A 144,179-nucleotide genomic window follows, 5' to 3' on the forward strand; every position below is an offset into this window, starting at 1 on the left:
TTAAAATACGAAAAAGGGTTAGGATTAGCTAAAATGCTGTAATAATTATACTTTTCACATTTTGACAAAAGCTTAATCCCATCTTGACTTGACCACCGAAGAGGGCACCCATGTCCTCCTTGCCGTCCAGGACCTGCTGGTGGCTGGCTCCCTCCTGTGTCTCCCGCGACATTCTTTTCACGGCACTTCAATAAGAAGCGACTTTGGAAGCAGGTCAGCAGCAGGGATTACTGAACTGCCCCAGATAGCATATGATAGCAAAATGTGTAGAACTGATTGTAGCGTTAAAACTGCAACCTTTTATATCAGCCTCATGAAAAAATGTGAACACAAGCATGAGGTGCTATAAAACAGCAACAATATAAATAATAATTTTCTCTGCACCATGGCAGAACGTGTTGAAATGAAGGAAAGTAAGCTCAGGGTCCCAAATGCCCTCATCCAACCCTGGTTAGGAGAGCATTTTCCCTAAACCTGACTATTTAACCTGACCTTAACCTCAGGCTTTTAACATGCTACGATAATTCTCCTAACCTGCTACATAAATTCTCATAAACTGCTATGAAAAAGTCAATTCCGTATCAAAGTGGAGTGAAAAGAGTGTCTCTGTGGCATCCAGCCCACCAGGCTCCTCTTTGCAAATATACTTTTTTTTTTTCAAGAGGAAGTTGGTGTTGGAGAAGTTGAGAGGTGTGTGAGAATCACTCAGATACAATTACAGTCACTCTGTTTCATACCAAGTCTGTTTTTCATGTTGAAACATAATGTGACAACCATATGTTTTGTATCAAACTCGAATTTAACAAATTTAACTCTTGAATAAATTAATAGTGGATTTTGGTTCATGATTTAACTATATGTTTAAATCCCACACACATTCCCATTCAGGCCTGGGAGATAGAGGAGAGGAGATGGTTATAATGATGAAAGTTTAATTTGTTCTATTTAACAATGTGTCGGGGGCGGACATAGTGATTTGGGGGCCAGTTTCAAAATACTGCTGACCTGTCCTACCCCGAGAAAGGGACAATAAATACTGAAGAATTGTTTGATAATCATTTCTCATACAGTTATTAGGAAGTACGTCACAGTTGAGATGTGAGATATGCCACATGAATTTCATCACTTTAGTTAGTCAGACCTCACTATGTGTGTGACAGTTTCTGCTGTAGACAGTTTACGTTACCGTCTAAGGCAAGTATCGACTTCTTCACTATATCTTCTGTTAATTTTAATGTTCAAAATAAATTAAAGGAAATTAATTCTGAGTAATGAGATTCAATATGTTCTGATGTACTGCTGTTCGTTCATGTATTAGCTTTACAACTGAAGGACATCGTGTATTTGATATGGGGATGGTTTAATGTGTTGTGTGAGTTAAGTTACTCCACCAGTAAGTGTATGTTTGTACTGTTTCAGGTGATCAGTAGTGTGTGAGTTCTCACATGGCTTGTCCTGAGAACATGTTTTTTCTCATTGGCCTCTTTATGTCAGGTGAGTCTTCCACACAACAACAACTAGTTATGAATCAGACATAAAGGAATAACCACAAGACATATTTTATGGGATGTGCTATATTCCAGCTTTTTAATTGTGTAGAAAATTGTACAGTTAATCCCTGATTAGTGTATTTTAATAGTCTGGATTCAAACAGCTGTGAAAAAGTTATTACAGATTTTTGATACAGAATGTTACCAGAAAGGGGGTAAATACTGTTTAGTTTCACTGTATGTTCATGTGAAACCGAGGTCAGTATGCGGCTAACAGAATAGCTTCCACCACTGTCCCTGTCACCATACCGGGCTAAAACCAGATTAGCATCAACATACATTATTCTTTCATTTAATTTCACTTATATTTAATTGTTTCCAATTTCATTAAATGTTATAAAATTGTAATCTTTTGGTTCATCCATAATGCATAATAAGCATCATCAACAGGGGGAACATATTGGTTGTACCATGAGAAACTGTAGAAAGAATATAATCATTTATAAGACTTCTTAATAAAAATAATTGTTCATAAGAAGGGCCTGAGATCAAAGTCAATATTCTGACCACTATTGGTCAATGTTTTAAATAGGAAATCCAGTAGGCCTCCCTCTGTTGTAGTAGGATCTCCATGTTACCTCCTCTCCTTGGTAGAGCAACATGCTCAATACCTGTGTATTTGAGGGAGGAGATGGGATGGTTAGCTTCAACAAAGTGAGCTGCTACGAGATACTCAGTGTTCTTACAGCTATGTATTGTTTTAATTGTTTTTTGTTTGTAATGCGTTGGCTTACCCATATTTGTCTTGCAAGAGATGATCCCCCTAACAGGGATGTTTCCACCTCTATGTGGGTGTCTGAAGAAGGATGTTTTTGTAGTGCTATTGCACTGTGAGCATGAGCCACGTTTGTAGATCCCATTTGGAATGGGTGTCAAGAGTGTCTGAGTGGGTTCAGGGGGCAGGTCAGATCTCACTAAACTATCCTCAATATTGCGACCACGCTTATAGACCACCAGTGAGGGTTCCTTGAAGAGGTGTACCATTTTTTCATCTGATTGTAGAATATCTCAGTGCTTTTTCGGGATTGCTTTCATTTTCTCTGAACATTTGGTGTACTTAGTGCAAAAGACAGTTGTGTTGTTTTTATTCTTTGGTTTAGTATTTAGCAAGTGCTCTCTTGGTTTTTGAGATATTTTCATCACTGCAGAATCAATACTTTTTTCCATGTAGCCTCTGATTTTGAATTGATTTGTCATTTTCTTTGTTGTCAAAATCTGAATGTTGGCCACAGATTAGTTTAACCCTGAATTTCTGGCTATATGGTAGACCATTCCTGAGGGGAAGGGGATGCATACTATCCGCACATAGGAGGGTTTTGCGGTCTGTTGGCTTTGTATACAAGTCTGTATGTAATGCATCATTCTCTTTGATGATCCATAAGTCCAGGTAGTTTATTTTTCTCTCAACAGTGAACAGTGAATTTGAGTAATTCAGAGCTCTTGTTTAGCAGAGTTTGGAATTCATTTAGTTCCTGCTGACTTCCTTCCCAGAGCACAAAGACATCATCTATGTATCTCTTCCATAGGAGGAATATAGAAAGTAGGGAGTGTGTCTTTGTTTTGTAGATGAGTGCTTCCTCAAATTGTTCCACATACAGGTTCACATAGTTATGGGCAAAGGGGGAGAGGCCATGGCTACATCCCGAAATGAAAGGAAAAAGTCTGACTCAAAGATGAAGTAGTTATTGGATAATACCAGTTCAGTGAGATGCAAGATGCGATCATTGGCTGGAACAAGGGTAGGGTCTCTCTGTTGAAGGAAGTGTTGCAGGTCACATAATATAATTTAAAAGTCTGTATTAAGGTGTCTGTAATATAATATACTTGTCAAAAACAAATGTAGACATTAATAAATGCATTTCTATATCTTCCAACATTTGTTTTACACTGGAGGAGGAGTAACAAGATGGCTGTGCAGTTGCCTCCAAACAGAGGCCCCTGTCAGTCATCTAGGGTTAATACATATCATTGGACTGAACTGAAAATATATCAGAACCTCCCTGATGTTGTCCATTATGTTGCAGGTGTTTTGGCCTGTTTTGGTCGACGAGATTTGAATGCCACAATGCCAGATGGACTGGATGTACTGACTGGCTCCTGTGTGCAAATCCCATGTTCATTTGATATTCCTGACCAACATAAGGATACATTTAACAGCGCAATACTAACCTCTGGAGTGTGGATTAAAGAAAACCCAAACTTTCGTGAGTGTCCGGACAGAGTGATATTTAACAGTAGTAATATGGTCAACAGATATCAAGGGGAGATAACTGGAAACATGTCCCAGAAGAACTGCACCACAGTCTTCTTCAATGTAACCACCAGTTACTCTGATAAATACTACCTCAGGATTGAGAATGGACCATTCCTTGCAACAGACACTGAAAAGTCTGTTCATATAGTTGTCAGTGGTAAGAGACAATTGAACTGTTTACCAACAATTTTTTCCAGTTTAGATTCCTTGCATCATAAGAGTAGAACAAGTGGACAGTTTAACTGTTAGTGTAAAATATATTTATCTACAATGTATTACAGATTTTCCTTCCAGTCCCATCATTACTGTCTCAGGTGAGGTGAAGGACGGGAACCCTGTCAGCTTGAACTGCTCTGCTGTCGCTCCCTGTCCAGAACACCCCCCCGAGGTGACATGGACTCTCCCAACACAGTTCACACCTGAGAACCAACTGCAGGAGAATTCAGACCGAACCAATTCAGTTCTCTCCACGGTGACCTTCACTCCATCATACCTTCATCATGAGAAGAACATCACTTGTACTGCAGTCTACCCAGTAGGGACAAGCAACAAGAGAGCTGAACATAACATGATGCTTAACGTTTCATGTAAGATTTAGTCACCGGTTCCTGTAGAATAGATCATTCTATCATGTTTTCACTGATGATTGTAATAGTGGTTTTGATGAGACTTTTCAATATACCATATCCAGATACATTCTAAATGAACCCCTCTCCCTCAGTCTCTCCTAAGGAAACCTTGGCCTCCATCAGTCCAGCTCATCCAGTATTAGTGGGCAGCTGTGTTAATCTGACCTGCAGCAGTATAGCCAACCCTCCTGTGACAAACTTCACCTGGTTCCAGATCAGTGAGGGTAAACGAACACAGGTAGCATCTGGACAGAGTTACACCCTCAATGTGACACCTGGTAATGGAGAACTGTACTACTGTGAAGCAAGAAATAGTCACGGCTGTGGGAAGTCGAATGAAGTGCAGCTGGCTATAAAAGGTAAAATGGGAACGTAGGGCACAATCGTAGGTTAGATATAAAATATATATTCAAAAGTATGTGGACACCCCTTCAAATGTGTGAATTCAGTTATTAAAGCCTCACATGTTGCTGACAGGTGTTTAAAATCGAGCACACAGCTATGCAATCTCCGTAGACAAACATTGGCAGTAGGATGGCAACATTCACTACCGAGTTCCAAACTGCCTTTGGAAGCAATGGCAGCACCAGAACTGTTTGATGAGGGCTTCATGAAATGGGTTTCCATGGCAGAACAGCCGCACACAAGCCTAAGATCACTATGTGCAGTACCAAGAATCAGCTGCAGTGGAGTAAAGCTCACTGCCATTGGACTCTGGAGAAGTGGAAATCCGTTCTCTGGCGTGTTGAATGTACGATTCACCATCTGGCAGTCCGGCGGACGAATCTGGGTTTTGACGGATACGAGGTGAACACTACCTGCACCAAAGCATAGTGCCAACTGTAAAGTTTGGTGGATGAGGAATAATGGTCTGTGGCTGTTTTTCATGGTTTGGGCTAGGCCCCTTAGTTCCAGTGAAGGGAATTCTTAAGGCTACAGCATACAATGACATTCTATATTCCATATTAATGGCCATGATTTTGGAATGAGATGTTTGACGAGCAGGTGTCCACATACTTTTGGTTATGTAGTGTACTTGAGAGATCTTTTTGTGAGAATTTACCATAATATGTGCTGTATTTTTAGGGCAAAAAGAGCCAATGGTGTTTGGGGTTGCAGCAGGAACTCTGGGGGCCATTTTGCTTATCAGCCTGATCAGTCTTTTTGTATGGTAAGAACTATTCCTGGCATCAACGCAAAGCAATTTTATTTCTGCTGTGTTTGTGCTTTAGCATATGAAAACCCTCTCAGTGCATTCAGAATACCTTTCTAAATGTCTTCCAGGAGGAGAAACTCGAGGCTCCACGATGGACTTGAAAGGACAGACAGTCCACAGGGACAGGTGGGAATAAGGCTCAACTTACAAACCCACCTACAAAGTGTATCTAAGGAAGTACTGAATTAATGCTGAAACTATTTAAAGCCATTATATTAACATAGTTTCAGAGCAAGTTTAGGGGGAGATGACCACATCGAAAGCAATGCCACATCCTGTAATGACATGGAATGATAACCGAATGGCTGTTGGACTTTGACAGTGTTTACTGTCTTTACACCTGTCAGTTGAATTGACATTTTCATTGACATCCCCTCAGTGTGTGTTGTGTAACCTGCTGACCTTAGAGTTTTACACATTACTGAGCTTAGAGCTTTACACCTGTTCCTCTCTCTGTGTTCTCTCCACAGAACTCCCCGGTTGGGACAGTGTGTACTAACCAGGCCACAGCCGGAGAGGATCCAGAGGAACCTGCAGAAGACCAGCCTGAAGAGATCCACTACGGTGACATAGACTTCTCCAAACTACAGACCAAAGAGACCCCAGCTGCAGCCCAGGACAGGATGCAGGGACAGGAGAGTGAGTACGCTGAAGTCAACGTGACTGGGAGAGGGGCCCAGGAACCACCTCTTAACAACCTAGATGGGCTTTATGCACAAGTGAATAAAACAGTTGGATGCTAAGTATTTTGCAATTGGGTATCAAGTGTTTTTATGTAGAGTATTGTCATTGTGTATTAGTTTCTATTGGTACTTTTGTTACATTTATAATTGTGTGCTCTTTAATTATCTGCATATTTGTAGAATTTTCTGGGGTGAAAAGTGTTTAACTGTTACTATAGTGTTGATATGATGATGCAGGCTACTCTTTATTTTAGACCATTTATTTTGAGTGTTGAGTTCACAGAGCATCTGTTTAATGGGTTCCAGTATAGAGGAACTGCTGAGTTCAACTAGCTCACTGAAGGCAGTTTAAGACCATATAAAGTCAATGATGACTGAGGAGAGAAGACACAGTTAGTTGGAGAGACAGTGGTCTGATACAAGACAGGAAGTTGGTGAAGTAAGTCTACATGATGTCAGAATGGTGTTAAAATCTACTAGTCACTGTTTATCTTCCTCTTTTGTGCAGTTCCCAGAATAATAATATCTATTTTCAGTTTATATCTATTTAGAAGTAATTATTTCAGTTTTTATGTTGAGTGTTAAATCGAAGAAACAATTGAGACTGAATTTCAGGTTGTTTATTAATTGCCCTGCAATAAAAACCTTTACATTCAATGTCCATGAAATATTTTGGTCTTATTGGTCCAACATTTAACATCTCATTAAAATGGATTCTATTGAGATGTTCACTGTTCTACACACAATGTGGAATTATGTTTTTAGACATAAAAATGAAAAGCTGAAAGTCAATATGTATTCAACACCTTTTCCATGTCAAGCCTAAATGAGTTCAGGAGTAAAGATTTCCTTAACTAGTCACATGAGTTGCATGGATTCACTCTGTGTGCAATGCTTGTGTTTAACATGATTTTTAAATGACTACCTCATCTCTGTACCCCACACATACAATTATCTGTTAGATCCCTCAGTCAAGCAGAAACTTTCAAACAGATATAAACAGCTTTCCCATTGCCTCACAAAGAAAGGCACCTGTTTCTAGATGGGTAAAAAGAAAAGATATCTGACCTTGAAAACCCCTTTGAGCGTAGTGAGTTTATTAATTACACTTTGGATGGTTTATCAATACACCCAGTCACTACAAACCCACTCAGGGATTTCACCCACAAGAGGTTGGTGGCACATTAATTGGGGAGAATGTACTTGTGGTAATGGCTGGAGCAGAACAGGTGGAATGGTACCAAATACATCCAACACGTTTTCCATGTGTTTGATTCCATTCCATTTGCTCCGTTCCAGACATTATTATGAGTTGTCTTCCCCTCAGCAGCCTCCACTGATTTCACCATAAGGTCAATGGTGACTTTAAAACAGTTACATAGTTTAACGGCTGTGATTGGAGAAAACTGAGGATGGATCAACAACATGTTACTTTCTCCGTAATACAAACCTAAATGAGAGACTGAAATGATGGAAACGTACCGAATAAAAAATATTCCAAAACATGCATTCTGTTTGCAATAAGGCACTAAAGTAAATCTGCAAAACATTTGGCAAAGAAATTCACTATGTCCAACATATCGTTGAGTACCACACTTCATCTTTTCAAGCATGGTGATGGCTGCAATATGTTATGGGTATGCTTGTCATCAAGTGTTTTAGGATAAAAATAAATGGAATAGAGCTAAGCAAAGGCAAAACTAGAGAAAAACCTGGTTCAGTCTGATTTTTAAAAGACACTGGGACGCAAATTCACCTTTCAGCAGGACAACAACCTAAAACAAACAGCCAAATATACACCAGAGTTGCTTACTATGACAATATTGTATGTTCCTAATTGTCCAAGTTACAGTTTTGATGGGCTTGAAAATCTATGACAAGACTTGAAAATGGCTGTCAAGCAATGATCAACAACCAATTTGAAAGAGCTTGATGAATTTTTTAAAAGAATAATGTGGAAATATTGTTCATTTCAGATGTGCAAAGCTCTTATAGACTTAACAAGAGACTCACAGCTCTTTTTGATTTATTTTTATTTCACCTTTAGTTAACCAGGTAGGCCAGTTAAGAGCAGGTCTCATTTACAACTGCCACCTGGCCAAAATAAAGCAAAGCAGTGTGACACAAACAACACAGAGTTACACATGGAATAAACATACAGTCAATAATACAATAGAAAAAGTCTATATACAGTGTGTGCAAATGAGGTAGGATAAGAGAGGTAATGCAATAAATAGGCAATAGTGGCGAAATAATTACAATATAGCAATTAAACACTGGGGTGATAGATGTGCAGAAGATGAGTGTGCAAGTAGAGATACTGGGGTGCAAAGGAGCAGAATAAATAACAGTGTGGGGATGAGGTAATTGGATGGGCTATTTACAGATGGGCTATGTACAGGTGCAGTGATCTGTGAGCTGCTCTGACAGCTGGTGCTTAAAGTTGGTGAGGGAGATATGACTCTCCAGCTTCAGTGATTTCTGCAGTTCGTTTCAGTCATTGGCAGCAGAGAACAGGAAGGAGAGGCAGCCAAAGTAAGAATTGGCATTGGTGGTGACCAGTGAAATATACCTGCTGGAGCGCGTGCTATGGGTGGGTGCTGCTATGGTGACCAGTGAGCTGAGATAAGGCGGGGCTTTACTTTGCAGAGACTTGTAGATGACCTGGAGCCAGTGGGTTTGGCGACGAGTATAAAGCGAGGGCCAGCCAACGAGAGCATACAGGTCTCAGTGGTGGGTGGTATATGGGGCTTTGGTGACATTCAGATGACACTATGATAGACTGCATCCAATTTGTTGAGTTGAGTGTTGGAAGCTATTGTGTAAAGGACGTCGACGAAGTCGAGGATCAGTAGGATAGTCAGTTTTACGAGGGTATTTTTGGCAGCATGAGTGAAGGATTCTTTGTTGCGAAGTAGTAAGCCGATTCTAGATTACATTTTGGGTTGGAGATGTTTAATGTGAGTCTGGAAGGAGAGTATACTGTCTAATCAGACACCTAGGTATTTGTAGTTGTCAACATATTCTAGGTCAGAACCGTCCAGAGTAGTGATGCTGGTTAGAGTTGCCCTGCCCTATACAAAACACTCACAAAATTTGAGTTTGCTATTCACAAGAAGCATTGCCTAATGTGAACTGTACCTCAAACAAAAGAGATCTCAGAAGACCTAAGATTAAGAATTGTTGACTTATATAAATCTGGAAAGGGTTACAAAAGTATCTCTAAAAGCCCTGATGTTCATTAGTCCACGGTAAGACGAATTGTCTATAAATGGAGAAAGTTCAGTAATGTTGCTACTCTCCCTAGGACTGGCCTTCCTGCAAACGTGACTGCAAGACCACAGCGCAGAATGCTCAATGAGGTTAAGAAGAATCCTAGAGTGTCAGCTAACGATTTACAGCAATCTCTGGAACATGCAAACATCTCTGTTAACAAGTCTACGATATGTAAAACACTGAACAAAAATGGTGTTCATGGGAGGACACCACAGCGCTACTGGCAAAATATTTTGTGGAAGGATTAAAATAAAGTTGAGTTGTTTGGAAGGAATACACAATACTGTGTGGAGAAAAAAAGGCACAACACACCAACATCAAAACCTCATCCCAACTGTAAAGTAGGGTGGAGGGAGCATCATGGTTGGGGTCTGCTTTGCTTCCACAGGGCCTGGACAGCTTGCTATCATCATCGGAAAAATTATTTCCCAAGTTTATCAGGACTTTTTGCAGCAGAATGTAAGGCTATCTGTCCTCCAATTGAAGGTCAACAGAAGTTGAGTGATGCAACAGGACAACAAACCAAAACACAGAAGTAAATCAACAACAGAATGACTTCAACAGAAGAAAATACGCCTTCTGGAGTGACCCAGTCAGAGTCCTGACCTCAACCCGATTGAGATGCAGTGGCATGACCTCAAGAGAGCAGTTCACACCAGACATCACAATAATATTGCTGAACTGAAACAGTTCAGTAGTACAGAAAACTGAGGTTGAGGTTATTGCTTCCAAAGGAGGGTAAACCAGTTGTAAAATCCAAAGGTTCACTAACTTTTCCCACCCTGCACTGTGAATGTTTACTCGTGTGTTCAATAAAGACGTGAAAACGTATAATTGTTTGTGTGTTGTTAGTTTAAGCAGACTGTGTTTGTCTATTGTTGTGGCTTAGATGAAGATCAGATTAAATTGTATGACCAATTTAAGCAGGTAATTCCAAAGGGTTCACATACTTTTTCTTGCCACTGTAAACTCAGGGTACCAAACGCTGTCTTCCAACCCGAGATAGGAGAGCATTTTCTTAACCATATCCCTTTTATCAAACCTATTTTTATTTATTTTTTAACCTTTATATAATCAAATTGGAGTGAAAAGAGTGTCTCTGTGGCATCCAGCCCACCAGGCTCCTCTTTGCAAATAGACTTCAAAGAGGAAGTTGGTGTCGGAGAAGTTGAGTGGTGTGTGAGAATCACTCAGATACAATTACAGTTACTCTGTTTCATACCAAGTCTGTTTTTCATGTTGAAATATAATGTGACAACCATATGTTTTGCATCGAACTCAAATGTAACTTTTCCTTTTTTGTCTTGAGTCAAATGGTTCATGATTGAACTGTATTTTTAAATCCCACACACATTCCTATTCAAGCCTGGCAAGAATCGACGTCTTCACAGTATCTTCTGTTATTTTGAACATTCAAAATAAATTAAAGGAGATTAATTCTGAGTAATGAGATTCAATATGTTCTAATGTACTGCTGTTTGTTCATGTATTAGCTTTACAACTGAAGGACATCGTGTATTTGATATGGGGATGGTTTAATGTGTTGTGTGAGTTAAGTTACTCCACCAGTAAGTGTATGTTTGTACTGTTTCAGGTGATCAGTGGTGTGTGAATTCTCACATGGCTTGTCCTGAGAACATGTTTTTTCTCATTGTCCTCTTTATGTCAGGTGAGTCTTCCACACAGCAACAGCAACAACTAGTTATGAATCAGACAGAGGAATAAGCACAAGTGATGATATTTCATAGTGTGAGCTATATTCCCGTCTGTCTCAATGTATAGAAAAGTGTACAAATAATTCCTGATAAGTAGAGTTTAATAGTCTGGATTCAAACATTGTGCTCCAGATATGTGCATGATCCAGTTTAGGGCATGGAGTGGTGACATCAGGACTCCACCTTCCGGCGCCGACAGAGATGGCCGCTTCGCTTCGCGTTCCTAGGAAACTATGCAGTATTATACATGTTATTTATTACATTGGTACCCCAGGTAATCTTAGGTTTCATTACATTCAGTCGGAAGGAACTACTGAATATAAGAGCAACGTCAACTCACCATCATTATGACCAGGAATATGACTTTCCCGAAGCGGATCCTGTGTTCTGCCTTCCACCCAGGACAATGGATCGGATCCCAGCTGGCGACCCAAAACAACGAGGTCGTAAAAGAGGCAAACAAAGCGGTCTTCTGGTCAGGCTCCGGAGACGGGCACATCGCGCACCTCTCCCTAGCATACTCCCAGTCTCTTGACAACAAGGTTGATGAAACCTGAGCAAGGGTAGCAAGGATAGCATTCCAGAGAGACATCAGAGACTGTAATGTTCTTTGCTTCACGGAAACATGGCTCACTCGAGACACGCTATCGGAGTCGGTGCAGCCAGCATGTTTCTTCACCTATCGCGCCGACAGAAACAAGCTTCTTTCTGGTAAGAAGAAGGGCGGGGGTGTATGCCTTATGATTAACGAGACGTGGTGTGATCATAACAACATACAGGAACTCAAGTCCTTCTGTTCACCTGACTTAGAATTCCTCACAATCAAATGTTGACTGCATTATCTACCAAGGGAATTCTCCAGGGCAACCAGGGCTGGTATAACCCTGGATCATTGTTATTCTAACTTCCGTGACGCATACAAGGCCCTCCCCCGCCCTCCTTTCGGAAAAGCTGACCACGACTCCATTTTGTTTCTCCCAGCCTACAGACAGAAACTAAAACAAAAAGCTCAGGCCTGATCAACGCTGGTCTGACCAATCTGATTCCACGCTTCAAGACTGCTTCGATCATGTGGATTGGGATATGTTCCGCATTGCGTCCAACAAGAACATTGACGAATACGCTGATTCGGTGAGCTAGTTCATTAGAAAGTGCATTGATGATGTCGTACCCATAGCAACGATTAAAACATTCCCAAACCAGAAACCGTGGATTGATGACAGCATTCGCGTGAAACTGAAAGCGCAAACCACTGCTTTTAACCAGGGCAAGGTGACCGGAAACATGACCGAATACAAACAGTGTAGCTATTCCCTCCTCAAAGCAATCAAACAAGCTAAGCTTCAGTATAGAGACAAAGTAGAGTCGCAATTCAACGGCTCAGACACGAGGTATGTGGCAGGGTCTACAGTCAATCACGGATTACAAAAAGAAAACCAGCCCCGTAGCGGACCAGGATGTCTTGCTCCCAGACAGAATAAATAACTTTTTTGCCCGCTTTGAGGACAATACAGTGCCACTGACACTGCCCGCAACCAAAACCTGCAGGCTCTCCTTCACTGCAGCTGATGTGAGAAAAACATTTAAACGGGTTAACCCCGCAAGGCTGCAGGCCCAGACGGCATCCCCAGCCGCGTCCTCAGAGCATGCGCAGAGCAGCTGGCTGGTGTGTTTACGGACATATTCAATCAATCCTTATCCCAGTCTGCTGTTCCCACATGCTTCAAGAGGGCCACCATTGTTCCTGTTCCCAAGAAAGCTAAGGTAACTGAGCTAAACGACTACCGCCCGGTAGCACTCACCTCCGTCATCATGAAGTGCTTTGAGAGACTTGTCAAGGACCATTTCACCTCCACCCTACCTGACACCCTAGACCCACTCCAACTTGCTTATTGCCCAAATAGGTCCATAGACGACGCAATCGCAACCACAATGCACACTGCCCTAACCCATCTGGACTAGAGGAATACCTAGGTAAGAATGCTGTTCATCGACTACAGCTCAGCATTTAACACCATAGTACCCTCCAAACTCATCATCAAGCTCGAGACCCTGGGTCTCGACAACGCCCTGTGCAACTGGGTACTGGACTTCCTGACGGGCCGCCCCCCAGGTGGCGGGGGTAGGTAACAACATCTCCACCCCGCTGATCCTCAACACTGGGGCCCCACAAGGGTGCATTCTGAGCCCTCTCCTGTACTCCCTGTTCACCCACGACTGCGTGGCCATGCACGCCCCCAACTCAATCATCAAGTTTGCGGACGACACTACAGTGGTAGGCTTGATTACCAACAACGACGAGACGGCTTACATGGAGGAGGTGAGGGCCCTCGGAGTGTGGTGTCAGGAAAATAACCTCACACTCAACGTTAACAAAACAAAGGAGATGATTGTGGACTTCAGGAAACAGCAGAGGGAGCACCCCCCTATCCACATCGACGGAACAGTAGTGGAGAGGGTTGTAAGTTTTAAGTTCCTCGGCGTACACATCACGGACAAACGGAATTCGTCCACTCACACAGACAGCATCGTGAAGAAGGCGCAGCAGCGCCTCTACAACCTCAGGAGGCTGAAGAAATTTGGCTTGTCACCAAAAGGACTCACAAACTTCTACAGATGCACAATCGAGAGCATCTGTCGGGCTGTATCACCGCCTGGTATGGCAACTGCTCCGCCCACAACCGTAAGGCTCTCCAGAGGGTAGTGAGGTCTGCACAACGCATCACCGGGGGCAAACTACCTGCCCTCCAGGACACCTACACCACCCGATGTCACAGGAAGGCCATAAAGATCATCAAGGACAACAACCACCCGAGCCACTGGCTGTTCACCCCTCTATCATCCAGAAGGCGAGGTCAGTACAGGTGCATCAAAGCAGGGACCGAGAGACTGAAAAACAGCTTCTATCTCAAGGCCATTAGACTGTTAAACAGCCACCACTAACATTGAGTGGCTGCTGCCAACACACTGATTCAACTCCAGCCACTTTAAACAATGCTACTTAATATAATGTTTACATACCCTACATTACTCATCTCATATGTATATGTATATACTGTACTCTATATCATCTACTGCATCTTTATATAATACGTGTATCACTAGCCACTTTAAACTATGCCACTTTGTTTACATACCCTACATTACTCATCTCATATGTATGTACTGTACTCGATACCATCTACTGCATCTTGCCTATGCCGTTCTGTACCATCACTCATTCATATATCTTTATGTACATGTTCTTTATCCCTTTACACTTGTGTGTATAAGGTAGTAGTTGTGGAATTGTTAGGTTAGAATACTCGTTGTTTATTACTGCATTATCGGAACTAGAAGCACAAGCATTTTGCTACACTCGCATTAAAACCTGCTAACCATGTGTATGTGACAAATACATTTGATTTGATTTGATTTGTATATTGAAATTAGTTCATATATTTTGCTGCAGAAGGAGAGAGACTGTACTGAAAAGATCATATTACCTCCCTGATGTTGTCCTTCATGTTCCAAGTGTTTTGGCCTGTTTGGCCAACGAGATTTGATTGCCACAATAGAAGATAGACTGGACGTACTGACTAGCTCCTGTATGCAAATCCCATGTTCATTTGATAGTCCTTACTATAAATTTAACAGCACAATACTTACCTCTGGAGTGTGGATTAAAGAATTAAGAATTACCAGTGGGCGTCCGGACAGTGTGATATTTAACAGTAGTGAGACGGTGACTAGATCTTCAAGGGAAGATAACTGATAACTATTTTTCTAACATTTTATGACTAGAATAAGACCAAGTAGGCGGTGTGCCTGTCAGTGTAAAATATATTTATCTACATTGTATTACAGATTTGCCAGATTTGCCAGGTGAGGTGAAGGAAGGGACCCCTGTCAGCTTGAACTGCTCTGCTGTCGCTCCCTGTCCTGAACACTCCCCTGAGCTGACATGGACTCTCCCAACACAGTTCACACCTGAGAACCAACTGCATAAGAATCCAGACCAAACCAAATCAGTTCTCTCCACGGTGACCTTCACTCCGTCATATCTTCATCATGAGAAGAACATCACTTGTACCTCAGTCTACCCAGTAGGGGCAAGCAACAAGAGAGCTGAACATAACATGATGCTTAATGTTTCATGTAAGATTTAGTAACCGGTTTCTGAAGAATAGATCATTCTATCATGTTTTGACTGATAATTGTAATAGAGTCGATTTGATGAGACTATTCAATATACCATATCCAGATACATTCTAAATGAACCCCTATCCCTCAGTCTCTCCTAAGGACACCTCAGCCTCGATCCGTTTGGATGGTTTATCAATACACCCAGTCACTACAAACCCACTCAGGGATTTCACCCACAAGAGGTTGGTGGCACATTAATTGGGGAGAACGTACTCGTGGTAATGGCTGGAGCAGAACAGGTGGAATGGTACCAAATTCATCCAACATGTTTTCCATGTGTTTGATTCCATTCCATTTGCTCCGTTCCAGACATTATTATGAGTTGTCTTCCTCTCAGCAGCCTCCACTGATTTCACCATAAGGTCAATGGTGACTTTAAAACAGTTACATAGTTTAACGGGTGTGATTGGAGAAAACTGAGGATGGATCAGCAACATTGTGGAATAAGTCAAGGGGTCCTTTCTGAAGACACTGAGGATACCAAACATTAGGAAAACCTTCCTAATTTTGAGTTGAAACCCCTTTTTCTCTTCAGAACAGCCTCAGTTCATCGGGGCATGGACTCTACAAGGTGTCGAAGCGTTCCACAGGGATGCTGGCCCATGTTGACTCCAATGCTTCCTACAGTTATGTCAAGTTGGATGGATTTCCTTTGGGTGGTGGACCATTCTTGATACACACCGGAAACTGTTTAGAGTGAAAAAAACAGCAGTGTTGCAGTTATTGAAACCAGTGTGTCTGCCACCTACTACCACACCTCGTTCAAAGGCACATACATTTTTGTCTTGCCCAAACACTCTCTAAATGACACACATACACAATCCATGTCTCAATTGTTTCGAGGCTTAAAAATCCTTCTTTAAACTGTCTCCCCCCCTTCATCTACAATGATTGAAGTGGATTTAACAAGTGACAACAATAAGGGATCATAGAATACACCTGCATTCACCTGGTCAGTCTATGTCATGGAAAAAGCAGTAAGATTGGTTCTGTTTTATCACCTAATACCTACTCATATATCCATTGATAGTGAGTGGAAGCCTGATCTGCATGCAGGCACATCGTTTCATTGTATTTTCATACATTTTATCCACAAAGAGGCAAAGCAGTTTCCACATAACTGAAAAGAGCTTGTCGTCCCTTTTTTGTCAGTCCCCCCATATCCCCATTCCCACCATATAGCAGCATCAGCGTAGTATAATGTCCAATAGTCAATACTTTCTCTCTTCTCTCTCTGAACCATCTGGTCCCTTCACCTCTCAATTCCTGACCTTGTCCTCCAGAGCTTTCAACTCTCCCTCCACCTGTTGGGGGAGGTCGGCTCCCACCTGCTGGGTAAAGTACACCCTCAGCTCCTGGGTATCCTTCTCCCAGAAGACCTTGGGAAGGACCTTGGGAAGGAACCTTGGGAACCTTGATTTGTCCAAATTTAGTTTTTTCGCAAGTTTAGGAGAATTAGGCTGCAGGTTAGGATAATTAACGTAGCAGGTTATGATAATTAGATCAAGGAACGGAAAAGTGTTAGGATTAGCTCAAAAGCTAAAAGAATTTGACGTCAATTTGACAAAGCTTTATCCCATCTAGACTTGACCGTCATAGAGGGAGTGTAAGGGGTGTGTAACTGGTGGCAGGGAAGTCAGACGCAGGAGAGCAGAACTAGGTAACAGCCGGAGCTGTTTAATTTCAAAACCAACGGCATCAAGAAATAATCAACATGGGTACAAAACCCGATGCGCACCAGTCAACATGTGCACAAGCACTTACAACAAACAATACCACACAAAGACATGGGGGGAACAGAGGGTTAAATACACAACACGTAATGAGGGAATGAAAACCAGGTGTGTGGGAAAACAGGACAAAACAAATGGAAAATGAATAACGGATCGGCGATGCCTAGAAGACCGGTGACGTCGATCGCCGAACACTGCCCGAACAAGGAGAGGAACCGACTTCGGAAGAAGTCGTGACAGGAAGCCCATGTCCAACTTGCCTCCCAGTACCTGTAGATCGCGGTCTCCCTTCTATGGCACTCGGGACATTCTTTTCACGCCACTTCAATAAGAAGTAATTTTGGTAGCAGGTTAGGAGCAGGGCTGGTAGCATTTGATAGCAAAATCAAAAGGAAAATTAGCTTGAAATCAACAACATTTTCTGTCAGCTTCATGACAACATGTCGAATAGCATTATAAAACTGTAAATATGTTTCTCCGCACCACCATGGCAAAATGGGTTGAAATTCCCTCCGCACCATCGAGAGCATTTCAACCCAGCTGCACCATCGAGGGCATCTTGACCGGTTGCATCACCGACTGCTATGGCAACTGCTCGGCATCTGACCGTAAGGCGCTACAGAGGGTAGTACGTACGGCCCAGTACATCACTGGGGCCAAGCTTCCTGCAATCCAGGACCTATATACTAGGCGGTGTCAGAGTAAAGCCCAAAAAAGGGTCAGAGACTCCAGTCACCCAAGTCATAGACTGTTCTCTCTGCTTCCGCACAGCAAGCGGTACCGCAGCGCCAAGTATCGGACCAGAATGCTTGTAAACAGCTTCTATCCCCAAGCCATAAGACTGCTGAACGATTAATCAAATGGCCAACGGACTATTTACATTTACCCCCCACCTTCATTTGTTTTGTACACTGCTGCTTCTCGCTGTTTATTATCTATGCATTGTCACGAATCCCGTTTCCCGAGTGTTTTTTGCCTGTGTTCTGTCCTGGAGTGTTTTTTCCGGCGTCCTGGAACGCACCCTGTCTGGTTGCCGGGCAATGTAGCCAGTTGGGAGTTCTGATTACCCGCACCTGTATCCCATCAGCTATCTGCACACCTGGTCCTGATCATCATCTCTCCTCTTCATAAGCCCAGACCTGACATCCATTCCCTGCCGGATCGTTAGCCATGAACAGTATGTTGTGCCATACCATCAGCCTCAAGTTGGATAGAATTTGTTTTGTTGTTTTTTTTACGTATTGCTTGCCTTAAACTTACCTCCGTTTGTTCTGTCTTCAGTTACTCACCTGGATCATTTACCCCATTCCCGCCTGGTCATCGGAGGATTCCGCTTCCCCATTGGATCCACCTATTTACTCCCATCAACTCACCACCGCTGCCCGCTACGCCACCTGGATATATCTACCCATTCACTTGTAAATACATACTCACCTTCTTCCTACCCTCCTTGTCCTGGTCTGCTTCTGGGTTCGATTTTGAAGAATCGTGACATGCATGGTCACTTCACCCCTACCTCCATGTACAAATTACCTCGACTAAACTGTACCACTACATTGACTCTGTACCTGTACTCCCACATTGACTCTGTACCGGTACTCCCACATTGACTCTGTACCGGTACTCCCGCATGGACTCTGTACCGGTACTCCCGCATGGACTCTGTACCGGTACTCCCACATTGACTCTGTACCGGTACTCCCACATTGACTCTGTACCGATACTCCCACATTGACTCTGTACCGGTACTCCCACATTGACTCTGTACCGGTACTCCCACATTGACTCTGTACCTGTACTCCCACATTGACTCTGTACCGGTACTCCCACATTGACTCTGTACCGGTACTCCCACATTGACTCTGTACCGGTACTCCCACATTGACTCTGTACCGGTACTCCCACATTGACTCTGTACCGGTACTCCCACATTGACTCTGTACCGGTACTCCCACATTGACTCTGTACCGGTACTCCCACATTGACTCTGTACCGGTACCCCCACATTGACTCTGTACCGGTACCCCCACATTGACTCTGTACCGGTACTCCCACATTGACTCTGTACCGGTACTCCCACATTGACTCTGTACCGGTACTCCCACATTGACTCTGTACCGGTACTCCCACATTGACTCTGTACCGGTACTCCCACATTGACTCTGTACCGGTACTCCCACATTGACTCTGTACCGGTACTCCCACATTGACTCTGTACCGGTACTCCCACATTGACTCTGTACCGGTACTCCCACATTGACTCTGTACCGGTACTCCCACATTGACTCTGTACCGGTACTCCCACATTGACTCTGTACCGGTACTCCATGAATATAGCCGCGTTATTGCACATTTCTTGAGTTTCTTTTAATAATATTTTACCTTAGTTAATTTAGGTAACATTTTCTTAACTCTTTCTTGAGTTGCACTGTTGGTTAAGGGCTTGTAAGTAATCATTTCACGGTAAGGTCTACACTTGTTCTATTCAACGATTATGATTTAACTTGTTTAAAAAAACATCACACACACGTTCCCATTGAAGCCTGGGAGACCACCTGTTGGGGGAGGTCGGCTCCCACCTGCTGGGTAAAGTACGCCCTCAGTTCCTGGGTCTCCTTCTCCCAGAAGGCCTTCGGGAAGGTTCAGGGTTTGGTCTAGAAGGGATACAGCTTTTGTCAAAATTGAGTTTTCTAGCAAGTTTGTGAATTTTTGCAGCAAGTTAGGAAAATTAACATAGCAGGTTATGAAAATTTAAATTAAAATACGAAAAAGGGTTAGGATTAGCTAAAATGCTGTAATAATTATACTTTTCACATTTTGACAAAAGCTTAATCCCATCTTGACTTGACCACCGAAGAGGGCACCCATGTCCTCCTTGCCGTCCAGGACCTGCAGGTGGCTGGCTCCCTCCTGTGTCACCCGCGACATTCTTTTCACGGCACTTCAATAAGAAGCGATTTTGGAAGCAGGTCAGCAGCAGGGATTACTGAACTGCCCCAGATAGCATATGATAGAAAAATGTGTAGAACTGATTGTAGCGTTAAAACTGCAACCTTTTATATCAGCCTCATGGAAAAATGTGAACACAAGAATAAGTTGCTATAAAACAGCAAACATATAAAAAATAATTTTCACTGCACCATGGCAGAACGTGTTGAAATGAAGGAAAGTAAGCTCAGGGTCCCAAATGCCCTCATCCAACCCTGGTTAGGAGAGCATTTTCCCTAAACCTGACTATTTAACCTGACCTTAACCTCAGGCTCTTAACATGCTAAGATAATTATCCTAACCTGCTACATAAGTTCTCATAAACTGCTACAAAATAGTCAATTCCGTATCAAAGTGGAGTGAAAAGATTGTCTCTGTGGCATCCAGCCCACCAGGCTTCTCTTTGCAAATAGACTTCAAAGAGGAAGTTGGTGTCGGAGAAGTTGAGTGGTGTGTGAGAATCATTCAGATACAATTACAGTTACTCTGTTTTTCATGTTGAAACATAATGTGACAACCATATGTTTTGTTTCAAACTCGATTTTAACAAATTTAACTCTTGAATAAATGAATAGTGGATTTTGGTTCATGATTGAACTATATGTTTAAATCCCACACACATTCCCATTCAGGCCTGGGAGATAGAGGAGAGGGAGATGGTTATAATGCTGATAGTTTCATTTGTTCTATTTAACAATGTGTCGGGGGTGGACATAGTGATTTGGGGGCCCGTTTCAAAATACTGCTGACCTGTCCTACCCCGAGAAAGGGACAATAAATACTGAAGAATTGTTTAAAAATCATTTCTCATACACATATTAGGAAGTATTTCACTGATGAGATGTGAGATATGCCACATGAATTTCATCACTTTAGTTTGTCAGACCTCACTATGTGTGTGACAGTTTCTGCTGTAGACAGTTTACGTTACCGTCTAAGGCAAGTATCAACTTCTTCACTATATTTTCTGTTCATTTTAATGTTCAAAATAAATGAAAGGAGATTAATTCTGAGTAATGAGATTCAATATGTTCTAATGTACTGCTGTTTGTTCATGTATTAGCTTTACAACTGAAGGACATCGTGTATTTGATATGGGGATGGTTTAATGTGTTGTGTGAGTTAAGTTACTCCACCAGTAAGTGTATGTTTGTACTGTTTCAGGTGATCAGTAGTGTGTGAGTTCTCACATGGCTTGTCCTGAGAACATGTTTTTTCTCATTGGCCTCTTTGTCAGGTGAGTCTTCCACACAACAACAACTAGTTATGAATCAGACATAAAGGAATAACCACAAGTCATTATATTTTATGGGATGTGCTATATTCCAGCTTTTTAATTGTGTAGAAAATTGTACAGTTAATCCCTGATTAGTGTATTTTAATAGTCTGGATTCAAACAGCTGTGAAAAAGTTATTACAGATTTTTGATACAGAATGTTACCAGAAAGGGGGTAAATTCTGTTTAGTTTCACTGTATGTACATGTGAAACCGAGGTCAGTATGCGGCTAACAGAATAGCTTCCATCACTGTCCCTGTCACCATACCGGGCTAAAACCAGATTAGCATCAACATACATTATTCTTTCATTTAATTTCACATATATTTAATTGTTTCCAATTTCATTACATGTTATAAAATTGTAATCTTTTGGTTCATCCATAATGCATAATAAGCATCATCAACAGGGGGAACATATTGGTTGTACGCTGATAAGATGTAGAAAGAATAGATCCATTTATAAGACTTCTTAATAAAAATAATTGTTCATAAGAAGGGCCTGAGATCAAAGTCAATATTCTGACCACTAGAGATCAATGTTTTAAATAGGAAATCCAGTAGGCCTCCCTCTGTAGTAGTAGGATCTCCATGTTACCTCCTCTCCTTGGTAGAGCAACATGCTCAATACCTGTATATCTGAGGGAGGAGATGGGATGGTTAGCTTCAACAAAGTGAGCTGCTACTAGATAATCAGTGTTCTTACAGCTATGCATTGTTTTAAATGTTTTTTGTTTGTAATGAGTTGGCATCCCCACATGAACATGTGATGAGATAGATTTCTAAATTTGTCTTGCAAGAGATGATACCCCTAACAGGGATTTTTCCACCTGTATGTGTGTGTCTGAAGAAGGATGTTTTTGTAGTGCTATTGCACTGTGAGCATGAGCCACATTTGTAGTTCCCATTTGGAATGTGTGTCAAGAGTGTCTGAGTGGGTTCAGGGGGCAGGTCAGATCTCACTAAACTATCCACAATATTGAGACCACGCTTATAGACCACCAGTGAGGGTTCCTTGAAGATGTGTACAATTTTCTTGTCTGATTGCAAAATATGCCAGTGCTTTTCAGGATTGCTTTCATTTTCTCTGAACACTTGGTTTACTTATTGCAAAAGACTATTGCATTGTTTTTCTTCTTTGGTTTACTTTTTAGCAATTCCTCTCATGTTTTTGAGATTTTCAGCATCGCAGCATCAAGAATTTTTTCCATGTAGCCTCTGATTTTGAAATGATTTGTCATTTTCTTGGCTTTGCTGTCAAAATCTGACTGTTGGCAACAGATTAATTTAACCCTGCTTAACTGGCTATATGGTAGACCATTCCTGAGGGGAAGGGGATGCATAATATCCCCACGTAGCAGGGTATTGAGGTCTGTTGGCTTTGTGTACAAGTTTGTATGTAATGCATCATTCTCTTTGATGATCCATGATGATCCAAGTCCAGGTAGTTTATTTTTCTCTCAACAGTCTGCATGGTGAATTTGAGATATTCAGAGCTCTCGTTTAGCAGAGTTTGGAATTCATTTAGTTCTGTCGTAGAAAATCGGTTCAAATATGACACTTGCAAGAACTTGTGAAATCAACATAGGCTTTTAATACAACGTAAAGCAAGCCGGAGTGGTCCGCGGAACACACCCCGCTTCCCAGAGCTCCGGCTCCTGTATTTATACACATATAGCATATGGGTCCAACCCATATGCAGATAAACATACTTCCCCTAATTCTTCTGCCTACCATTCTCTTTTTAGTTCAGGCTTCCTGCTTGTTCACGCCCAATAACGCCCATATCTGCTTTTCGTCAGATTATAATGGTGGCAAGACCCTTGCTTTGTCCTAAAAATAATATACATTCCTCTATTTTATAGGCTTGCTTTGTCCCTGCACTTAGCTTAATGCGTTCTTTTGTATGTGTGTTATCTAGGATCAGCAGACTATGTGTCTCCTCTGTTTTTAGCGTGTCCAGCTATACTAAAAATACTATACATTCCTCTATTCTATAGGCTTGCTTTGGCCCTGCACTTAGCTTAATGCGTTCTTATGTATGTGTGTTATCTAGGATCAGCAGACTATGTGTCTCCTCTATCTTGTGTGTCCAGTTGTCCTAGGCGCCTATGTGTCGCCTTCTCTTCGTGTGGTCTGTTTTTAATGTCCAGCTGTCCTATACTCTCATGGCCTTACTCTGGCCTCCTGTCCTATACAATAGACAATGCATTTTACCAGAATGGCAAATGCACTCTAAGTGTATTTTTCTCTTGTGGTACAGTATTATGTTCCTCCCTATATGTATATCTTTCTCCCACAGTTCCTGCTGACTTCCTTCCCAGAGCACAAAGACATCATCCATGTATTTCTTCCATAGGAAGATTTTAGAAAGTAGGGTGTGTGTCTATGTTTTGTAAATGAGTGCTTCCTCAAATTGTAGCACATACAGGTTCGCACATTTTGGGGCAAAGGGGGAGGCTATGGCTACACCCCGAAAACTCAAAGATGAATTAGTTATCGGATAATACCAGTTCAGTGAGATACAAGGTGCACTCATTGGATAGAACAAGGGTAGGGTCTCTCTGCTGAAGGAAGTGTTGCAGGTCACAAAATATAATTTAAAAGTCTGCATTAAGGTGTCTGTAATAGAATATACTTGTCAAAAACAAATGTAGACATTAATAAATGCATTTCTATATCTTCCTACATCTGTTTTACACTGGAGGAGGAGTAACAAGATGGCTGTGCAGTTGCCTCCAAACAGAGGCCCCTGTTAGTCATCTAGGGTTAATACATATCATTGGACTGAACTGAAAATATATCAGAACCTCCCTGATGTTGTATTTTATATTGCAGGTGTTCTGGCCTGTTTTGGTCAACGAAATTTGATCACCACAATGCCAGATAGACTGCATGGACTGACTGGCTCCTGTGTGCAAATCCAATGTTCATTTGATGTTCCAGACCAACAAAAGAATACATTTAAAGCCACATTACCTGCCTCTGGAGTGTGGATAAAAAAATCCCCCAATGTTAATCAGAACCAGGGAAAAGTGATTTTTCACAGTAATGAGAAAGTCAACATTTTTCAAGGGAAGATAACTGGAAACATGTCCGAGAAGAACTGCACCACAGTCTTCTTCAATGTAACCACCAGTTACTCTGATAAATACTACTTCAGGATTGAGAGTCAACCATACCTTGCAACAGATCCTGAAAAGTCTGTTAATATAGTTGTCAGTGGTAAGAGACAATTTAACTGTTTACCAACTATTTTTTCCAGTTTAGATTCCTTTCATCAAAGATAAGAGTTGAACACGTGGACAGTTTAACTGTTAGTGTAAAATATATTTATCTACAATGTATTACAGATTTGCCTTCCAGTCCCATCATTACTGTCTCAGGTGAGGTGAAGGAAGGGACCCCTGTCAGTTTGAACTGCTCTGCTGTCGCTCCCTGTCCCGAACACCCCCCTGAGCTGACATGGACTCTCCCAACACATTTCACACCTGAGAACCAATTGCAGGAGAATCCAGACCAAACCAATTCAGTTCTCTCCACGGTGACCTTCACTCCGTCATATCTTCATCATGAGAAGAACATCACTTGTACTGCAGTCTACCCAGTAGGGACAAGCAACAAGAGAGCTGAACATAACATGATGCTTAACGTTTCATGTAAGATTTAGTCACCGGTTCCTGAAGAATAGATCATTCTATCATGTTTTCACTGATGATTGTAATAGAGTGGATTTGATGAGACTATTCAATATACCATATCCAGATACATTGTAAATGAACCCCTCTCCCTCAGTCTCTCCTAAGGACACCTTGGCCTCCATCAGTCCAGCTGATTCAGTATCAGTGGGCAGCTGTGTTAATCTGACCTGCAGCAGTACAGCCAACCCTCCTGTGACAAACTTCACCTGGTTCCAGATCAGTGAGGGTAAACGAACACAGGTAGCATCTGGACAGAGTTACACCCTCAATGTGACATCTGGTAATGGAGAACTGTACTACTGTGAAGCAATAAATAGTCACGGCTGTGGGAAGTCGAATGAAGTGCAGCTGGCTATAAAAGGTAAAATGGGCACGTAGTGCACAATCGTAGGTTAGATATACAATATATATTCAAAAGTATGTCGACACCCCTTCAAATGCGTGGATTCAGCTATTAAATCCTCAGATGTTTTGTTGACATGTATTTAAAATCGAGCACACAGCTATGCAATCTCTGTAGACAAACATTGGCAGTAGGATGGCAACATTCACTACAGAGTTCCAAACTGCCTTTGGAAGCAATGGCAGCACAAGAACTGTTTGTTGAGGGCTTCATGAAATGGGTTTCCATGGCAGAACAGCCGCACACAAGCCTAAGATCACTATGTGCAGTGCCAAGAATCAGCTGCAGTGGTGTAAAGCTCACTGCCATTGGACTCTGGAGAAGTGGAAATCCGTTCTCTGGCGTGTTGAATATACGATTCACCATCTGGCAGTCCGGCGTACGAATCTGGGTTTTGACGGATTCCAGGAGAACACTACCTGCCCCAATGCATAGTGCCAACTGTAAAGTTTGGTGGATGAGGAATAATGGTCTGGGGCTGTTTTTCATGGTTTGGGCTGGGCCCCTTAGTTCCAGTGAAGGGAATTCTTAACGCTACAGCATACAATGACATTCTATATTCCATATTAATGCCCATGATTTTGGAATGAGATGTTCGACGAGCAGGTGTCCACATACTTTTGGTCATGTAGTGTACTTGAGAGATCTTTTTGTGAGAATTGACCATAATATGTGCTGTATTTTTAGGGCAAAAAGAGCCAATGGTGTTTGGGGTTGCAGCAGGAACTCTGGGGGCCATTTTGCTTATCAGCCTGATCAGTCTTTTTGTATGGTAAGAACTATTCCTGGCATCAACGCAAAACAATTTTATTTCTGCTGTTTTTGTGCTTTTGCATATGGAAACCCTCTCAGTGCATTCAGAATACCTTTCTAAATGTCTTCCAGGAGGAGAAACTCGAGGCTCCACGATGGACTTGAAAGGACAGACAGTCCACAGGGACAGGTGGGAATAAGGCTCAACTTTAAAACCACCAACAAAGTGTATCTAAGGAAGTACTGAATTAATGCTGAAACTATTTAAAGCCATGAGGTTAACATAATTTCAGAGCAAGTTTAGGGGGAGATGACCACATCGAAAGCAATGCCACATCCTGTAATGACATGGAATGATAACAGAATGGCTGTTGGACTTTGACAGTGTTTACTGTCTTTACACCTGTCAGTTGAATTGACATTTTCATTGACATCCCCTCAGTATGTGTTGTGTAACCTGCTGACCTTAGAGTTTTACACATTACTGAGCTTAGAGCTTTACACCTGTTCCTCTCTCTGTGTTCTCTCCACAGAACTCCCCGGTTGGGACAGTGTGTACTAACCAGGCCACAGCCGGAGAGGAACCAGAGGAACTTGCAGAAGACCAGCCTGAAGAGATCCACTACGGTGACATAGACTTCTCCAAACTACAGACCAAAGAGACCCCAGCTGCAGCCCAGGACAGGGTCCAGGGACAGGAGAGTGAGTACGCTGAAGTCAATGTGACCGGGAGAGGGGCTCAGGAACCACCTCTTAACAACCTAGATGGGCTTTATGCACAAGTCAATAAAATAAGTGCTTGTTAATTATTTTTCCAATGGGTATTAAGTGTTTTTATGTACAGTATTGTCATTGTGTATCTGTTTCTATTGGTACTTTTGTTACACTTATAATGGTGTGCTCTTTAATTATCTGCATATTTGTAGAATTTTCTGGGATGAAAAGTGTTTAACTGTTACTATAGTGTTGATATGATGATGCAGGCTACTCTTTATTTTAGACCATTTATTTTGAGTGTTGAGTTCACAGAGCATCTGTTTAATGGGTTACAGTATAGAGGAACTGCTGAGTTCAACTAGCTCACTGAAGGTAGATTAAGACCATATAAAGGAAATGATGACTGAGGACAGAAGACACAGTTAGTTAGAAAGACAGTGGTCTGATACAAGACAGGAAGTTGGTGAAGTAAGTCTACATGATGGCAGAATGGTGTTAACGTCTACTAGTCACTGTTTATCTTCGTCTTTTGTGCAGTTACCAGAATAACAATCATATCTATTTTCAGTTCATATCTATTTAGAAGTTATTCTGTCAGTGTTTATGTTGAGTGTTAAATCAAAGAAACAATTGAGGGTGAATTTAAGGTTGTTTATTAATTGCACTGTAATAAAATCCATTACATTCAATTTCCATGAAATATTTTGGTGTCATTGGTCCAACATTTTACATATCTCATTTAAATAGATTACATTTAGTTGTTGTGACACTGGCCTACACAGAATACCCCAAAATGTGGAGTTCTGTTTTTCTACATTAAAAGATATGAAAAGCTGAAATTTCTCGCAAAGAAGGGCACCTGTTGGTAGATGGGTAAAAATAAAAAAATCTATCAAGACACCCAGTCATTATCAAGGTACAGTCGGCTTTCATAACTCTGGAGAGGAAAAAAACCACTCAGGGATTTCACCATAATGCCAATGGTGAAAAACAGTTACATAGTTTAATGGCTGTGATAGGATAAAATTGAGGATGGATCAACAACACTGTACTTACTCCACAATACTAACATAAATGAAAGAGTGAAAGAAGGAAACACGTACAGAATAAAAATATTCCAAAGCATGCATTTGGTTTGCAATAAGGTACTAAAGTGAAATTGCAACAAAAAAATGGCTAAGAAATTCACAAGTGTTATTTTTGGGGCAAATCCAACACAACATATCACTGAGTACCACTCTTTATACTTTCAAGCGTGGCTGCACCATGTTATGGGTATGCTTGTCATCAAATGTTTTAGGATAAATATAAATGTACTAGAGCCAAGCACAGGCAAATGCAAGAGGAAAAAGTGGTTCAGTCTACCTTTCAAAAGGCACTGGGAGACAAATTCACCTTTCAGCAGGACAAAAACCTTAAACACAATGCCAAACTGACAGCATAGATGATTACTATGACAACGTTGAATGTTCCTAAGATGCCTAGATACAGTTTTAATCGTCTTGGAAATCTATGGTAAGACTTGAAAATGACTGTCTAGCAATGATCAACAACCAACTTGTTAGATCTTGATGAGTTTTTAAAAAGAATAAGGTGAAAATATTGTACAATCCAGGTGTGCAAAGCTCATAGAGAGTTTCCCTGAAAGACTCACAGCTGTAACATACATTGACACAGGGGTGTGAATACTTATGTAAATGAGATATTTCTCTATTTTATTTTCAATAAATCTGCAAACATTTCTAAAAACATATTTTCACTTTACTATTATGGGTTATTTTGTGTAAATGGATGATTTTTATTTTGTCTTTAACACAACAAAATGTGGAATAAGTCAAGATGTATGAATACTTTCTGAAGGCACTGAGTACACCAAACATTAGGAACAGCTTCCTATTATTACGTTTCACCATCGTAATGCCTTCAGAACAGCCTTAATTCATCAGGGCATTGACTTTACAAGGTGTCTAAAGCATTCCTCAGGGAATCTGACCCATGTTGACTCCAATGCTTTCCACAGTGTCAAGTTGGCTGGATGTCTTTTGGGTGGAGGACCATTCTTGATGCACACCGGAAACTGTTAAAAGTGAAAAACCCAGCAGTGTTGAAGTTCTTGAAATCGGTGCCCCTGACACCTACTACCAAACCCCATTCAAAGACACTTAAATCTTTCGTCTTGCCTATTCACCCTCTGAATGTCACACATACGCAATCCATGTCTCTATTGTCTCAAGGCTTAAACATCCATGTTTAACCTGTCTCCTCCCCTTCATCTACAAAGATTGAAGTGGATATAACAAGTGAGCTCTGAGAGGCTTTCCCAAAAAGACTCAAAGCTATAATCACTGCCAAAGGTGATTCTAACATGTATTGATTCGGGGGTTTGACTACTTATATGAATCAGATATTTTTGTATTTAATTTTCCATAAATCTGTGAAAATCTCTAAAAACATATTTTCACTTTGTTATAATGGAGTATGAATACCTTCTGATGGCAATGTATACTTGTATACAAGATGTTGTTAAGATACCGCTAGACATTGGTTCTGCTCTATTGGGGCCGCAGGTAGCCTAGTGGTTAGAGCGTTGGGCCAGTAATCGTAAAGGTTGCTAGATCAAATTCCCAAGTTGTCAAGGTAAAAATGTATAGTTCCTCCTCCGAACAAGGCAGGTAACCCACTGTTCCTAGGCCGTCATTATAAATAAGAATTTGTTCATAACTGACTTGCCGAGTTAAATAAAAAAAATATGGCCTAATACCAACTCACATATCCATTGATACTGAGTGTCAGCCTAAACTGCATCATTTCATTGTAATTTCATACATTTTATCCACATATAGGCAAAGCAGTTTCCACATAACTGCAATGAGCTTGTTAGTCCCTTTTTTGTCAGTCCCCCCATATCCCCATTCCCACCATATAGCAGCATCAGCGTAGTATAATGTCCAATAGTCAATACTTTCTCTCTTCTCTCTCTGAACCATCTGGTCCCTCCACCTCTCAATTCCTGACCTTGTCATCCAGAGCCTTCAGCTCTCCCCCCACCTGCTGGGTAAATCAAATCAAATCAAATCAAATTGATTTATATAGCCCTTCGTACATCAGCTGATATCTCAAAGTGCTGTACAGAAACCCAGCCTAAAACCCCAAACAGCAAGCAATGCAGGTGTAGAAGCACGTACGCCCTCAGCTCCTGGGTCTCCTTCTCCCAGAAGGCCTTGGGCAGGTCGAAGCTGGATTTGTCTCGGAGGGATACAGCTTTTGTGAAAATGTAGTTTTCTAGCAAGTTTAGCAGAATTTATGCAGCAGGTTAGGATAATTAACGTATCAGGTTATGATGATTAGGTGAAAGTACGGAAAAGGGTTAGGATTAGCTAAAATGCTAAAAGAACTTCAAGAACTTCAACTTGACAAAAGCTTTATCTCATCTAGACTTGACCGTCGAACAGAGGGCCCATGTCTACTCTGCCGCCCATGCCCTGCAGGCTCTCTCCTGTTGCACATGGGGCACACTCTTTTCACAACACTTCAATAAGAAATTATTTTGGTAGCAGATTAGGAGCAGGGACAGATTACCGAACGGCCCCAGATAGCATATGATAGCACATGTAGAATTACAGGAAATTAACTTTAAAACTGAAACCTTTCCTATCGACCTCATGGCAAAAGGTGTTGAATATCAGGGAATTAGCTTTAAAACTGCAAATTTTGTCTCAGCCTCATTGCAAAATGTGTAGAATAGCATCATCAAATTGCAAATGTTCCTCTCTGCACCATGGCAAAATGTGTTTAATATCAGAAAAGTAAGCTCAGGGTCCCAAATGAGGTCATCTGATTGTAGCGTTAAAACGGCAACCTTTTATATCAGCCTCATGGCAAAATGTGAACACAAGCATGAGGTGCTATAAAACAGCAACAATATAAATAATAATTTTCTCTGCACCATGGCAGAACGTGTTAAAATGAAGGAAAGTAAGCTCAGGGTCCCAAATGCCCTCATCCAACCCTGGTTAGGAGAGCATTTTCACTAAACCTGACTATTTTACCTGGCCTTAACCTCAGGCTACTAGCATGCTGTGTTAATCCTAACCTGCTACATAAATTCTAATAAACTGCTACAAAAAAGTAAATTCCGTTTCAAAGTGGAGTGAAAAGAGTGTCTCTGTGGCATCCAGCCCACCAGGCTCCTCTTTGCAAATAGACTTCAAAGAGGAAGTTGGTGTCGGAGAAGTTGAGTGGTGTGTGAGAATCACTCAGATACAATTACAGTCACTCTGTTTCACACCAAGTCTGTTTTTCATGTTGAAACATAATGTGACAACCATACGTTTTGTATCAAACTCTAATTTAACTTTTCTTTTTTATATTTTAATAAATTAATCGTGGATTTGGGTTCATAATTTTACTATATTTTTTTAAATCCCACAGATATTCCCATTCAAGCCTGGGAGATATGGGAGATATGGTAGATACAGGAGATACAGGAGATACGGGAGATACGGGAGATACAGGAGATACAGGAGATACAGGAGATACGGGAGATACGGGAGATACGGGAGATACGGGAGATACAGGAGATACAGGAGATACGGGAGATACGGGAGAGGGAGATACAGGAGATACGGGAGAGGGAGATACGGGAGATACGGGAGAGGGAGATACGGGAGATACAGGAGATACGGGAGATACGGGAGAGGGAGATACAGGAGATACGGGAGATACGGGACATACGGGAGATACGGGAGAGGGAGATACAGGAGATACGGGAGATACGGGAGAGGGAGATACAGGAGATACGGGAGATACCGGAGAGGGAGATACAGGAGATACGGGAGATACGGGAGAGGGAGATACAGGAGATACGGGAGAGGGAGATACAGGAGATATGGGAGATACGGGAGAGGGATATGGTTTTGCTGCCAAAAGTTTATTTTAGCAATTTATTGGGGGCAGACTTAGTGATTCAGGGGCCCGTTTCAAAATGCTGCTGACCTGTCCTACCCCGAGAAAGGGACATTAAATACAGTAGTATTCCTTTAAAATGGTTTCTCATACACATATTAGGAAGTATTTCACTGATGAGATGTGAGATATGCCACATGAATTTCATCACTTTGGTTTGTCAGACCTCACTATGTGTGTGACAGTTTCTGCTGTAGACAGTTTACGTTACCGTCTAAGGCAAGTATCGACTTCTTCACTATATTTTCTGTTCATTTTAATGTTCAAAATAAATGAAAGGAGATTAATTCTGAGTAATGAGATTCAATATGTTCTAATGTACTGCTGTTTGTTCATGTATTAGCTTTACAACTGAAGGACATTGTGTATTTGATATGGGGATGGTTTAATGTGTTGTGTGAGTTAAGTTACTCCACCAGTAAGTGTATGTTTGTACTGTTTCAGGTGATCAGTGGTGTGTGAGTTCTCACATGGCTTGTTCTGAGAACATGTTTTTTCTCATTGGCCTCTTTATGTCAGGTGAGTCTTCCACACAACAACAACTAGTTATGAATCAGACATAAAGGAATAACCATAAGACATTATATTTTATGGGATGTGCTATATTCCAGCTTTTTAATTGTGTAGAAAAGTGTACAGTTAATTCCTGATTAGTGTTTTTAATAGTCTGGATTTAAACTGCCGTGAAAAAGTTTTTGCATATTTTCAGATATTCAATCAAAAGATGATGTTAGATAAATGGAACCTGAGTGAACAAGAAACCTGAGTGAACAAGAAAAGTGTAAAATTAATTCCTGATTAGTGCAGTTTAATAGTCTGGATTTAAACTGCTGTGAAAAAGTTTTTGCATATTTTCAGATATTCAATCAAAAGATGATATTAGATAAATGGAAACTGAGTGAACAAATAACACAACATTTACATACTTATTTAATGTATTTCTTAAACAAAGTTATGCTCCCCTACACTAAATAACTGGCTGTGCCTCCTTCAGCTGAAATTACATTCCCTGTAATTGTTGATCAGTCTCTCACATTGTTGTGGAGGAATTTTGGCAAACTGTCCCATGCAGATCTGCTTTAACTCAGTGACATTCATGGGTTTTCAAGCATGAACTGCTCGTTTCAAGTCCTGCCACAATATCTCAAATGGGATTAGGTCTGGACATTGAGTAGGCCATTCCAAAACTTTAAATTTGTTGCTTTTAATCCCTTTTCATGTATACTTGATTGTGTGTTTTGGAATGGTGGCACAACCAGTTATTGAGAGTAAGGGGGCAATTACTTTTTCACACAGGGGTATTGGGTGTTGCATAACTTTGTTAATGAAAGAAAATAAATAACTATAAAATAAGTTTATAAACTCAAGTTCCCTTTATCTAATATTAGGTTTTGGTTGAAGATCTGATAACAGTAAAAAAAATAAGTAAAAATAGAGAACCATAAAGGGGGAAATACTTTTCCATGTCTCTGTATGTTCATGTGAAACCAACATCAGTGTGCTGTTAACAGTATAACTTCCACCACTGTCCCTATCACCACTCCTTGACAACATACCTACCAATTGAAAAATCACCTGTACATAGAAATAAGTTAATATTATGTGAGCGGACCAAGTCATTTGGTGTCATTCTAAAACAGAAAGGTGGAATAAACAAGTCAGGAGTAGGTTTTCTTGGTTGAACGCAGTTCTCTATTGAGAGATTTCTGACAATACCAACACAATCAATGAGAATCTCCCAAGGAACAACATACATCTTCTTCTTTAGATGAAACAGGAACACAAGACGATTATCTTTAAACTTTAACAACAATCACAGATCTGTCACTGTCTTAATGGCTCTTCTTTGGCTAGCTCCCTTCTCTTGGTAGCCATTCTACACAGAGGGTTTGTCTCTCCTCTCCCTGCTGGTTCCATCCTCTCTCTTATAGGGGAAAGAGATATGTCATTAGTACCGTAAGCTGTGCTTAATTACCTCTGGTTACCTTGTCTCAACATGCTTTGTTGGGCTACTATCCGTGAGCCCAGCCTGCCCTCTGGTGGTCCTTCCACAACTATTATTATTGGGAGAGACTGTAACAGTGATGGGTATAAACTCTGGATCATTGATTCTATGTAACGACCAATGAGAGACTATGAAACCACCGGCCTCTATATATGGTCAAAGTCAATATTAAGACAGTAGGGGTAAATGTTTTTAAATACCTCCTCTCCTTGGTAGGCCAACATGCTCAATGTGTGTGTATATGCGTGTGTTTTTGAGTGAGGAGATGGGATGGTTAGCTTCAACAAAGTGAGCTGCTACTGGATAGTCAGTGTTATTATACCTGATTGAGCTGCGGTGGTTGTCACACCCTGACCTTAGAGAGCTTTTTATGTCTCTATTTTGGTTTTGTCAGGGTGTGATTTGGGTGGGCATTCTATGTTCCTTTCTCTATGTTTTGTATTTCTTTGTTTTGGCTGACTATCATTGTCTCTGATTGGGAACCATACTTAGGTAGCTTTTTCCCACCTATGTTTTGTGGGTAGTTGTTTTCTGTTTAGTGTTTTCTGCACCTGACAGGACTGTTTCAGTTTGCACTTTGGTCTTTTTGTTTCAGTGTTCAGATAAATAAAGGTCATGAACACTTACCACGCTGCTCTTTGGTCCGATTCCTCCTCATCAGACGACGACACACGTTACAGTGGTCAGCTATGCATTGTTTTAATTGTCTTTTCGGTTGTCCTACGTAGGCTTTTCCACATGAACATGTGATGAGAGAGATTACTCCCTTTATCTTGCTAGAGATGATACCCCTAACAGGGATTTTTCCACCTGTATGTGGGTGTCTGAAGAAGGATGTTTGTGTTGTGCTATTGTACTGTGAGCCTGAGTCACATTGGTATTTCCAATTTGGATTGTGTGTCAAGAGTGTCTGAGTGGGCTCAGGGGGGAAGGTCAGATCTCACTAAACTATCCTCAATATTGCGACCACACTTATAGACCACCAGTGGGGGATCCTTGAAGAGGTTTGCCATTCTATAGTCTGACTGCAGAATATGCCAGTGCTTCTTCAGGATTGCTTTCATTTTCTCTGAACACTTGGTGTACTTAGTGCAAAAGATTTGTTTTTCTTCTTTGGTTTACTTTTTAGCAATTCTTCTCGTGGTTTTTGAGATTTTAATCATTGCATCATCAGGGATTTTTTACATGTAGCCTCTGATTTTGAAATTATTTTTCAATTTCTAAGCATTGCTGTCAAAATCTGAATTTTGGCCACAGAGTAGTTTAAACCTGCATAACTGGCTGTATGGTAGACCATTCCTGAGGGGAAGGGGATGCATAATATCTCCACGTAGCAGGTTGAGGTCTGTTGGCTTTGTGTACAAATCTATATGTAATGCATCATTCTCTTTGATGATCCATAAGTCCAGGTAGTTTATTTCTCTCTCAACATTCTGCATGGTGAATGAGATATTCAGAGCTCTCGCTTAGCAGAGTCTGGAATTCATTTAGTTCCTGCTGACTTCCTTCCCAGAGCACAAAGACATCATCTATGTATCTCTTCCATGAGAGGATTTTAGAAAGTAGGGAGTGTGTCTGTTTTGTAAGTGGTTCCTCAAATTGTTCCACATAGTTTCTCATAGTTGGGGGCAAAGGAAAATAGGAAAAAGGAAAAACTCTGACTCAAAGACGAAGCAGCTATTGGATAATACCAATTTAGTGAGTTTCAAGATGCAATCATTGGATGGAGAAACGGTAGGGTCACTCTACTGAAGGAAGTGTTGCAGGTCACAAAATATAATTTAAAAGTCTGCATTAAGGTGTCTGTAATAGAATATACTTGTCTAAAACGAATATAGACATTAATAAATGCATTTCTATAGCTTCCAACATCTGTTTTACACTGAAGGAGGAGTAACAAGATGGCTGTGCAGTTGCCTCCAAACAGAGGCCCCTGTCAGTCATCTAGGGTTAATACACATCATTGGACTGAACTGAAAATACATCAGAACCTCCCTGATGTTGTCCTTCATGTTGCAGGTGTTCTGGCCTGTTTTGGTCAACGAGATTTTATCGCCACAATGCCAGATAGACTGGATGTACTGACTGGCTCCTGTGTGCAAATCCCATGTTCATTTGATATTCCTGACATACATTACTATACATTTAACAGCACCATACTAACCTCTGGAGTGTGGATTAAAGGAAACCCATACTTAGGTGGGCGTCCGGACAGTGTGATATTTAACAGTAGTGAGACGGTCAACAGATATCAAGGGAAGATAACTGGAAACATGTCCCAGAAGAACTGCACCACAGTCTTCTTCAATGTAACCACCAGTTACTCTGATAAATACTACCTCAGGATTGAGAGTCGACCATTCCGTGCAACAGATCCTGAAAAGTCTGTTTATATAGATGTCAGTGGTAAGAGACAATTTAACTGTTTACCAACTATTTTTCCCAGTTTAGATTCCTTGCATCAAAGATAAGAGTTGAACAATTGGACAGTTTAACTGTCAGTGTAAAATATATTTATCTACAATGTATTACAGATTTGCCTTCCAGTCCCATCATTACTGTCTCAGGTGAGGTGAAGGAAGGGACCCCTGTCAGCTTGAACTGCTCTGCTGTCGCTCCCTGTCCCGAACACCCCCCTGAGCTGACATGGACTCTCCCAACACAGTTCAAGACTGAGAACCAACAGCAGGAGAATTCAGACCAAACCAAATCAGTTCTCTCCACGGTGACCTTCACTCCGTCATATCTTCATCATGAGAAGAACATCACTTGTACTGCAGTCTACCCAGTAGGAACAAGCAACAAGACAGCTGAACATAACATGATGCTTAACGTTTCATGTAAGATTTAGTAACCGGTTTCTGAAGAATAGATCATTCTATCATGTTTCACTGATGATTGTAATAGAGTGGTTTTGATGAGACTATTCAATATACCATATCCAGATACATTGTAAATGAACCCCTCTCCCTCAGTCTCTCCTAAGGACACCTCAGCCTCCATCAGTCCAGCTGATCCAGTATCAGTGGGCAGCTGTGTTAATCTGACCTGCAGCAGTACAGCCAACCCTCCTGTGACAAACTTCACCTGGTTCCAGATCAGTGAGGGTAAAACAACACAGGTTGCATCTGGACAGAGTTACACCCTCAATGTGACTGCTGGTGATGGAGGACTATACTACTGTGAAGGAAGAAATAGTCACGGCTGTGGGAAGTCGAATGAAGTGCAGCTGGCTATAAAAGGTAAAATGGGCACGTAGGGCACAATCGTAGGTTAGATATACAATATATATTCAAAAGTATGTGGACACCCCTTCAAATGTGTGGATGTAGAAGAGGTACTTCTACACACCTGCTGTAACGGCTTTCTTCCTGGGAAGGAGAGGACCAAAGTGCAGCGTGGTTAGTGTCCATGGTTATTTAATGACAGAAACTCAACATGAACACACTACAAAACAATAAACGTGGCAAAACCCAAAAACAGTCCTATCTGTTGCAGAGAACACAGAGACAGGAGACAATCATCCACAAATCCCAACACAAAACAGGTTACCTAAATATGGTTCCCAATCAGAGACAATGACTAACACCTGCCTCTGATTGAGAACCATATCATGCCAAACATAGAAATAGACAAACTAGACACAACATAGAATGCCCACCCAGCTCACGTCCTGACCAACACTAAAACAAGGAAAACACACAAGAACTATGGTAGAACGTGACACCTGCTGTATGTATCTAGGTATGATACGGTTTTAGGATCTTAATTTGATCACTATATTGTTGCTTAGAAGATTATTGCATTGTGGGAAACACAGATAAGCTTTGTGATTTGCATATATTCAACAGAATCCTGCACTAAAACGTGGTTATATTAATAGTATTACACTTATCATGCAGCCTTATTTTGTCCAGCTAATAGAGTCACCACCAATGGATCAACATTACAGAGGAAACGTTCAAGTCCTTTTGCTGCAGGATTATTTCACTGCAACAATACTGGATAAATTAAGATCTTACATCTGTACATCTACAGTATGTGTATAATTTGTAATATTAGACAATGTGCAAAATGTTTCCTCTTTTTGGAACAGATGGCTATAATGTGTGTTTAATTTACAGGGCATGAAGAGCCTGTTAACCCAAAGGTTTTTGAGATTGTAGGAAAAACCTTGGGGTTGATTTTCCTTTTCAGCCTGATCGTATTCTCTGCATGGTAAAAAGATATTCCCAGCCTCAATTTTAACATATTTATCATGCTGATTGTGCTTTTGTATATGAAAACCTAAATGATGTCAAAATACCTTTATTCTTGTCTTCCAGGAGGAGGAGAACATCGAGACTCACTACTGGGTTTGACATGACAGACCGTTCACAGGGACTGGTGGGAATGGTAGAATAAACCTTTAAAACCCATCTAGAATGTGTGTTTCAGGAAGAATTGAATGAATACTGTGTTGTGTAACCAACTGTAACTATGAAGTCATTATTCTTCTGAAGTGTCGGTCCTGACAACTGATCCTTTCTCTGTGTTCTCTCCACAGAACTCCCCGGTTGGGACAGTGTGCTCTAACCAGGCCACGGTCGGTAGAGGGAACCAGTAACCACCACTTAACAACTTAGATGGTCTTTAAGCACAAGTCAATAAAAGAGGTGCATGTTAATTATTTTTCCAATGTGTATTAAGTGTTTTTATGTACAATATTGTCATTGTGTATTAGTTTTAAATTGATACTTTTGTTACATTTATAATTGTGTACTCTTTGATTATCTGCATATTTGTAGAATTTGCTGGGATGAAAAGTGTTTAACTGTTACTATAGTGTTGATACGATGATGTAGGCCACTCTTTATTTTAGACCATTTATTTTGAGTGTTGAGTTCACAGAGCATCTGTTTAATGGGTTCCAGTATAGAGGAACTGCTGCGTTCAACTAGCCTACTGAAGGCAGTTTAAGACCATATAAAGTCGATGATGACTGAGGAGAGAAGACACAGTTAGTTGGAGAGACAGTGGTCTGATACAAGACAGGAAGTTGGTGCAGTGAGTCGACATGATGACGTCTACTAGTTACTGTTTATCTTCCTCTTTTGTGCAGTTGCCAGAATAACAATTGTATCTATTTTCAGTTTATATCTATTTAGAAGTTATTGTCAGTTTTTATGTTGAGTGTTAAATCGAAGAAACAATTGAGACTGAATTTCAGGTTGTTTATTAATTCCACTGTAATTAAAACCTTTACATTAAATTCCCATGAAATCTTTTGGTCTTATTAGTCCAACATTTAACATCTCATTAAAATGGATTCTATTGAGATTTTGTGTCACTGTTCTACACACAATGTGGAATTATGTTTTTAGACATAAAATGAAAAGCTGAAAGTCAATATGTATTCAACACCTTTTCCATGTCAAGCCTAAATGAGTTCAGGAGTGAAGATTTCCTTAACTTGTGAGAATGAGTTGCATGGATTCACTTAGTGTGCAATACTAGTGTTTAACATGATTTTTAAATGACTACCTCTTCTCTGTACCCCACACATACAATTTTCTGTAAGATCCCTCAGTCAAGCAGCAACTTTCAAACAGATATAAACAGCTTTTCCATTGCCTCACAAAGAAGGGCACCTGTTGGTAGATGGGTAAAAAGAAAAGATATCTGACCTTGAAAACCCCTTTGAGTGTAGTGAGTTTATTAATTACACTTTGGATGGTTTATCAATACACCTAATCACTACCAAGATACAGGCGTCCTTCATAACTCAGCCGCCGGAGAGGAAAAACACTGCACAGGGATTTCACCCACAGGAGGTTGGTGGCACATTATTTGGGGAGAACGTACTCGTGGTAATGGCTGGAGCAGAACAGGTGGAATGGTACCAAATTCATCCAACACGTTTTCCATGCGTTTGATTCCATTCCATTTGCTCCGTTCCAGACATTATGAGTTGTCTTCCCCTCAGCAGCCTCCACTGATTTCACCATAAGGCCAATGGTGACTTTAAAACAGTTACATAGTTTAACGGCTGTGATTGGAGAAAACTGAGGATGGATCAACATTGTACTTACTCCATAATACTAACTTAAATGACAAAGTGAAAAGAAGGAAACAGAATAAAAATATTCCAAAACATGCATTCTGTTTGCAATAAGGCACTAAAGTAAATCTGCAAAACATTTGGCAAAGAAATTCACTCTATGTCCAACACAACATATCACTGAGTACACTCTTCATATTTTCAAGCATGGTGATGGCTGCAATATGTTATGGGTATGCTTGTCATCAAGTGTTTTAGGATGAAAATAAATGGAATAGAGCAAAGCACAGGCAAAACTAGAGAAAATCCTGATTTAGACTTCTTTTCAAAAGACACTGGGACACAAATTCACTTTTCAGCAGGTCAACAACCTAAAACAAAAAGCCAAATATATACCAGAGTTGCTTACTATGACAATATTGAATGTTCCTAATTGTCCAAGTTACAGTTTTGATCAGCTTGAAAATCTATAGCACAACTTGAAAATGGCTGTCAAGCAATGATCAACAACCAATTTGAAAGAGCTTGAAGAATTTAAAAAAATAATAATGTGCAAATATTGTTCATTCCAGGTGTGCAAAGCTCTTATAGACTTACCCAGAAAGACTCACAGCTGTAATCACTGCCAGAGGTGATTCTAATGTAACAGTTTCATTTCCGTCCCTCTCCTCGCCTCTATTTGGGCTCGAACGAAGGACCCTGTGCACACATCAACAACTGCCTCGCACGAAGCATCGCTCCACAAAAGCCATGGCCCCTGCAGAGCAAGGAGAACAACTACTTCAAGGTCTCAGAGCGAGTGACCTTACAGATTGAAACGCTTTTAGTACGCACCCCGCTAACTAGCCAGCCATGTCACATCGGTTACACTCACCCCCCTTTTGACGACCTCCTTTTCCGCAGCAACCAGTGATCTGGGTCAACGGGTCAACAGCATCAATGTAACAGTATAGCTTCAGTCTCTCTCCTCGCCCCTTCCTGGGCTCGAACCAGGGACCCTCTGCACACATCAAAATCTGACACCCACGAAGCGTTGTTACCCATCACGCCACAAAAGCTACAGCCCTTGCAAGATTGAATCCTACTAAGATTGAATCCTACTACACCTGCTCCGACGCTCGTCGAATGTGGCAGGGCTTGCTAACTATTATGGACTACAAAAGGATTCCACAGGTCAACATTCACAAGGTCGCAGGGCCAGATGAATTACCAGGATGTGTACTCTGAGCATGCGCTGACCAACTGGCAAGTGTCTTCACTGACATTTTCAACCTGTCCCTGACTGAGTCTGTAATACCAACATGTTTCAAGCAGACCACCGTATTCCCTGTGCACAAGAACACCAAGGCAACCTACCTAAATGACTACCGACCCGTAGTACTCATGTCTGTAGCCAGGCTGGTCATGGCTCACATCAACACCATAATCCCAGAAACACTAGATCCACTCCAATTTGCATAATACCCCAACAGATCCACAGATTACGCAATCTCTATTGCATTCAAAAATGCCCTTTCCTACTCGAACAACAGGAACACCTACGTGAGAATGCTGTTCATTGACTACAGCTCAGCGTTCAACATCGTAGTGCCCTCAAAGCTCATCACTAAGCTAAGGACCCTGGGACTAAATACCTCCCCCCGCAACTGGATCCTGGACTTCCTGATGAGCCGCACCCCAGGTGGTAAGTGTAGGCAAAAACACATCTGCCCTCTGATACTCAACACGAGGGTTCCTCAGGGATCCGTGCTTAATCCGCTACTGTACTCCCTGTTCACCCATGACTGAGCGACTCCAACACCATCATTAAGTTTGCAGATGACACAACAGTCGCCTGGAGTCGCCTGATCACCAACAAAAAATGAGGCAGCCTGTAGGGAGGAGGTCAAAAACCTGGCAGTGTGGTGCCAGGACAACAACCTCCCCCTCAACGTGATTACGACAAAGGACATGATCGTGGACTACAGGAAAAGGAGAGCCGAGCGGGGCTGTAGTGGAGCAGGTTGAGAGCTTCAAGTTCCTTGGTCTCCACATCACCAACAATCTATCATTATCCAAACACACCAAGACAGTCATGAAGACGACACAACAACACCTCTTCCCCCTCAGGAGACTGAAAAGATTTGGCATGGGTCCTCCAACCGCAAGGCGCTACAGGAGGTTGTGTGTATGGCCCGGTACATCACTGGGGCCAAGCTTCCAGCCATCAAGGACCTCTACACCACGTGGTGTCAGAGGAAGGCCCTAAAATGTATATATTATTTATTTTTTAATGATAGATACTTTTTAAAATTCTATTGAATTTTTACCACTTTTTTCAATTTTGTGGTATCCAATTGGTAGTTACAGTCTTGTCTCATCGCTGCAACTCCCTTACGGACTCAGGAGATGCAAAGGTTGTGCGTCCTTCGAAACACAACCCAACCAAGCTGCACTGCTTCATGACGCAATGCCTGCTTAACCTGGAAGCCATCCACAACAATGTGTCAGAGGAAACAACATACACCTGGCGACGTGTCAGCGTGCACCTGGCCCGCCCCATGAGTCGTTAGAGCGCGATGGGACAAGGACATCCCTGCGGGTCAAACCCTCCCCTAACCCAGACGACGCTGGGCCAATTGACACTGTACCATATTCTCCCTTTTATGCTGTTGTTTATTATCTATGCCTAGTCACTTTACCCTTACCTCCTTGTACATATTACCTCAATTACCTGGACTACCCTGTAACCTGTACCATATTCTCCCCCCTGAAATCATGTTACAGGAAGGTCAAATAGATAAATATGCTGAACATTATATGAATCACTCTAAACTGAATCTGAACTTTATTCATCTTAAATATCCCCATTACATGTCTATTTTCATGTGTGTATTGTTGTGAGTTATTATGTCTGCTTTTGTTTTGAGTGTTGATCAAGAGACACAAATGAGGCTGCATTTGAGGTTGTTCATTAATTGCACTGCTGGGTAAAGTTCGTCCTCAGCTCCTGGGTCTCCTTCTCCCAGAAGGCCTTGGGCAGGTCCAAGAGGGTTTTGAATAGAAGGGATACATCCTTCTGTCAAAATGGACATTTCCTCGCAAATGTAGGAGAACTTGTGCAGCAGGTTGGGAGAATTAACGTAGCAGGTTAGGATAATTAGATTAAGGTAAGAAAAAGGATTAGGGTTAGCTAAAATAAAACATAAAATCAACTTAAGAACCTCAATTTGACAAAAGCTGTATCCCATCTAGACATGACCGTCGGGGAGGTACACCTTGCCCTGAAGGTTGATGGCTCTCTCCTGTGGCTCCCAGCCCACCATGCTCTTCTTGGCAGATAGAAGTGATGTAATGAAAGAGGAAGTGTGTGCAGGAGAAATGTGGAAGTGTGTGATAATCCATCAGCTACAATTACAGTTACTCTGTTTCTGGCAAAATCTGTTTTTCATGCTGAAAGATAATGTCAGAACCGGGAATCTTTTACTGAACTCAAATTTAACTAAGCAAGTTGGATGGATTTTGGTTTCTGATTTACCTACATTTAAAAAAAATCAAGCCTGTGAGATAGAGGAGAGGGAGAAGGTTATATTGCAGCACGTTTCCATTGTTGTATCAAGGGCGGACTTGACTACTTGGGGGCCTGTAACAAAATGCTGTAAAGGGGTCCCCTTCCCCTAAAAGGGTTATTTACCCACCACACATACATTAACTGCAATGAATATTATTATCCCACAATGAAAAATATATTGTGTATAAGTGTTTCATTTTGGGCAGTAATGAAATGTATATAGGCCATATCAAGCTGTTGAGTCAGTGGCTGACACACACTTTGTGTTTAGAATCAGTCAGTGGGCAGCTGGGGCCCATTTCATTCTAAATGCTTAAATTAACATACCATGTTTTCACAACTGATGTTGACACCCAGCACATAGACTATTCAACATCCTGTCATATAAATGCACTTATTAGGAAGTATGTCACTGATGAGATGTGAGATGTGCCACATGAATTTCAGCACTTTAGTTTGTCAGAACACACTATGTGTGTGTGACAGTCTCTCCTGTGGACCGTTTACATCAGTGTAAGGCAAGTGTCAAGTACTACTATCTTATCTTTATATTTTAATGTTCAAACTAAATTAAGGAAATTAATTACAAGTAATGACATTCAAAATGTTCAATATGCGGCTGTTAGTTCATGAAGAACTGAAGAACCTATGTGACTATGGACTAAAGCTTCAATGTGATACCATATGTGTCATGTGACCTACTTTACCAGGAAGTGTATGTTTGTACTGTTTCAGGTGATCAGTGGTGTGTGAGTTCTCACATGGCTTGTTCTGAGAACATGTTTTTTCTCATTGGCCTCTTTATATCAGGTGAGTCTTCCACACAACAACAACTAGTTATGAATCAGACATAAAGGAATAACCAGAAATCATGATATGTTATGGGATGCGCTATATTCCAGCTTTTTAATTCTGTAGTAAAGTGTAAAGTTAATTCCTGATTAGTGCAGTTTAATAGTCTGGATTCAAACTGTGCCGTGACACTCAATAACTCGTTGTGCCAACTTTAGCTACAATGACTCCATTCACTTCCCATACACTTCCCATACACAACCATACACTTCCCATACACAACCATACACATCCCATACACTTCCCATACACAACCATACACTTCCCATACACAACCATACACTTCCCATACACAACCATACACTTCCCATACACAACCATATACTTCCCATACACTTCCCATACACAACCATACACTTCCCATACACAACCATACACTTCCCATACACAACCATACACTTCCCATACACTTCCCATACACAACCATACACTTCCCATACACAACCATACACTTCCCATACACTTCCCATACACTTCCCATACACAACCATACACTTCCCATACACTTCCCATACACTTCCCATACACTTCCCATACACAACCATACACTTCCCATACACAACCATACACTTCCCATGCACTTCCCATACACTTCCCATACACAACCATACACTTCCCATACACAACCATACACAACCATACACTTCCCATACACTTCCCATACACTTCCTGTAGTTGTTGACCAGTATTTCACATCGCTGTGGAGTAGTTTTGGACCACTCTCCCATGCAGAACTGCTTTTTAACTCAGCGACATTTGTGGGTTTTCAAGCATGAACTGTCACAATGTCTCACTTGGGATTAGGTCTGGACTTTGACTAGGCCATTACAAAACTTTACATTTGTTGCTTTTTATACATTTTCTTGTAGATTGTGTGTTTTGGAATGGTGGCACAACCAGTTAGTGAGTGTAAGGGGGCAATTACTTTTTCACACAGGGGTATTGGGTGTTGCATAACTTCGTTAATTAAATAAATAAAATAAATTACAATAAAAAACATGTAAACTCATGTTCCCTTGATCTAATATTAGGTTTTGGTTGAACATCTGATAACATTTAGTATTTAAAAAACTCTAAAATAGAGAACATCAGAAACGGGGGAAATACTGTTTAATGTCACTGACTTTAATATCTTCACATGTTTATTTATTTATTTGTTATGTTCAGGTGACATAAAAAGCATTATCTGGAGCACACCCAGAGAAAATGACTTAGTGTAGAGGTGCTGACTAACGGTGAATAAGCTATAAAAACAAAGAGAGTTGAACACTCTATATATATATATATATATAAACTCCCAGTCATTTATTTGGTAAAACTCCAACGTTTAATGATAGTTTACAGCATATTGACTATATTAGGCTATTGTTATCATTAACATTAGTATAAGATTAGCATCAACATACATTATTGTTTAATTTAATTTCACATATATTTAATATATTTAAAATGTTGCTAAATGTAATCTTTTGGTTCATCCATAATGCACAATAAGCATCATCAACAGGGGGAACATATTGGTTCTACGCTGATAAGATGTAGAAAGAATAGATCCATTTATAAGACTTGTTCATAAAAATAATTGTTCCTAAAAAGGGCCAGAGATCAAAGTCATTATTCAGACCACTAGGGGTCAATGTTTTCAAATAGGAAATCCAGTAGCCCTCCCACTAGACCAGTGGTTCTTAACCTGGGTTCGATCGAACCCCAGGGGTTCGGTGAGTCAGTCTCAGGGGTTCGGCGGAGGTCAAGACACACATTCGATTAATATGATTCGTGATGACACGCTCCGCTTGGCCATCATTGGCTGCAGGTGATCACGCTACATCGCTTGGCCTATCTGTGCTGCAGGGAATTTGGTGCGCTCAGTAGTCGACTTGTGATTTCTTTCTTAATATTTTAATCCCTTCATACTTACTATGTCGAGCAAAAAAAGAAAGTGGTCGGACGAATATGTACAATATGGATTTACATGTATAACCGAACGTGATGGGAGTCAGTGTCCTAACTGCATGATTTGCAATGCCAAGTTGAGCAATTCTAGTCTAGCACCGGCTTCCTTAAGCTGCATGGAGATGGAAAATACAAGAACACAACGCTCGCTGAATTCAAGGTGAAGAGAGCCAGATTCGATGAAAAGGCTACTCTGCCTGTTCTCAGCTTTGTACCCATCAACAAACCGATCCTCACAGCATCGTACGAAGTTGCTTACCTGATCGCAAAGCAGGGCAAACCACACACCATTGGTGAAACACTCATAAAACCAGCTGTGTTGAAGATGGCGAATATCATGCTGGGAAAAGAGGCCGAAGTTAAGTTATCCCAAATTCCTCTTTCAAAGGACACCATCAGCGACAGAATAGAGGACATGAGCAAAGACATATTGGCTCAAGTAGTTGCAGATCTGATTTCAAGCCCGGCAAAATTCAGCCTTCAACTCGACGAGACCACAGACGTTTCCAATCTAAGCCAGCTTGCTGTATTCGTGCGCTATGTGAAAGACGACGTGATAAAGGAAGAATTTTTATTTTGTAAGCCTCTTACAACAACAACTAAGGCAGCCGATGTGAAGAAACTTGTGGATGACTTCTTCAAAGACAACAATCTTTCGTGGGATATGGTTTCTGCAGTTTGTTCGGACGGAGCTCCAGTCATGCTGGGAAGAAAGTCTGGTTTTGGTGCGCTAGTGAAAGCCGATGCACCACACATCATTGTTACGCATTGTATTCTGCACAGGCATGCGTTGGCAACAAAAACCTTGCCTCCAAAACTGGCAGAAGTATTAAACATTGTAGTGGAATGCGTGAACTATGTGCAAACTAGTGCTCTGCGGCATCGCATCTTCAGTGAGCTGTGTAAAGAAATGGGCTCTGAATTCGAGGTACTTCTGTACCATTCTAACGTTAGGTGGTTATCCCGGGGACAGGTGCTGAATCGTGTTTTTGCCGTGCGTGTGGAATTAGCCCTGTTTTTGCAAGAGCACCAACATTGTCATGCAGATTGCTTCAAAAATTCTGAGTTCATTCTCATTTTAGCGTACATGGCCGATATCTTCGCAGCTCTCAATCATCTCAATCAAAAGATGCAGGGCGGTGGAGTCAACATCATCGAAGCGGAGGAAAACCTAAAGGCTTTTAAAAAAAAGCTACCGTTATGGAAACGACGAACAGAGAACAACTGATGTTGACACCCAGCACATAGACTATTCAACATCCTGTCATATAAATGCACTTATTAGGAAGTATGTCACTGATGAGATGTGAGATGTGCCACATGAATTTCAGCACTTTAGTTTGTCAGAACACACTATGTGTGTGTGACAGTCTCTCCTGTGGACCGTTTACATCAGTGTAAGGCAAGTGTCAAGTACTACTATCTTATCTTTATATTTTAATGTTCAAACTAAATTAAGGAAATTAATTACAAGTAATGACATTCAAAATGTTCAATATGCGGCTGTTAGTTCATGAAGAACTGAAGAACCTATGTGACTATGGACTAAAGCTTCAATGTGATACCATATGTGTCATGTGACCTACTTTACCAGGAAGTGTATGTTTGTACTGTTTCAGGTGATCAGTGGTGTGTGAGTTCTCACATGGCTTGTTCTGAGAACATGTTTTTTCTCATTGGCCTCTTTATATCAGGTGAGTCTTCCACACAACAACAACTAGTTATGAATCAGACATAAAGGAATAACCAGAAATCATGATATGTTATGGGATGCGCTATATTCCAGCTTTTTAATTCTGTAGTAAAGTGTAAAGTTAATTCCTGATTAGTGCAGTTTAATAGTCTGGATTCAAACTGTGCCGTGACACTCAATAACTCGTTGTGCCAACTTTAGCTACAATGACTCCATTCACTTCCCATACACTTCCCATACACAACCATACACTTCCCATACACAACCATACACTTCCCATACACTTCCCATACACAACCATACACTTCCCATACACAACCATACACTTCCCATACACAACCATACACTTCCCATACACAACCATATACTTCCCATACACTTCCCATACACAACCATACACTTCCCATACACAACCATACACTTCCCATACACAACCATACACTTCCCATACACTTCCCATACACAACCATACACTTCCCATACACAACCATACACTTCCCATACACTTCCCATACACTTCCCATACACAACCATACACTTCCCATACACTTCCCATACACTTCCCATACACTTCCCATACACAACCATACACTTCCCATACACAACCATACACTTCCCATGCACTTCCCATACACTTCCCATACACAACCATACACTTCCCATACACAACCATACACAACCATACACTTCCCATACACTTCCCATACACTTCCTGTAGTTGTTGACCAGTATTTCACATCGCTGTGGAGTAGTTTTGGACCACTCTCCCATGCAGAACTGCTTTTTAACTCAGCGACATTTGTGGGTTTTCAAGCATGAACTGTCACAATGTCTCACTTGGGATTAGGTCTGGACTTTGACTAGGCCATTACAAAACTTTACATTTGTTGCTTTTTATACATTTTCTTGTAGATTGTGTGTTTTGGAATGGTGGCACAACCAGTTAGTGAGTGTAAGGGGGCAATTACTTTTTCACACAGGGGTATTGGGTGTTGCATAACTTCGTTAATTAAATAAATAAAATAAATTACAATAAAAAACATGTAAACTCATGTTCCCTTGATCTAATATTAGGTTTTGGTTGAACATCTGATAACATTTAGTATTTAAAAAACTCTAAAATAGAGAACATCAGAAACGGGGGAAATACTGTTTAATGTCACTGACTTTAATATCTTCACATGTTTATTTATTTATTTGTTATGTTCAGGTGATATAAAAAGCATTATCTGGAGCACACCCAGAGAAAATGACTTAGTGTAGAGGTGCTGACTAACGGTGAATACACTGTAAGCTATAAAAACAAAGAGAGTTGAACACTCTATATATATATATATAAACTCCCAGTCATTTATTGGGTAAAACTCCAACGTTTAATGATAGTTTACAGCATATTGACTATATTAGGCTATTGTTATCATTAACATTAGTATAAGATTAGCATCAACATACATTATTGTTTAATTTAATTTCACATATATTTAATATATTTAAAATGTTGCTAAATGTAATCTTTTGGTTCATCCATAATGCATAATAAGCATCATCAACAGGGGGAACATATTGGTTCTACGCTGATAAGATGTAGAAAGAATAGATCCATTTATAAGACTTGTTCATAAAAATAATTGTTCCTAAAAAGGGCCAGAGATCAAAGTCATTATTCAGACCACTAGGGGTCAATGTTTTCAAATAGGAAATCCAGTAGCCCTCCCACTAGACCAGTGGTTCTTAACCTGGGTTCGATCGAACCCCAGGGGTTCGGTGAGTCAGTCTCAGGGGTTCGGCGGAGGTCAAGACACACATTCGATTAATATGATTCGTGATGACACGCTCCGCTTGGCCATCATTGGCTGCAGGTGATCACGCTACATCGCTTGGCCTATCTGTGCTGCAGGGAATTTGGTGCGCTCAGTAGTCGACTTGTGATTTCTTTCTTAATATTTTAATCCCTTCATACTTACTATGTCGAGCAAAAAAAGAAAGTGGTCGGACGAATATGTACAATATGGATTTACATGTATAACCGAACGTGATGGGAGTCAGTGTCCTAACTGCATGATTTGCAATGCCAAGTTGAGCAATTCTAGTCTAGCACCGGCTTCCTTAAGCTGCATGGAGATGGAAAATACAAGAACACAACGCTCGCTGAATTCAAGGTGAAGAGAGCCAGATTCGATGAAAAGGCTACTCTGCCTGTTCTCAGCTTTGTACCCATCAACAAACCGATCCTCACAGCATCGTACGAAGTTGCTTACCTGATCGCAAAGCAGGGCAAACCACACACCATTGGTGAAACACTCATAAAACCAGCTGTGTTGAAGATGGCGAATATCATGCTGGGAAAAGAGGCCGAAGTTAAGTTATCCCAAATTCCTCTTTCAAAGGACACCATCAGCGACAGAATAGAGGACATGAGCAAAGACATATTGGCTCAAGTAGTTGCAGATCTGATTTCAAGCCCGGCAAAATTCAGCCTTCAACTCGACGAGACCACAGACGTTTCCAATCTAAGCCAGCTTGCTGTATTCGTGCGCTATGTGAAAGACGACGTGATAAAGGAAGAATTTTTATTTTGTAAGCCTCTTACAACAACAACTAAGGCAGCCGATGTGAAGAAACTTGTGGATGACTTCTTCAAAGACAACAATCTTTCGTGGGATATGGTTTCTGCAGTTTGTTCGGACGGAGCTCCAGTCATGCTGGGAAGAAAGTCTGGTTTTGGTGCGCTAGTGAAAGCCGATGCACCACACATCATTGTTACGCATTGTATTCTGCACAGGCATGCGTTGGCAACAAAAACCTTGCCTCCAAAACTGGCAGAAGTATTAAACATTGTAGTGGAATGCGTGAACTATGTGCAAACTAGTGCTCTGCGGCATCGCATCTTCAGTGAGCTGTGTAAAGAAATGGGCTCTGAATTCGAGGTACTTCTGTACCATTCTAACGTTAGGTGGTTATCCCGGGGACAGGTGCTGAATCGTGTTTTTGCCGTGCGTGTGGAATTAGCCCTGTTTTTGCAAGAGCACCAACATTGTCATGCAGATTGCTTCAAAAATTCTGAGTTCATTCTCATTTTAGCGTACATGGCCGATATCTTCGCAGCTCTCAATCATCTCAATCAAAAGATGCAGGGCGGTGGAGTCAACATCATCGAAGCGGAGGAAAACCTAAAGGCTTTTAAAAAAAAGCTACCGTTATGGAAACGACGAACAGAGAACAATAACTTCGCAAACTTTCCCTGCTGGACGACTGTGTAAGTAAGATCGAAGATGTATCTGGAATCGGAGACATTTCTGTACCCGCTGAACTGAAGCAAGCAATTGCCACGCACTTAGATGAGCTTGCAAATTCTCTCGACGGATACTTCCCTACAAGAGAGTCATATCCAGCATGGGTGAGACAGCCGCTCACGTTTAGTGTTGAGACAACAGATGTCAATGATGAATACCTCGATGAAATCATTGAAATTCAGCAGAGCCAGGTTCAACAGCAACTCTTCAGAACAACAACGCTTTCAACGTTTTGGTGTCAACAAATGGTAACGTACCCTGTTATTGCTAAGAAAGCTCTGGAGATTTTCATACCGTTTGTTACAACATATCTTTGCGAGCAATCCTTTTCGAGGATGCTGGACATAAAAACGAAGAAAAGGAACAGACTTTGTTGCGAAAATGACATGAGAGTGGCACTTGCCAAGGTGAAGCCGCGCATTTCTGAACTGGTCTCTGAAAGGCAACAGCAGAAGTCACACTGATTTGCAGTAAATATTCATTATTATGTTTTTGTTTTTGTGTGAAAATGATCATCTGTGTGAAAATGTTTTGATGATTTTGTTCTTTGAACACAGTGATGTTGATGCATGGTTCATTTTGTGCACCAGTCAAATATGTTTTGAATTTGATTTTTTTTTTCAATTAAGAAGGGTTCGGTGAATGCGCATATGAAACTGGTGGGTTTCAGTACCTCCAACAAGGTTAAGAACCACTGCTCTAGACCGTAGGATCTCCATGTTACCTCCTCTCCTTGGTAGAGCAACATGCTCAATACCTGTGTATTTGAGGGAGGAGATGGGATGGTTAGCTTCAACAAAGTGAGCTGCTACTAGATAATCAGTGTTCTTACAGCTATGCATTGTTTTAAATGTTTTTTTGTTTGTAATGAGTTGGCTTCCACATGAACATGTGATGAGATAGATTACTTCCTTTATCTTGCAAGAGATGATACCCCTAACAGGGATTTTTCCACCTGTATGTGGGTGTCTGAAGAAGGATGTTTTTGTAGTGCTATTGCACTGTGAGCGTGAGTCACATTTGTAGAACCCCTTTGGAATGGGTGTCAAGAGTGTCTGAGTGGGCTCAGGGGGCAGGTCAGATCTCACTAAACTGTCCCCCATATTGCAACCATGTTTATAGATTTGTTGTCTGATTGCAGAATCTGGCAGTGCTTTTTCAGAATTGCTTTCATTTTCTCTGAACACTTGGTGTACTTAGTGCAAAAGACTTGTTTCACCCTGCATAATTGGCTATATGATAAACCATTCTTGAGGGGAAGGGGATGCATACTATCAGCACATAGCAGAGAATGGAGGTCTGTTGGCTGTGTGTACAAGTCTGTATGTAATGCATCATTCTCTTTGATGATCCATAAGTCCAGGTAGTTTATTTTTCTCTCAACAGTCTGCATGGTGAATTTGAGCTATTCAGAGCTCTCGTTTAGCAGAGTTTGGAATTAATTTAGTTCCTGCTGACCTCCTTCCCAGAGCACAAAGACATCATCTAAGTTTATATTCCATGAGAGGATTTTAGAAAGTAGGGGGTATCTCTATGTTTTGTAAATGAGTGCTTCCTCAAATTGTTCCACATACAGGTTTGCATAGTTTGGGGCAAAGGGGAAAACCATGGCTCACAATTGAAAGGAAAAACTCTGACCCAATTATGAATTAGTTATTGGATAATACCAGTTCAGTGAGATACAAGATGCACTCATTGGATGGAACAAGGGTAGGATCTCTCTGTTGAAGGAAGTGTTGCAGGTCACGAAATATAATTTAAAAGTTTGCATTAAGGTGTCTGTAATAGAATATACTTGTCTAAAACGAATGTAGACATTAATAAATGCATTTCTATAGCTTCCAACATCTGTTTTACACTGGAGGAGGAGTAACAAGATGGCTGTGCAGTTGCCTCCAAACAGAGGCCCCTGTTAGTCATCTAGGGTTAATACATATCATTGGACTGAACTGAAAATATATCAGAACCTCCCTGATGTTGACTTTCATGTTGCAGGTGTTCTGGCCTGCTTTGGTCAACGAGATTTGATCACCACAATGCCAGATAGACTGGATGTACTGACTGGCTCCTGTGTGCAAATCCCATGTTCATTTGATATTCCTGACCAAAATAAGTATACATTTAGGAGCACAATACTAACCTCTGGAGTGTGGATAAAAGAAATCCCGTACTTTGATCTACATCCGGACAATGTGATATTTAACAGTAGTAAGATGGTCAACAGATATCAAGGGAAGATAACTGGAAACATGTCCCAGAAGAACTGCACCACAGTCTTCTTCAATGTAACCACCAATTACACTAATAAATACTTCCTCAGGATTGAGAGGCAACCATTCCTTGCAACAGACATTAGAAAGTCTGTTAATATCGTTGTCAGGGGTAAGAGACAATTCAACTTTTAACCAACTATTTTTCCCAGTTTAGATTCCTTTCATCAAAGATAAGAGTAGAACAAGTGGACAGTTTAACTGTTAGTGTAAAATATATTTATCTACAATGTATTACAGATTTTCCTTCCAGTCCCATCATTACTGTCTCAGGTGAGGTGAAGGATGGGACCCCTGTCAGCTTGAACTGCTCTGCTGTCGCTCCCTGTCCCAAACACCCCCCTGAGCTGACATGGACTCTCCCAACACAGTTCACACCTGAGAACCAACTGCAGGAGAATTCAGACCAAACCAAATCAGTTCTCTCCACGGTGACCTTCACTCCGTCATACCTTCATCATGAGAAGAACATCACTTGTACTGCAGTCTACCCAGTAGGGACAAGCAACAATACAGCTGAACATAACATGATGCTTAACGTTTCATGTAAGATTTAGTAACCGGTTCCTGTAGAATAGATCATTCTATCATGTTTTCACTGATGATTGTAATAGAGTGGTTTTGATGAGACTATTCAATATACCATATCCAGATACATTCTAAATGAACCCCTCTCCCTCAGTCTCTCCTAAGGACACATTGGCCTCCATCAGTCCAGCTGATCCAGTATTAGTGGGCACTTGTGTTAATCTGACCTGCAGCAGTACAGCCAACCCTCCTGTGACAAACTTCACCTGGTTCAAGATCAGTGGAGATAAACCAATACAGGTTGCGTCTGGACACAGTTACTCCCTCATTGTGACAGTTGGTGATGGAGGATTGTACTTCTGTGAAGCAAGAAATAGTCACGGCTGTGGGAAGTCAAAGGAAGTGCAGCTGGCTATTAAAGGTAGAAGCATTGGCACATTCAACATGCACAACATTAACAATATTATAGATATAGATAGATATAGAAGAGATATACTTGTTTTTGTGGAACAGACCGGATAAAGCATGCCTGCTATATGAATCTAGGTATGATACAGCTGTAGGATATTAATTTGATCACTTTTTTGTTGCTTAGAAGTTTATTGCATTGTGGGAAATGCAGATAAGCTTTGATTTACATAAATTCACCCAAAACCTTCACTAAAATGTGGTTAAATTAATGGTATTACACTTATCATGCAGCCTTATTTTGTCCAGCTAATAGACTCACCACCAATGGATCAACATTACAGAGGAAACGTTCAAGTCCTTTTGCTGCAGGATTATTTCACTGCAACAATACTGGCTAAATTAAGATCTTACATCTGTACATCTACAGTATGTGTATAATTTGTAATATTAGACAATGTGCAAAATGTTTCCTCTTTTTGGAACAGATGGCTATAATGTGTGTTTAATTTACAGGGCATGAAGAGCCTGTTAACCCAAAGGTTTTTGAGATTGTAGGAAAAACCTTGGGGTTGATTTTCCTTTTCAGCCTGATCGTATTCTTTGCATGGTAAAAAGATATTCCCAGCCTCAATTTTTACATATTTATCATGCTGATTGTGCTTTTGTATATGAAAACCTAAATGATGTCAAAATATCTTTATTCTTGCCTTCCAGGAGAAGGAGAACATCTAGACTCCCCAGTGGGTTTGACATGACAGACCGTTCACAGGGACTGGTGGGAATGGTAGAATTACCTTTTAAAACCCATCTAGAATGTGTGTTTCAGGAAGAATTGAATGAATACTGTGTTGTGTAACCAACTGTAACTATGAAGTCATTATTCTTCTGAAGTGTCGGTCCTGACAACTGATCCTTTCTCTGTGTTCTCTCCACAGAACTCCCCGGTTGGGACAGTGTGCTCTAACCAGGCCACGGTCGGTAGAGGGAACCAAGAACCACCACTTAACAACCTAGATGGTCTTTAAGCACAAGTCAATCAGAGGTGCATTTTATGTATTTTTCCAATGGGTATTAAGTCTTATTATGAACAGTATTGTCATTGTGTATTAGTTTTCTGTGGATATTTTTGTTACATTTATAATTTTGTGCTCTTTGATTATCTGTATATTTGTAAAATTTGCTGGGATGAAAAGTGTTTAACTGTTACTATAGTGTTGATATGATGATGCAGGCCACTCTTTATTTTAGACCATTTATTTTGAGTGTTGAGTTCACAGAGCATCTGTTTAATGGGTTCCAGTATAGAGGAACTGCTGAGTTCAACTAGCTCACTGAAGGCTGTTTAAGACCACATAAAGTCAATGATGACTGAGGAGAGAAGACAGTTAGTTGGAGAGACAGTGGTCTGATACAAGACAGGAAGTTGGTGCAGTAAGTCTACATGATGGCACAATGGTGTTAACGTTTACAAGTCACTGTTTATCTTCATCTTTTGTGCAGTTCCCAGAAAAACAATGTTATCTACTTTCATCTATTTAGAAGTTATTGCGTCAGCTTTTATGTTGAGTGTTACATTGAATAAATAATTGAGACTGAATTTATTAAGGTTGTTTATTAATTGCCCTGTCATTAAAACCTTTACATTCAATTCCCATGAAATATTTGTCTTATTGGTCCAACATTTAACATCTCATTAAAATGGATTCTATTGAGATTTTGTGTCACTGTTCTACACACAATGTGGAATTATGTTTTTAGACATAAAAATGAAAAGCTGAAAGTCAATATGTGTTCAACACCTTTTCTATGGCAAGCCTAAATAAGTTCAGGAGTAAAGATTTACTTAACTTGTCACATGAGTTGCTTGGATTCACTTTGTGTGCAATGCTAGTTTTTAACATGATTTTTAAATGACTACCTCTTCTCTGTACCCCACACATACAATTATCTGTTAGGTCCCTCAGTCAAGCAGCAACTTTCAAACCAGCTTTTCCATTGCCTCACAAAGAAAGGCACCTGTTTCTAGATGGTTTAAAAGAAAATAAATCTGACATTGAAAACCCCTTTGAGCGTAGTGAGTTAATTAATTACACTTTGGATGGTTTATCAATACACCCAATCACTACAAAGATACAGGCGTCCTTCATAACTCAGTCGCCGGAGAGGAAAAACACTGCACAGGGATTTCACCCACAGGAGGTTGGTGGCACATTAATTGGGGAGAACGTACTCGTGGTAATGACTGGAGCAGAACAGGAGGAATGGTACCAAATACATCCAACAAGTTTTCCATGTGTTTGATTCCATTCCATTTGCTCCGTTCCAGACATTATTATGAGTTGTCTTCCCCTCAGCAGCCTCCACTGGTTTCACCATAAGGTCAGTGGTGACTTTAAAACAGTTACATAGTTTAACGGCTGTGATTGGAGAAAAGTGAGGATGGATCAACAACGTGTTAATTACTCCATAATACTAACCTAAATGACAGACTGAAAAGAAGGAAACATGTACAGAAAAAAATATTCTAAAACATGCATTCTGTTTGCAATAAGGCACTAAAGTAAAACGGCAAAACATTTGGCAAAGAAATTCACTCTATGTCCAACACAACATATCACTGAGTACACTTCATATTTTCAAGCATGGTGATGGCTGCAATATGTTACGGGTATACTTGTCATCAAGTGTTATAGGATGAAAATAAATGGAATAGAGATAAGCACAGACAAAACTCTAGAGAAAAACTTGGTTCAGTCTGACTTTCAAAAGACACTGGGACGCAAATTCACTTTTCAGCAGGTCAACAACCTAAAACAAAAAGCCAAATATAAACCAGAGTTGCTTACTATGACAATATTGTATGTTCCTAATTGTCCAAGTTACAGTTTTGATGGGCTTGAAAATGTGCAAATATTGTAGATTCCAGGTGTGCAAAGCACTTATAGACTTACCCAGAAAGACTCACAGCTGTAATCACTGCCAGAGGTGATTCTAATGTAACAGTTTCACTTCCGTCCCTCTCCTCGCCTCTATTTGGGCTTGAATGAAGGACCCTCTTTCAACAACTGCTTCCCAAGAAGCATCGTTAGCCATCGCTCCACAAAAGCCATGTTCCCTGCAGAGCAAGGGGAACAACTACTTCAAGGTCTCAGATTGAAATGCTGTTAGCACACACCACGCTAACTAGCTAGCCATGTCACATCGGTTACACTCACCCCCCTTTTGACCTCCTCCTTTTCCGCAGCAACCAGTGATCCGGGTCAACAGCATCAATGTAACAGTATAACCAGCCATCAAGGACACCACGTGGTGTCAGAGGAAGGCCCTAAAATGTGTATATGATTTATTTTTAATGACAGATACTTTGTTTAATTTTATTTAATTTTGTACCAATTTTTCCCCCCAATTTTGTGGTATCCAATTGGTAGTAACAGTCTTGTCTCATCGCTGCAACTCCCTTACGGACACAGGGGATGCAAAGGTTGTGCGTCCTTCGAAACACAACCCAACCAAGCTGCACTGCTTCTTGACACAATGCCTGCTTAACCTGGAAGCCATCCACAACAATGTGTCAGAGGAAACAACATACACCTGGCGACGTGTCAGCGTGCACCTGGCCCGCCCCATGAGTCGTTAGAGCGCGATGGGACAAGGACATCCCTGTGGGTCAAACCCTCCCCTAACCCAGACGACGCTGGGCCAATTGACACTGTACCATATTCTCCCTTTTATGCTGTTGTTTATTATCTATGCCTAGTCACTTTACCCCTACCTCCTTGTACATATTACCTCAATTACCTGGACTACCCTGTAACCTGTACCATATTCTCCCCCCTGAAATCATGTTACAGGAAGGTCAAATAGATAAATATGCTGAACATTATATGAATCACTCTAAACTGAATCTGAACATTATTCTTCTTAAATATCCCCATTACATGTCTATTTTTCATGTGTGTATTGTTGGGAGTTATTATGTCTGCTTTTGTTTTGAGTGTTGATCAAGAGACACAAATGAGGCTGCATTTGAGGTTGTTCATTAATTGCACTGCTGGGTAAAGTTCGTCCTCAGCTCCTGGGTCTCCTTCTCCCAGAAGGCCTTGGGCAGGTCCAAGAGGGTTTTGAATAGAAGGGATACATCCTTCCGTCAAAATTGACTTTTCCTCGCAAATGTAGGAGAACTTGTGCAGCAGGTTGGGAGAATTAACGTAGCAGGTTAGGATAATTAGATTAAGGTAAGAAAAAGGATTAGGGTTAGCTAAAATAATACATAAAATCAACTTAAGAACCTCAATTTGACAAAAGCTGTATCCCATCTAGACATGACCGTCGGGGAGGTACACCTTGCCCTGAAGGTTGATGGCTCCCTCCTGTGGCTCCCAGCCCACCATGCTCTTCTTGGCAGATAGAAGTGATTTAATGAAAGAGGAAGTTGGTGCAGGAGAAATGTGGAAGTGTGTGATAATCCATCAGCTACAATTACAGTTACTCTGTTTCAGACAAACGTCTGTTTTTCATGCTGAAAGATAATGTGAGATCCGGGTATCTTTTACTGAACTCAAATTTAACTAAGCAAGTTGGATGGATTTTGGTTTATGATTTACCCATATTTAAAAAAAAATCAAGCCTGTGAGATAGAGGAGAGGGAGAAGGTTATATTGCAGCACGTTTCCATTGTTGTATCAAGGGCGAACTTGACTACTTGGGGGCCTGTAACAAAATGCTGTAAAGGGGTCCCCTTCCCCTAAAAGGGTTATTTACCCACCACACATACATTAACTGCAATGAATATTATTATCCCACAATGAAAAATATATTGTATATAAGTGTTTCATTTTTGGCAGTAATGAAATGTATAGGCCATATTAAGCTGTTGAGTCAGTGGCTAACACACACTTTGTGTTTAGAATCAGTCAGTGGGCAGCTGGGGTCCATTTCATTTGAAACTGGTGAAACATGGATCAGGTCAACTCTGCAATGTTTCAAGTAACTGAGACTAATTGTTCTGGAGTAGAATGTTCATTAGAAAATTACAATGTTCTCAACACTTAATATAGCATACAATGTTTTCACAACTGATGTTGACACCCATCACATAGACTATTCAACATCCTGTCATATAAATGCACTTATTAGGAAGTACGTCACTGATGAGATGTGAGATGTGCCACATGAATTTCAGCACTTTGGTTTGTCAGAACACACTATGTGTGTGTGACAGTCTCTCCTGTGGACCGTTTACATCAGTGTAAGGCAAGTGTCAACTACTTCACTATCTTATCTTTATATTTTAATGTTCAAACTAAAGCTTCAATATGATATTCACCTGGTCAGTCTATGTCATGGAAAGAGCAGTAAGATACAGCTGAACTGATTCTGATCTGTCACCTAATACCTACTCATATATCCATTGATAGTGAGTGGAAGCCTGATCTACATGCAGACACGTCATTTAATTGTAATTTCATACATTTTATCCAGAAATAGGCAAAGCAGTTTCCACATAACTGCAATGAGCTTGTTAGTCCCTTTTTTGTCAGCCCCACCATATCCCCATTCCCACCATATAGCAGCATCAGCCTAGTATAATGTCCAATAGTCAATACTTTCTCTCTTCTCTCTCTGAATCATCTGGTCCCTCCACCTCTCAATTCCTGACCCTGTCCTCCAGAGCCTTCAGCTCTCCCTCTACCTGTTGAGGGAAGTGGCTCTCACCTAACAGGTATAGTACACCCTTAGCTCCTGGGTCTCCTTCTCCCAGAAGACCTTGTGCAGGTCAAAGAGGGTTTTGTCTAGAAGGTTACAGCTTTAAAAAGAAATAAATAATAAAAAACGTTTTCTAGCAAGTTTAGAAGAATTTATGCAACAGATTAGGATAATTAACATAGCAGGTTATGATAATTAGATTCAAGTACAGAAAAGGGGTTGAGATTAGATAAAATGCTAAAATTATTCAACTTTTGACGTAAATTTGACAAAAGCTTTATCCCACCTAGACTTGACCGTCGAAGATGGCGCCAATTTCCACCTTGCCTCTCAAGCACTGCAGGTCGCTGGCTCTCTCCTGTGGTACCCGTGGACTCTCTTTTCACGTCACTTCAATAAGAAGTTATTTTGGTAGCAGGTTAGGTGCAGGGCCGAACTACTGAACGGTCCCATAAAGCATATGATAGCAAAATGTGTTGAATAGTAGGAAATGAGTTTTAACACTGCAACACTTTGTCTCAGCCTCATGGCAAAATGTGAACACAAGTATGATGAGCTATAAAACACCAAAATCAATATCTGCTTCATGGCAAAAAGTGTAGAATTTCAGGAAGTTAGCTTTAAAACTGACAAAATGTGTAGAATAGCGTTATGAAAATGTTTCTCTCTGCACCGAGGCAAAATGTGTTGCAGAAAGTACAATGGCAAGAAAAAGTATGGGAACCCTTTGGAATTACATGGATTTCTGCAGAAATTGGTCATAAAATGTGATCTTCATCTGAGTCACAACAATAGACACACACAGTGTGCTTAAATTAGTAACACACAAATTATTATATTTTCCTTGTCTTTATTGAATACATCATTTAAAAATGCATAGTGTAGGTTGGAAAAGGTAAGGCTAATGACTTCTCCAAAAGCTAATTGGAGTCAGGAGTCAGCTAACCTGGAATCCAATCTATGAGATTGGTGGTGTTGGTGAGAGTTGCCCTGCCCTATACAGAACACTCACAACATTTGAGTTTGCTAATCACAAGAAGCATTGCCTGATTTGAACCATACTTTGAACAAAAGAGATCTTAGAAGACCTAAGATTAAGAATTGTTGACTTGCATAAATCTGGGAATGGTTACAAAAGTATCTCTAAAAGCCTGGATGTTCATTAGTCCACGGTAAGACAAATTGTCTATAAATGGAGAAAGTTCAGCACTGTTGCTACTCTCCCTAGGACTGGCCTTCCTGCAAAGATGACTGTAAGAGCACAGCGTAGAATGCTCAATGAGGTTAAGAAAAATCCTAGAGTGTATGCCAAAGACTTACAGCAATCTCTGGAACATGCAAACATCTCTGTTGACGAGTCTACGATACTTAAAAGACTGAACAAAAATGGTGTTCATGGGAGGACACCACAGAAGAAGTCACTGCTGTCCAAAAACCCCCATTGCTGCACGTCTTCAGTTCACAAAAGAGCACCTGGATGTTTCACAGCGCTACTGGCAAAATATTTTGTGGACGGATTAAAATAAAGTTGAGTTGTTTGGAAGGAATACACAATACTGTGTGGAGAAATAAAGGCACAGCACACCAACATCAAAACCTCATCCCAACTGTAAAGTATGGTGGAGGGAGCATCATGGTTTGAGTCTGCTTTGCTTCCACAGGGCCTGGACAGCTTGCTATCATTGACGGAAAAATAAATTCCCAAGTTTATCAATACCTAATGCAGCAGAATGTAAGGCTATCTGTCTGCCAATTGAAGGTCAACAGAAGTTGGGTGATGCAACAGGACAACAACCCAAAACACAGAAGTAAATCAACAACAGAATGGCTTCAACAGAAGAAAATACACCTTCTGGAGTGGCCCAGTCAGAGTCCTGACCTCAACCCGATTGCGATGCAGTGGCATGACCTCAAGAGAGCAGTTCACACCAGACATCACAATAATATTGCTGAACTGAAACAGTTCAGTATTACAGAAAACGTTTGGTTGAGGTTATTGCTTCCAAAGGAGGGTAAACCAGTTATAAAATCCAAAGGTTCACTAACTTTTCCCACCCTGCACTGTGAATATTTACTTGTGTGTTCAATAAAGACGTGAAAACGTATAATTGTTTGTGTGTTGTTAGTTTAAGCAGACTGTGTTTGTCTATTGTTGTGGCTTAGATGAAGATCAGATTAAATTGTATGACCAATTTAAGCAGGTAATTCCAAAGGGTTCACATACTTTTTCTTGCAACTGTAAACTCAGGGTACCAAACGCTGTCTTCCAACCCTAGATAGGAGAGCATTTTCTTAACCATATCCCTTTTACCAAACCTATTTTTATTTATTTTTTAACCTTTATATAATCAAAGTGGAGTGAAAATAGTGTCTCTGTGGCATCCAGCTCACCAGGCTCCTCTTTGCAAATAGACTTCAAAGAGGAAGTTGGTGTAGGAGAAGTTGAGTGGTGTGTGAGAATCACTCAGATACAATTACAGTTACTCTGTTTCATACCAAGTCTGTTTTTCAAGTTGAAACATAATGTGACAACCATATGTTTTGCATCGAACTCAAATGTAACTTTTCCTTTTTTGTCTTGAGTCAAATGAATAGTGGAGTTTGGTTCATGATTGAACTGTATTTTTAAATCCCACACACATTCCTATTCAAGCCTGTCAAGAATCAACATCTTCACAGTATCTTCTGTTATGTTGAACATTCAAAATAAATTAAAGAAATTAATTATGAGTAATGAGATTCAATATGTTCAAAGTACTGCTGTTTGTTCATGTATTAGCTTCACAACTGAAAGACATAGTGTATTTGATGTGGGGATGGTTCAATGCAATGTGTTGTGTGAGTTCAGCTACTCTACCAGTAAGTGTATGTTTGTACTGTTTCAAGTAATCAGTAGTGTGTGAGTTCTCACATGGCTTGTTCTGAGAACATGTTTTTTCTCATGGGCCTCTTTATGTCAGGTGAGTCTTCCACACAGCAACAGCAACAACTAGTTATAAATCAGAAAGAGGAATAAGCACAAGTGATGATATTTCATGGTGTGAGCTATATTCCCGTCTGTCTCAATGTATAGAAAAGTGTACAGATAACTCCTGATAAATTGAGTTTAATAGTCTGGATTCAAACATTGTGCTCCAGATATGTGCATGATCCAGTTTAGGGCATGGAGTGGTGACATCAGGACTCCACCTTCCGGCGCCGACAGAGATGGCCGCTTCGCTTCGCGTTCCTAGGAAACTATGCCGTATTTTCATTTTTTTACATGTTATTTATTACATACAGTCGGGAGGAACTACTGAATATAAGAGCAACGTCAACTCACCATCATGACGACCAGGAATACGACTTTCCTGAAGCGGATCCTGTGTTCTGCCTTCCACCCAGGACAATGGATCGGATCCCAGCTGGCGACCCAAAACAACGAAGTCGTAAAAGAGGCAAACAAAGCGGTCTTCTGGTCAGGCTCCGGAGACGGGCACATCGCGCACCTCTCCCTAGCATACTCCCAGTCTCTTGACAACAAGGTTGATGAAATCCAAGCAAGGGTAGCAAGGATAGCATTCCAGAGAGACATCAGAGACTGTAATGTTCTTTACTTTTCCAATCGAGAGACGCTATCAGAGTCGGTGCAGCCAGCTGGTTTCTTCACGCATCGCGCCGACAGAAACAAGCATCTTTCTGGTAAGAAGAAGGGCGGGGGTGTATGCCTTATGATTAACGAGACGGGGTGTGATCATAACAACATACAGGAACTCAAGTCCTTCTGTTCACCTGACTTAGAATTCCTCACAATCAAATGTCGACCGCATTATCTACCAAGGGAATTCTCTTAGATTATAATTACAGCTGTATATATTCCCCTCCAAGCAGACACATCGATGGCCCTGAACAAACTTTATTTGACTCTATGCAAACTGGAAACCACATATCCTGAGGCTGCATTCATTGTAGCTGTGGATTTTAACAAGGCTAATCTGAAAACAAGACTCCTTAAATTGTATCAGCATATCGATTGCGCAACCAGGGCTGGTAAAACACTGGATCATTGTTATTCTAACTTCCGCGACGCCTATAAGGCCCTCCCCCGCCCTCCTTTCGGAAAAGCTGACCACTACTCCATTTTGTTGCTCCCAGCCTACAGACAGAAACTAAAACAAAAAGCTCAGGCCTGTTCAACGCTGGTCCGACCAATCTGATTCCACGCTTCAAGACTGCTTCGATCATGTGGCTTGGGATATGTTCCGCATTAAGTCCAACAACAACATTGACGAATACGCTGATTCGGTGAGCTAGTTCATTAGAAAGTGCATTGATGATGTCGTACCCATAGCAACGATTAAAACATTCCCAAACCAGAAACCGTGGATTGATGACAGCATTCGCGTGAAACTGAAAGCGCGAACCACTGCTTTTAACCAGGGCAAAGTGACCGGAAACATGACCAAATACAAACACTGTAGCTATTCCCTCCTCAAAGCAATCAAACAAGCTAAGCTTCAGTATAGAGACAAAGTAGAGTCGCAATTCAACGGCTCAGACACAAGAGGTATGTGGCAGGGTCTACAGTCAATCACGGATTACAAAAAGAAAACCAGCCCCGTCGCGGACCAGGATGTCTTGCTCCCAGACAGAATAAATAACTTTTTTGTCCGCTTTGAGGACAATACAGTGCCACTGACACTGCCCGCAACCAAAATCTGCAGGCTCTCATTCACTGCAGCCGATGTGAGTAAAACATTTAAACGTGTTAACCCTTGCAAGGCTGCAGGCCCAGATTACATCCCCAGCCGCGTCCTCAGAGCATGCGCAGACCAGCTGGCTGGTGTGTTTACGGACATATTCAATCAATCCTTATCCCAGTCTGATGTTCCCACATGCTTCAAGAGGGCCACCATTGTCCCTGTTCCCAAGAAAGCTAAGGTAACTGAGCTAAACGACTACCGCCCCGTAGCACTCACTTCCGTCATCATGAAGTGCTTTGAGAGACTTGTCAAGGACCATTTCACCTCCACCCTACCTGACACCCTAGACCCACTCCAACTTGCTTACCGCCCAAATAGGTCCATAGACGACGCAATCGCAATCGCAACCACAATGCACACTGCCCTAACCCATCTGGACAAGAGGAATACCTATGTGAGAATGCTGTTCATCGACTACAGCTCAGCATTTAACACCATAGTACCCTCCAAACTCATCATCAAGCTCGAGACCCTGGGTCTCGACCCCGCCCTGTGCAACTGGGTACTGGACTTCCTGATGGGCCGCCCCCCAGGTGGCGAGGGTAGGTAACAACATCTCCACCCCGCTGATCCTCAACACTGGGGCCCCACAAGGGTGCGTTCTGAGCCCTCTCCTGTACTCCCTGTTCACCCACGACTGCGTGGCCATGCACGCCTCCAACACAATCATCAAGTTTGCGGACGACACTACAGTGGTAGGCTTGATTACCAGCAACGACGAGACGGCTTACATGGAGGAAGTGAGGGCCCTCCGAGTGTGGTGTCAGGAAAATAACCTCACACTCAACGTTAACAAAACAAAGGAGATGATTGTGGACTTCAGGAAACAGCAGAGGGAGCACCCCCCTATCCACATCGACGGGACAGTAGTGGAGAGGGTTGTAAGTTTTAAGTTCCTCGGCGTACACATCACGGACAAAGGGAGTTGGTCCACCCACACAGTCAGCGTCGTGAAGAAGGCGCAGCAGCGCCTCTACAAACTCAGGAGGCTGAAGAAATTTGGCTTGTCACCAAAAGCACTCACAAACTTCTACAGATACACAATCGAGAGCATCCTGTCGGGCTGTATCACCGCCTGGTATGGCAACCATAAGGCTCTCCAGAGGGTAGTGAGGTCTGCACAACGCATCACTGGGGGCAAACTACCTGCCCTCCAGGACACCTACACCACCCGATGTCACAGGAAGGCCATAAAGATCATCAAGGACAACAACCACCCGAGCCACTGGCTGTTCACCCCGCTATCATCCAGAAGGCGAGGTCAGTACAGGTGCATCAAAGCAGGGACTGAGAGACTGAAAAACAGCTTCTATCTCAAGGCCATTAGACTGTTAAACAGCCACCACTAACATTGAGTGGCTGCTGCCAACACACTGATTCAACTCCAGCCACTTTAATAATGGAAATTGATGTAAAAATATATCACTAGCTACTTTAAACAATGCTACTTAATATAATGTTTACATACCCTACATTACTCATCTCATATGTATATGTATATACTGTACTCTATATCATCTACTGCATCTTTATATAATACGTGTATCACTAGCCACTTTAAAATATGCCACTTTGTTTACATACCCTACATTACTCATCTCATATGTATGTACTGTACTCAATACCATCTACTGCATCTTGCCTATGCCGTTCTGTACCATCACTCATTCATATATCTTTATGTACATGTTCTTTATCCCTTTACACTTGTGTGTATAAGGTAGTAGTTGTAGAATTGTTAGGTTAGATTACTCGTTGGTTATTACTGCATTATCGGAACTAGAAGCACAAGCATTTCGCTACACTCACATTAAAACCTGCTAACCATGTGTATGTGACAAATACATTTGATTTGATTTGATTTGTATATTGAAATTAGTTCATATATTTTGCTGCAGAAGGAGAGATAGACTGTACTGAAAAGATCATATTACCTCCCTGATGTTGTCCTTCATGTTCCAAGTGTTTTGGCCTGTTTGGCCAACGAGATTTGATTGCCACAATGGCAGATAGACTGGACGTACTGACTAGCTCCTGTATGCAAATCCCATGTTCATTTGATAGTCCTTACTATAAATTGAACAGCACAATACTTACCTCTGGAGTGTGGATTAAAGAATTACCAGTCTTTGGTGGGCGTCCGGACAATGTGATATTTAACAGCAGTAAGAAGGTCAACAGATATCAAGGGTAGATAACTGATAACATGTCCCAGAAGAACTGCACCACAGTCTTCTTCACTGTAACCACCAGTTACTCTGATAAATCGCCCTTCAGAATTGAGAGTCAATCATTCAAAGCAACAGACCCTCAACAAGTCTGTTTATTTACTGTAGTTGTCAATGGTAAGAAGAGACAGACTATTTAACTTGTATACATTTTTCTAAAATTATGTGAATAGAATAAGACCAAGTAGGTGCCTGTCAGTGTAAAATATATTTATCTGCAGTCCGATCATTACTGTCTCAGGTGAGGTGAAGGAAGGACAGGACCCCTGTCAGCTTGAACTGCTCTGCTTTCACTCCCTGTCCTGAACACCCCCCTGAGCTGACATGGACTCTCCCAACACATTTCACACCTGAGAACCAAATGCAGGAGAATCCAGACCAGACCAAATCTGTTCTATCTATGATGACCTTCGCTCCATCATACCTTCATCATGAGAAGAACATCACTTCTACTGCAGTCTACCCAGTAGGGACAAGCAACAAGAAAACCTAACAAAACATGATGCTTAACGATTCATGTAAGATTTAGTAACCGGTTCCTGAAGAATAGATGATTCTATCATGTTTTGACTGATAATTGTAATAGAGTGGTTTTGATGAGACTATTCAATATACCATATCCAGATACATTCTAAATGAACCCCTCTCCCTCAGTCTCTCCTAAGGACACCTCAGCCTCCATCCGTTTGGATGGTTTATCAATACACCCAGTCACTACAAACCCACTCAGGGATTTCACCCACAAGAGGTTGGTGGCACCTTAATTAGGGAGAACGTACTCGTGGTAATGGCTGGAGCAGAACAGGTGGAATGGTACCAAATACATCCAACAAGTTTTCAATGTGTTTGATTCCATTCCATTTGCGCCTTTCCAGACATTATTATGAGTTGTCTTCCTCTCAGCAGCCTCCACTGATTTCACCATAAGGTCAATGGTGACTTTAAAACAGTTACATAGTTTAACGGGTGTGATTGGAGAAAACTGAGGATGGATCAGCAACATTGTGGAATAAGTCAAGGGGTCCTTTCTGAAGACACTGAGGATACCAAACATTAGGAACACCTTCCTAACTTACATTTTTAATATTTAATCAATTTTTAATTCAAGCTGTACAACAACAGAATGTGGAATAAGTCAAGGGGTACTTTCTGAAGACACGGAGTATACCAAACATTAGGAACACCTTCCTAATTTTGAGTTGAAACCGCTTTTGGCTTCAGAACAGCCTCAGTTCATCGGGGCATGGACTCTACAAGGTGTCGAAGCGTTCCACAGGGATGCTGGCCCATGTTGACTCCAATGCTTCCTACAGTTATGTCAAGTTGGATGGATTTCCTTTGGGTGGTGGACCATTCTTGATACACACCGGAAACTGTTTAGAGTGAAAAAAAACAGCAGTGTTGCAGTTCTTGAAACCAGTGTGTCTGCCACCTACTACCACACCTCGTTCAAAGGCACATACATTTTTGTCTTGCCCAAACACCCTCTAAATGGCACACATACACAATCCATGTCTCAATTGTTTCGAGGCTTAAAAATCCTTCTTTAAACTGTCTCCCCCCCTTCATCTACAATGATTGAAGTGGATTTAACAAGTGACAACAATAAGGGATCATAGAATACACCTGCATTCACCTGGTCAGTCTATGTCATGGGAAAAAGCAGTAAGCTTGGTTCTGTTTTATCACCTAATACCTACTCATATATCCATTGATAGTGAGTGGTAGCCTGATCTGCTTGCAGGCACATTGTTTCATTGTATTTTCATACATATTATCCACATATAGGCAAAGCAGTTTCCACATAACTGAAAAGAGCTTGTTCGTCCCTTTTTTGTCAGTCCCCCCATATCCCCATTCCCACCATATAGCAGCATCAGCGTAGTATAATGTCCAATAGTCAATACTTTCTCTCTTCTCTCTCTGAACCATCTGGTCCCTTCACCTCTCAATTCCTGACCTTGTCCTCCAGAGCTTTCAGCTCTCCCTCCACCTGTTGGGGGAGGTCGGCTCCCACCTGCTGGGTAAAGTACACCCTCAGCTCCTGGGTATCCTTCTCCCAGAAGACCTTGGGAAGGTCGAAGAGTGATTTGTCCAAATTTAGTTTTTTCGCAAGTTTAGGAGAATTAGGCTGCAGGTTAGGAGAATTAACGTAGCAGGTTATGTAACGTAACGGAAAAGTGTTAGGATTAGCTCAAATGCTAAAAGAATTTGACGTCAATTTGACAAAGCTTTATCCCATCTAGACTTGACCGTCATAGAGGGAGTGTAAGGGGTGTGTAACTGGTGGCAGGGAAGTCAGACGCAGGAGAGCAGAACTAGGTAACAGCCGGAGCTGTTTAACTCCAAAACCAACGGCATCAAGAAATAATCAACATGGGTACAAAACGCGACACGCACCAGGCAACATGTGCACAAGCACTTACAACAAACAATAGCACACAAAGACATAGGGGGAACAGAGGGTTAAATACAGAAAACAGGACAAAACAAATGGAAAATGAATAACGGATCGGCAATGCCTAGAAGACCGGTGACGTCGATCGCCGAACACCGCCCGAACAAGGAGAGGAACCGACTTCGGAAGAAGTTGTGACAGGAAGCCCATGTCCAACTTGCCTCCCAGTACCTGTAGATCGCGGTCTCCCTCCTGTGGCACTCGGGACATTCTTTTCACGCCACTGCAATAAGAAGTAATTTTGGTAGCAGGTTAGGAGCAGGGCTGGACTACAAAACGGCCCCTGATAGCATATGATAGCAAAATATGTTGAATAGCAGGAAAATTAGCTTGAAATCAACTACATTTTCTGTCAGCTTCATGACAACATGTCGTATAGCATTATAAAACTGTAAATATGTTTTTCCGCACCACCATGGCAAAATGGGTTGAAATTCCCTCCGCACCATGGCAAAATGGGTTGAAATGATCTCCACACAATTGCAAAATGGGTTGAAATGCTCTCCCCACCATGGCAAAATGGGTTGAAATGCTCTCCGCACCATCGAGAGCATTTCAACCCAGCTGCACCATCGAGGGCATCTTGACCGGTTGCATCACCGACTGCTATGGTCACTGCTCGGCATCTGACTGTAAGGCGCTACAGAGGGTAGTACGTACGGCCCAGTACATCACTGGGGCCAAGCTTCCTGCAATCCAGGACCTATATACTAGGCGGTGTCAGAGGAAAGCCCAAAGTCATAGACTGTTCTCTCTACTTCCGCACAGCAAGCGGTACCGCAGCACCAAGTATCGGACCAAAATGCTCGTTAACAGCTTCTACCCCCAAGCCATAAGACTGCTGAACATTGAATCAAATGGCCAACGGACTATTTACATTTACCCCCCACCTTCATTTGTTTTGTACACTGCTGCTTCTCGCTGTTTATTATCTATGCATGGTCACTTCACCCCTACCTCCATGTACAAATTACCTCGACTAACCTGTACCCCCACATTGACTCTGTACCGGTACTCCCACATTGACTCTGTACCGGTACTCCCACATTGACTCTGTACCGGTACTCCCACATTGACTCTGTACCGGTACTCCCACATTGACTCTGTACCGGTACTCCATGAATATAGCCGCGTATTTTGCACATTTCTTGCGTTTCTTTTAATAATATTTTACCTTAGTTAATTTAGTAAACACTCTCTTAACTCCTTCTTGAGTTGCACTGTTGGTTAAGGGCTTGTAAGTAATCATTTCACGGTAAGGTCTACACTTGTTCTATTCAACGATTATGATTTAACTCGTTTAAAAAAAACATCACACACACGTTCTCATTGAAGCCTGGGAGACCACCTGTTGGGGGAGGTCGGCTCCCACCTGCTGGGTAAAGTACGCCCTCAGTTCCTGGGTCTCCTTCTCCCAGAAGGCCTTTGGGAAGGTTGTGGGTTTTGTCTAGAAGGGATACAGCTTTTGTCAAAATTGAGTTTTCTAGCAAGTTTGGGAGAATTTTTGCAGCAAGTTAGGATAATTAACATAGCAGGTTATGAAAATTAAATTAAAGTACGAAAAAGGGTTAGGATTAGCTAAAATGCTGTAATAATTATACTTTTCACATTTTTGACAAAAGCATAATCCCATCTAGACTTGACCACCGAAGAGGTCACCCATGTCCTCCTTGCTGTCCAGGACCTGCAGGTGGCTGGCTCCCTCCTGTGTCTCCCGCGACATTCTTTTCACGGCACTTCAATAAGAAGCGATTTTGGAAGCAGGTCAGCAGCAGGGATTACTGAACTGCCCCAGATAGCATATGATAGCAAAATGTGTAGAACTGATTGTAGCGTTAAAATTGAAACCTTTTATATCGGCCTCATGGAAAAATGTGAACACAAGCATGAGGTGCTATAAAACAGCAAACATATAAATAATAATTTTCTCTGCACCATGGCAGAACGTGTTGAAATGAAGGAAAGTAAGCTCAGGGTCCCAAATGCCCTCATCCAACCCTGGTTAGGAGAGCATTTTCCCTAAACCTGACTATTTAACCTGACCTTAACCTCAGGCTCTTAACATGCTAAGAAAATTCTCCTAATCTGCTACATGAGATCTCATAAACATGCTATGAAAAAGTCAAATCCGTATCAAAGTGGAGTGAAAAGATTGTCTCTGTGGCATCCAGCCCACCAGGCTCCTCTTTGCAAATAGACTTCAAAGAGGAAGTTGGTGTCGGAGAAGTTGAGAGGTGTGTGAGAATCACTCAGATACAATTACAGTCACTCTGTCTCATACCAAGTCTGTTTTTCATGTTGAAACATAATGTGACTACCATATGTTTTGTATCAAACTCGAATTTAACAAATTTAACTCTTGAATAAATGAATAGTGGATTTTGGTTCATGATTTAACTATATGTTTAAATCCCACACACATTCCCATTCAGGCCTGGGAGATAGAGGAGAGGAGATGGTTATAATGCCTAAAGTTTAATTTGTTCTGTTTAACAATGTGTCGGGGGCGGACATAGTGATTTGGGGGCCAGTTTCAAAATACTGCTGACCTGTCCTACCCCGAGAAAGGGACAATAAATACTGAAGAATTGTTTGAAAATAATTTCACATCTATTAGGAAGTACGTCACAGTTGAGATGTGAGATATGCCACATGAATTTCATCACTTTAGTTAGTCAGACCTCACTATGGGTGTGACAGTTTCTGCTGTAGACAGTTTACGTTACCGTCTAAGGCAAGTATCGACTTCTTCACTATATTTTCTGTTAATTTGAATGTTCAAAATAAATGAAAGGAGATTAATTATGAGTAATGAGATTCAATATGTTCTAATGTACTGCTGTTTGTTCATGTATTAGCTTTACAACTGAAGGACATCGTGTATTTGATATGGGGATGGTTTAATGTGTTGTGTGAGTTAAGTTACTCCACCAGTAAGTGTATGTTTGTACTGTTTCAGGTGATCAGTGGTGTGTGAGTTCTCACATGGCTTGTCCTGAGAACATGTTTTTTCTCATTGGCCTCTTTATATCAGGTGAGTCTTCCACACAACAACAACTAGTTATGAATCAGACATAAAGGAATAACCACAAGACATTATATTTTATGGGATGCGCTATATTCCAGCTTTTAATTGTGTAGAAAAGTGTAAAGTTAATTCCTGATTAGTATATTTTAATAGTCTGGATTTAAACTGCTGTGTATCTCATGTATACTTGATTGTGTGTTTTGAAATGGTGGCACAAACAGTCATTGAAATGACTTTTTCACACAGAGGAATTGGGTGATGTATAATTTTGTTAATGAAATACATTAATAACTATAACAAAATGTGTTATTTGGTAACTCAAGTTCCCTTTATCTAATATTAGGTTTTTGGTTGAAGATCTGATAACATTCAGTGTTAAAAAAAGAGCAAAAATAGAGAACCAGAAAGGGGGTAAATTCTGTTTAGTTTCACTGTATGTTCATGTGAAACCGAGGTCAGCATTCGGCTAACAGAATAGCTTCCATCACTGTCCCTGTCACCATACCGGGCTAAAACCAGATTAGCATCAACATACATTATTCTTTTAATTTCACATATATTTCATTGTTTCCAATTTCATTAAATGTTATAAAATTGTAATCTTTTGGTTCATCCATAATGCATAATAAGCATCATCAACAGGGGGATGATGCTTATTGGTTTTACCATGATAAGATGTAGAAAGAATAGATTCATTTATAAGACTTCTTAATAAAAATAATTGTTCATAAGAAGGGCCTGAGATGAAAGTCAATATTCTGACCACTAGGGGTCAATGTTTTAAATAGGAACTCCAGTAGGCCTCCCTCTGTAGTAGTAGGATCTCCATGTTACCTCCTCTCCTTGGTAGAGCAACATGCTCAATACCTGTGTATTTGAGGGAGGAGATGGGATGGTTAGCTTCAACAAAGTGAGCTGCTACTAGATAATCAGTGTTCTTACAGCTATGCATTGTTTTAAATGTTTTTTTGTTTGTAATGAGTTGGCTTCCACATGAACATGTGATGAGATAGATTACTCCCTTTATCTTGCAAGAGATGATACCCCTAACAGGGATTTTTCCACCTGTATGTGTGTGTCTGAAGAAGGATGTTTTTGTAGTGCTATTGCACTGTGAGCGTGAGTCACATTTGTAGATCCCATTTGGAATGGGTGTCAAGAGTGTCTGAGTGGGCTCAGGGGGCAGGTCAGATCTCACTAAGCTATCCACAATATTGCGACCACGCTTATAGACCACCAGTGAGGGTTCCTTGAAGATGTGTACAATTTTCTTGTCTGATTGCAAAATATGCCAGTGCTTTTCAGGATTGCTTTCATTTTCTCTGAACACTTGGTTTACTTATTGCAAAAGACTATTGCGTTGTTTTTCTTCTTTGGTTTACTTTTTAGCAATTCCTCTCATGTTTTTTGAGATATTTTCAGCATCGCAGGATCAAGAATTTCTTCCTTCTAGCCTCTGATTTTGAAATGATTTGTCATTTTCTTGGCTTTGCTGTCAAAATCTGACTGTTGGCAACAGATTCATTTAACCCTGCTTAACTGGCTATATGGTAGACCATTCCTGAGGGGAAGGGGATACATAATATCCCCACGTAGCAGGTTATTGAGGTTTGTTGGCCTTGTTTACAAGTCTGTATGTAATGCATCATTCTCTTTGATGATCCATAAGTCCAGGTAGTTAATTTTTCTCTCAACAGTGAACAGTGAATTTGAGATATTCAGAGCTCTCGTTTAGCAGAGTTTGGAATTAATTTGTGTCTCTATGTTTTGTAAATGAGTGCTTCCTCAAATTGTACCACATACAGCTTCACATAGTTGGGGGAAAAGGGGGAGCCCATGGCTACACCCCGAATTTAAATGATAAAGTCTGACTCAAAGATGAATTAGTTATTGGATAATACCAGTTCAGTGAGATACAAGATGCAATCATTAGCTGGAACAAGGGTAGGATCTCTCTGCTGAAGGAAGTGTTGCAGGTAACAAAATATAATTTAAAAGTTGGCATTAAGGTGTCTGTAATAGAATATACTTGTCTAAAACAAATGTAGACATTAATAAATGCATTTCTATATCTTCCAACATCTGTTTTACACTGAAGGAGGAGTAACAAGATGGCTGTGCAGTTGCCTCCAAACAGAGGCCCCTGTCAGTCATCTAGGGTTAATAGATATCATTGGACTGAACTGATAATACATCAGAACCTCCCTGATGTTGTACTTTATGTTGCAGGTGTTTTGGCCTGTTTTGGTCAACGAGATTTGATCGTCACAATGCCAGATAGACTGCATGGACTGACTGGCTCCTGTGTGCAAATCCCATGTTCATTTAATGTTCCTGAACAACATAATAATACATTTAAAGCCACAATACCAACCTTTGGAGTGTGGATAAAAACACATCCAGATGTTCATCAGTATCCTGGAAACGTGATTTTTCACAGTAATGGGAAAGTCAACAGATATCAAGGGAAGATAACTGGAAACATGTCCCAGAATAACTGCACCACAGTCTTCTTCAATGTCACCACCAGTTACTCTGATAAATACTACTTCAGGATTGACGGTCAACCATACCGTGCAACAGATCCTGATAAGTCTGTTGAAATAGTTGTCAGGGGTAAGATACAATTGACCTGTTTACCAATTATTTTTTCCAGTTTAGAATCCTTGCATCATAAGAGTAGAACAAGTGGACAGTTTAACTATTAGTGTAAAATATATTTATCTACAATGTATTACAGATTTTCCTTCCAGTCCCATCATTACTGTCTCAGGTGAGGTGAAGGACGGGAACCCTGTCAGCTTGAACTGCTCTGCTGTCGCTCCCTGTCCAGAACACCCCCCCGAGCTGACATGGACTCTCCCAACACAGTTTACATCTGACAACCAACTGCAGGAGAATTCAGACCAAACCAATTCAGTTCTCTCCACGGTGACCTTCACTCCATCATATCTTCATCATGAGAAGAACATCACTTGTACTGCAGTCTACCCAGTAGGGACAAGCAACAAGACAGCTGAACATAACATGATGCTTAACGTTTCATGTAAGATTTAGTCACCGGTTCCTGAAGAATAGATCATTCTATCATGTTTTCACTGATGATTGTAATAGAGTGGGTTTGATTAGACTATTCAATATACCATATCCATATCCATTGTAAATGAACCCCTCTCCCTCAGTCTCTCCTAAGGACACCTCGGCCTCCATCAGTCCGGCTGATCCAGTATCTGTGGGCAGCTGTGTTAATCTGACCTGCAGCAGTACAGCCAACCCTCCTGTGACAAACTTCACCTGGTTCCAGATCAGTGGAGATAAACCAACACAGGTAGCATCTGGACAGAGTTACACCCTCAATGTGACTGTAGATGGAGGACTGTACTTCTGTGAAGCAAGAAATAGTCACGGCTGTGGGAAGTCAAAGGAAGTGCAGCTGGCTATTAAAGGTAAAACGGGCATGTAGTACACAATCCTAGGTTAGATATATAATATATACACAAATGTCTGTGGACACCACTTTAAATTAATAGATTCAGCTATTTAAGCCTCACCCATTGCTGACAGGTGTATAAAATCGAGGACAAAGCCGTGCAATCTCCATAGACAAAAACAGGCAGTATGGCAGTAGATTGGCAACATTCACTACAGAGTTCTAAACAGCCTCTGGAAGCAACGGCAGCACAATAAGTTGTCATAAGTCATTGGGAGCATCATGAAATGGGTTTCTATGGCTGTGCATCCGCACACAAGCCTAAAATCACCATGCACAATAGCAAGAATCGTACTCTGGAGATGTGGAAACCCGTTCTCTGGAGTGATGAATCACGCTTCAACATCTGGCAGTCCAACGGATGATTCTGGGTTTGGCGGTTGCCAATAGAACGCTACCTGCCCCAATGCATATTGCCAACTGTAAAGTTTGGTGGATGAGGAATGGTCTGGAGCTGTTTTTCATGGTTCGGCCTAGGCACCTTTTGTTCCAGTGAAGGGAATGCTACAACATACAATGACATTCTGTATTCCATATTAATACACATGATTTTAGAATGAGATGTTCGACGAGCAGGTGTCCACATACTTTTGGTCAAGTAGTGTTCTTCAGAGATATTTATGTGAGAAATGACCATAATATGTTCTGTGTTTTCAGGGTCAGGAGAGCATGTTAACCCAACGGTTTTTGGGGTTGCAGCAGGAACTCTGGGGGCATTTTTGCTTATCAGCCTGATCAGTCTTTTTGTATGGTAAAAACTTTTCCTGGCATCAATGTAAAAACAAAAATGTATGTTGTGTTTGTGCTTTTGCATATGAATACCTTTCTAAATGTCTTCCAGGAGGAGAAACTCGAGGCTCCACGATGGACTTGAAAGGACAGACAGTCCACAGGGACAGGTGGGAATAAGGCTCAACTTTAAAAACCATCTACAAAGTGTATCTAAGGAAGTAATGAATTAATGCTGAAACTATTCAAAGCCATGAGGTTAACATCACTTTAGAGGAAGTTTAGGGGAGATGACCACATCGAAAGCAATGCCACATCCTGTAAGAACATGGAATGATAACAGAATAGCTGTTGGACTTTGACAGTGTTTACTGTCTTTACACCTGTCAGTTGAATTGACATTTTCATTGACATCCCCTCAGTATGTGTTGTGTAACCTGCTGACCTTAGAGTTTTACACATTACTGAGCTTAGAGCTTTACACCTGTTCCTCTCTCTGTGTTCTCTCCACAGAACTCCCCGGTTGGGACAGTGTGTACTAACCAGGCCACAGCCAGAGAGGAACCAGAGGAACCTGCAGAAGACCAGCCTGAAGAGATCCACTACGGTGACATAGACTTCTCCAAACTACAGACCAAAGGGACCCCAGCTGCAGCCCAGGACAGGGTCCAGGGACAGGAGAGTGAGTACGCTGAAGTCAACGTGACTGGGAGAGGGGCTCAGGAACCACCACTTAACTACCTAGATGGGCTTTATGCACAAGTCAATAAAAGAGGTGCATGTTAATTATTTTTCCAATGGGTATTAAGTGTTTTTATGTACACTATTGTCATTGTGTTTCTTGTTTCATGTTGGTACTTCTGTTGCATTAATAATTGTGTGCTCTTTGATTATCTGCATATTTGTAACATTTGCTGGGGGAAAAGTGTTTAACTGTTACTATAGTGTTGATATGATGATGCAGGCTACTCTTTATTTTAGACCATTTATTTTGAGTGTTGAGTTCACAGAGCATCTGTTTAATGGGTTCCAGTATAGAGGAACTGCTGAGTTCAACTAGATCACTGAAGGCAGTTTAAGACCATATAAAGTCAATGATGACAGAGGAGAGAAGACACAATTAGTTGGAGAGACAGTGGTCTGATACAAGACAGGAAGTTGGTGCAGTAAGTCGACAAGATGGCAGAATGGTGTTAACATCTACTAGTTACTGTTTATCTTCATCTTTTGTGCAGTTGCCAGAATAACAATTTTATCTATTTTCAGTGTATAGCTATTTAGAATTTATAGTTTCAGTTTTTATGTTGAGTGTTAAACAACATAATCAATTGAGGCTGAATTTACGGTTGTTTATTAATTGCACTGCAATAAAAACCTTTACATTCAATTTCCATGACATCTTTTGGTGTTATTGGTCCCTCTGCAACTGGATCCTGGACTTCCTGATGGGCTACACCCCAGGTGGTAAGGGTAGGAAACAACACATCTGCCTCTCTGATACTCAACACGGGGGTCCTTCAAGGGTGTGTGCTTAGTCCGCTCCTGTACTTCCTGTTCACCCATAACCGTGTGGCCAAGCACGACTCCAACACCATCATTAGCTTTGCAGACGAGACAACAGTGTTAGGCCTGATCACCAACAAAAATGAGACAGCCTATACGGAGGAGGTCAGAGACCTGGCAGGGTGGTGCCAGTATAACAACCTTTCACTCAAAGTGATCAAGACAAAGGAAGAGATGATCGTGGGCTACAGGAAATGGAGGGCCGAGCACGCCCCCATTCTCATTGATGAGGCTGTAGTGGAGCAGGTTGAGAGCTTCAAGCTCCTTGGTGTCCACATCACCAACAAACTATCATTGTCCAAACACACCAAGACAGTCGTGAAGAGGGCACAACAACACCTATACCCCCTTAGGAGACTGAAAAGATTTGGACTGGGTCCTCAGATCCTCAAAAGGTTATACAGATGTATTGTGTCATTTTGCAGTCACTTTTATTGTAATTAAGAATATAATATGTTTCTAAACACATTCATGTGGATGCTACCATGATTACGTATAGTCCTGGATGAATAGTGAATAATTATGAGTGAGAAACATTATACCCCCCAACCCCCCAAATTGCTAACCTCCCCGTCATTGCAGAGGTGAGAGGTTAGCATGTCTTGGGGGTATGATATTTGTGCCTCTGTGAAGTCAATGTGAAGTCAATCATGAATCAATCAGGTTTAATACAAATTGCAAAAGGTAGACAACATCCATCTTAGAAGCAGAGACAATGTCTTACTGGCCTCTTGGAGACAGTCCCTTTATTTCCTAATCAGACCAACAAATGTTCTGAAACACCAGCCTCTTGGAGACAGTCCCTTTATTTCCTAATCAGACCAACAAATGTTCTGTAAACACCAGCCTCTTGGAGACAGTCCCTTTATTTCCTAACCAGACCAACACATGTTCTGTAAACACCAGCCTCTTGGAGACAGTCCCTTTATTTCCTAACCAGACCAACACATGTTCTGTAAACACCAGCCTCTTGGAGACAGTCCCTTTATTTCCTAATCAGACCAACAAATGTTCTGTAAACACCAGCCTCTTGGAGACAAGCCCTTAATTTCCTAATCAGACCAACACATGTTCTGTAGACACCAGCCTGAGAGGCTTGTAGGAAGTCAAAACAAAAGGCAGTGGCTTTGTTAACTATTACAGAATCAGTGTTTAACAGAATACAATAATAATCAGTATATCCTTCCTCCAGTCTGGCATCAATCACTATAATCAGTTATGAGTTTAATCCACAACATACAGCATTGAGTGTAGTGACCATCAACCCAAGTGTTACAAACAGCACACTGGAAATCATGTAACAGAAAGGTCAAATATATGAATATGTTTAACATGATATGAATCACTCTAAACTGAATCTGAACTTTATTCATCTTAAATATCCCCAGTACATGTCTATGTTCATGTGTGTATTGTTGGAAGTTATTATGTTGTTTTTCATTTTGAGTGTTGATCAAGAGACACAAATGAGGCTGCATTTGAGGTTGTTCATTAATTGCACTGTAATAAAAACCCACCTGCTGGGTAAAGTACGTCCTCAGCTCCTGGGTCTCCTTCTCCCAGAAGGCCTTGGGCAGGTCCAAGAGGGTTTTGTGTAGAAGGGATACAGCTTTTTGTCAAAATGAACTTTTCCTAGCAAATGTAGGAGAACTTGTGCAGCAGGTTGGGAGAATTAACGTAGCAGGTTAGGATAATTAGATTAAGGTAAGAAAAAGGGTTAGGGTTAGCTAAATTAAAACATAAAATCAACTTAAGAACCTCAATTTGACAAAAGCTGTATCCCATCTAGACATGACCGTCGGGGAGGTACACCTTGCCCTGAAGGTTGATGGCTCCCTCCTGTGGCTCCCAGCCCACCATGCTCTTCCTGGCAGATAGAAGTGATGTAATGAAAGAGGAAGTGGGTGCAGGAGAATTGTGGAAGGGTGTGATAATCCATCAGCTACAATTACAGTTACTCTGTTTCTGGCAAAGTCTGTTTTTCATGCTGAAAGATAATGTGAGATCCGGGAATCTTTTACTGAACTCAAATTTAACTAATCAAGTTGGATGGATTTTGGTTTATGATTTACCTATATTTAAAAAAAATCAAGCCTGTGAGATAGAGGAGAGGGAGAAGGTTATATTGCAGCACGTTTCCATTGTTGTATCAAGGGCGAACTTGACTACTTGGGGGCCTGTAACAAAATGCTGTAAAGGGGTCCCCTTCCCCTAAAAGGGTTATTTACCCACCACACATACATTAACTGCAATGAATATTATTATCCCACAATTAAAAATATATTGTGTATAAGTGTTTCATTTTTGCCAGTAATGAAATGTATATAGGCCATATCAAGCTGTTGAGTCAGTGGCTGACACACACTTTGTGTGTAGAATCAGTCAGTGGGCAGCTGGGGCCCATTTCATTTGAAACTGGTGAAACATGGATCAGGCCAACTCTGCAATGTTTCAAGTAACTGAGACTAATTGTTCTGGAGTAGAAGGTTCAATAGAAAATTACAATGTTCTAAATGCTTAAATTAGCATACCATGTTTTCACAACTGATGTTGACACCCATCACATATAGACTATTCAACATCCTGTCATATAAATGCACTTATTAGGAAGTATGTCACTGATGAGATGTGAGATGTGCCACATGAATTTCTTCTCACTGTTGTAAGGCAAGTGTCAACAACTTCACATCTTATCTTTATATTTTAGTAATGAGATTCAAAATGTTCAATGTACGGCTGTTAGTTCATGTATTAGCTTCACAACTGAAGAACCTATGTGATTATGGACTAAAGTTTCAATGTGATACAGTATGTGTCACGTGACCTACTCTACCAGGAAGTGAATGTTTGACCTGTTTCAGGTGATCAGTAGTGAATGCGTTCTCACATGGCTTGTCCTGAGAACATGTTTTTTTCTCATTGGCCTCTTTATGTCAGGTGAGTCTTCCACTCAACAACAATTAGTTATGAATCAGACATAAAGGAAAAACCACAAGTCATGATATTTTATGGGATGTGTGATATACTGGCTTTTTAATTGTGTAGAAAAGTGTACAGTTCCTTCCTGATTAGTGTATTTTAATAGTCTGGATTCAAACTGTCCCGTGAAAATGTATTTAGCATATTTTTGATACTGAACATTATCAGTTATTCAATCAAAAGCTGATATTAGATAAATGGAAACTGAGTGAACAAATAACACAACATTTACATACTTATTTCATTCATTTCTTAAACAACGTTATGCAACACCCAATGTCCCTGTTTAAAAAAGTAATTGCCCCTTTACACTCAATAACTGGTTGTGCCTCCTTCAGCTGAAATGACTCCAACCAAATGCTTCCTGTAGTTGTTGATCAGTCTCTCACGTTGCTGTGGAGGAATTTTGGCCCACTTTCCCCTGCAGAACTGATTTAACTCAGTGACATTTGTGGGTTTTCAAGCATCGTTTCAAGTCCTGTCACAGTATCTCATTTGGGATTAGGTCTGGACTTTGACTAGGCCATTCCAAAACTTTACATTTGGTACATTAAATACATTTTAATGTATTCCTGATTGTGTGTTTTGGAATGGTGACATAACCAGTTATTGAGTATAAGGTGGGAATTACTTTTTCACACAGGGGCGTGAGAGTTGCATAACTTTGTTAATGAAATATATTAAATAACTATAACAATTTTTTTTGTTATTTGTAAACTCAAGTTCCCTTTATCTAATATTAGGTTTTAGATGAAGATCTGATAACATTCAGTAAAAAAAGAAGCAAAATAGAGAACCAGAAAGGGGGAAAACCTTTTCATGGCATTGTATGTTCATGTGAATCCAACGTCAGTGTTTGGTTAACAGTATATCTTCCACCACTGTCCCTGTCCCCATACCGGGCTCAAAATAGTGGTCATCTGCTCACAACCACACGTCACCTCACTCCTTGACAACACACCAACCAATTGAAAAATCACCTGTACATAGAAATAAATTCATATTAATGTTATTGGGAGAAACTGTACCAATGATGTGTATAAACCCTGGATCGCTGATTCTATGTAACGGCCAATGAGAGACTTTAAATCCACCGGTCTCTATATATGGTAGTCCCCAGAAGAAGCAGTCCTCCATAATAATTCATGGAATTCTACAGTATTTAAATAAAATGTTTCATGGACTATATTACATGTATTTAAGTATTTTGTTGTAGAAGGGACAGTAAAGTTAGTACTCTATAAATAAAATACTTTAATATCTTCGACGACACACGTGACAGTGGTCAGCTATGCATTGTTTTAATTGTCTTTTCGGTTGTCCTACGTAGGCTTTTCCACATGAACATGTGATGAGATAGATTACTCCCTTTTCCTTGCAAGAGATGATACCCCTAACAGGGATGTTTCCACCTGTATGTGGGTGTCTGAAGGATGTTTTTGTAGTGCTATTGAACTGTGAGCATGAGTCACATTGGTATTTCCAACTTGTATTGTGTGTCAAGAGTGTCTGAGTGGGCTCATGGGGCAGGTCAGATCTCACTAAGCCATCCTGGGTTGGTCCTTGAGGTGTGCAATTGTTGTGTCTGATTGCAGAATATGCCAGTGCTTCTTCAGGATTGCTTTCATTTTCTCTGAACACTTGGTGTACTTAGTGCAAAATATTTGTTTTTCTTCTTTGGTTTAGTTTTTAGCAATTCTTCTCGTGGTTTTTGAGATATTTCCATCGTTGCATCATCAATAGTTTTTTCCATGTAGCCTCTGATTTTGAAATTATTTGTCATTTTCTTAGCATTGCTGTCAAAATCTGAATGTTGGCCACAGATTAGTTTAACCCTGCATAACTGGCTGTATGGTAGACCATTCCTGAGGGGAAGGGGATGCATAATATCTCCACGTAGCAGGGTATTGAGGTCTGTTGTGCTTTGTGTACAAGTCTGTATGTAATGCACCACTCTTTGATGATCCATAAGTCCAGGTAGTTTATATTTCTCTCAACAGTGAACAGTGAATTTGAGATATTCAGAGCTCTCGCTTAGCAGAGTTTGGAATTCATTTAGTTCCTGCTGACTTCCTTCCCAGAGCACAGACATCATCTATGTATCTCTTCCATGAGAGGATTTTAGAAAGTAGGGAGTGTGTCTCTGTTTTGTAAGTGGTTCCTCAAATTGTTTCACATACAGGTTCACATAGTTGGGGGCAAAGGAAAATAGGAAAAATAAAAAACTCTGACTCAAAGATGAAGCAGCTATTGTATAATACCAATTTAGTGAGTTTCAAGATGCAACCATTGGCTGGAGAAACGGTAGGGTCTCTCTACTGAAGGAAGTGTTGTAGGTCACAAAATATTATTTAAAAGTTTGCATTAAAGTGTCTGTAATAGAATATACTTGTCTAAAACGAATATAGACATTAATAAATGCATTTCTATAGCTTCCTACATCTGTTTTACACTGGAGGAGGAGTAACAAGATGGCTGTGCAGTTGCCTCCAAACAGAGGCCCCTGTTAGTCATCTAGGGTTAATACATATCATTGGACTGAACTGAAAATATATCAGAACCTCCCTGATGTTGACTTTCATGTTGCAGGTGTTCTGGCCTGTTTTGGTCGACGAGATTTGAATGCCACAATGCCAGATAGACTGGATGTACTGACTGGCTCCTGTGTGCAAATCCCATGTTCATTTGATATTCCTGACCAAAATAAGTATACATTTAACAGCACAATACTAACCTCTGGAGTGTGGATAAAAGAAATCCCGTACTTTGATCTACATCCGGACAGAGTGATATTTAACAGTAGTAAGATGGTCAACAGATATCAAGGGAAGATAACTGGAAACATGTCCCAGAAGAACTGCACCACAGTCTTCTTCAATATAACCACCAGTTACTCTGATAAATACTACCTCAGGATTGAGAGTCAACCATTCCTTGCAACAGACATTAGAAAGTCTGTTAATATCGTTGTCAGGGGTAAGAGACAATTCAACTTTTAACCAACTATTTTTTCCAGTTTAGATTCCTTTCATCAAAGATAAGAGTAGAACAAGTGGACAGTTTAACTGTTAGTGTAAAATAGATTTATCTACAATGTATTACAGATTTTCCTTCCAGTCCCATCATTACTGTCTCAGGTGAGGTGAAGGATGGGACCCCTGTCAGCTTGAACTGCTCTGCTGTCGCTCCCTGTCCCGAACACCCCCCTGAGCTGACATGGACTCTCCCAACATAGTTCACACCTGAGAACCAACTGCAGGAGAATCCAGACCAAACTAAATCAGTTCTCTCCACGGTGACCTTCACTCCGTCATACCTTCATCATGAGAAGAACATCACTTGTACTGCAGTCTACCCAGTAGGGACAAGCAACAAGAGAGCTGAACATAACATGATGCTTAACGTTTCATGTAAGATTTAGTCACCGGTTCCTGTAGAATAGATCATTCTATCATGTTTTCACTGATGATTGATTGTAATAGTGGTTTTGATGAGACTATTCAATATACCATATCCAGATACATTCTAAATGAACCCCTCTCCCTCAGTCTCTCCTAAGGACACCTTGGCCTCCATCAGTCCAGCTGATCCAGTATTAGTGGGCAGCTGTGTTAATCTGACCTGCAGCAGTACAGCCAACCCTCCTGTGACAACCTTCACCTTGTTCCAGATCTGTGGAGATAAACAAATACAGGTAGCATCTGGACAGAGCTACACCCTCAATGTGACTGCTGGTGATGGAGGACTGTACTACTGTGAAGCAAGAAATAGTCACGGCTGTGGGAAGTCGAATGAAGTGCAGCTGGCTATAAAAGGTAAAATGGGCACGTAGGGCACAATCGTAGGTTAGATATACAATATATATTCAAAAGTATGTGGACACCCCTTCAAATGCGTAGATGTAGAAGAGGTACTTCTACACACCTGTTGTAACGTCTTTCTTCCTGGAAAGGAGAGGACCAAAGTGCAGTGTGATTAGTGTCCATGGTTATTTAATGACAGAAACTCAACATGAACACACTACAAAACAATAAACGTGGCAAAACCCAAAAACAGTCCTATCTGTTACAGAGACAGGAGACAATCATCCACAAATCCCAACACAAAACAGGCTACCTAAATATGGCTCCCAATCAGAGACAATGACTAACACCTGCCTCTGATTGAGAACCATATCAGGCCAAACGTAGAAATAGACAAACTAGACACAACATAGAATGCCCACCCAGCTCACGTCCTGACCAACACTAAAACAAGGAAAACACACAAGAACTATGGTCAGAACGTGACACCTGCTGTATGTATCTAGGTATGATACGGTTTTAGGATCTTAATTTGATCACTGTATTGTTGCTTAGAAGTATATTGCATTGTGGGAAACAGAGATAAGCTTTGTGATTTGCATATATTCAACAGAATCCTGCACTAAAACATGGTTATATTAATAGTATTACACTTATCATGCAGCCTTATTTTGTCCAGCTAATAGACTCACCACCAATGGAACAACATTACAGAGGAAACGTTCAAATCCTTTTGCTGCAGGATTATTTCACTGCAACAATACTGGCTAAATTAAGATCTTACATCTGTACATCTACAGTATGTGTATAATTTGTAATATTAGACAATGTGCAAAATGTTTCCTCTTTTTGGAACAGATGGCTATAATGTGTGTTTTATTTACAGGGCATGAAGAGCCTGTTAACCCAAAGGTTTTTGAGATTGTAGGAAAAACCTTGGGGTTGATTTTCCTTTTCAAATCAAATCAAATCAAATGTATTTATTTTTTTCAGCCTTTTCAGCCTGATCACATTCTTTGCATGGTAAAAAGTTATTCCCAGCCTCAGTTTTAACATATTTATCATGCTGATTGTGCTTTTGTATATGAAAACCTAAATGATGTCAATATACCTTTATTCTTGTCTTCCAGGAGGAGGAGAACATCTAGACTCCCCAGTGGGTTTGACATGACAGACCGTTCACAGGGACTGGTGGGAATGGTAGAATAAACCTTTAAAACCCATCTAGAATGTGTGTTTCAGGAAGAATTGAATGAATACTGTGTTGTGTAACCAACTGTAACTATGAAGTCATTATTCTTCTGAAGTGTCGGTCCTGACAACTGATCCTTTCTCTGTGTTCTCTCCACAGAACTCCCCGGTTGGGACAGTGTGCTCTAACCAGGCCACGGTCAGTAGAGGGAACCAAGAACCACCACTTAACAACCTAGATGGGCTTCATGCACAAGTCAATAAAAGAGGTACATTTCATGTATTTTGCCAATGGGTGTTACATTTGTTTACGTATAGTATTGTCATTGTGTATTAACTTTATTTTGACACTTTTGTTACAGCTATAATCGTGTGCTCTTTATCTACGTATTTGTGGAATTTGCTGGGATGAAAAGTGTTAAACTTTTGTATATATATATTTTTTTCACCTTTAGTTAACCAGGTAGGCCAGTTGAGAACAGGTTCTCATTTACAACTGCGACCTGGCCAAGATAAATCAAAGCAGTGCGACAAAAACAACACAGAGTTACACACATGGGATAAACCAACGTACATTCAATAACAATAGAACAATCTGTATACAGTGTGTGCAAATAAAGTAAGGAGGTAAGGCAATAAATAGGCCAATTGTGGCGAAGCAATTTACACTGGAGTGATATACAGTTGAACTCGGAAGTTTACATACACCTTTGCCAAATACATTTGAACTCAGTTTTTCACAATTCCTGACATTTAATCCTAGTAAAAATGCCCTGTCTTAGGTGAGTTAGGATCACCACTTTATTTTAAGAATGTAAAATGTCAGATTAATACTAGAGAGAATTTATTTATTTCAGCTTTTTTTCTTTCATCACATTCCTAGTGGGTCTGAAGTTTACATACACTCAATTAGTATTTGGAAGCATTACCTTTAAATTGTTTAACTTGGGTCAAATATTTCGGGTAGCCTTCCATAAGCTTACCACAATAAGTTGGTGGAATTTTGGCCCATTCCTCCTGACAGAGCTGGTGTAACTGAGTCAAGTTTGTTGGCCTCCTTGCTCTCACACGCTTTTTCAGTTCTGTCCTCACATTTTCTATGGGATTGAGGTCAGGGCTTTGTGATGGCCACTCCAATACCTTGACTATGTTGTCCTTAAGCCATTTTGCCACAACTTTGGAAGTATGCTTGGGGTCATTGTCCATTTGAAAGACCATTTGCGACCAAGCTTTAACTTCCTGACTGATGTCTTGAGATGTAGCTTCACTATATCCACATAATTTTCCTGCCTCATGATGCCATCTATTTTGTGAAGTGCACCAGTCCCTCATGCAGCAAAGCACCCCCACAACATGATGCTGCCACCCCCGTGCTTCACGGTTGGGATGGTGTTCTTCGGCTTGCAAGCCTCCCCTTTTTCCTCCAAACATAACGATGGTCATTATGACTAAACAGTTCTATTTTTGATTCATCAGACCAGAGGACATCTCTCCAAAAAGATTGATCGTTGTCCACATGTGCAGTGCAGTCTTTTTATGGCGGTTTTGGTGCAGTAACTTCTTCCTTGCTGTCAATATAGGACTTGTTTTATTGTGGATATAGATACATTTGTACCTGTTTCCACCAGCATCTTCACAAGGTCATTTGCTGTTGTTCTGGGATTGATTTACACTTTTAGCACCAAAGTATGTTCATCGCTAGGAGACAGAACTCTTCACCTTCCTGAGCGGTATGACAGCTGCGTGGTCCCATGTTTATACTTGCATACTATTGTTTGTACAGATGAACGAGGTAACTTCAGACGTTTGGAATTGCTCCCAAGGATGAACCAGGCTTGAACCAGGAGGTCTTGGCTGATTTATTTAGATTTTCCCATGAGGTCAAGCAAAGTGGCACTGAGTTTGAAGGTAGGCCTTGAAACATCCGCAGGTACACCTCCAATTCACTCATTTGATGTCAATTAGCCTATCAGAAGTTCTAAAGCCATGACATCATTTTCTGGAATTTTCCAAGCTGTTTAACGGCACAGTCAACTTAGTGCATGTAAACTTCTGACCCGCTGGAATTGTAATACAGTGAATTATAAGTGAAATAATATGTCTGTAAACAATTGTTGGAAAGATTTGTTGTGTCATGCACAAAGTAGATGTCCTAACGGACTTGCCAAAACTATAGTTTGCTAACAAGAAATTTGTGGAGTAGTTGAAAAACGAGTTTTAATGACTCCAACCTAAGTGTATGTAAACTTCCGACTTCAACTGTATGTGCAGATGAGGATGTGCAAGTAGAAATACTGGTGTGCAAAAGAGCAGAAAAACAAAAACATATATGGGGATGAGGTAGGTAGTTGTTTGGATGGGCTATTTACAGATGGGCTGTGTACAGCTGCAGTGATTGGTAAGCTGCTCTGATAGCTGACGCTTAAAGTTAGTGAGGGAAATATAAGTCTCCAACTTCAGTGATTTTTGCAATTCGTTCCAGTCATTGGCAGCAGAAAACTGGAAGGAAAGGTGGCCGAAGGAGGTGTTGACTTTGGGGATGACCAGTGAAATATACCTGCTGGAGCGCGTGCTATGGTGACCAGTGAGCTGAGACAATGTGGAGCTTTACCTAGCAAAGACTTATAGATGACCTGGAGCCAGAGGGTTTAGAGATGGATATGTAGCGAGGACCAGCCAACGAGAGAATTCAGGTCGCAGTGGTGGGTTGTATATGGGGCTTTGGTGACATAAAAGCTGGCACTGTGATAGACTACATCCAATTTGCTGAGTAGAGTGTTGGAGGCTATTTTGTAAATTACATCTCCGAAGTCAAGGATCGGTAGGATCGTCAGTTTTATGAGGGTATGTTTGGCAGGACGAGTGAAGGAGGCTTTGTTGCGAAATGGGAAGCCGATTCTAGATTTAACTTTGGATTGGAGATGCTTAAGGTGAGTCTGGAAGGAGAGTTTACAGTCTAGCCAGACACCTAGGTATTTATAGTTGTCCAAATATTATAAGTCAGAACCGTCCAAGATATTGATGCTAGTCGGGCGGGCAGGTGTTAACACATTGTCCAAAGAAGGGCCAGATGTACACAGAATTCTGTCGTCTGCGTAGAGGTGAATCAAAAAATTACCCGCAGCAAGAGCGACATCATTGATACATACAGAGAAAATAGTCGGCCCGAGAATTGAACCCTGTTTTGATGAGACTATTCAACATACCATATCCAGATACATTGTAATTGAACCCCTCTCCCTCAGTCTCTCCTAAGGACACCTTGGCCTCCATCAGTCCAGCTGATTCAGTATCAGTGGGCAGCTGTGTTAATCTGACCTGCAGCAGTACAGCCAACCCTCCTGTGACAAACTTCACCTGGTTCCAGATCAGTGAGGGTAAAACAACACAGGTAGCATCTGAACAGAGTTGAATGAATATAATTGCGCTGGAGGAGAAGCCTGCCGTTTTACTGTCCCCTAACAAATTGTGCTTTTGTGGGTGTTTTTCCACGCTATCTGTAACTTATTTTGTGCATAATGTTTCTGCTACCGTCTGTTATGACCAAAAAGAGCTTCCAGAAATCAGGACATATTCTATTATAGACACATATTGCAAACTTTTAAATTATATTCGGTGACCTACAATACTTCCTTCAGTAGAGAGACCCTACCCGTGTTACAGCCAATGGTCGCATCTTGTATCTCACTGAACTGGTATTTTCCAATAACTATTTCATCTTTGAGTCAGAGTTTTTACTTCAAATTCGGGGTGTAGCCATGGGCTCCCCCTTTGCCCCCAACGATGCAAAACTGTATGTGGAACAATTTGAGGAAGCACTCATCTACAAAACAAAGACACACTCCCTTATTTCTAAAATCCTCCCATGGAAGAGATACATAGATGACGTCTTTGTGCTGTGGGAAGGAAGTCAGCAGGAACTAAATTAATTTCAAACTCTGCTAAACGAGAGCTCTGAATATCTCAAATTCACCATGCAGACCGATGAGGGAAAAATAAACTACCTGGATTTATGGATCATCAACGAGAATGATGCATTACATACAGACTTGTAAACACAGCCATCAGACCGCAAAAACCTCCTACCCTTCCCCTCAAGAATGGTCTACCATATAGCCAGTTATTAAGGGTTAAATTAATCTGTTGCCCAAAGTCAGATTTTGACAGCAATGCAAAGAAAATGAAAAAAAAATATTCAAAAACCAAGAGAGGATTTTCTAAAAAGTTGACCAAAGAAGAAAAACAATGCAACAGTCTTTTGCACTAAGGACACCAAGTGTTCAGAGAAAATGAAAGCAATCCCGAAAAAGCACTGGAATATTCTACAACCAGACAAAAAGATTGCAAACCTCTTCAAGGAACCCCCACTGTTGGTCTATAAGTGTTGTCACAATATTTTGGATAACTTAGTGAGATCTGACCTGCCCCCTGAGCCCACTCAGACACTCTTGACACACATTCCAAATGGGAACTACAAATGTGGCTCATCACATGTTCATGTGGGGAAGCCATTGCGTTACAAACAAAAAAAACATTTAAAACAATGCATAGCTGTAAGAACATTGATTATCTAGTAGCAGCTCACTTTGTTGAAGCTAACCATCCCATCTCCTCCCTCAAATACACAGGTATTGAGCATGTTGCTCTACCAAGGAGAGGAGGTAACATGGACATCCTACTACTGCAGAGAGAGGCCTACTGGATTTCCTATATAAAACATTGACCCCTAGTGGTCAGAATATTGACTTTCCTCTCAGGCCCTTCTTATGAACTATTCATTTCATGAAGAAGTCTTATAAATGGATCTATTCTTTCTACAGTTTATCAGCGTACAACCAATATGTTCCCCCTGTTGATGATGCTTATTATGCATTAGGGATGAACCAAAAGATGACATCTTATTAACATTTAATGAAATTAGAAACAATTAAATAAATGTGAAATTAAATTAAGGTATGTTGATGCAAATCTCATGCTAATGTTAATGAAAACAATAGCCTAATATATTCAATATGATGTAAACTATTGTCTTTTAACAGTTTCACTCAATTCACTCTAATTAACCTCATAGTTGTGACACAACCCTTATGATTGTCATTGGTTGCACTAATTACAATGTTTGTCTACATAACCTGGTTCAAACATTCATGACTTTACCCTGAAGAAGGAACAGTGATGCCGAAACGTTGGTGTTTTCCTTAATAAATTACTGGGAGTTTATATATATATATATAGAGTGTTCAACTCTCTTTGTTTTTATAGCTTACAGTGTATTCACCGTCAGTCAGCACCTCTACACTAAGTCATTTTCTCTGGGTGTGCTCCAGATAATGCTTTTTATATCACCTGAACATAACAAATAAAATAATAAACATGTGAAGATATTAAAGTGTTTTATTTATAGAGTACTAACTTTACTGTCCCTTCTACAACAAAATACTGAAATACATGTAATATAGTCCTTGAAACATTTGATTTAAATACTGTAGAATTCCATTAATTATCATGGAGGACTGCTTCTTCTGGGGAGTACCATATATAGAGACCGGTGGTTTCATAGTCTCTCATTGGCCGTTACATAGAATCAGCGATCCAGAGTTTATACCATCACTGTTACAGTCTCTCCCAATAATAATAGTTGTGGAAGGACCACCAGAGGGCAGGCTGGGCTCACGGATAGTAGCCCAACAAGGCATGTTGAGACAAGGTAACCAGAGGTAATTAAGCACAGCTGACGGTCATAATGACATATTCTCTTTCCCCTATAAGAGAGAGGATGGAACCAGCAGGGAGAGGAGAGACAAACCCTCTCTATAGAATGGCCACCAAGAGAAGGGAGCTAGCCAACGAAGATCCATTAAGACAGTGACAAATCTGTGATTGTTGTTAAAGTTTAAAGATAATCGTCTTGTGTTCCTGATTCATCTAAAGAAGAAGATGTATGTTGTTCCTTGGGAGATTCTCATTGATTGTGTTGAAGTGTTGTCAGAAATCTCTCAATAGAGAACTGCGTTCAACCAAGAAAACCTACTCCTGACTTGTTTATTCCACCTTTCTGTTTTAGAGTGACACCAAATGACTTGGTTCGCTCACATAATATTAACGTATTTCTATGTACAGGTGATTTTTCAATTGGTCGGTATGTTGTCAAGGAGTGGTGATAGGGACAGTGGTGGAAGCTATACTGTTAACAGCACACTGATGTCGGTTTCACATGAACATACAGGGACAGTGGTGGAAGTTATACTGTTAACTGCACACTGATGTCGGTTTCACATGAACATACAGGGACAGTGGTGGAAGTTATACTGTTAACAGCACACTGATGTCGGTTTCACATGAACATACAGGGACAGTGGTGGAAGCTATACTGTTAACAGCACACTGATGTCGGTTTAACATGAACATACAGGGACAGTGGTGGAAGCTATACTGTTAACTGCACACTGATGTCGGTTTAACATGAACATACAGGGACAGTGGTGGAAGTTATACTGTTAACTGCACACTGATGTCGGTTTCACATGAACATACAGGGACATGAAAAAGTATTTCCCCCTTTATGGTTCTCTACTTTTGCTTATTTGTTTTACTGTTATCAGATCTTCAACCAAAACCTAAAATTAGATAAAGGGAACTTGAGTTTATAAACTTTTTTTATAGTTATTTATTTTCTTTCATTAACAAAGTTATGCAACACCCAATACCCCTGTGTGAAAAAGTAATTGCCCCCTTACTCTCAATAACTGGTTGTGCCACCATTCCAAAACACACAATCTACATGAAAAGGGATTAAAAGCAACTAATTTAAAGTTTTGGAATGGCCTGCTCAATGTCCAGACCTAATCCCATTTGAGATATTGTGGCAGGACTTGAAACGAGCAGTTTATGCTTGAAAACCCATGAATGTCACTGATTTAAAGCAGATCTGCATGGGACAGTTTGCCAAAATTCCTCCACAACAATGTGAGAGACTGATCAACAATTACAGGGAATGTATGGTTGGTTGTCATTTCAGCTGAAGGAGGCACAGCCAGTTATTTAGTGTAGGGGAGCATAACTTTGTTTAAGAAATAAATTAAATAAGTATGTAAATGTTGTGTTATTTGTTCACTCAGGTTCCATTTATCTAATATCATCTTTTGATTGAATATCTGAAAATATGCAAAAACTTTTTCACAGCAGTTTAAATCCAGACTATTAAATACACTAATCAGGAATTAACTGTACACTTTTCTACACAATTAAAAGGCTGGAATATAGCACATCCCATAAAATATAATGACTTGTGGTTATTCCTTTATGTCTGATTCATAACTAGTTGTTGTTGTGTGGAAGACTCACCTGACATAAAGAGGCAAATGAGAAAAAACATGTTCTCAGAACAAGCCATGTGAGAACTCACACACTACTGATCACCTGAAACAGTACAAACATACACTTACTGGTGGAGTAACTCAACTCACACAACACATTAAACCATCCCCATATCAAATACACGATGTCCTTCAGTTGTGAAGCTAATACATGAACAAACAGCAGTACATTAGAACATATTGAATTTCATTACTCAGAATTAATCTCCTTTAATTTATTTTGAACATTAAAATTAACAGGAGATATAGTGAAGAAGTCGATACTTGCCTTAGACGGTAACGTAAACTGTCTACAGCAGAAACTGTCACACACATAGTGAGGTCTGACTAACTAAAGTGATGAAATTCATGTGGCATATCTCACATCTCATCAGTGAAATACTTCCTAATATGTGTATGAGAAATCATTTTAAAGGAATACTACTGTATTTAATGTCCCTTTCTCGGGGTAGGACAGGTCAGCAGCATTTTGAAACGGGCCCCTGAATCACTAAGTCTGCCCCCAATAAATTGCTAAAATAAACTTTTGGCAGCAAAACCATAATCCCTCTCCCGTATCTCCCGTATCTCCCGTATCTCCTGTATCTCCCTCTCCCGTATCTCCCGTATCTCCTGTATCTCCTGTATCTCCCTCTCCCGTATCTCCCTCTCCCGTATCTCCCGTATCTCCCGTATCTCCCTCTCCCATATCTCCTGTATCTCCTGTATCTCCCTATCCCGTATCTCCCTCTCCCGTATCTCCCGTATCTCCTGTATCTCCCTCTCCCGTATCTCCCGTATCTCCTGTATCTCCCGTATCTCCCGTATCTCCTGTATCTCCCATATCTCCTGTATCTCCCTCTCCAGTATCTCCCGTATCTCCCTCTCCCATATCTCCTGTATCTCCTGTATCTCCCTATCCCGTATCTCCCTCTCCCGTATCTCCCGTATCTCCTGTATCTCCCTCTCCCGTATCTCCCGTATCTCCTGTATCTCCTGTATCTCCCTCTCCCGTATCTCCCGTATCTCCCTCTCCCGTATCTCCCGTATCTCCTGTATCTCCTGTATCTCCCTCTCCCGTATCTCCCTCTCCCGTATCTCCCGTATCTCCCGTATCTCCCGTATCTCCCTCTCCCGTATCTCCCTCTCCCATATCTCCTGTATCTCCTGTATCTCCCTATCCCGTATCTCCCTCTCCCGTATCTTCCGTATCTCCTGTATCTCCCTCTCCCGTATCTCCCGTATCTCCCGTATCTCCCGTAACTCCCATATCTCCCAGGCTTGAATGGGAATATCTGTGGGATTTTAAAAAATCTAGTAAAATGATGAACCCAAATCCACGATTAATTTATTAAAATATAAAAAAGAAAAGTTAAATTAGAGTTTGATAGAAAACATATGGTTGTCACATTATGTTTCAATATGAAAAACAGACTTGGTATGAAACAGAGTAACTGTAATTGTATCTGAGTGATTCTCACACACCACTCAACTTCTCCGACACCAACTTCCTCTTTGAGGTCTATTTGCAAAGAGGAGCCTGGTGGGCTGGATGCCACAGAGACACTCTTTTCACTCCACTTTGAAACGGAATTTACTTTATTGTAGCAGTTTATTAGAATTTATGTAACAGGTTAGGAGAATTAACACAGCATGTTAGTAGCCTGAGGTTAAGGCCAGGTTAAATAGTCAGGTTTAGTGAAAATGCTCTCCTATCCAGGGTTGGATGACCTCATTTGGGACCCTGAGCTTACTTTTCTGCTATTAAACACATTTTGCCATGGGGCTGATAGAAAAGGTTGCCGTTTTAACGCTACAATCAGATGACCTCATTTGGGACCCTGAGCTTACTTTTCTGCTATTAAACACATTTTGCCATGGTGCAGAGAGGAACATTTGCAATTTGATAATGCTATTCTACACATTTTGCAATGAGGCTGAGACAAAATTTGCAGTTTTAAAGCTAATTCCCTGATATTCAACACATTTTGCCATGAGGTCGATAGGAAAGGTTTCAGTTTTAAAGCTAATTTCCTGTAATTCTACATGTGCTATCATATGCTATCTGGGGCCGTTCGGTAATCTGTCCCTGCTCCTAATCTGCTACCAAAATAATTTCTTATTGAAGTGTTGTGAAAAGAGTGTGTCCCATGTGCAACAGGAGAGAGCAAGCGACCTGCAGGGCATGGGCGGCAGAGTAGACATGGGCCCTCTGTTCGACGGTCAAGTCTAGATGAGATAAAGCTTTTGTCAAGTTGAAGTTCTTGAAGTTCTTTTAGCATTTTAGCTAATTCTAACCCTTTTCCGTACTTTCATCTAATCATCATAACCTGATACGTTAATTATCCTAACCTGCTGCATAAATTCTGCTAAACTTGCTAGAAAACTACATTTTCACAAAAGCTGTATCCCTCCGAGACAAATCCAGCTTCGACCTGCCCAAGGCCTTCTGGGAGAAGGAGACCCAGGAGCTGAGGGCGTACGTGCTTCTACACCTGCATTGCTTGCTGTTTGGGGTTTTAGGCTGGGTTTCTGTACAGCACTTTGAGATATCAGCTGATGTACGAAGGGCTATATAAATTTGATTTGATTTGATTTGATTTGATTTACCCAGCAGGTGGGGGGAGAGCTGAAGGCTCTGGAGGACAAGGTCAGGAATTGAGAGGTGGAGGGACCAGATGGTTCAGAGAGAGAAGAGAGAAAGCATTGACTATTGGACATTATACTACGCTGATGCTGCTATATGGTGGGAATGGGGATATGGGGGGACTGACAAAAAATGGACTAACAAGCTCATTGCAGTTATGTGGAAACTGCTTTGCCTATATGTGGATAAAATGTATGAAAATACAATGGAATTATGCAGTTTAGGTTAGGCTGACACTCAGTATCAATGGATATGTGAGTTGGTATTAGGCCATATTTTTTTTATTTAACTCGGCAAGTCAGTTATGAACAAAATCTTACTTTTAATGACGGCCTAGGAACAGTGCCTTGTGCCTGCCTTGTTCGGAGGAGGAACTATACATTTTTACCTTGACAACTTGGGAATTTGATCTAGCAACCTTTACGATTACTGGCCCAATGCTCTAACCACTAGGCGACCTGCCACCCCAATAGAGCAGAACCAATGTCTAGCGGTATCTTAACAACATCTTGTATACAAGTATACATTGCCATCAGAAGGTATTCATACTCCATTATAACAAAGTGAAAATATGTTTTTAGAGATTTTCACAGATTTATGGAAAATTAAATACAAAAATATCTGATTCATATAAGTAGTCAAACCCCTGAATCAATACATGTTAGAATCACCTTTGGCAGTGATTATAGCTTTGAGTCTTTTTGGGAAAGCCTCTCAGAGCTGACTTGTTATATCCACTTCAATCTTTGTAGATGAAGGGGAGGAGACAGGTTCAACATGGAAGTTTAAGCCTTGAGACAATAGAGACATGGATTGCATATGTGTGACATTCAGAGGGTGAATAGGCAAGACGAAAGATTTAAGTGTCTTTGAATGGGGTATGGTAGTAGGTGTCAGGGGCACCGATTTCAAGAACTTCAACACTGCTGGGTTTTTCACTTTTAACAGTTTCCGGTGTGCATCAAGAATGGTCCTCCACCCAAAAGACATCCAGCCAACTTGACACTGTGGGAAGCATTGGAGTCAACATGGGTCAGATTCCCTGAGGAATGCTTTAGACACCTTGTAAAGTCAATGCCCTGATGAATTAAGGCTGTTCTGAAGGCATTACGATGGTGAAACGTAATAATAGGAAGCTGTTCCTAATGTTTGGTGTACTCAGTGCCTTCAGAAAGTATTCATACATCTTGACTTATTCCACATTTTGTTGTGTTAAAAATAAAAATCATCCATTTACACAAAATAACCCATAATAGTAAAGTGAAAATATGTTTTTAGAAATGTTTGCAGATTTATTGAAAATAAAATAGAGAAATATCTCATTTACATAAGTATTCACACCCCTGTGTCAATGTATGTTACAGCTGTGAGTCTTTCAGGGAAACTCTCTATGAGCTTTGCACACCTGGATTGTACAATATTTTCACCTTATTCTTTTTAAAAACTCATCAAGATCTAACAAGTTGGTTGTTGATCATTGCTAGACAGTCATTTTCAAGTCTTACCATAGATTTCCAAGACGATTAAAACTGTATCTAGGCATCTTAGGAACATTCAACGTTGTCATAGTAATCATCTATGCTGTCAGTTTGGCATTGTGTTTAAGGTTTTTGTCCTGCTGAAAGGTGAATTTGTCTCCCAGTGCCTTTTGAAAGGTAGACTGAACCACTTTTTCCTCTTGCATTTGCCTGTGCTTGGCTCTAGTACATTTATATTTATCCTAAAACATTTGATGACAAGCATACCCATAACATGGTGCAGCCACGCTTGAAAGTATAAAGAGTGGTACTCAGTGATATGTTGTGTTGGATTTGCCCCAAAAATAACACTTGTGAATTTCTTAGCCATTTTTTTGTTGCAATTTCACTTTAGTACCTTATTGCAAACCAAATGCATGCTTTGGAATATTTTTATTCTGTACGTGTTTCCTTCTTTCACTCTTTCATTTATGTTAGTATTGTGGAGTAAGTACAGTGTTGTTGATCCATCCTCAATTTTATCCTATCACAGCCATTAAACTATGTAACTGTTTTTCACCATTGGCATTATGGTGAAATCCCTGAGTGGTTTTTTTCCTCTCCAGAGTTATGAAAGCCGACTGTACCTTGATAATGACTGGGTGTCTTGATAGATTTTTTTATTTTTACCCATCTACCAACAGGTGCCCTTCTTTGCGAGAAATTTCAGCTTTTCATATCTTTTAATGTAGAAAAACAGAACTCCACATTTTGGGGTATTCTGTGTAGGCCAGTGACACAACAACTGAATGTAATCTATTTAAATGAGATATGTAAAATGTTGGACCAATGACACCAAAAGATTTCATGGAAATTGAATGTAATGGGCTTTATTACAGTGCAATTAATAAACAACCTTAAATTCACCCTCAATTGTTTCTTTGATTTAACACTCAACATAAACACTGACAGAATAACTTCTAAATAGATATGAACTGAAAATAGATATGATTGTTATTCTGGTAACTGCACAAAAGACGAAGATAAACAGTGACTAGTAGACGTTAACACCATTCTGCCATCATGTAGACTTACTTCACCAACTTCCTGTCTTGTATCAGACCACTGTCTTTCTAACTAACTGTGTCTTCTGTCCTCAGTCATCATTTCCTTTATATGGTCTTAAACTGCCTTCAGTGAGCTAGTTGAACTCAGCAGTTCCTCTATACTGGAACCCATTAAACAGATGCTCTGTGAACTCAACACTCAAAATAAATGGTCTAAAATAAAGAGTAGCCTGCATCATCATATCAACACTATAGTAACAGTTAAACACTTTTCATCCCAGCAAATTCTACAAATATGCAGATAATCAAAGAGCACACAATTATAAATGTAACACAAGTACCAATAGAAAACAGATACACAATGACAATACTGTACATAAAACACTTACTACCCATTGGAAAAATAATTAACATGCACCTCTTTTATTGACTTGTGCATAAAGCCCATCTAGGTTGTTAAGAGGTGGTTCCTGAGCCCCTCTCCCGGTCACATTGACTTCAGCGTACTCACTCTCCTGTCCCTGGACCCTGTCCTGGGCTGCAGCTGGGGTCTCTTTGGTCTGTAGTTTGGAGAAGTCTATGTCACCGTATTGGATCTCTTCAGGCTGGTCTTCTGCAGGTTCCTCTGGTTCCTCTCCGGCTGTGGCCTGGTTAGTACACACTGTCCCAACCGGGGAGTTCTGTGGAGAGAACACAGAGAGAGGAACATGTGTAAAGCTCTAAGCTCAGTAATGTGTAAAACTCTAAGGTCAGCAGGTTACACAACACATACTGAGTGGATGTCAATGAAAATGTCAATTCAACTGACAGGTGTAAAGACAGTGAACACTGTCAAAGTCCAACAGCCATTCTGTTATCATTCCATGTCATTACAGGATGCGGCATTGCTTTCGATGTGGTCATCTCCCCCTAAACTTGCTCTGAAACTATGTTAACCTCATGGCTTTAAATAGTTTCAGCATTAATTCAGTACTTCCTTAGATACACTTTGTTGATGGTTTTGTAAGTTGAGCCTTATTCCCACCTGTCCCTGTGGACTGTCTGTCCTTTCAAGTCCATCGTGGAGCCTCGAGTTTCTCCTCCTGGAAGACATTTAGAAAGGTATTCTGAATGCACTGAGAGGGATTTCATATGCAAAACACAAACACAGCAGAAATAAAGTTGTTTTGCGTTGATGCCAGGAATAGTTCTTACCATACAAAAAGGCTGATCAGGCTGATAAGCAAAATGGCCCCCAGAGTTCCTGCTGCAACCCCAGAAACCAGAAACCAGAAACCAACCCCTGAGGTTTTTGACTCTTCTTGCCCTGAAAATACAGCACATATTATGGTCAATTCTCACAAAAATATCTCTAAAGTGCACTACATGAACAAAAGTATGTGGACACCTGCTCGTCAAACATCTCATTCCAAAATCATGGGCATTAATATGGAATATAGAATGTCATTCTATGCTGTAGCGTCAATAATTCCCTTCACTGGAACTAAGGGGCCCAGCCCAAACCATGAAAAACAGCCCCAGACCATTATTCCTCATCCACCAAACTTTACAGTTGGCACTATGCTTTGGTGCAGGTAGTGTTCACCTGGAATCCATCAAAACCCAGATTCGTCCGCCGGACTGCCAGATGGTGAATCGTATATTCAACACGCCAGAGAACGGATTTCCACTTCTCCAGAGTCCAATGGCAGTGAGCTTTACACCACTGCAGCTGATTCTTGGCACTGCACATAGTGATCTTGGCTTGTGTGTGGCTGTTCTGCCATGGAAACCCATTTCATGAAGCCCTCATCAAACAGTTCTGGTGCTGCCATTGCTTCCAAAGGCAGTTTGGAACTCGGTAGTGAATTTGCCATCCTACTGCCGATGTTTGTCTACGGAGATTGCATAGCTGTGTGCTCGATTTTAAACACCTGTCAGCAACATGTGAGGCTTTAATAACTGAATCCACGCATTTGAAGGGGTGTCCACATACTTTTGAATATATATTGTATATCTAACCTACGATTGTGCCCTACGTGCCCATTTTACCTTTTATAGCCAGCTGCACTTCATTCGACTTCCCACAGCCGTGACTATTTCTTGCTTCACAGTAGTACAGTCCTCCATCACCAACAGTCACATTGAGGGTGTAACTCTGTCCAGATGCAACCTGTGTTGTTTTACCCCCACTGATCTGGAACCAGGTGAAGTTTGTCACAGGAGGGTTGGCTGTACTGCTGCAGGTCAGATTAACACAGCTGCCCACTAATACTGGATCAGCTGGACTGATGAAGGCCGAGGTGTCCTTAGGAGAGACTGAGGGAGAGGGGTTCATTTAGAATGTATCTGGATATGGTATATTGAATAGTCTCTTTAAAACCACTATATTACAATCATCAGTGAAACATGATAGAATGATCTATTCTACAGGAACCGGTGACTAAATCTTACATGAAACGTTAAGCACCATGTTCTGTTCAGCTGTCTTGTTGCTTGTCCCTACTGGGTAGACTGCAGTACAAGTGATGTTCTTCTCATGATGAAGATATGACGGAGTGAAGGTTACCGTGGAGAGAACTGATTTGGTTTGGTCTGGATTCTTATGCAGTTGGTTCTCAGTTGTGAACTGTGTTGGGAGAGTCCATGTCAGCTCAGGGGGGTGTTCGGGACAGGGAGCGACAGCAGAGCAGTTCAAAATGACAGGGGTCCCTTCCTTCACCTCACCTGAGACAGTAATGATGGGACTGGAAGGCAAATCTGTAATACATTGTAGATAAATATATTTTACACTAACAGTTAAAACTGTCCACTTGTTCAACTCTTATCTTTGATGCAAGGAATCTAAACTGGGAAAAAAATGGTTTTAAAGATAAATTGTCTCTTACCACTGACAACTATTTTAACAGACGTATCAGGATCTGTTGCACGGAATGGTCGACTCTCAATCCTGAAGTAGTATTTATCAGAGTAACTGGTGGTTACATTGAAGAAGACTGTGGTGCAGTTCTTCTGGGACATGTTTCCAGTTATCTTCCCTTGATATCTGTTCACTGTCTTACTACTGTTAAATATCACTCCGTCCGGATGATTACCAAAGTTTGGGTTTCCTTTAATCCACACTCCAGAGGGTAGTATTGCGCTGTTAAATGTATTATGTGGGTCATGAATATCAAATGAACATGGGATTTGCACACAGGAGCCCGTCAGTACATCCAGTCTATCTGGCATTGTGACGATCAAATTTCGTTGACCAAAACTGACCAGAACACCTGCAACATAAAAGACAACATCAGGGAGGTTCTGATATATTTTCAGTTCAGTCCAATGATATGTATTAACCCTAGATGACTGACAGGGGCCTCTGTTTGGAGGCAACTGCACAGCCATCTTGTTACTCCTCCTCCAGTGTAAAACAGATGTTGGAAGCTATAGAAATGCATTTATTAATGTCTATATTCGTTTTTGACAAGTATATTCTATTACAGACACCTTAATGCAAACTTTAAAATTATATTTTGTTACCTGCAACACTTCCTTCAGCAGAGAGACCCTACCCTTGTTCCAGCTAATGATTGCATCTTGTATCTCACTGAACTGGTATTATCCAATAACTAATTCATCTTTGAGTTAGACTTTATCATTCAAATTCGGGGTGTAGCCATGGGCTCCCCCTTTTCCCCCAACTATGCAAACCTGTGTGTGGTACAATTTGAGGAGGCACTCATTTACAAAACATAGAGACACACCCCCTACTTTCTAAAATCATCTCATGGAAGAGATACATAGATGCTGTCTTTGTGCTCTGGGAAGGAAGTCAGCAGGAACTAAATTAATTCCAAACTCTGCTAAACGAGAGCTCTGAATATCTCAAATTCACTGTTCACTGTTGAGAGAAAAATTAACTACCTGGACTTATGGATCATCAAAGAGAATGATGCATTACATACAGACTTGTACACAAAGCCAACAGACCTCAATAACCTGCTACGTGGGGATATTATGCATCCCCTTCCCCTCAGGAATGGTCTACCATATAGCCAGTTAAGCAGGGTTAAATGAATCTGTTGCCAACAGTCAGATTTTGACAGCAATGCTAAGAAAATGACAAATAATTTCAAAATCAGAGGCTAGAAGGAAGAAATTCTTGATGCTGCGATGCTGAAAATATCTCAAAAAACATGAGAGGATTTGCTAAAAAGTAAACCAAAGAAGAAAAACAACGCAATAGTCTTTTGCAATAAGTAACCAAGTGTTCAGAGAAAATGAAAGCAATCCTGAAAAGCACTGGCATATTTTGCAATCAGACAAGAAAATTGTACACATCTTCAAGGAACCCTCACTGGTGGTCTATAAGCGTGGTCGCAATATTGTGGATAGCTTAGTGAGATCTGACCTGCCCCCTGAGCCCACTCAGACACTCTTGACACCCATTCCAAATGGGATCTACAAATGTGGATCATGCTCACAGTGCAATAGCACTACAAAAACATCCTTCTTCGGACACACACATACAGGTGGAAAAATCCCTGTTAGGGGTATCATCTCTTGCAAGATAAAGGGAGTAATCTATCTCATCACATGTTCATGTGGAAGCCAACTCATTACAAACAAAAAAACATTTAAAACAATGCATAGCTGTAAGAACACTGATTATCTAGTAGCAGCTCACTTTGTTGAAGCTAACCATCCCATCTCCTCCCTCAAATACACAGCTATTGAGCATGTTGCTCTACCAAGGAGAGGAGGTAACATGGAGATCCTACTACTACAGAGGGAGGCCTACTGGAGTTCCTATTTAAAACATTGACCCCTAGTGGTCAGAATATTGACTTTCATCTAAGGCCCTTCTTATGAACAATTATTTTTATTAAGAAGTCTTATAAATGAATCTATTCTTTCTACATCTTATCATGGTAAAACCAATAAGCATCATCCCCCTGTTGATGATGCTTATTATGCATTATGGATGAACCAAAAGATTACAATTTTATAACATTTAATGAAATTGGAAACAATGAAATATATGTGAAATTAAAAGAATAATGTATGTTGATGCTAATCTGGTTTTAGCCCGGTATGGTTACAGGGACAGTGGTGGAAGCTATTCTGTTAGCCGCATGCTGACCTCGGTTTCACATGAACATACAGTGAAACTAAACAGAATTTACCCCCTTTCTGGTTCTCTATTTTTGCTCTTTTTTTAACACTGAATGTTATCTGATCTTCAACCAAAAACCTAATATTAGATAAAGGGAACTTGAGTTACCAAATAACACATTTTGTTATAGTTATTAATATATTTCATTAACAAAATTATACATCACCCAATTCCTCTGTGTGAAAAAGTAATTTCAATGACTGGTTGTGCCACCATTTCAAAACACACAATCAAGTATACATGAGATACACAGCAGTTTAAATCCAGACTATTAAAATATACTAATCAGGAATTAACTTTACACTTTTCTACACAATTAAAAAGCTGGAATATAGCGCATCCCATAACATATCATGATTTCTGGTTATTCCTTTATGTCTGATTCATAACTAGTTGTTGTTGTGTGGAAGACTCACCTGACATAAAGAGACCAATGAGAAAAAACATGTTCTCAGGACAAGCCATGTGAGAACTCACACACCACTGATCACCTGAAACAGTACAAACATACACTTACTGGTGGAGTAACTTAACTCACTCACACAACACATTAAACCATCCCCATATCAAATACACGATGTCCTTCAGTTGTAAAGCTAATACATGAACAAACAGCAGTACATTAGAACATATTGAATCTCATTACTCAGAATTAATCTCCTTTCATTTATTTTGAACATTAAAATGAACAGAAAATATAGTGAAGAAGTCGATACTTGCCTTAGACGGTAACGTAAACTGTCTACAGCAGAAACTGTCACACCCATAGTGAGGTCTGACTAACGAAAGTGCTGAAATTCATGTGGCATATCTCTCATCTCAACTGTGACGTACTTCCTAATATGTGTATGAGAAATTATTTTCAAACAATTCTTCAGTATTTATTGTCCCTTTCTAGGGTTAGGACAGGTCAGCAGTATTTTGAAACTGGCCCCCAAATCACTAAGTCCGCCCCCGACACATTGATAAATAGAACAAATTAAACTTTCATCATTATAACCATCTCCTCTCCTCTATCTCCGAGGCCTGAATGGGAATGTGTGTGGGATTTAAACATATAGTTTAATCATGAACCAAAATCCACTATTCATTTATTCAAGAGTTAAATTTGTTAAATTCGAGTTTGATACAAAACATATGGTTGTCACATTATGTTTCAACATGAAAAACAGACTTGGTATGAAACAGAGTGACTGTAATTGTATCTGAGTGATTCTCACACACCACTCAACTTCTCCTATACCAACTTCCTCTTTGAAGTCTATTTGCAAAGAGGAGCCTGGTGGGCTGGATGCCACAGAGACACTCTTTTCACTCCACTTTGATACGGAATCGACTTTTTCATAGCAGTTTATGAGAATTTATGTAGCAGGTTAGGAGAATTATCTTAGCATGTTAAGAGCCTGAGGTTAAGGTCAGGTTAAATAGTCAGGTTTAGGGAAAATGCTCTCCTAACCAGGGTTGGATGAGGGCATTTGGGACCCTGAGCTTACTTTCCTTCATTTCAACACGTTCTGCCATGGTGCAGAGAGCATTTCAACCCATTTTGCCATGGTGCAGAGAGCATTTCAACCCATTTTGCCCTGGTGTGGAGAGCATTTCAACCCATTTTGCCATGGTGCAGAGAGCATTTCAACCCATTTTGCCATGGTGCAGAGAGCATTTCAACCCATTTTGCCATGGTGTGGAGAGCATTTCAACCCATTTTGCCATGGTGCAGAGAGCATTTCAACCCATTTTGCCATGGTGCAGAGAGCATTTCAACCCATTTTGCCATGGTGTGGAGAGAATTTCAACCCATTTTGCCATGGTGTGGAGAGAATTCCAACCCATTTTGCCATGGTGTGGAGAGAATTCCAACCCATTTTGCCATGTTGTGGAGAGCATTCCAACCCATTTTGCCATGGTGTGGAGAGCATTTCAACCCATTTTGCCATGGTGTGGAGAGCATTCCAACCCATTTTGCCATGTTGTGGAGAGCATTCCAACCCATTTTGCCATGGTGTGGAGAGCATTCCAACCCATTTTGCCATGGTGTGGAGAGCATTTCAACCCATTTTGCCATGGTGCGGAGAGCATTTCAACCCATTTTGCCATGGTGCGGAGAGCATTTCAACCCATTTTGCCATGGTGCGGAGAGCATTTCAACCCATTTTGCCATGGTGTGGAGAGCATTTCAACCCATTTTGCCATGGTGTGGAGAGCATTCCAACCCATTTTGCCATGTTGTGGAGAGCATTCCAACCCATTTTGCCATGGTGTGGAGAGCATTCCAACCCATTTTGCCATGGCGTGGAGAGCATTTCAACCCATTTTGCCATGGTGCGGAGAGCATTTCAACCCATTTTGCCATGGTGCGGAGAGCATTTCAACCCATTTTGCCATGGTGCGGAGAGCATTTCAACCCATTTTGCCATGGTGCGGAGAGCATTTCAACCCATTTTGCCATGGTGCGGAGAGCATTTCAACCCATTTTGCCATGGCGTGGAGAGCATTTCAACCCATTTTGCCATGGTGCGGAGAGCATTTCAACCCATTTTGCCATGGCGTGGAGAGCATTTCAACCCATTTTGCCATGGTGCGGAGAGCATTTCAACCCATTTTGCCATGGTGCGGAGAGCATTTCAACCCATTTTGCCATGGTGCGGAGAGCATTTCAACCCATTTTGCCATGGTGTGGAGAGCATTTCAACCCATTTTGCCATGGTGCGGAGAGCATTTCAACCCATTTTGCCATGGTGCAGAGAGCATTTCAACCCATTTTGCCATGGTGCGGAGAGCATTTCAACCCATTTTGCCATGGTGCGGAGAGCATTTCAACCCATTTTGCCATGGTGCGGAGAGCATTTCAACCCATTTTGCCATGGTGCGGAGAGCATTTCAACCCATTTTGCCATGGCGTGGAGAGCATTTCAACCCATTTTGCCATGGTGCGGAGAGCATTTCAACCCATTTTGCCATGATGCGGAGAGCATTTCAACCCATTTTGCCATGGTGTGGAGAGCATTTCAACCCATTTTGCCATGGTGCGGAGAGCATTTCAACCCATTTTGCCATGGTGCAGAGAGCATTTCAACCCATTTTGCCATGGTGCGGAGAGCATTTCAACCCATTTTGCCATGGTGCGGAGAGCATTTCAACCCATTTTGCCATGGCGTGGAGAGCATTTCAACCCATTTTGCCATGGTGCGGAGAGCATTTCAACCCATTTTGCCATGATGCGGAGAGCATTTCAACCCATTTTGCCATGGTGTGGAGAGCATTTCAACCCATTTTGCCATGGTGCGGAGAGCATTTCAACCCATTTTGCCATGGTGCGGAGAGCATTTCAACCCATTTTGCCATGGCGTGGAGAGCATTTCAACCCATTTTGCCATGGTGCGGAGAGCATTTCAACCCATTTTGCCATGATGCGGAGAGCATTTCAACCCATTTTGCCATGGTGTGGAGAGCATTTCAACCCATTTTGCCATGGTGTGGAGAGCATTTCAACCCATTTTGCCATGGTGTGGAGAGCATTTCAACCCATTTTGCCATGGTGCGGAGAGCATTTCAACCCATTTTGCCATGGTGCGGAGAGCATTTCAACCCATTTTGCCATGGTGTGGAGAGCATTTCAACCCATTTTGCCATGGTGTGGAGAGCATTTCAACCCATTTTGCCATGGTGCGGAGAGCATTTCAACCCATTTTGCCATGGTGCGGAGAGCATTTCAACCCATTTTGCCATGGTGTGGAGAGCATTTCAACCCATTTTGCCATGGTGTGGAGAGCATTTCAACCCATTTTGCCATGGTGTGGAGAGCATTTCAACCCATTTTGCCATGGTGCGGAGAGCATTTCAACCCATTTTGCCATGGTGTGGAGAGCATTTCAACCCATTTTGCCATGGTGTGGAGAGCATTTCAACCCATTTTGCCATGGTGTGGAGAGCATTTCAACCCATTTTGCCATGATGTGGAGAGCATTTCAACCCATTTTGCCATGGTGTGGAGAGCATTTCAACCCATTTTGCCATGGTGTGGAGAGCATTTCAACCCATTTTGCCATGGTGTGGAGAGCATTTCAACCCATTTTGCCATGGTGTGGAGAGCATTTCAACCCATTTTGCCATGGTGTGGAGAGCATTTCAACCCATTTTGCCATGGTGCAGAGAGCATTTCAACCCATTTTGCCATGGTGCAGAGAGCATTTCAACCCATTTTGCCATGGTGTGGAGAGCATTTCAACCCATTTTGCCATGGTGCAGAGAGCATTTCAACCCATTTTGCCATGGTGCAGAGAGCATTTCAACCCATTTTGCCATGGTGCAGAGAGCATTTCAACCCATTTTGCCATGGTGTGGAGAGCATTTCAACCCATTTTGCCATGGTGCAGAGAGCATTTCAACCCATTTTGCCATGGTGCAGAGAGCATTTCAACCCATTTTGCCATGGTGTGGAGAGCATTTCAACCCATTTTGCCATGGTGCAGAGAGCATTCCAACCCATTTTGCCATGGTGTGGAGATGCATATTTACATATTTTTGTTTTTTTTGTTGTTTTCGAGATAATTTCCTACTATTCAACACATTTTGATATCATATACTATCTGGGACTGTTCGGTAATCCAGCCCTGCCCCTAACCTGCTACCAAAACCAAAATGAAGTGGCGTGAAAATAATGAACCGAGACCCCGACCAACAGGTACTGGGAGGCAAGTTGGACATGGGCTCACTCTACAACGGTCAAGTCTATTTGGGATAAAGCTTTTGTAAAGTTGACGTCAAATTCTTTTAGCATTTGAGCTAATCCTAACACTTTTCCATTCCTTAATGTAATACTCCTAACCTGCAGCCTAATACTCCTAATCTTGCGAGAAAACTAAATTTGGACAAATCACTCTTCTACCTTCCCAAGGTCTTCTGGGAGAAGGAGACCCAGGAGCTGAGGGTGTACTTTACCGAGCAGGTGGGAGCCGACCTCCCCCAACAGGTGGAGGGAGAGCTGAAGGCTCTGGAGGACAAGGTCAGGAATTGAGAGGTGGAGGGACCAGATGGTTCAGAGAGAGAAGAGAGAAAGCATTGACTATTGGACATTATACTACGCTGATGCTGCTATATGGTGGGAATGGGGATATGGGGGGGCTGACAAAAAAGGGACTAACAAGCTCTTTGCAGTTATGTGGAAACTGCTTTGCCTCTATGTGGATAAAATGTATGAAATTACAATGGAATTATGCAGTTTAGGCTGACACTCAGTATCAATGGATATGTGAGTTGGTATTAGGCCATATTTTTTTTATTTAACTCGGCAAGTCAGTTATGAACAAATTCTTATTTATAATGACGGCCTAGGAACAGTGGGTTACCTGCCTTGTTCGGAGGAGGAACTATACATTTTTACCTTGACAACTTGGGAATTTGATCTAGCAACCTTTACGATTACTGGCCCAATGCTCTAACCACTAGGCTACCTGCCGCCCCAATAGAGCAGAACCAATGTCTAGCGGTATCTTAACAACATCTTGTATACAAGTATACATTGCCATCAGAAGGTATTTATACTCCATTATAACAAAGTGAAAATATATTTTTAGAAATGTTCACAGATTTATGGAAAATTAAATACAAAAAATATCTAATTCACATAAGTAGTCAAACCCCTGAATCAATACATGTTAGAATCACCTTTGGCAGTGATTATAGCTTTGAGTCTTTTTGGGAAAGCCTCTCAGAGCTCACTTGTTATATCCACTTCAATCTTTGTAGATGAAGGGGAGGAGACAGGTTCAACATGGAAGTTTAAGCCTTGAGACAATAGAGACATGGATTGTGTATGTGTGACATTCAGAGGGTGAATAGGCAAGACGAAAGATTTAAGTGTCTTTGAATGGGGTATGGTAGTAGGTGCCAGGGGCTACGATTTCAAGAACTGCAACACTGCTGGGTTTTCACATTTAACAGTTTCATGTGTGCATCAAGAATGGTCCTCCACCCAAAAGACATCCAGCCAACTTGACACTGTGGGAAGCATTGGAGTCAACATGGGTCAGCTTCCCTGAGGACTGTTTTAGACACCTTGTAAAGTCAATGCCCTGATGAATTAAGGCTGTTCTGAAGGCATTACGATGGTGAAATGTAATAATAGGAAGCTGTTCCTAATGTTTGGTGTACTCAGTGCCTTCAGAAAGTATTCATACCTCTTGACTTATTCCACATTTTGTTGTGTTAAAGACAAAATAAAAATCATCCATTTACACAAAATAACCCATAATAGAAAAGTGAAAATATGTTTTTAGAAATGTTTGCAGATTTATTGAAAATAAAATAGAGAAATATCTCATTTACATAAGTATTCACACCCCTGTGTCAATGTATGTTACAGCTGTGAGTCTTTCAGGGAAACTCTCTATGAGCTTTGCACACCTGGATTGTACAATATTTCCACCTTATTCTTTTTAAAAACTCATCAAGATCTAACAAGTTGGTTGTTGATCATTGCTAGACAGTCATTTTCAAGTCTTACCATAGATTTCCAAGACGATTAAAACTGTATCTAGGCATCTTAGGAACATTCAACGTTGTCATAGTAAGCATCTACGCTGTAAATTTGGCATTGTGTTTAAGGTTTTTCTCCAACTGAAAGGTGAATTTGTCTCCCAGTGTCTTTTGAAAGGCAGACTGAACCACTTTTTCCTCTTGCATTTGCCTGTGCTTGGCTCTAGTACATTTATATTTATCCTAAAACACTTGATGACAAGCATACCCATAACATGGTGCAGCCACGCTTGAAAGTATAAAGAATGGTACTCAGTGATATGTTGTGTTGGATTTGCCCCAAAAATAACACTTGTGAATTTCTTAGCCATTTTTTAGTTGCAATTTCACTTTAGTACCTTATTGCAAACCAAATGCATGCTTTGGAATATTTTTATTCTGTACGTGTTTCCTTCTTTCACTCTTTCATTTATGTTAATATTGTGGAGTAAGTACAGTGTTGTTGATCCATCCTCAATTTTATCCTATCACAGCCATTAAACTATGTAACTGTTTTTCACCATTGGCATTATGGTGAAATCCCTGAGTGGTTTCTTTCCTCTCCGGCAACTGAGTCATGAAAGCCGACTGTACCTTGATAATGACTGGGTGTCTTGATAGATTTTTTTCTTTTTACCCATCTACCAACAGGTGCCCTTCTTTGCGAGAAATTTCAGCTTTTCATATCTTTTAATGTCGAAAAACAAAATGTTGGACCAATAACACCAAAAGATTTAATGGAAATTGAATGTAATGGTTTTTATTACAGTGCAATTAATAAACAACCTTAAATTCACCCTCAATTGTTTCCTTTATTTAACACTCAACATAAAAACTGACAGAATAACTTCTAAATAGATATAAACTGAAAATAGATAAGATTGTTATTCTGGTAACTGCACAAAAGACGAAGATAAACAGTGACTAGTAGATGTTAACACCATTCTGCCATCATATCGACTTACTGCACCAACTTCCTGTCTTGTATCAGACCACTGTCTCTCCAACTAACTGTGTCTTCTCTCCTCAGTCATCATTGACTTTACATGGTCTTAATCTGCCTTCAGTGAGCTAGTTGAACTCAGCAGTTCCTCTATACTGGAACCCATTAAACAGATGCTCTGTGAACTCAACACTCAAAATAAATGGTCAAAAATAAAGTCTAAATCATCATATCACGATTATTGTAACAGTTAAAAAAAATTCCCGCGGCAAATTTTACAAATATGCAGATAATCAAAGAGTACACAATTATAAAGGTAACAAAAGTATCAATTTAAAACTAATACACAATGACAATACTGTACATAAAAACACTTAATACCCATTGGAAAAATAATTAACATGCACCTCTTTTATTGACTTGTGCATGAAGCCCATCTAGGTTGTTAAGTGGTGGTTCTTGGTTCCCTCTACTGACCGTGGCCTGGTTAAAGCACACTGTCCCAACCGGGGAGTTCTGTGGAGAGAACACAGAGAAAGGATCAGTTGTCAGGACCGACACTTCAGAAGAATAATGACTTCATAGTTACAGTTGGTTACACAACACAGTATTCATTCAATTCTTCCTGAAACACACATTCTAGATGGGTTTTAAAGGTTTATTCTACCATTCCCACCAGTCCCTGTGAACGGTCTGTCATGTCAAACCCACTGGGGAGTCTAGATGTTCTCCTCCTCCTGGAAGACAAGAATAAAGGTATATTGACATCATTTAGGTTTTCATATACAAAAGCACAATCAGCATGATAAATATGTTAAAATTGAGGCTCGGAAAAATATATTTTTACCATGCAAATAATACGATCAGGCTGAAAAGGAAAATCAACCCAAATGTTTTTCCTACAATCTCAAAAACCTTTGGGTTAACAGGCTCTTCATGCCCTGTAAATAAAACACACATTATAGCCATCTGTTCCAAAAAGAGGAAACATTTTGCACATTGTCTAATATTACAAATTATACACATACTGTAGATGTACAGATGTAAGATCTTAATTTAGCCAGTATTGTTGCAGTGAAATAATCCTGCAGCAAAAGGATTTGAACGTTTCCTCTGTAATGTTGATCCATTGGTGGTGAGTCTATTAGCTGGACAAAATAAGGCTGCATGATAAGTGTAATACTATTAATATAACCACGTTTCAGTGCAGGATTTGGTGAATATATGCAAATCACAAAGCTTATCTCTGTTTCCCACAATGCAATAAACTTCTAAGCAACAATATAGTGATCAAATTAAGATCCTAAAACCGTATCATACCTAGATACATACAGCAGGCATGTAGAAGTACCTGTTCTACATCCAAGCATTTGAAGGGGTGTCCACATACTTTTGAATATATATTGTATATCTAACCTACGATTGTGCCCTACGTGCCCATTTTACCTTTTATAGCCAGCTGCACTTCATTCGACTTCCCACAGCCGTGACTATTTCTTCCTTCACAGTAGTACAGTCCTCCATCACCAGCAGTCACATTGAGGAAGTAACTCTGTCCAGATGCTACCTGAGTTGTTTTACCCCCACTGATCTGGAACCAGGTGAAGTTTGTCACAGGGGGGTTGGCTGTACTGCTGCAGGTCAGATTAACACAGCTGCCCACTAATACTGGATCAGCTGAACTGATGGAGGCCGAGGTGTCCTTAGGAGAGACTGAGGGAGAGGGGTTCATTTACAATGTATCTGCATATGGTATATTGAATAGTCTCATCAAACCCACTCTATTACAATCATCAGTGAAACATGATAGAATGATCTATTCTTCAGGAACCGGTTACTAAATCTTACATGAAACGTTAAGCATCATGTTATGTTCAGCTCTCTTGTTGCTTGTCCCTACTGGGTAGACTGCAGTACAAGTAATGTTCTTCTCATGATGAAGGTATGACGGAGTGAAGGTCACTGTGGAGAGAACTGATTTGGTTTGGTCTGGATTCTCCTGCAGTTGGTTCTCAGTTGTGAACTGTGTTGGGAGAGTCCATGTCAGCTCAGGGGGGTGTTCGGGACAGGGAGCGACAGCTGAGCAGTTCAAACTGACAGGGGTCCCTTCCTTCACCTCACCTGAGACAGTAAGGATGGGACTGGAAGGAAAATCTGTAATACATTGTAGATAAATATATTTTACTCTAATAGTTAAACTGTCCACTTGTTCTTCTCTTATCATTGATGCAAGGAATCTAAACTGGGAAAAATAGTTGGTAAACAGTTAAATTGTCTCTTACCACTGACAACTATATTAACAGACTTATCATTGTCTGTTGCACGGAATGGTTTACTCTCAATCCTGAAGAAGTATATATCAGAGTAACTGGTGGTTACATTGAAGAAGACTGTGGTGCAGTTCTTCTGGGACATGTTTCCAGTTATCTTCCCTTGATATCTGTTGACCGTCTCACTACTGTTAAATATCACACTGTCCGGACGCCCACCAAAGTATGGGTTTCCTTTAATCCACACTCCAGAGGGTAGTATTGTGCTGTTATATGTATACTTATGTTGGTCAAGAATATCAAATGAACATGGGATTTGCACACAGGAGCCCGTCAGTAAATCCAGTCTATCTGGCATTGTGGCGATCAAATCACTTTGACCAAAACAGGCCAAAACACCTGCAACATAAAGGACAACATCAGGGAGGTTCTGATGTATTTTCAGTTCAGTCCAATGATATGTATTAACCCTAGATGACTGACAGGGGCCTCTGTTTGGAGGCAACTGCACAACCATCTTGTTACTCCTCCTTCAGTGTAAAACAGATGTTGGAAGCTATAGAAATGCATTTATTAATGTCTATATTCTAAGTATATTCTATTACAGACACCTTAATGCAGAATTTTTAATTATATTTTGTGACCTGCAACACTTCCTTCAGTAGAGTGACCCTAGCGTTTCTACAGCCAATGATTGCATCTTGAAACTCACTCAATTGGTATTATCCAATAGCTGCTTCATCTTTGAGTCAGAGTTTTTCCTTTTTCCTATTTTCCTTTGCCCCCAACTATGAGAAAATGTGGAACAATTTGAGGAACCACTTACAAAACAGAGACACTCCCTACTTTCTAAAATCCTAATGGAAGAGATACATAGATGATGTCTTTGTGCTCTGGTAAGGAAGTCAGCAGGAACTAAATTAATTCCAAACTCTGCTAAGCGAGAGCTCTGAATATCTCAAATTCACCATGCAGACTTGAGAGAAAAATAAACTACCTGGACGTATGGATCATCAAAGAGAATGATGCATTACATACAGATTTGTACACAAAGCCAACAGACCTCAATACCCTGCTACGTGGGGATAGTATGCATCCCCTTCCCCTCAGGAATGGTCTACCATACAGCCAGTTATGCAAGGTTAAATTAATCTGTGTCCAATAGTCAGACTTTGACAGCAATGCTTAGAAAATGAAAAATACATTTAAATTCAGAGGCTACATGGAAAAAATCCCTTATGATGCAACGATGAAAATATCTCAAAAACCACGAGAAGAATTGCTAAAAAGTAAACCAAAGAAGATAAACAAATCTTTTGCACCAAGTACACCAAGTGTTCAGAGAAAATTAAAGCAATCCTGAAGAAGCACTGGCATATTCTGCAATTAGACACAACAATTGCACACCTCAAGGACCAACCTACTGGTGGTCTATAAGTGTGATCACAATATTGTGGATAGCTTAGTGAGATCTGACCTGCCCCCTGAGCCCACTCAGACACTCTTGACACACAATCCAAATTGGAAATACCAATGTGACTCATGCGCACAGTGCAATAGCACAACACAAACATCCTTCTTCAGACACCCACATACAGGTGGAAACATCCCTGTTAGGGGTATCATCTCTTGCAAGGAAAAGGGAGTAATCTGTCTCATCACATGTTCATGTGGAAAAGCCTACGTAGGACAACCGAAAAGACAATTAAAACAATGCATAGCAGACCACTGTAACGTGTGTCGTCGTCTGATGAGGAGGAATCGGACCAAAGAGCAGCGTGGTAAGAGTTCATGACCTTTATTTAACTGAACACTGAAACAAAAAGACCAAAGTGCAAACTGACACAGTCCTGTCAGGTGCAAAAAAACACTAAACAGAAAACAACTACCAACAAAACATAGGTGGGAAAAAGCTACCTAAGTATGGTTCCCAATCAGAGACAATGATAGTCAGCTGTCCCTGATTGAGATTTCTATATATATATATATAGAGTTTGCAACTCTCTTTGTTTTTATAGCTTACAGTGTATTCACCGTTAGTCAGCACCTCTACACTAAGTCATTTTCTCTGGGTGTGCTCCAGATAATGCTTTTTATATCACCTGAACATAACAAATAAAATAAATAAACATGTGAAGATATTAAAGTGTTTTATTTATAGAGTACTAACTTTACTGTCCCTTCTACAACAAAATACTGAAATACATGTAATATAGTCCTTGAAACATTTGATTTAAATACTGTAGAATTCCATTAATTATCATAGAGGACTGCTTCTTCTGGGGAGTACCATATATAGAGACCGGTGGTTTCATAGTCTCTCATTGGCCATTACATAGAATCAGCGATCCAGAGTTTATACCCATCACTGTTACAGTCTCTCCCAATAATAATAGTTGTGGAAGGACCACCAGAGGGCAGGCTGGGCTTACGGATAGTAGCCCAACAAGGCATGTTGAGTCAAGGTAACCAGAAGTAATTAAGCACAGCTGACGGTCATAATGACATATTCTCTTTCCCCTATAAGAGAGAGGATGGAACCAGCAGGGAGAGGAGAGATTAACCCTCTCTGCAGAATGGCTACCAAGAGAAGGGAGCTAGCCAAAGAAGATCCATTAAGACAGTGACAGATCTGTGATTGTTGTTAAAGTTTAAAGATAATCGTCTTGTGTTCCTGTTTCATCTAAAGAAGAAGATGTATGTTGTTCCTTGGGAGATTCTCATTGATTGTGTTGAAGTGTTGGTATTGTCAGAAATCTCTCAATAGAGAACTGCGTTCAACCAAGAAAACCTACTCCTGACTTGTTTATTCCACCTTTCTGTTTTAGAGTGACACCAAATGACTTGGTCCGCTCACATAATACTAACTTATTTCTATGTACAGGTGATTTTTCAATTGGTCGGTATGTTGTCAAGGAGTGGTGATAGGGACATTGGTGGAAGTTATACTGTTAACTGCACACTGATGTCGGTTTAACATGAACATACAGGGACAGTGGTGGAAGCTATACTGTTAACTGCACACTGATGTCGGTTTAACATGAACATACAGGGACAGTGGTGGAAGCTATACTGTTAACTGCACACTGATGTCGGTTTAACATGAACATACAGGGACAGTGGTGGAAGATATACTGTTAACTGCACACTGATGTCGGTTTAACATGAACATACAGAGACATGAATAAGTATTTCCCCCTTTATGGTTCTCTATTTTTACTTATTTTTTTTACTGTTATCAGATCTTCAACCAAAACCTAATATTAGATAAAGGGAACTTGAGTTTATAAACTTCTTTTATAGTTATTTATTTTCTTTCATTAACAAAGTTATGCAACACCCAATACCCCTCTGTGAAAAAGTAATTGCCCCCTTACTCTCAATAACTGGTTGTGCCACCATTCCAAAACACACAATCAAGTTTACATGAAAAGGGATTAAAAGCAACAAATTTAAAGTTTTGGAATGGCCTACTCAATGTCCAGACCTAATCCCAAATGAGATATTGTGCCAGGACTTGAAACGAGCAGTTCATGCTTGAAAAACCATGAATGTCACTGAGTTAAAGCAGATCTGCATGGGACAGGTTGCCAAAATTCCTCCACAACAATGTGAGAGACTGATCAACAATTACAGGGAATGTAATTTCAGCTGAAGGAGGCACAGCCAGTTATTTAGTGTAGGGGAGCATAACTTTGTTTAATAAATAAATGAAATAAGTATGTAAATGTTGTGTTATTTGTTCACTCAGGTTCCATTTATCTAATATCATCTTTTGATTGAATATCTGAAAATATGCAAAAACTTTTAAATCCAGACTATTAAATACACTAATCAGGAATTAACTGTACACTTTTCTACACAATTAAAAAGCTGGAATATAGCACATCCCATAAAATATAATGACTTGTGGTTATTCCTTTATCTCTGATTCATAACTAGCTGTTGTTGTGTGGAAGACTCACCTGACATAAAGAGGCCAATGAGAAAAAACATGTTCTCAGAACAAGCCATGTGAAAACTCACACACTACTGATCACCTGAAACAGTACAAACATACACTTACTGGTGGAGTAACGTAACTCACACAACACATTAAACCATCCCCATATCAAATACACAATGTCCTTCAGTTGTGAAGCTAATACATGAACAAACAGCAGTACATTAGAACATATTGAATCTCATTACTCAGAATTAATCTCCTTTCATTTATTTTGAACATTAAAATGAACAGAAAATATAGTGAAGAAGTTGATACTTGCCTTAGACGGTAACGTAAACTGTCTACAGCAGAAACTGTCACACACATAGTGAGGTCTGCCTAACTGAAGTGAAGAAATTCATGTGGCATATCTCACATCTCAACTGTGACGTACTTCCTAATAACTGTATGAGAAATGATTTTCAAACAATTCTTTAGTATTTATTGTCCCTTTCTCGGGGTAGGACAGGTCAGCAGTATTTTGAAACGGGCCCCCAAATCACTAAGTCCGCCCCCAACACATTGTTAAATAGAACAAATGAAACTTTCAGCATTATAACCATCTCCTCTCCTCTATCTCCCAGGCCTGAATGGGAATGTGTGTGGGATTTAAACATATAGTTAAATCATGAACCAAAATCCACTATTCATTTATTCAAGAGTTAAATTTGTTAAATTCGAGTTTGATACAAAACATATGGTTGTCACATTATGTTTCAACATGAAAAACAGACTTGGTATGAAACAGAGTGACTGTAATTGTATCTGAGTGATTCTCACACACCACTCAACTTCTCCGACACCAACTTCCTCTTTGAAGTCTATTTGCAAAGAGGAGCCTGGTGGGCTGGATGCCACAGAGACACTCTTTTCACTCCACTTTGATACAGAATTGACTTTTTCACAGCAGTTTATGAGAATTTATGTAGCAGGTTAGGAGAATAATCTTAGCATGTTAAGAGCCTGAGGTTAAGGTCAGGTTTAGGGAAAATGCTCTCCTAACCAGGGTTGGATGAGGGCATTTGGGACCCTGAGCTTACTTTCCTTCATTTCAACACGTTCTGCCATGGTGCAGAGAAAATTATTATTTATATTGTTGCTGTTTTATAGCACCTCATGCTTGTGTTCACATTTTTCCATGAGGCTGATATAAAAGGTTGCAGTTTGTAACGCTACAATCAGTTCTACACATTTTGCTATCATATGCTATCTGGGGCAGTTCAGTAATCCCTGCCGCTGACCTGCTTCCAAAGTCGCTTCTTATTGAAGTGCCGTGAAAAGAATGTCGCGGGAGACACAGGAGGGAGCCAGCCACCTGCAGGTCCTGGACAGCAAGGAGGACATGGGTGACCTCTTCGGTGGTCAAGTCTAGATGTCTACAAGTCTAGACGTGTGTGTGATGTTTTTTTTAAACAAGTTAAATCATAATCGTTGAATAGAACAAGTGTAGACCTTACCGTGAAATGATTACTTACAAGCCCTTAACCAACAGTGCAACTCAAGAAAGAGTTAAGAAAATGTTTACTAAATGAACTAAGGTAAAACATTATTAAAAGAAACGCAAGAAATGTGCAATAACGCGGCTATATTCATGGAGTACCGGTACAGAGTCAATGTGGGAGTACCGGTACAGAGTCCATGCGGGGGTACCGGTACAGAGTCAATGTGGGAGTACCGGTACAGAGTCCATGCGGGGGTACAGTTTAGTCGAGGTAATTTGTACATGGAGGTAGGGGTGAAGTGACCATGCATAGATAATTAACAGTGAGAAGCAGCAGTGTACAAAACAAATGAAGGTGGGGGGTAAATGTAAATAGTCCGTTGGCCATTTGATTCAATGTTCAGCAGTCTTATGGCTTGGGGGTAGAAGCTGTTAACGAGCATTTTGGTCCGATACTTGGTGCTGCGGTACCGCTTGCTGTGCGGAAGTAGAGAGAACAGTCTATGACTTTGGGCTTTCCTCTGACACCGCCTAGTATATAGGTCCTGGATTGCAGGAAGCTTGGCCCCAGTGATGTACTGGGCCGTACGTACTACCCTCTGTAGCGCCTTACAGTCAGATGCCGAGCAGTGACCATAGCAGTCGGTGATGCAACCGGTCAAGATGCCCTCGATGGTGCAGCTGGGTTGAAATGCTCTCGATGGTGCGGAGAGCATTTCAACCCATTTTGCCATGGTGGGGAGAGCATTTCAACCCATTTTGCAATTGTGTGGAGATCATTTCAACCCATTTTGCCATGGTGGTGCGGAAAAACATATTTACAGTTTTATAATGCTATACGACATGTTGTCATGAAGCTGACAGAAAATGTAGTTGATTTCAAGCTAATTTTCCTGCTATTCAACATATTTTGCTATCATATGCTATCAGGGGCCGTTTTGTAGTCCAGCCCTGCTCCTAACCTGCTACCAAAATTACTTCTTATTGCAGTGGCGTGAAAAGAATGTCCCGAGTGCCACAGGAGGGAGACCGCGATCTACAGGTACTGGGAGGCAAGTTGGACATGGGCTTCCTGTCACAACTTCTTCCGAAGTCGGTTCCTCTCCTTTTCGGGCGGTGTTCGGCGATCGACGTCACCGGTCTTCTAGGCATTGCCGATCCGTTATTCATTTTCCATTTGTTTTGTCCTGTTTTCTGTATTTAACCCTCTGTTCCCCCTATGTCTTTGTGTGCTATTGTTTGTTGTAAGTGCTTGTGCACATGTTGCCTGGTGCGTGTCGGGTTTTGTACCCATGTTGATTATTTCTTGATGCCGTTGGTTTTGGAGTTAAACAGCTCCGGCTGTTACCTAGTTCTGCTCTCCTGCGTCTGACTTCCCTGCCACCAGTTACACACCCCTTACACTCCCTCTATGACGGTCAAGTCTAGATGGGATAAAGCTTTGTCAAATTGACGTCAAATTCTTTTAGCATTTGAGCTAATCCTAACACTTTTCCGTTACGTTACATAACCTGCTACGTTAATTCTCCTAACCTGCAGCCTAATTCTCCTAAACTTGCGAAAAAACTAAATTTGGACAAATCACTCTTCGACCTTCCCAAGGTCTTCTGGGAGAAGGATACCCAGGAGCTGAGGGTGTACTTTACCCAGCAGGTGGGAGCCGACCTCCCCCAACAGGTGGAGGGAGAGCTGAAAGCTCTGGAGGACAAGGTCAGGAATTGAGAGGTGAAGGGACCAGATGGTTCAGAGAGAGAAGAGAGAAAGTATTGACTATTGGACATTATACTACGCTGATGCTGCTATATGGTGGGAATGGGGATATGGGGGGACTGACAAAAAAGGGACGAACAAGCTCTTTTCAGTTATGTGGAAACTGCTTTGCCTATATGTGGATAATATGTATGAAAATACAATGAAACAATGTGCCTGCAAGCAGATCAGACTACCACTCACTATCAGTGGATATATGAGTAGGTATTATGTGATAAAACAGAACCAAGCTTACTGCTTTTTCCATGACATAGACTGACCAGGTGAATGCAGGTGTATTCTATGATCCCTTATTGTTGTCACTTGTTAAATCCACTTCAATCATTGTAGATGAAGGGGGGGAGACAGTTTAAAGAAGGATTTTTAAGCCTCGAAACAATTGAGACATGGATTGTGTATGTGTGTCATTTAGAGGGTGTTTGGGCAAGACAAAAATGTATGTGCCTTTGAACGAGGTGTGGTAGTAGGTGGCAGACACACTGGTTTCAAGAACTGCAACACTGCTGTTTTTTTTCACTCTAAACCGTTTCCAGTGTGTATCAAGAATGGTCCACCACCCAAAGGAAATCCATCCAACTTGACATAACTGTAGGAAGCATTGGAGTCAACATGGGCCAGCATCCCTGTGGAACGCTTCGACACCTTGTAGAGTCCATGCCCCGATGAACTGAGGCTGTTCTGAAGCCAAAAGCGGTTTCAACTCAAAATTAGGAAGGTGTTCCTAATGTTTGGTATACTCCGTGTCTTCAGAAAGTACCCCTTGACTTATTCCACATTCTGTTGTTGTACAGCTTGAATTAAAAATTGATTAAATATTAAAAATGTAAGTTAGGAAGGTGTTCCTAATGTTTGGTATCCTCAGTGTCTTCAGAAAGGACCCCTTGACTTATTCCACAATGTTGCTGATCCATCCTCAGTTTTCTCCAATCACACCCGTTAAACTATGTAACTGTTTTAAAGTCACCATTGACCTTATGGTGAAATCAGTGGAGGCTGCTGAGAGGAAGACAACTCATAATAATGTCTGGAACGGAGCAAATGGAATGGAATCAAACACATGGAAAACTTGTTGGATGTATTTGGTACCATTCCACCTGTTCTGCTCCAGCCATTACCACGAGTACGTTCTCCCCAATTAAGGTGCCACCAACCTCTTGTGGGTGAAATCCCTGAGTGGGTTTGTAGTGACTGGGTGTATTGATAAACCATCCAAACGGATGGAGGCTGAGGTGTCCTTAGGAGAGACTGAGGGAGAGGGGTTCATTTAGAATGTATCTGGATATGGTATATTGAATAGTCTCATCAAAACCACTCTATTACAAGTATTATCAGTGAAAACATGATAGAATCATCTATTCTTCAGGAACCGGTTACTAAATCTTACATGAATCGTTAAGCATCATGTTTTGTTAGGTTTTCTTGTTGCTTGTCCCTACTGGGTAGACTGCAGTAGAAGTGATGTTCTTCTCATGACGAAGGTATGATGGAGCGAAGGTCATCATAGATAGAACTGATTTGGTCTGGTCTGGATTCTCCTGCATTTGGTTCTCAGGTGTGAAATGTGTTGGGAGAGTCCATGTCAGCTCAGGGGGGTGTTCAGGACAGGGAGTGAAAGCAGAGCAGTTCAAGCTGACAGGGGTCCTGTCCTTCCTTCACCTCACCTGAGACAGTAATGATCGGACTGCAGATAAATATATTTTACACTGACAGGCACACCACCTACTTGGTCTTATTCTATTCACATAATTTTAGAAAAATGTATACAAGTTAAATAGTCTGTCTCTTCTTACCATTGACAACTACAGTAAATAAACAGACTTGTTGAGGGTCTGTTGCTTTGAATGATTGACTCTCAATTCTGAAGGGCGATTTATCAGAGTAACTGGTGGTTACAGTGAAGAAGACTGTGGTGCAGTTCTTCTGGGACATGTTTCCAGTTATCTACCCTTGATATCTGTTGACCTTCTTACTGCTGTTAAATATCACATTGTCCGGACGCCCACCAAAGACTGGTAATTCTTTAATCCACACTCCAGAGGTAAGTATTGTGCTGTTCAATTTATAGTAAGGACTATCAAATGAACATGGGATTTGCATACAGGAGCTAGTCAGTACATCCAGTCTATCTGCCATTGTGGCAATCAAATCTCGTTGGCCAAACAGGCCAAAACACTTGGAACATGAAGGACAACATCAGGGAGGTAATATGATCTTTTCAGTACAGTCTATCTCTCCTTCTGCAGCAAAATATATGAACTAATTTCAATATACAAATCAAATCAAATCAAATGTATTTGTCACATACACATGGTTAGCAGGTTTTAATGTGAGTGTAGCGAAATGCTTGTGCTTCTAGTTCCGATAATGCAGTAATAACCAACGAGTAATCTAACCTAACAATTCTACAACTACTACCTTATACACACAAGTGTAAAGGGATAAAGAACATGTACATAAAGATATATGAATGAGTGATGGTACAGAACGGCATAGGCAAGATGCAGTAGATGGTATTGAGTACAGTACATACATATGAGATGAGTAATGTAGGGTATGTAAACAAAGTGGCATAGTTTAAAGTGGCTAGTGATACACGTATTATATAAAGATGCAGTAGATGATATAGAGTACAGTATATACATATACATATGAGATGAGTAATGTAGGGTATGTAAACATTATATTAAGTAGCATTGTTTAAAGTAGCTAGTGATATATTTTTACATCAATTTCCATTATTAAAGTGGCTGGAGTTGAATCAGTGTGTTGGCAGCAGCCACTCAATGTTAGTGGTGGCTGTTTAACAGTCTAATGGCCTTGAGATAGAAGCTGTTTTTCAGTCTCTCAGTCCCTGCTTTGATGCACCTGTACTGACCTCGCCTTCTGGATGATAGCGGGGTGAACAGCCAGTGGCTCGGGTGGTTGTTGTCCTTGATGATCTTTATGGCCTTCCTGTGACATCGGGTGGTGTAGGTGTCCTGGAGGGCAGGTAGTTTGCCCCCAGTGATGCGTTGTGCAGACCTCACTACCCTCTGGAGAGCCTTATGGTTGCCATACCAGGCGGTGATACAGCCCGACAGGATGCTCTCGATTGTGTATCTGTAGAAGTTTGTGAGTGCTTTTGGTGACAAGCCAAATTTCTTCAGCCTCCTGAGTTTGTAGAGGCGCTGCTGCGCCTTCTTCACGACGCTGACTGTGTGGGTGGACCAACTCCCTTTGTCCGTGATGTGTACGCCGAGGAACTTAAAACTTACAACCCTCTCCACTACTGTCCCGTCGATGTGGATAGGGGGGTGCTCCCTCTGCTGTTTCCTGAAGTCCACAATCATCTCCTTTGTTTTGTTAACGTTGAGTGTGAGGTTATTTTCCTGACACCACACTCGGAGGGCCCTCACCTCCTCCATGTAAGCCGTCTCGTCGTTGTTGGTAATCAAGCCTACCACTGTAGTGTCGTCCGCAAACTTGATGATTGTGTTGGAGGCGTGCATGGCCACGCAGTCGTGGGTGAACAGGGAGTACAGGAGAGGGCTCAGAACGCACCCTTGTGGGGCCCCAGTGTTGAGGATCAGCGGGGTGGAGATGTTGTTACCTACCCTCGCCACCTGGGGGGCGGCCCATCAGGAAGTCCAGTACCCAGTTGCACAGGGCGGGGTCGAGACCCAGGGTCTCGAGCTTGATGATGAGTTTGGAGGGTACTATGGTGTTAAATGCTGAGCTGTAGTCGATGAACAGCATTCTCACATAGGTATTCCTCTTGTCCAGATGGGTTAGGGCAGTGTGCATTGTGGTTGCGATTGCGATTGCGTCGTCTATGGACCTATTTGGGCGGTAAGCAAGTTGGAGTGGGTCTAGGGTGTCAGGTAGGGTGGAGGTGAAATGGTCCTTGACAAGTCTCTCAAAGCACTTCATGATGACGGAAGTGAGTGCTACGGGGCGGTAGTCGTTTAGCTCAGTTACCTTAGCTTTCTTGGGAACAGGGACAATGGTGGCCCTCTTGAAGCATGTGGGAACAGCAGACTGGGATAAGGATTGATTGAATATGTCCGTAAACACACCAGCCAGCTGGTCTGCGCATGCTCTGAGGACGCGGCTGGGGATGTCATCTGGGCCTGCAGCCTTGCAAGGGTTAACACGTTTAAATGTTTTACTCACATCGGCTGCAGTGAATGAGAGCCTGCAGATTTTGGTTGCGGGCAGTGTCAGTGGCACTGTATTGTCCTCAAAGCGGACAAAAAAGTTATTTATTCTGTCTGGGAGCAAGACATCCTGGTCCGCGACGGGGCTGGTTTTCTTTTTGTAATCCGTGATTGACTGTAGACCCTGCCACATACCTCTTGTGTCTGAGCCGTTGAATTGCGACTCTACTTTGTCTCTATACTGAAGCTTAGCTTGTTTGATTGCTTTGAGGAGGGAATAGCTACAGTGTTTGTATTTGGTCATGTTTCCGGTCACTTTGCCCTGGTTAAAAGCAGTGGTTCGCGCTTTCAGTTTCACGCGAATGCTGTCATCAATCCACGGTTTCTGGTTTGGGAATGTTTTAATCGTTGCTATGGGTACGACATCATCAATGCACTTTCTAATGAACTAGCTCACCGAATCAGCGTATTCGTCAATGTTGTTGTTGGACTTAATGCGGAACATATCCCAAGCCACATGATCGAAGCAGTCTTGAAGCGTGGAATCAGATTGGTCGGACCAGCGTTGAACAGGCCTGAGCTTTTTGTTTTAGTTTCTGTCTGTAGGCTGGGAGCAACAAAATGGAGTAGTGGTCAGCTTTTCCGAAAGGAGGGCGGGGGAGGGCCTTATAGGCGTCGCGGAAGTTAGAATAACAATGATCCAGTGTTTTACCAGCCCTGGTTGCGCAATCGATATGCTGATACAATTTAAGGAGTCTTGTTTTCAGATTAGCCTTGTTAAAATCCACAGCTACAATGAATGCAGCCTCAGGATATGTGGTTTCCAGTTTGCAAAGAGTCAAATAAAGTTTGTTCAGGGCCATCGACGTGTCTGCTTGGAGGGGAATATATACGTCTGTGATTATAATCTAAAAGAATTCCCTTGGTAGATAATGCGATCGACATTTGATTGTGAGGAATTCTAAGTCAGGTGAACAGAAGGACTTGAGTTCCTGTATGTTGTTATGATCACACCACGTCTCGTTAATCATAAGGCATACACCCCCGCCCTTCTTCTTACCAGAAAGATGCTTGTTTCTGTCGGCGCGATAGGTGAAGAAACATGCTGGCTGCACCGACTCCGATAGCGTGTCTCGAGTGAGCCATGTTTCCGTGAAGCAAAGAACGTTACAGTCTCTGATGTCTCTCTGGAATGCTATCCTTGCTACCCTTGCTTGGATTTCATCAACCTTGTTGTCAAGAGACTGGGAGTATGCTAGGGAGAGGTGCGCGATGTGCCCGTCTCCGGAGCCTGACCAGAAGACCGCTTTGTTTGCCTCTTTTACGACGTTGTTGTTTTGGGTCGCCAGCTGGGATCCGATCCATTGTCCTGGGTGGAAGGCAGAACACAGGATCCGCTTCAGGAAAGTCATATTCCTGGTCGTCATGATGGTGAGTTGACGTTGCTCTTATATCCAGTAGTTCCTCCCGACTGTATGTAATAAATAACATGTAAAAAAATGAAAATACTGCATAGTTTCCTAGGAACGCGAAGCGAAGCGGCCATCTCTGTCGGCGCCGGAAGGTGGAGTCCTGATGTCACCACTCCATGCCCGAAACTGGATCATGCAAATATCTGGAGCACAATGTTTGAATCCAGACTATTAAACTCAATTTATCAGGAGTTATCTGTACACTTTTCTATACATTGAGACAGACGGGAATATAGCTCACACCATGAAATATCATCTTATGTGCTTATTCCTCTTTCTGATTTATAACTAGTTGTTGCTGTTGCTGTGTGGAAGACTCACCTGACATAAAGAGGCCCATGAGAAAAAACATGTTCTCAGAACAAGCCATGTGAGAACTCACACACTACTGATTCCTTGAAACAGTACAAACATACACTTACTGGTAGAGTAGCTGAACTCACAACACATTAAACCATCCCCATATCAAATACACTATGTCTTTCCGTTGTGAAGCTAATACATGAACAAACAGCAGTACTTTGAACATATTGAATCTCATTACTCATATTTAAGATACTGTGAAGAAGTCGATTCTTGACAGGCTTGAATAGGAATGTGTGGGGGATTTAAAAATACAGTTCAATCATGAACCAAACTCCACTATTCATTTGACTCAAGACAAAAAAGGAAAAGTTACATTTGAGTTCGATGCAAAACATATGGTTGTCACATTATGTTTCAACATGAAAAACAGACTTGGTATGAAACAGAGTAACTGTAATTGTATCTGAGTGATTCTCAAACACCACTCAACTTCTCCTACACCAACTTCCTCTTTGAAGTCAATTTGCAAAGAGGAGCCTGGTGAGCTGGATGCCACAGAGACACTATTTTCACTCCACTTTGATTATATAAAGGTTAAAAAATAAATAAAAATAGGTTTGGTAAAAGGGATATGGTTAAGAAAATGCTCTCCTATCTAGGGTTGGAAGACAGCGTTTGGTACCCTGAGTTTACAGTTGCAAGAAAAAGTATGTGAACCCTTTGGAATTACCTGCTTAAATTGGTCATACAATTTAATCTGATCTTCATCTAAGCCACAACAATAGACAAACACAGTCTGCTTAAACTAACAACACACAAACAATTATACGTTTTCACGTCTTTATTGAACACACAAGTAAATATTCACAGTGCAGGGTGGGATGCTGCAGTAGTTTATGTGTCGGGGGGCTAGGGTCAGTTTGTTATATCTGGAGTACTTCTCCTGTCCTATTCGGTGTCCTGTGTGAATCTAAGTGTGCGTTCTCTAATTCTCTCCTTCTCTCTTTCTCTCTCTCGGAGGACCTGAGCCCTAGGACCATGCCCCAGGACTACCTGACATGATGACTCCTTGCTGTCCCCAGTCCACCTGGCTGTGCTGCTGCTCCAGTTTCAACTGACCTGAGCCATAGGACCATGCCCCAGGAATACCTGACATGATGACTCCTTGCTGTCCCCAGTCCACCTGACTGTGCTGCTGCTCCAGTTTCAACTATTCTGCCTTATTATAATTCGACCATGCTGATCATTTATGAACATTTGAACATCTTGACCATGTTTTGTTATAATCTCCACCCGGCACAGCCAGAAGAGGACTGGCCACCCCACATAGCCTGGTTCCTCTCTAGGTTTCTTCCTAGGTTTTGGCCTTTCTAGGGAGTTTTTCCTAGCCACCGTGCTTCTACACCTGCATTGCTTGCTGTTTGGGGTTTTAGGCTGGGTTTCTGTACAGCACTTTGAGATATCAGCTGATGTACGAAGGGCTATATAAATAAATTTGATTTGATTTGATTTGGGAAAAGTTAGTGAACCTTTGGATTTTATAACTGGTTTACCCTCCTTTGGAAGCAATAACCTCAACCAAACGTTTTCTGTACTACTGAACTGTTTCAGTTCAGCAATATTCTTGTGATGTCTGGTGTGAACTGCTCTCTTGAGGTCATGCCACTGCATCGCAATCGGGTTGAGGTCAGGACTCTGACTGGGTCACTCCAGAAGGTGTATTTTCTTCTGTTGAAGCCATTCTGTTGTTGATTTACTTCTGTGTTTTGGGTTGTTGTCCTGTTGCATCACCCAACTTCTGTTGACCTTCAATTGGCAGACAGATAGCCTTACAATCTGCTCTATTCTGTATTGATAAACTTGGGAATTTATTTTTCCGTCAATGATAGCAAGCTGTCCAGTCCCTGTGGAAGCAAAGCAGACTCAAACCATGATGCTCCCTCCACCATACTTTACAGTTGGGATGAGGTTTTGATGTTGGTGTGCTGTGCCTTTATTTCTCCACACAGTATTGTGTGTTCCTTCCAAACAACTCAACTTTATTTTAATCCGTCCACAAAATATTTTGCCAGTAGCGCTGTGAAACATCCAGGTGCTCTTTTGTGAACTGAAGATGTGCAGCAATGGGGGTTTTTGGACAGCAGTGACTTCTTCTGTGGTGTCCTCCCATGAACACCATTTTTGTTCAGTGTTTTAAGTATCGTAGACTCGTCAACAGAGATGTTAGCATGTTCCAGAGATTGCTGTAAGTCTTTGGCATACACTCTAGGATTCTTCTTAACCTCATTGAGCATTCTACGCTGTGCTCTTACAGTCATCTTTGCAGGAAGGCCAGTCCTAGGGAGAGTAGCAACAGTGCTGAACTTTCTCCATTTATAGACAATTTGTCTTACCGTGGACTAATGAACATCCAGGCTTTTAGAGATACTTTTGTAACCATTCCCAGATTTATGCAAGTCAACAATTCTTAATCTTAGGTCTTCTAAGATCTCTTTTGTTCAAAGTATGGTTCAAATCAGGCAATGCTTCTTGTGATTAGCAAACTCAAATGTTGTGAGTGTTCTGTATAGGGCAGGGCAACTCTCACCAACACCACCAATCTCATTGATTGGACTCCAGGTTAGCTGACTCCTGACTCCAATTAGCTTTTGGAGAAGTCATTAGCCTTACCTTTTCCAGTCTACACTATGCATTTTTAAATGATGTATTCAATAAAGACAAGGAAAATATAATAATTTGTGTGTTACTAATTTAAGCACACTGTGTGTGTCTATTGTTGTGACTCAGATGAAGATCACATTTTATGACCAATTTCTGCAGAAATCCATGTAATTCCAAAGGGTTCACATACTTTTTCTTGCCATTGTACTTTCTGCAACACATTTTGCCACGGTGCAGAGAGAAACATTTTCATAACGCTATTCTACACATTTTGTCAGTTTTAAAGCTAACTTCCTGAAATTCTACACTTTTTGCCATGAAGCAGATATTGATTTTGGTGTTTTATAGCTCATCATACTTGTGTTCACATTTTGCCATGAGGCTGAGACAAAGTGTTGCAGTGTTAAAACTCATTTCCTACTATTCAACACATTTTGCTATCATATGCTTTATGGGACCGTTCAGTAGTTCGGCCCTGCACCTTACCTGCTACCAAAATAACTTCTTATTGAAGTGACGTGAAAAGAGAGTCCACGGGTACCACAGGAGAGAGCCAGCGACCTGAAGCGCCTGAGAGGCAAGGTGGAAATTGGCGCCATCTTCGACGGTCAAGTCTAGGTGGGATAAAGCTTTTGTCAAATTTACGTCAAAAGTTGAATTATTTTTGCATTTTATCTAATCTCAACCCTTTTCTGTACTTGAATCTAATTATCATAACCTGCTATGTTAATTATCCTAATCTGCTGCATAAATTATCCTAAACTTGCTAGAAAACGTTTTTTATTATTTATTTATTTTTAAAGCTGTAACCTTCTAGACAAAACCCTCTTTGACCTGCACAAGTTCTTCTGGGAGAAGGAGACCCAGGAGCTGAGGGTGTACTTTACCTGTTAGGTGAGAGCCACTTCCCTCAACAGGTGGAGGGAGAGCTGAAGGCTCTGGAGGACAAGGTCAGGAATTGAGAGGTGGAGGGACCAGATGGTTCAGAGAGAGAAGAGAAAGTATTGACTATTGGACATTATAATACGCTGATGCTGCTATATGGTGGGAATGGGGATATGGGGGGACTGACAAAAAAGGGACTAACAAGCTCATTGCAGTTATGTGGAAACAGCTTTGCCTATTTGTGGATAAAATGTATGAAATTACAATTAAATGACGTTTCTGCATGTAGATCAGGCTTCCACTCACTATCAATGGATATATGAGTAGGTATTAGGTGATAGATCAGAATCAGTGTTCAGCTGTATCTTACTGCTCTTTCCATGACATAGACTGACCAGGTGAATCCAAGTGAAAGCTATGATCCCTTATTGAAGTCACTTGTTAAATCCACTTCAATCAGTGTAGATGCTGGGGAGGTGACAGGTTAAAGAGGAGACAGGTTAAAGAAGGATTTTTAAGCCTTGAGACAATTGAGAAGTGTATTGTGTGTGGGCGCCATTTAGAGGGTGTTTGGGCGAGACAACAAATGTCAGTTAGGAAGGTGTTCCTAATGTTTGGTATCCTCCGTGTCTTCAGAAAGGACCCCTTGACTTATTCCACATTCTGTTGTTTTACAGCTTGAGGGGGATCACCTCTTGCAAGATAAAGGGAGTAATCTATCTCATCACATGTTCATGTGGGAAACCAACTCATTACAAACAAGCAAATAATTAAAACAATGCATAGCTGTAAGAACACTGATTATCTAGTAGCAGCTCACTTTGTTGAAGCTAACCATCCCATCTCCTCCCTCAAATACACAGGTATTGAGCATGTTGCTCTACCAAGGAGAGGAGGTAACATGTAGATCCTACTCCTACAGAGGGAGGCCTACTGGAGTTCCTATTTAAAAACATTGACCCCTAGTGGTCAGAATATTGACTTTGATCTATGGTCTTTTTTATGAACAATTATTTTTATGAACAAGTCTTATAAATGGATCTATTCTTTCTACATCTTATCAGCGTAGAACCAAAATGTTCCCCCTGTTGATGATGCTTATTATGCATTATGGATGAACCAAAAGATTACATGTAACAACATTTTAAATATATTAAATATATGTGAAAATATATTAAATAATAATGTATGTTGATGCTAATCTTATACTAATGTTAATGATAACAATAGGCTAATATAGTCAATATGCTGTAAACTATCATTTTAACAGTTTCACTCAATTCACTCTAATTAACCTCATAATTATGACACACCCCTCACTATTGTTATTGGTTGCACTAATTGCAATGTTTGTCTACATAACCTGGTTCAAACATTCATGACTTTACCCTGAAGAAGGAACAGTGATGCCGAAACGTTGGTGTTTTACCCAATAAATGACTGGGAGTTTATATATATATATATATAGAGTGTTCAACTCTCTTTGTTTTTATAGCTTACAGTGTATTCACCGTTAGTCAGCACCTCTACACTAAGTCATTTTCTCTGGGTGTGCTCCAGATAATGCTTTTTATATCACCTGAACATAACAAATACAATAAATAAACATGTACAGATATTAAAGTGTTTTATTTATAGAGTACTAACTTTACTGTCCCTTCTAGAACAAAATACTTGAAACATTTTATTTAAATACTGTAGAATTCTATTCATTATCATGGAGGACTGCTTATTCTGGGGAGTACCATATATAGAGACCGGTGGTTTCATAGTCTCTCATAGGCCGTTACATAGAATCAGCGATCCAGAGTTTATACCCATCACTGTTACAGTCTCTCCCAATAATAATAGTTGTGGAAGGACCACCAGAGGGCAGGCTGGGCTCACGGATAGTAGCCCAACAAGGCATGTTGAGACAAGGTAACCAGAGGTAATTAAGCACAGCTGATGGTCATAATGACATATCTCTTTCCCCTATAAGAGAGAGGATGGAACCAGCAGGGAGAGGAGAGACAAATCCTCTGTGTAGAATGGCTACCAAGAGAAGGGAGCTAGCCAAAGAAGAGCCATTAAGACAGTGACAAATCTGTGATTGTTGTTAAAGTTTAAAGATAATCGTCTTGTGTTCCTGTGTCATCTAAAGAAGAAGATGTATGTTGTTCCTTGGGAGATTCTCATATATTGTGTTGAAGTGTTGTCAGAAATCTCTCAATAGAGAACTGCGTTCAACCAAGAACCTACTCCTGACTTGTTTATTCCACCTTTCTGTTTTAGTGACACCAAATGACTTGGTCCGCTCACATAATATTAACTTATTTCTATGTACAGGTGATTTTTCAATTGGTAGGTATGTTGTCAAGGAGTGGTGATAGGGACAGTGGTGGAAGCTATACTGTTAACTGCACACTGATGTCGGTTTAACATGAACATACAGGGACAGTGGTGGAAGCTATACTGTTAACTGCACACTGATGTTGGTTTAACATGAACATACAGGGACAGTGGTGGAAGTTATACTGTTAACTGCACACTGATGTTGGTTTAACATGAACATACAGGGACAGTGGTGGAAGTTATACTGTTAACTGCACACTGATGTCGGTTTAACATGAACATACAGGGACAGTGGTGGAAGTTATACTGTTAACTGCACACTGATGTTGGTTTAACATGAACATACAGGGACAGTGGTGGAAGCTATACTGTTAACTGCACACTGATGTTGGTTTAACATGAACATACAGGGACAGTGGTGGAAGTTATACTGTTAACTGCACACTGATGTCGGTTTAACATGAACATACAGGGACATGAATAAGTATTTCCCCCTTTATGGTTCTCTATTTTTGCTTCTTTTTTTACTGTTATCAGATCTTCAACCAAAACCTAATATTAGATAAAGGGAACTTGAGTTTATAAACTTTTTTTATAGTCATTTATTTTCTTTCATTAACAAAGTTATGCAACACCCAATACCCCTGTGTGAAAAAGTAATTGCCCCCTTACTCTCAATAACTGGTTGTGCCACCATTCCAAAACACACAATCAAGTATACATGAAAAGGGATTAAAAGCAATTAATTTAAGGTTTTGGAATGGCCTACTTAATGTCCAGACCTAATCCCAATTGAGATATTGTGGCAGGACTTGAAACGAGCAGTTCATGCTTGAAAACCCATGAATGTCACTGAGTTAAAGCAGATCTGCACGGGACAGTTTGCCAAAATCCCTCCACAACAATGTGAGAGACTGATCAACAATTACAGGGAATGTATGGTTGGTTGTCATTTCAGCTGAAGGAGGCACAGCTAGTTATTTAGTGTAGGGGAGCATAACTTTGTTTAAGAAATAAATTAAATAAGTATGTAAATGTTGTGTTATTTGTTCACTCAGGTTCCATTGATCTAATATCATCTATTGATTGAATATCTGAAAATATGCAAAAACTTTTTCACAGCAGTTTAAATCCAGACTATTAAATACACTAATCAGGAATTAACTGTACACTTTTCTACACAATTAAAAAGCTGGAATATAGCACATCCCATAAAATATAATGACTTGTGGTTATTTCTTTATCTCTGATTCATAACTAGTTGTTGTTGTGTGGAAGACTCACCTGATATAAAGAGACCAATGAGAAAAAACATGTTCTCAGGACAAGCCATGTGAGAACTCACACACCACTGATCACCTGAAACAGTACAAACATACACTTACTGGTGGAGTAACTTAACTCACACAACACATTAAACCATCCCCATATCAAATACACAATGTCCTTCAGTTGTAAAGCTAATACATGAACAAACAGCAGTACATTAGAACATATTGAATCTCATTACTCAGAATTAATCTCCTTTAATTTATTTTGAACATTAAAATGAACAGAAAATATAGTGAAGAAGTCGATACTTGCCTTAGACGGTAAAGTAAACTGTCTACAGCAGAAACTGTCACACACATAGTGTGGTCTGACAAACTAAAGTGATGAAATTCATGTGGCATATCTAACATCTCATCAGTGAAATACTTCCTAATATGTGTATGAGAAACCATTTTAAAGGAATACTACTGTATTTAATGTCCCTTTCTCGGGGTAGGACAGGTCAGCAGCATTTTGAAACGGGCCCCTGAATCACTAAGTCTGCCCCCAATAAATTGCTAAAATAAACTTTTGGCAGCAAAACCATCTCCCATATCTCCTGTATCTCCTGTATCTCCCTCTCCCGTATCTCCTGTATCTCCTGTATCTCCTGTATCTCCCGTATCTCCTGTATCTCCCATATCTCCCATATCTCCCAGGCTTGAATGGGAATATCTGTGGGATTTAAAAAATATAGTAAAATTATGAACCCAAATCCACGATTAATTTATTAAAATATAAAAAAGAAAAGTTTAATTTGAGTTCGATACAAAGCATATGGTTGTCACATTATGTTTCAATATGAAAAACTTTAAAATAAAAGAGAGCCGCACACTCTAGGAGCTCAGATGCAAAAATCTGTCCTCATCAGGGTATAATCACAAACACTCGTTTATATAGTGTCAAAAGACACAGGTGTCTGTAATCATGGCCAAGAGTGGCCTAATATCATTGGATAATTATCAAATATTAAAAGGTCATACAAAGAACAGCATACAAACAACAAACGGATAGCAAACGATCATAGATTAATTTGACTACACAAGCTTACAAACAATTATAATGGCAAAGTCACAATAATCACAAGAATGGCTTCAGATCAAAGTCTACGTTGAGACCGAAGGGCGCAGGGGTCTTTAAGTTAAAGATCCAGGCAGCCTCTCATTTTAACAATACATTATCAAGGTCACCCCCTCTCATAGGGAGGGTGACATGTTCGATGCCAATATAACACAGAGACGAAATCCAAGAAGTGGGCCGCAACTGGGTAAGTCAAGATTTACACCTAATGGTGCTACGATGCTCTGAGATACGTACTTTTAATTCGCGCTTTGTTTTACCCACATCATTTTTACCACAAAGACAAGTTATAAGATAAATAACTGCCTTAGTGGAGCACGTAATAACACCTTTGATTGGGATCGATTTCCATGTTTGTGGGTGTTTGAAGGATCTACGTTTATGCAAGTGCCATTGCATTGAGCACAGCCATTACATTTGTAATTTCAATCCAGTAGGGGCGCTAATAGACGTTGTTCTGCAATATCTTGGGGTGGTAAATCAGAGTGTACCAATTGGTCTCTGAGATTTCTGCCCCACGAGAACACGACCAAGGGAAGGTCCGAAAACACATTACCGAGACTATCATTGGATTTTAGAATGTGCCAATGTTTGTGAACAATTCCCTTCATTTGTTCAGAGCACTTTGAATAGCAGATAGTTAGAACACAAGAATGCATCTTTTTGCGGGACTGACCTTGAAAACTGTCATGTCTCGTTTTGTTTTGAATTTTCTCCATGGCAATATTAATCTGATCATTTTTGTAGCCCCTCTCCTTGAACTTTCTTTGCGTCTCAGCCATATTTCTGTCGAAATCTAATTGTTTTTTGCAAATTCTTTTGATTCGACAGAATTGGCTGTAGGGCAAACTATTTTTCAAGGGAAGTGGGTGACAACTATCAGCTCTCAACAAACTGTTACGATCAGTAGGCTTCCTGTAAAGATCAGTGAATAGAACATTATCTTCACACAAGATCAGAAGATCAAGGAAACTGATTTGACGTGTATCAGATTGCATAGTAAATCTCAAATGATCAGAACAGGAGTTAAGAAAAGCATGGAATGCCTGGAGCTGTTTTGCATCACCCCTCCATAGAACGCCTGGAGCTGTTTTGCATCACCCCTCCATAGAACAAAAATATCATTAATATACCGTTTCCAAATAATGATGTGAGGCAAGAAAACATTTTTGAAAAGATTGAAAATAGACTGTTTCTCCATGTAACCCACATACAAATTAGCATAGTTAGGAGCCATGGGGGATCCCATAGCAGTACCTTTCGTCTGAATAAAGAAATCATTTAGAAACATGAAATAGTTATGTGTGAGTACTATTTCAGCCAATGTTATAATGCATGCACTGGAAGGTAGTTCATTAGGGTCACGTTGCAGAAGAAAATGTTTCAGAGCTTCAATACCGCCCTCGTGTGGAATATTTGTGTATAACGACTCAACATCAAAAGTAACTAACAAGGTATTCTCATGGAGAGGATCAAGAGATTCAATGATAGAGATCATACTGCTGGTGTCCTTTACAAAGGAGGGGAGCTGTTCTGCGAGTGGTCTAATAAAAAAGTCAACAGAAGTAGATAGAGGGGCCGTTACTGCATCAATGCCCACTACAATAGGGGACGTTACTGCATCAATGCCCGCTACAATAGGGCGCCCTGGAGGTTTTGTAACATTCTTGTGTAATTTCGGCAAAGTATAGAAAGTGGCAATTTTAGGGTGTTGAATAGCCAAAAAGTCATGTTCTTTTTTGGTTATCTGACCAGATCTTAAATACCAATCTAAGACAGTAAAGATAGTATTCTGAAATTGGGAAGTAGGGTCACTTCTGAGTTTCTTGTAAAAGGTGTTGTCAAGCAGCTGTCTATGACATGTACATAAACTGTCCTATCCATGAGTACAACCGACCCGCCCTTATCAGCAGGACGAATAAGGACTGACTTGTCGGTTTGTAAGTCAAGCAAAGCTTGTTCTTCATCCTCAGGTAAATTATGGAAAGATTGGGACCCCTGTTTATTCTTAAGGAGATGTCCAACATCTTTTTGCACAAGTCTGCAATATGTCTCGATAGTGATTGCGATTGGCTGGAGGTATAAAATAACTCTTGCTTCTAAAAGGAGTCGGAATATGTGCAGGAGAGCAACCTGCTGGTTCAATAGAAGTGTCAGAATTAGGGGAGCTAAAGTATTCCCTAAAACGGATGTTTCTAAAAAACTTAAACAGGTCTACCTTAACATCAAAATTGTTGCACTGGGTTGTAGGCACAGAAGATAACCCTTTATTAAGCAAAGAGACATGGGCAGGGCTCAATATCTTGCTTGATAAATTAAAGACACTCAGTCTCGTGGGTTCTAGGACCGTGTGAACGGTCTCCTCTGCCTCTGATAGTCGTTTCTTCTTGCCCCGTTGGGTGCGACATCTCGTCGATGAGCGTGCCTGCGGCCTCCTCCGCCCTTCTGCCCGTCCAGTCTCTGGTTGAATAAAAAACTACCACTGGAAGCCGATGAGGCGCTGGTTGTAGAGCGTTGACCAGACGGGGGTGGATAGAAGTAAGCGGCATCCCTCCTGCGTCTGCCATGGAGAGAGGGAGCAGGACCTCCCTTGTCAGGGTTTCTCCAGAAGTAGACTTTATCCTCGGCCTTGTCTTTTTTGTATTGGTTGAATTTCTTGATTTTAAGTTCCTTTATTTCTGAAGACAACTTGTCCTGGTGCGCTTGGTTAGTTTTCATGAGTTCATTTGAATATGTCATCATCATTAACAGCTATTTGTAGAGCTGTGCGTTTGTCTTTAATCGTGTTATCCATTTCAATAAAATCCTTCTTCAACTGGTCAACAATTAATGACATTAAACATGAACATGAAAAACAGACTTGGTATGAAACAGAGTAACTGTAATTGTATCTGAGTGATTCTCACGCACCACTCAACTTCCCCGACGCCAACTTCCTCTTTGAAGTCTATTTGCAAAGAGGAGCCTGGTGGGCTGGATGCCACAGAGACACTCTTTTCACTCCACTTTGATACGGAATTGACTTTTTCGTAGCAGTTTATGAGAATTTATGTAGCAGGTTAAGATAATTATCTTAGCATGTTAAGAGCCTGAGGTTAAGGTCAGGTTAAATAGTCAGGTTTAGGGAAAATGCTCTCCTAACCAGGGTTGGATGAGGGCATTTGGGACCCTGAGCTTACTTTCCTTCGTTTCAACACGTTCTGCCATGGTGCAGAGAGAATTATTATTTATATTGTTGCTGTTTTATAGCACCTCATGCTTGTGTTCACATTTTGCCATGAGGCTGATATAAAAGGTTGCCGTTTTAACGCTACAATCAGATGACCGCATTTGGGACCCTGACACATTTTGCCATGGTGCAGAGAGGAACATTTGCAATTTGATAATGCTATTCTACACATTTTGCAATGAGGTTGAGACAAAATTTGCAGTTTTAAAGCTAATTCCCTGATATTCAACACATTTTGCCATGAGGTCGATAGGAAAGGTTTCAGTTTTAAAGCTAATTTCCTGTAATTCTACATGTGCTATCATATGCTATCTGGGGCCGTTCGGTAATCTGCTCCTAATCTGCTACCAAAATAATTTCTTATTGAAGTGTTGTGAAAAGAGTGTGTCCCATGTGCAACAGGAGAGAGCCTGCAGGGCATGGGCGGCAGGGTAGACATGGGCCCTCTCTTCGACGGTCAAGTCTAGATGAGATAAAGCTTTTGTCTAGTTGAAGTTGTATTCTTTTAGCATGTTACCTAATCCTAACCCTTTTCCGTACTTTCATCTAATCATCATAACCTGATACGTTTATTATCCGAATAATTTTGCACGCCCAATTTTTTCAGTTTTTGATTTGTTAAAAAAGTTTGAAATATCCAATAAATGTCGTTCCACTTCATGATTGTGTCCCACTTGTTGTTGATTCTTCACAAAAAAATACAGTTTTATATCTTTATGTTTGAAGCCTGAAATGTGGCAAAAGGTCGCAAAGTTCAAGGGGGCGGAATACTTTCGCAAGGCACTGTATATGGTAGTACTGACAAAAAAGTACTAACAAGCTCATTTCAATTTTGTGGAAACTGCTTTGCCTATATGTGGATAAAATGTATGAAAATACAATGAAACGATGTGCCTGCATGCAGATCAGGCTACCACTCACTATCAATGGATATATGAGTAGGTATTAGGTGATAAAACAGAACCAATCAAGTGCCTTTGAATGAGTTGAGGTAGTAGGTGCCAGGTGCAGCTCCGGCTGTTACCTAGTTCTGCTCTCCTGCATCTGACTTCCCTGCCACCAGTTACACACCCCTTACACTCCCTCTATGACGGTCAAGTCTAGATGGGATAAAGCTTTGTCAAATTGACGTCAAATTCTTTTAGCTTTTGAGCTAATCCTAGCACTTTTCCGTTCCTTGATCTAATTATCATAACCTGCTACGTTAATTCTCCTAACCTGCAGCCTAATTCTCCTAAACTTGCGAAAAAACTAAATTTGGACAAATCACTCTTCGACCTTCCCAAGGTCTTCTGGGAGAAGGATACCCAGGAGCTGAGGGTGTACTTTACCCAGCAGGTGGGAGCCGACCTCCCCCAACAGGTGGAGGGAGAGTTGAAAGCTCTGGAGGACAAGGTCAGGAATTGAGAGGTGGAGGGACCAGATGGTTCAGAGAGAGAAGAGAGAAAGTATTGACTATTGGACATTATACTACGCTGATGCTGCTATATGGTGGGAATGGGGATATGGGGGGACTGACAAAAAAGGGACGACAAGCTCTTTTCAGTTATGTGGAAACTGCTTTGCCTCTTTGTGGATAAAATGTATGAAAATACAATGAAACAATGTGCCTGCATGCAGATCAGGCTACCACTCACTATCAATGGATATATGAGTAGGTATTAGGTGATAAAACAGAACCAATCTTACTGCTTTTTCCATGACATAGACTGACCAGGTGAATGCAGGTGTATTCAATGATCCCTTATTGTTGTCACTTGTTAAATCCACTTCAATCATTGTAGATGAAGGGGGGGAGACAGGTTAAATAATAATTTTTAAGCCTTGAGACAATTGAGACATGGATTGTGTATGTGTGCCATTTAGAGGGTGTTTGGGCAAGACAAAAATGTATGTGCCTTTGAATGAGTTGTGGTAGTAGGTGCCAGGTGCACTGGTTTCAGGGACTGAAATACTGCTGTTTTTTTATCTCACTCTAAACAGTTTCCGGTGTGTATCAAGAATGGTCCACCACCCAAAAAACATCCATCCAACTTGACACAACTGTAGGAAGCATTGGAGTCATAATGGGCCAACATCCCTGTGGAACGCTTCGTCACCTTGTAGAGTCCATTCCCTGATTGTCAGGACCCGGTTACGAACCCGGGTCTCCGGAGTGAGAAACAGTCACTTAAAACCTTTTGAGGGCATGGCAGATTTACGCCCCCTTTGGAGAAATTGGGTACCCCTAGTAAACTGAAAAAAAAAATATCAAAAATTGCTAATATATGCATATAATAATTATTATTGGATAGAAAACACTCTAAAGCTTCTAAAACCGTTGGAATTATGTCTGTAAGTATAGCAGAACTCACAGGGCATGCATTCTTCCAAACTAGTTTTTGTGGCCATGAAAGTTGGAGCAACTTTGACGTCATGGCCCCCACCCTTCCCGACCACTTATGGATCTGGGGACACTTTCCATCTCTTCCACTAGATGTCCTCTTTCTTTAGAGCGTTCAATCGTTCAAATCGCGCGAGAATTGGCCCTATAGGAGTGATTGGAGTAAGTGTCGCGATAAAAAAACCTGTGCGTTAGGGCGCGAATTGGTCACAGCCATTCCTTTGTTCCAGCACTCCTGGGAAGAGCAAACGATGCCCGGTTGAATTGAAGTTTGTTTTGCACGTCTAAAACATCATAAAGCTTGCTTCTGCACTTAGTTTGACCTGTTTAGTCGACATATAATGTGTAATTTTGAAGTTTTGATGCGCAACTTATCCGGACCGGAGGACGTTTTGGGTGCATTTCAGCTGATGTTATTAGCAGTAGCTAATACAAAGACGCAAGACTTGAAACCAAACGATGTATTGGGTAAGTATGAACCCTTCCAGAACATTCTGAACGAAGACCATCGAAGGTAAGGGAATATTTATGCTTAAATCTGTGTTTCTGTTGACTCCAACATTACGTGGAAATGTAGCTTGGAACTGAGCGCTGTCTCAGCATATGAAATAGTGTGCGATTTCTGTAACGTTAAAAATAAATCTAACACAGCGGTTGCATAAAGAAGCAGTGTATCTTTCTAACTATATGTAGAACATGTATATTTAGCCAAAGTTTATGATGTCTATTTACGTTATCTTGCCGAGCTACCTAGATTTCCTGCGGGCATTTTTGAGTAATTTCTGAACATGAGTACACTGTAAATGGACATTTATGGATATATATGGCATATTATTGAAAAAAAAAAAATGTACTGTGTAACATGTCCTATCACTGTCATCTGATGAAGATTTTCAAAAGGTTAGTGAGCGATTTATTTTTTAATCCTGCTTTTATAATTTTATATTTTCTGGGACAAAATGGCTGCCGCTTGTCTTTGTTTCGGTGGTGGTCTAATATAAATGTGTGGTGTGTTTTCGCCGTAAAACATTTTAAAAATCTGACATGCTGGGTAGATGAACAAGGTGTTTATCTTTCATTTGAGCTATTGGACTTGTTAATGTGTGGAGGTTAAATATTTCTAAGAATATTTTTGCGTTCCATGCGCCACCGTTTGAGCTGAACGGGGGGAGGGTGTTCCTCCAGAGGAACTCCTGGCATCAACAGGTTTTAACCTACTGAGCCACGAATAGTCGGCAGAACCCAGAAGATGAGTCAGACACAGCAGTACTTGAGACGGTGTATTTAATGAAGTAAAAAGAGAAGTCCTTCAGGAAAACATGTCACTCCACAACCTCAAAAGGAATTCCACAATAACAAAGGTAATCCTCCAAGACAAAAAGGTAAATCCACAAGGTGGTAGGAATAGCATAAAAAGCCTCAAAAGATACTCAAAAATAAATAAACAAGAACAAAAACAGAATTCCACAAGAGAGTCCACCGGGATCAACAAGCGTTCACAGAATACTAGGGCTGGGTGCTAACATACAAACACAGAGCAAAGAACTGAGGAAAACTAAGGGTTTAAATACAATCAGGGGAAACGAGGCACAGGTGCAAATAATAATGGGGATCAAGGGAAAACAAAAGGTCAAAAAGCACAATGGGGGCATCTAGTGACCAAAAACCGGAACAACCCTGGCCAAATCCTGACAGAATCCCCCCCCCCCTAGGAACGGCTCCTGACGTTCCTACCAGCTCTCTCGGGGTGGAGGGCCCTGAACCGACGAATGAGGTCAGGGTCCAGTATGTCTTTGGCAGGAACCCAGGAGCGCTCCTCGGGACCGTAGCCTTCCCAGTCCACCAGATACTGCCAGGACCGCTGCACCCGGCGGGAATCCAGTATCCGATGGACGGTATAAGCCGGCTGGCCTCCAATGACACGAGGCGGAGGGGGAGGTCTGTCTGCCGGGACAAGGGGAGAAAAAACAACAGGTTTTAATAAGGAAATGTGAAACGTGGGATTAATCTTAAGGGATCTGGGTGTGTAGGCGATAAGAAACTGGGTTAACTCTCCTGGCAACCTTAAAGGGACCGATGTATTTTTGGGACAGCTTGCGAGACTCCACCCGTAGTGGTAAGTCTCTTGTGGAGAGCCAGACTCTCTGGCCGGGGCGCAGGGTAGGCCCGGGACGGCGACGTCTGTTGGCTTGTTGTTGGTACCTCTGTGAGGAACGCATAAGATTAAGACGGGTCTTCCTCCACATAAGCCGACAGCGTCTGACGAACTTCAAGGCTGAAGGCACTCTGACTTCTGCCTCCTGGTCCGGGAACAATGGAGGGGCATAGCCAAACTGACACTCGTGCGGGGACATACCAGTGGAGGAGGAGCGCAAGGTGTTGTGCGCGTATTCGGCCCAAACAATGAAGGACGACCATGTGGACGGGTTGTTACGAGTCATACATCGGAGGGTGGTTTCCAGCTCTTGATTCATCCTCTCTGTTTGACCGTTGGACTCCGGATGGTACCCTGAAGATAGACTGGCAGAAGCCCCCATGAGTTGGCAGAAGGCCTTCCAAAACCTTGAGGCGAACTGGGGACCTCTGTCAGAAACCATATCTGCCAACTCAGCAGTTTCCTTGGCAGAAGGTAACTTAGTCAGAGGGACGAACCTGGCCGCCTTAGAAAACCTGTCGATTATGACTAGGATAGTAGTATTGCCATGGGATGGAGGAAGGCCAGTAATAAAGTCCAACGAGATATGGGACCAGGGTCTGTGGGGAACAGGTAAAGGGTGAAGGAGTCCTTGACTCGAAGGCGGAGGTGAGAAGATTTGCCCTGGCAGCACACAGGGCAGGCATTGACGAAAGTGGCAATGTCTTCTATTATGGTAGGCCACCAGAACTTACGCTGGATGAACTCCAAGGTGCGACCTACACCCGGATGACAGGTGAGGCGAGAGGAGTGCCCCCACAGAAGGACCTGAGTCCTCACTGCCTTGGGGACAAACAACCGATTGGCAGGGCCTCCTTTCGGGTCCGGTTCGAAAGCTTGAGCTCGTCTCACGGTATCCTCAACTTGCCACGAGATCGGAGCCACGATCTTAGCAGCAGGAAGGACAGGCATGTCCGTGTCATCTCGAATGGCAGGAGCGTAGACTCGGGACAGGGCATCCGGTTTGAGATTCTTCGACCCGAGCCGATAGGTGAGGATAAACTGGAATCGATTGAAGAAAAGAGACCATCTAGCTTGTCT

General features: G+C 41.0%; 7 protein-coding genes and 1 pseudogene across 7 annotated transcripts; 6 read left to right on the plus strand and 2 right to left on the minus strand.

Moving 5' to 3' along the window:
- Window positions 1-1,445: 1,445 nt before the first annotated feature.
- LOC139420162 (sialic acid-binding Ig-like lectin 13) lies at window positions 1,446-6,918 on the plus strand. Its single transcript, XM_071169945.1, has 7 exons — window positions 1,446-1,494; window positions 3,575-3,961; window positions 4,086-4,391; window positions 4,526-4,792; window positions 5,520-5,604; window positions 5,718-5,775; window positions 6,120-6,918. Exons 1-7 carry the CDS (start codon window positions 1,446-1,448, stop codon window positions 6,390-6,392), a joined length of 1,425 nt encoding a protein of 474 aa, XP_071026046.1. The 3' UTR covers window positions 6,393-6,918.
- Window positions 6,919-21,419: 14,501 nt separating this feature from the next.
- Window positions 21,420-27,168, plus strand: LOC139420165 (myelin-associated glycoprotein-like). Its single transcript, XM_071169948.1, has 8 exons — window positions 21,420-21,466; window positions 23,124-23,125; window positions 24,344-24,730; window positions 24,859-25,164; window positions 25,301-25,567; window positions 26,297-26,381; window positions 26,495-26,552; window positions 26,896-27,168. Exons 1-8 carry the CDS (start codon window positions 21,420-21,422, stop codon window positions 27,166-27,168), a joined length of 1,425 nt encoding a protein of 474 aa, XP_071026049.1.
- Window positions 27,169-36,109: 8,941 nt separating this feature from the next.
- On the plus strand, window positions 36,110-42,641 carry LOC139420514 (B-cell receptor CD22-like). Its single transcript, XM_071170720.1, has 6 exons — window positions 36,110-36,455; window positions 36,584-36,889; window positions 37,025-37,291; window positions 40,993-41,030; window positions 42,199-42,319; window positions 42,433-42,641. Exons 1-6 carry the CDS (start codon window positions 36,110-36,112, stop codon window positions 42,639-42,641), a joined length of 1,287 nt encoding a protein of 428 aa, XP_071026821.1.
- Window positions 42,642-47,720: 5,079 nt separating this feature from the next.
- LOC139420168 (myelin-associated glycoprotein-like) lies at window positions 47,721-56,298 on the plus strand. The gene is made up of 8 exons (XM_071169950.1): window positions 47,721-47,846; window positions 48,064-48,138; window positions 53,426-53,812; window positions 53,941-54,246; window positions 54,383-54,649; window positions 55,153-55,246; window positions 55,354-55,423; window positions 55,575-56,298. Exons 2-8 carry the CDS (start codon window positions 48,090-48,092, stop codon window positions 55,662-55,664), a joined length of 1,263 nt encoding a protein of 420 aa, XP_071026051.1. The 5' UTR covers window positions 47,721-47,846; window positions 48,064-48,089; the 3' UTR covers window positions 55,665-56,298.
- Window positions 56,299-72,452: 16,154 nt separating this feature from the next.
- Window positions 72,453-78,411, plus strand: LOC139420157 (B-cell receptor CD22-like). Its single transcript, XM_071169942.1, has 8 exons — window positions 72,453-72,507; window positions 72,733-72,807; window positions 75,031-75,417; window positions 75,542-75,847; window positions 75,984-76,247; window positions 76,949-77,042; window positions 77,133-77,190; window positions 77,534-78,411. Exons 2-8 carry the CDS (start codon window positions 72,759-72,761, stop codon window positions 77,804-77,806), a joined length of 1,431 nt encoding a protein of 476 aa, XP_071026043.1. The 5' UTR covers window positions 72,453-72,507; window positions 72,733-72,758; the 3' UTR covers window positions 77,807-78,411.
- A 3,059-nt stretch (window positions 78,412-81,470) lies between these two features.
- Window positions 81,471-96,573, plus strand: LOC139420515 (sialic acid-binding Ig-like lectin 13; annotated as a pseudogene).
- A 2,316-nt stretch (window positions 96,574-98,889) lies between these two features.
- LOC139420154 (sialic acid-binding Ig-like lectin 13) lies at window positions 98,890-105,003 on the minus strand. Its single transcript, XM_071169940.1, has 8 exons — window positions 104,943-105,003; window positions 104,639-104,713; window positions 101,950-102,333; window positions 101,516-101,821; window positions 101,114-101,380; window positions 100,277-100,388; window positions 100,107-100,164; window positions 98,890-99,762 (listed from the first exon to the last, which is right to left on the minus strand). The coding sequence occupies exons 2-8, from the start codon at window positions 104,685-104,687 to the stop codon at window positions 99,490-99,492; spliced, it is 1,449 nt and encodes a 482-aa protein (XP_071026041.1). The 5' UTR covers window positions 104,688-104,713; window positions 104,943-105,003; the 3' UTR covers window positions 98,890-99,489.
- A 6,473-nt stretch (window positions 105,004-111,476) lies between these two features.
- Window positions 111,477-118,281, minus strand: LOC139420164 (myelin-associated glycoprotein-like). The gene is made up of 8 exons (XM_071169947.1): window positions 118,217-118,281; window positions 117,917-117,991; window positions 113,964-114,350; window positions 113,530-113,835; window positions 113,128-113,394; window positions 112,529-112,622; window positions 112,349-112,418; window positions 111,477-112,197 (listed from the first exon to the last, which is right to left on the minus strand). The coding sequence occupies exons 2-8, from the start codon at window positions 117,963-117,965 to the stop codon at window positions 112,078-112,080; spliced, it is 1,293 nt and encodes a 430-aa protein (XP_071026048.1). The 5' UTR covers window positions 117,966-117,991; window positions 118,217-118,281; the 3' UTR covers window positions 111,477-112,077.
- Between the last annotated feature and the right edge of the window lie 25,898 nt (window positions 118,282-144,179).

The sequence above is a fragment of the Oncorhynchus clarkii genome, chromosome 11 (genome assembly GCF_045791955.1).
Source record: "Oncorhynchus clarkii lewisi isolate Uvic-CL-2024 chromosome 11, UVic_Ocla_1.0, whole genome shotgun sequence".
Classification (NCBI taxonomy): domain Eukaryota; kingdom Metazoa; phylum Chordata; class Actinopteri; order Salmoniformes; family Salmonidae; genus Oncorhynchus; species Oncorhynchus clarkii.

Excerpts from the sequence above, each read along its gene's own strand:
- LOC139420162 (XM_071169945.1), top strand. The coding sequence starts at position 1,446 with ATGGCTTGTCCTGAGAACATGTTTTTTCTCATTGGCCTCTTTATGTCA. Across the intron at positions 4,392-4,525 it reads CATGATGCTTAACGTTTCAT|TCTCTCCTAAGGAAACCTTG; the intron begins GTAAGATTTAGT and ends CCTCTCCCTCAG. Across the intron at positions 4,793-5,519 it reads AGTGCAGCTGGCTATAAAAG|GGCAAAAAGAGCCAATGGTG; the intron begins GTAAAATGGGAA and ends CTGTATTTTTAG.
- LOC139420165 (XM_071169948.1), top strand. The coding sequence starts at position 21,420 with ATGGCTTGTCCTGAGAACATGTTTTTTCTCATTGGCCTCTTTGTCAG. Across the intron at positions 25,568-26,296 it reads AGTGCAGCTGGCTATAAAAG|GGCAAAAAGAGCCAATGGTG; the intron begins GTAAAATGGGCA and ends CTGTATTTTTAG. Across the intron at positions 26,382-26,494 it reads CTGATCAGTCTTTTTGTATG|GAGGAGAAACTCGAGGCTCC; the intron begins GTAAGAACTATT and ends AATGTCTTCCAG.
- LOC139420514 (XM_071170720.1), top strand. The coding sequence starts at position 36,110 with ATGCCAGATAGACTGGATGTACTGACTGGCTCCTGTGTGCAAATCCCA. Across the intron at positions 36,456-36,583 it reads TGTTTATATAGATGTCAGTG|ATTTGCCTTCCAGTCCCATC; the intron begins GTAAGAGACAAT and ends AATGTATTACAG. Across the intron at positions 41,031-42,198 it reads AACGGGTCAACAGCATCAAT|GAGACTGAAAAGATTTGGCA; the intron begins GTAACAGTATAG and ends CTTCCCCCTCAG.
- LOC139420168 (XM_071169950.1), top strand. The coding sequence starts at position 48,090 with ATGGCTTGTTCTGAGAACATGTTTTTTCTCATTGGCCTCTTTATATCA. Across the intron at positions 54,650-55,152 it reads AGTGCAGCTGGCTATTAAAG|GGCATGAAGAGCCTGTTAAC; the intron begins GTAGAAGCATTG and ends TTTAATTTACAG. Across the intron at positions 55,424-55,574 it reads CACAGGGACTGGTGGGAATG|AACTCCCCGGTTGGGACAGT; the intron begins GTAGAATTACCT and ends TTCTCTCCACAG.
- LOC139420157 (XM_071169942.1), top strand. The coding sequence starts at position 72,759 with ATGGCTTGTCCTGAGAACATGTTTTTTCTCATTGGCCTCTTTATATCA. Across the intron at positions 77,043-77,132 it reads CTGATCAGTCTTTTTGTATG|GAGGAGAAACTCGAGGCTCC; the intron begins GTAAAAACTTTT and ends AATGTCTTCCAG. Across the intron at positions 77,191-77,533 it reads CAGACAGTCCACAGGGACAG|AACTCCCCGGTTGGGACAGT; the intron begins GTGGGAATAAGG and ends TTCTCTCCACAG.
- LOC139420154 (XM_071169940.1), bottom strand. The coding sequence starts at position 104,687 with ATGGCTTGTCCTGAGAACATGTTTTTTCTCATTGGTCTCTTTATGTCA. Across the intron at positions 101,822-101,949 it reads TGTTAAAATAGTTGTCAGTG|ATTTGCCTTCCAGTCCCATC; the intron begins GTAAGAGACAAT and ends AATGTATTACAG. Across the intron at positions 100,165-100,276 it reads CTGATCAGCCTTTTTGTATG|GAGGAGAAACTCGAGGCTCC; the intron begins GTAAGAACTATT and ends AATGTCTTCCAG.
- LOC139420164 (XM_071169947.1), bottom strand. The coding sequence starts at position 117,965 with ATGGCTTGTTCTGAGAACATGTTTTTTCTCATTGGCCTCTTTATGTCA. Across the intron at positions 113,836-113,963 it reads TGTTAATATAGTTGTCAGTG|ATTTTCCTTCCAGTCCCATC; the intron begins GTAAGAGACAAT and ends AATGTATTACAG. Across the intron at positions 113,395-113,529 it reads CATGATGCTTAACGTTTCAT|TCTCTCCTAAGGACACCTCG; the intron begins GTAAGATTTAGT and ends CCTCTCCCTCAG.